Source organism: Canis aureus, chromosome 37 (assembly GCF_053574225.1).
Source record: "Canis aureus isolate CA01 chromosome 37, VMU_Caureus_v.1.0, whole genome shotgun sequence".
In the NCBI taxonomy this organism is placed as follows: domain Eukaryota; kingdom Metazoa; phylum Chordata; class Mammalia; order Carnivora; family Canidae; genus Canis; species Canis aureus.
Window position 1 is genome coordinate 8,943,687 of NC_135647.1, and position 144,179 is coordinate 9,087,865.

Below are 144,179 nucleotides of genomic sequence, written 5' to 3' on the forward strand. Positions count from 1 at the left end.
TTAGTTTATTTTGCCAACAGAGAAGTTTTCATTCTAGTCTCCCTAAAAGTAGGCCCTATGACAATGATTCAGGGCTCTAGTGGGTCGAATGATATCCCCTTAAAAGATAGGTCCATCCAGAACCTATGAATGTGACCTTATTTAGAAAAAGGACTCTTACAAATGTAAGTCTAGGCTCTTGAAATGAGATCATCCTGGATGAGAGTGGGCCTGAAATCCGATGACAAATGCTCTTAAAAGGGAGAGACGGAATGTTTTCTCCAGAAGAGAAGGTAACGTGATGACAGAGGGAAAGATCAGAATTATCCTGCCACCATCCCTGTAATACTCGGAGGCCCCCAAAAACCCAAGAGGTAAGCAAGGGTTCCCTGAATAGAAGGCTCCCCTAAAGTTGTTGGAGGCAGTATGGCCATATCAACACCTTCATTTCAGACTTCTGGACTCCAGAACTATGGGCGAACGAATTTCTGTTCTGATGATTTTTATAGCAGCTGCAGAAAACTTCAGTGATGTCCAGGTAGTTTACTTGGGCCATAAAAGAAAATATGGCTGGGGATCCGGGAGAGGGAGAAGCCAGTCAAAAAAAAAAAAAAAAAAAAAAAAAAAAAAAAAAAAAAAAAAGAAAAGACTGTTTAGGTATCAGTGTGAGCAACTGGAGCTTAATATTGTCGGGAGAGCCTGAGACCCTGCACAAAACCCATGCCTCAGAGCTCGTGGATCAGGGGAAACGGAGGGGGTCCTGGTATATCTACTCCAACTAGCTATTGACTGAGGGTTACTCTCAGAGGGCATTAGTCCCCCCAGTGCTTCCAGCTCCCATCTGAAAGACAAAGTCCGCACCAGATGCCAAAGAATGATCCCAAGCCAAGAAGTTGTAAGTCCTGTTAGCTGGAGGTCTGGCCACTACGTTCCTATCCTAACTAGACTATCTTGGGGAAGGTCTGGTGAAGCCAGGCAGAGATCAAGAAAGAGAAAGAGAAAGAGAAAGAAAGAGAAAGAGAAAGAGAAAGAGAAAGAGAAAGAGAAAGAGAAAGAGAAAGAGAAAGAGAAAGAGAAAGAGAAAGAGAAAGAGAAAGAGTCTTCCTTTTTATTATGCTCACCCCTCCCTGCAGAGAACACAGCAGGGCATTCAGAGCTACTCACAAGGCAGATGGGAGAAGTGGACAACCACCTTCATGGTGGTTTCCGGGGAGTGGGGGGAGGAAATGGGCCAGGCAGGATGAAGAGCTCAGGATCGGCTATCTCTAGCTGTCTGCTACCTGGCCCTCAGGTGGTGATTAGGGCAGGTGGAATGGAGCCCCAGATGCAAGAGCCCAGTCAAGGAGGCACTTAGGAGAGGGGGCTTAATTGGCAGGACCAGAAAAGGAACTGACCGGCTTCCAACCAGGACCTCATAACTGGGTGAAGATAACATTAAAAAAAAACGTATTAGAGGTAAGGACTAGAAGGTGTGGGTAAAATGCCAACAAGACCATCATCACAAGAGAATCTCATCTGAGCATCCTGCAATAAACATGAGATCCAAATTTCAGTTACAAATTACTCGAAGCCCAAAGAAGCACTTGTACTTGGCCATTCAGAGTCCCCTCAAAAAGGAACTTGGGAAATTGGTAAATATTATTCCTTTTTGTCTTTTGTCCCCTTATCAAACTTTGAAAGAAATCTTTCTTTATAGATTCATTTTTTCAGTCCACGAATGTGTAACTAGAGTTAACTCTATGCTGAGGACCCACTGCTGAGGATGCCATGGGCAGAGCAGACAGGGGAGGATTTCCTCCTAGCACTTGGCATATTTCACAATGCAGGAGGGAGATGACCACGGGCAACTAAGTAACGATAGATGGCATGGCACATGATAATTCTTTGGTGATTTAAAGGTCTTTCCATATGGTATAATAAGAGCAGCACATTAAATGATGGGGAAAAGCATATTTCTTTTTTTAAAATATTTTTTATTTATTTATTCATGAAAGACACAGAGAGAGGCAGAGACATAGGCAGGGGGAGAAGCAGACTCCCTGTGGGGAACCTGATGTAGATCCCCGGACCCTGGAATCACAACCTGAGCCAAAGGCAGACGCTCAACTACTGAGTCACCCATGTCTCCAGAAAAAGCATATTTCAACGTCAAATCACAAAGTCAGAACTTCCAAGACCTCTCAATCCACCAGGGTTTAGGCAAGTCCCACCTGACACCTGTCTTTAGAAACCTGCTGCATTCTACATGCCTCTACAAAGCCCATGTCTCAGAGAAGGTTATATAGCTTTAAACCCAGAGAGCAGAGGTAACAGATCCCATTTTAAATGGCTGCTAAGAGACCATTCTATATAAATTAATTAGTCAACATAACTCTCGTTTCAAAGGGTTAGGAAGGTCTCTCATCAGAGAAGGAAGGTTACTCCCTGTGATTGGGAAAAGACCATCCTAGGGTTTTTCCATGCACACCAGTACCATCATACCACAGAACATTTCTTCTTCTTTTTGTCTAGAGGCTTTCTTTTCTCCTCATCCTTTATTGTTTCCCATAGTTTAATTTATTCTTTCTTGGATTTTTTTTCTGTTTCTCTTTTTGGAAAAGAGGAAGGGGAATAGCTGAGTAATGCAGAAGGGTGAGCAGGTCTTCTTATCTTTTGAGAGGCAAGCTAAAGACAGGCATGTCTTTCCCACTAGAGGACCAACAGGCTGAAGGGACACAGTGTGTAAGAGTTTTCAACATTAACTTAAAAATGCCTGAAAAATGTGACTGGAGCCACACACCAGCCCAGGAAAGTTTCATCAGAGACTCCAAGATTAAAGATGATTTCTACAAAATCTCTGTGGAAAACAAGGGTTAGTTTAGAGAGCTAAATATATCTGCTGATATTTTTTAAGTATTGCTCTAATTCATTTTGATTTTATAAAGAGTCTAAAATGATGTTTAGATATCTTCATTTTTTTTCATAAGAAAACACATAACTTATTAGAAAATCAGGTAAAACTTTGACTGAGATGACTCATAGGAAGTCTAGCTATTGAGGGCAAAAAGACCAGGATAACATAATTGTTCATCTGATGACAGGTTAATTGAATTTCATGAATAATTATGAGAAAGAAAAAAAAAGCTTCTAGTATTCAAGCCTTGTAAACATTGCAGACATTAAAAGAAAAGCAAGGGAAAGGTAGGAAAAAAAAGTAAAGCCAATTTGTGCTCCCTCCCAAATGTATATTCTAATGCTAACACATTGCTACACGAGAAGAAATGACTGTATTTCTAAAAGTAAATGCAGGCAAGGCATTTTTACTCTCCGTATATTTTCTTCATAAACTAACTCAAAAATAAAAGAGGATGAGCGAGCATAGTCCTTTTCTAATTAAATATCAGGAAGATATGGTTCTTTTTATCCTTCCTTAAAGCTAATTCTCGGACGAGATGGAAAAGAGAGGGAAGATTTCCTAATATGTCAAGTGAAGTTCAATCTATTCAGTCATAAGGCAAGACTTGCAAACTCCAAATTCAAGTCAGTTTTGCACTTCAGATCTCTATTTTGTTTCTTTAATAAAGAATGGGTGAACATCATCTTCATGTCCTTCTCTCCTGCTGTCTACAAAATTCACCCTCACTCTCCTGACATGGTTTTGGTAATTTAATAGAGAGGTAGTCCGATGGGATCCCGAGAACAAGGCAGGGGAGACAACTGGACTGTTTCCTTCCCTCTATGCCAGTAATTACTGAAGGAAGGGAAGAAGCTAGCACTTAAGAGAGTTATTCTTCAAAAGAGTGAAGGATGCCCACTCACTGCTATTCAAAATGTATCTAATCAGGTACAAAATCAGGTTATGTGTACTTGTCTTAGGTTCAAAGGTTAGACTTTCACTCGTTAAGATGCAGTCTAGAACATTAGCATGTGTAGTGAGACTTCTGAAACCAAAGGATAATATTGGGTATTTTCCTAGAACAAACTGGCACTAGATATTGGGAAAAAACATACATGAGCATTGTTGTCAGATTAATAACACAGTGCTGTGATGTTCCCACTCTACCTGGTTCTTTCTACTGGCTTTTGTGAAACTGGATGTTTACAAGTACAAACACTGGACTCCTGGCTTGTATTTTCAAGTGTATTTACCTTAATTCCAGTTCAATGGGTGATATCTCTGAAACTATTGACTATTGTCCTGGCCTATGCCAGAAGCATCTCTGGTACTTAAGAAGAATAAATTAATGTCTAAAAAATAAAGCCAAAAAGGTAGGAGGAGACCAAAGTAATAAGACTCTTCCCATCACTAAACTTTGCCATGAACTTGGCTTGGTACCAGGTACATTTCTTGGTTTCTTCCTTTCCAAACTTTTTAGTCAATGGAGACCATTGTAAATTGCTGTTAAGTCACTGGATGAGTTCACCTGGAGGAAGGGTAGGTACTTTCCTACTCCAACCCTCAGGCCTTCCCTTCTCACTGAATTTAAGCTGCATCCACACAGGTGTGGGGACAGCTTGCTCCTGAACTGATGTTCATGGGTAAAAAATATATTAGGAGAGCCAGGGAAATGTTGGGCCACTAGCAGGGAGACACATTTTCCTTTACTAAGTTGCCTTCCATGTACACAGAAGGTCATGTTCAGCTTTTGCTTCTCAAAGTAGAAACTCTCAGTTATTGGCTGCCTCCTTCTACTTTGTGCACGTTGCTTCCATGAGAGAACTTTGATGGTAGGGACATATGTCCGTCTGCAAAATGTCATAGGTCTTACAGCTTTACAGTGGAGAAAATGATTACACATTCATTTCAACAAACGAATACCCAGGGTTTAAAAAAATCCAACTGAAAATGAACAGGCATTTTTTCATTGCAAAATCGAATTTTTGCAGATGGATTATGATTATCAGACAGGTAAGAGTTCAATTTGCCCTGATCTGAAGAGAACTGTTTGCAGATACTGGCCTTCTATTTGCTTTAGACTTCAAAACCTAAGGAAAGTCCCCAGTCACCCGTGAGCAGTGAGCTATGCCTTGGCGCGGGAGGCCTGCAACACCAATTTATTAAATGCATACCTGCCTCAAAACAATCTTTTTCTAGCAGATGCTCTAATTGTGCTCTGTGTGGAGAGAGCCAGCCTGCCTTCCCAGGACGAGGGAGCTCAAACACGGGCGGTCCTTGGAGGCTGATAGATGATGGGCTCCCCCTAGGGGCAGATGAGCCTTCCAGAGGGAAGGCTCTGTGGCAGGTTGCCAGGAAACTAACCCCCTGGTGCTGCTAACAGCAAAACACAGGAGCAGAGGGTCCCCGTCACGCACTGTGCATGGGGAGGCGGTGTCATCTCTCTCTCACACACCTGGTGAGCGTAGATCCTTTCTTAACGCTCTGAAACCAAGCAGTTCATCTCCATGAATCTCAGTGGAGGAACTTCACTATAACACTTTTTCCTTCTCAGAGGTGGGCTCCCCCCATTTCCTCCTATTCCCCAAGTTGGTTTGTCACTGTTGCCCTTGCAAACACAAGACGGAGCTGGCGGAGTGTGTTTGCAAGAAGCAATGGCTGAGCTCCAGTGGTCAGCACAGCAATGTGACTTAACAAGGATATTTTATCCTAATGGCTTCATACCTACAGAGCTCTTTTCCTTCTAAAAGCTCACAGAACAATTCTGGTCTTGATTTTGTCTCAGCAAGATGCCATAAGGTTTAAGAAAATAAAACTTCAAAAGAAGGCTCTAAAGACAAATCATAGAGTACTTTTTGTGATTACTATATTTATGCAGTATTATAAGATACTGAGTTGTCAGTGTCTCTGAGCCAAATCTTCTATTATTCTGATTATCCTCTGAATAGTGTCCACGTGCTTCAGAAAATATTTCACAATTATTTTCTTTTTTTTTTTTTTTTTTATTGGTGTTCAATTTACTAACATACAGAATAACACCCAGTGCCCGTCACCCATTCACTCCCACCCCCCGCCCTCCTCCCCTTCTACCACCCCTAGTTCGTTTCCCAGAGTTAGCAGTCTTTACGTTCTGTCTCCCTTTCTGATATTTCCCACACATTTCTTCTCCCTTCCACTATTATTTATATTCCCCAAATGAATGAGAACATATAATGTTTGTCCTTCTCCGACTGACTTACTTCACTCAGCATAATACCCTCCAGTTCCATCCACGTTGAAGCAAATGGTGGGTATTTGTCATTTCTAATAGCTGAGTAATATTCCATTGGATACATAAACCACATCTTCTTTATCCATTCATCTTTCGTTGGACACCGAGGCTCCTTCCACAGTTTGGCTATCGTGGCCATTGCTGCTAGAAACATCGGGGTGCAGGTGTCCCGGCGTTTCATTGCATTTGTATCTTTGGGGTAAATCCCCAACAGTGCAATTGCTGGGTCGTAGGGCAGGTCTATTTTTAACTGTTTGAGGAACCTCCACACAGTTTTCCAGAGTGGCTGCACCAGTTCACAGTCCCACCAACAGTGTAAGAGGGTTCCCTTTTCTCCGCATCCTCTCCAACATTTGTTGTTTCCTGCCTTGTTAATTTTCCCCATTCTCACTGGTGTGAGGTGGTATCTCATTGTAGTTTTGATTTGTATTTCCCTGATGGCAAGTGATGCAGAGCATTTTCTCATGTGCATGTTGGCCATGTCTATGTCTTTCTCTGTGAGATTTCTGTTCATGTCTTTTGCCCATTTCATGATTGGATTGTTTATTTCTTTGGTGTTGAGTTTAATAAGTTCTTTATAGATCTTGGAAACTAGCCCTTTATCTGATATGTCATTTGCAAATATCTTCTCCCATTCTGTAGGTTGTCTTTGAGTTTTGTTGACTGTATCCTTTGCTGTGCAAAAGCTTCTTATCTTGATGAAGTCCCAATAGTTCATTTTTGCTTTTGTTTCTTTTGCCTTCGTGGATGTATCTTGCAAGAAGTTACTATGGCCAAGTTCAAAAAGGGTGTTGCCTGTGTTCTTCTCTAGGATTTTGATGGAATCTTGTCTCACATTTAGATCTTTCATCCATTTTGAGTTTATCTTTGTGTATGGTGAAAGAGAGTGGTCTAGTTTCATTCTTCTGCATGTGTATGTCCAATTTTCCCAGCACCATTTATTGAAGAGACTGTCTTTCTTCCAATGGATAGTCTTTCCTCCTTTATCGAATATTAGTTGCCCATAAAGTTCAGGGTCCACTTCTGGATTCTCTATTCTGTTCCACTGATCTATGTGTCTGTTTTTGTGCCAGTACCACACTGTCTTGATGACCACAGCTTTGTAGTACAACCTGAAATCTGGCATTGTGATGCCCCCAGATATGGTTTTCTTTTTTAAAATTCCCCTGGCTATTCGGGGTCTTTTCTGATTCCACACAAATCTTAAAATAATTTGTTCTAACTCTCTGAAGAAAGTCCATGGTATTTTGATAGGGATTGCATTAAACGTGTATATTGCCCTGGGTAACATTGACATTTTCACAATATTAATTCTGCCAATCCATGAGCATGGAATATTTTTCCATCTCTTTGTGTCTTCCTCAATTTCTTTCAGAAGTGTTCTATAGTTTTGAGGGTATAGATCCTTTACATCTTTGGTGAGGTTTATTCCTAGGTATCTTATGCTTTTGGGTGCAATTGTAAATGGGATTGACTCCTTAATTTCTCTTTCTTCAGTCTCATTGTTAGTGTATTAAAATGCCACTGACTTCTGGGCATTGATTTTGTATCCTGCCACGCTACCGAATTGCTGTATGAGTTCTAGCAATCTTGGGGTGGAGACTTTTGGATTTTCTATGTAGAGTATCATGTCATCGGCGAAGAGGGAGAGTTTGACTTCTTCTTTGCCAATTTGAATGCCTTTAATGTCTTTTTGTTGTCTGATTGCTGAGGCTAGGACTTCCAGTACTATGTTGAATAGCAGTGGTGAGAGTGGACATCCCTGTCTTGTTCCTGATCTTAGGGGAAAGGCTCCCAGTGCTTCCCCATTGAGAATGATATTTGCTGTGGGCTTTTCATAGATGGCTTTTAAGATGTCGAGGAATGTTCCCTCTATCCCTACACTCTGAAGAGTTTTGATCAGGAATGGATGCTGTATTTTGTCAAATGCTTTCTCTGCATCCAATGAGAGGATCATATGGTTCTTGGTTTTTCTCTTGCTGATATGATGAATCACATTGATTGTTTTACGGGTGTTGAACCAGCCTTGTGTCCCAGGGATAAATCCTACTTGGTCATGGTGAATAATTTTCTTAATGTACTGTTGGATCCTATTGGCCAGTATCTTGTTGAGAATTTTTGCATCCATGTTCATCAGGGATATTGGTCTGTAATTCTCCTTTTTGGCGGGGTCTTTGTCTGGCTTTGGAATTAAGGTGATGCTGGCTTCATAGAACGAATTTGGAAGTACTCCATCTCTTTCTATCTTTCCAAACAGCTTTAGGAGAATAGGTATGATTTCTTCTTTAAACGTTTGATAAAATTCTCCTGGGAAGCCATCTGGCCCTGGACTCTTGTGTCTTGGGAGGTTTTTGATGACTGCTTCAATTTCCTCCCTGGTTATTGGCCTGTTCAGGTTTTCTATTTCTTCCTGTTCCAGTTTTGGTAGTTTGTGGCTTTCCAGGAATGCGTCCATTTCTTCTAGATTGCCTAATTTATTGGCGTATAGCTGTTCATAATATGTTTTTAAAATCGTTTGTATTTCCTTGGTGTTGGTAGTGATCTCTCCTTTCTCATTCATGATTTTATTAATTTGAGTCTTCTCTCTCTTCTTTTTAATAAGGCTGGCTAATGGTTTATCTATCTTATTAATTCTTTCAAAGAACCAACTCCTGGTTCTGTTGATCTGTTCCACAGTTCTTCTGGTCTCGATTTCGTTGAGTTCTGCTCGAATCTTTATTAACTCCCTTCTTCTCTTGGGTGTAGGATCTATTTGCTGTTTTTTCTCTAGCTCCTTTATGTGTAAGGTTAGCTTTTGTATTTGAGTTCTTTCCAGTTTTTGAATGGATGCTTGTATTGCGATGTATTTCCCCCTTAGGACTGCTTTTGCTGCATCCCAAAGATTTTGAACGGTTGTATCTTCATTCTCATTAGTTTCCATGAATCTTTTTAATTCTTCCTTAATTTCCTGGTTGACCCTTTTATCTTTTAGCAGGATGGTCCTTAACCTCCATGTGTTTGAGGTCCTTCCAAACTTCTTGTTGTGATTTAGTTCTAATTTCAAGGCATTATGGTCCGAGAATATGCAGGGGACAATCCCAATCTTTTGGTATCGGTTCAGACCCGATTTGTGACCCAATATGTGGTCTATTCTGGAGAAAGTTCCATGTGCGCTTGAGAAGAATGTGTATTCAGTTGAGTTTGGATGTAAAGTTCTGTAGATATCTGTGAAATCCATCTGGTCCAGTGTATCATTTAAAGCTCTCGTTTCTTTGGAGATGTTTTGCTTAGAAGACCTATCGAGTATAGAAAGAGCTAGATTGAAGTCACCAAGTATAAGTGTATTATTATCTAAGTATTTCTTCACTTTGGTTAATAATTGATTTATATATTTGGCAGCTCCCACATTCGGAGCATATATATTGAGGATTGTTAAGTCCTCTTGTTGAATAGATCCTTTAAGTATGATATAGTGTCCCTCTTCATCTCTCACTACAGTCTTTGGGGTAAATTTTAGTTTATCTGATATAAGGATGGCTACCCCTGCTTTCTTTTGAGGACCATTCGAATGGTAAATGGTTCTCCAACCTTTTATTTTCAGGCTGTAGGTGTCCTTCTGTCTAAAATGAGTCTCTTGTAGACAGCAAATAGATGGGTCCTGCTTTTTTATCCAGTCTGAAACCCTGCGCCTTTTGATGGGGTCATTAAGCCCGTTTACATTCAGAGTTACTATTGAGAGATATGAGTTTAGTGTCATCATGATATCTATTCAGTCTTTGTTTTTGTGGACTGTTCCACTGAACTTCTTCTTAAAGGGGAATTTTAAGAGGCCCCCTTAAAATTTCTTGCAGAGCTGGTTTGGAGGTCACATATTCTTTTAGTTGCTGCCTGTCTTGGAAGCTCTTTATCTCTCCTTCCGTTTTGAATGAGAGCCTTGCTGGATAAAGTATTCTTGGTTGCATGTTCTTTTCATTTAGGACCCTGAATATATCCTGCCAGCCCTTTCTGGCCTGCCAGGTCTCTGTGGAGAGGTCTGCTGTTACCCTAATACTCCTCCCCATAAAAGTCAGGGATTTCTTGTCTCTTGCTGCTTTAAGGATCTTCTCTTTATCTTTGGAATTTGCAAGCTTCACAATTAAATGTCGAGGTGTTGAACGGTTTTTATTGATTTTAGGGGGGGATCTCTCTATTTCCTGGATCTGAATGCCTGTTTCCCTTCCCAGATTAGGAAAGTTTTCAGCTAGAATTTGTTCAAATACATATTCTGGCCCTCTGTCCCTTTCGGCGCCCTCGGGAACCCCAATTAAACGTAGGTTTTTCTTCCTCAGGCTGTCGTTTATTTCCCTTAATCTATCCTCATGGTCTTTTAATTGTTTGTCTCTTTTTTCCTCAGTTTCCCTCTTTGCTATCAACTTGTCTTCTAGGTCACTCACTCGTTCTTCCACCTCGTTAACCCTCGTCGTTAGGACTTCTAGTTTGGATTGCATCTCATTCAATTGATTTTTAATTTCTGCCTGATTAGCTCTAAATTCTGCAGTCATGAAGTCTCTTGAGTCCTTTATACTTTTTTCTAGAGCCACCAGGAGCTGTATAATAGTGCTTCTGAATTGGCTTTCTGACATTGAATTGTAATCCAGATTTTGTAACTCTGTGGGAGAGAGGACTGTTTCTGATTCTTTCTTTTGAGGTGAGGTTTTCCTTCTAGTCATTTTGCTCAGTGCAGAGTGGCCAAAAGCAAGTTGTATTGGGAAAAAGAGAAAAAGAGAGGAGAGAAAGAAGGAAAGAAAAGAGAAAGAGAAAAAAAAGGGAAGAAAAAGAAAAAAAAACGAAAAAAAAAAAAAGAAGAAGAAAAAGAGAAAGAAAAAGAAAGGAGAAAAAAAAGGGGGTGGGGGAAGGAAACAAATCAAAAAGCAAAACAAAACAAAAACAAAAACAAAAACAAACAAACAAAAAAAGAACCACGGGGGAGTATCTTCTGATTCTGTGTACTTTAAGTCCCTTGGCTTCTCCTGGAAGTTGTCCGTCTAGCTGATCTTCTGGGGGAGGGGCCTGTTGTGCTGGTTTTCAGGTGTTAGCAGTTGGGGGAGCTGCTCTGCCCCCTGCCTGGTGCAGGGCTCAGTGGGGGTTGTTTACCCCGTGAGGCCGCAGGAGGAACAGCCCCAGTGGCGGGGCAGCTCTGGAAACCTGGATTCAGCTCCGGCAGGGAACTCCGTCTGCAGGGCCTGGAGGCTCCGGGCGGGGCCGCTGATCTGCTCAGCTGGGGCAGGAGCGTCCTCGCTGTCCTGGGCCCTCCCGGCCTCTGCCTGTCCCGGGGGAGGCGGGATCCTGGGCTGTGTCCCGGCGCCCTGTGCTCCGGAGCCTGCGCTGGTGGATTCGCGCTCCCGGGCCGCGCAGCCCCCTCCGCGGAGCTGCCGCCCGAGCCCCTCCGAGCTGCTCCTGGAACCGCGCAGCCCCCTCCGCACGGAGCCTCTTCCTCTGCCCGAGCCCCTCCGAGCTGCTCCCGGGGCCGCGCAGCCCCCTCCGCGGAGCCGCCCCCGAGCCCCCCGAGCTGCTCCGGGTCCCGCCGTGCGCGCTGCAGCCCTTAGGGAGCTCGGCGCACTCTCCTGGGCGCGCAGTTGCTGTTACTGTCCCCGGGAGCCCGAGGGCATCCCCGCCCTCCTGGGTCCTGCTCCAACTCCCCGCGAGCCCCTTTCCGCCCGGGAAGGTCGGTGCAGCTCCTGCGTCTCCGGGACGGGGCTCTCCTGTCCTGGGGACACTCGCCCCGGCCTCAGCCCGGCTCCTCGCGGGGCCCCTCCCCCTTGGAGGCCTTTGTTCCTTTATTCCTTTTTCCCCGTCTTCCTACCTTGATAGAAGCGCGAACTCTTCTCACTGTAGCATTCCAGCTGGTCTCTCTTTAAATCTCAGGCCGAATTCATAGATTTTCAGGATAATTGGAAGGTTTTCTAGGTAGTTTGGTGGAGACAGGTGATTTGGAGACCCTACTCTTCCGCCATCTTGCTCCTCCCCCCCTCCACAATTATTTTCTTTATCACCTTGGGTCTATGCTCCAGTGTCTCCTTCTTGGTGAGAACTTCCCGGATTATATATTTTAAAGTGCCATGCACGCCCCACCAGCATTCCCTCTGCCCTTATCTCACTTCACTTTCCCATAGTGCTCCCATGTTCCCACAATGCTCCTATGCACCAGGGTTCATAGGAAGCAGCACCGCCAACAATAGTATGGAATATGAATGCATTATAGGGCTAAGACCTTACATGAATGTGGGAGAAGCTGGGAAGCAAGGGGGCTGACAACAGAACTGGGAGATCAGAAGAGAGTCCTGTCCCAACCCTTCTGAAGCACGGTTGCAGACGGACAAGTAGGAGCTCCCAAGAGAATATGTCCAGCTGGAGCAGAGCACAGCAGCACAGAAGAGCTGGTGGAAAAGCCAGCAGGAATCTCTTGCCTCTGCTTTGTTGGTCATCTTGAGGCTGCTGAGGCCATCAGAGCAGACCATTAACTACTAGGGTTGGACACACAGCAGGAGAGGAGAGGAGCCAAGCAGAATCCGCTGGCTCCTCTGCATCTCTCACGGCATCGAACCATAGTGATCTTCAGATAGAATGGCTGCTGCTCAGTGTCCACAATAGCCAAACTGTGGAAGGAGCCTCGGTGTCCATCGAAAGATGAATGGATATAGAAGATGTGGTTTACGTATATAATGGAATATTACTCAGCCATTAAAAACGACAAATACCCACCATTTTCTTCGACGTGGATGGAACTGGAGGGTATTATGCTGAGTGAAATAAGTCAATCAGAGAAGGACAAACATTATATGGTCTCATGCATTTGGGGAATATAAAAAATAGTGAAAAGGAGTAAAGGGGAAAGGAGAAAAAACAAGTGGGAAATATCAGAAAGTGAGACAGAACATGAGAAACTCCTAACTCTGGGAAACGAACTAGGGGTGGTAGAAAGTGAGGTGGGTGGGAGGTGGGGGTGACTGGGTGATGGGCACTTGATAGGATGAGCACTGGGTGTTATTCTATATGTTGGCAAAATGAACACCAATAAAAAATAAATATATTAAAAATAAAAAAATAAAAAATAAGAATAGCTGCTGCTGCTTCACTTCTTGTTTCCCAACTTTGTATAAATTTCATTTCTGGCCAACTTTGACTGAGAACCATGCAAGGAAAGGGATTCTGGGAATGATGGTTCCACTTTAACCAACTGTACATAGTACAAAACTACCACAGTCTTTAACTTCTTTGACATACTTTAAACTTTAATTACATATTCCTTTTTTATCTCTATATGCAAGTGCACACACACACACATGCACAATCCTCTCCTCTTATAAGATTTTTTTAATTTATTTTTGAGAGAGACAAAGACAGAGAATGCACAAGTTGGGGGAGGAGCAGGGGGAGAAGGAGAAATAGGCTACCCACTGAGTAGGGAACCCAACACAAGGCTCAGTGCCAGGACCCTAGGATAATGATCTGAGCCAAAGGCAGACACTTAACCAACTGAGATACCCAGGAACCCTGAACAATCCTATTTTTATGGGACTTAAACGTATTTGTGTCTAGAACAATGACTGACATAGTAAATATTCAATGAATAATGGTTGATTGAACTTTTTATATCTAGCCTTTGATCTATACCTGAGGTCAAAACCTGAGTCAGAATCATTCATTTATGATTGACAAAATCTAGGTTCAAGAAGTGAATAAGTGACCAGTACCAAGAAACAAAGTAAGTCACCAAGTCATCACTGGAGACCTCACAGTCTGCCGATGCATAAGATGGCCTGCTAGCATGCCACTGCCCTTTAAGAAATTGACTCAATTTACCACCAACGGTAGCCTTATTTCTGTCTTTAGGTTCAAGAAAGCTTGCAAGTGGTTCAGGGTATGAAAATAAGAGGGACTAATGTGGAGGAACCTAGTTTTGTCAGATGTTTACCCATGGAAACCCAGGAATTAAGCTGCAGGAATATGTGTTTTTAGCACATGGTGTCAATGTCTTGAGAATTCATTTGTTAAATGCCACACTTTCTCTTATGTTTCTACAGTTAGATTTTATTTATAGTTGGCTAACCCTTAATAGACCTGAGTCCCACCCCAAAATATGTCCATCATGAAATGGTCTGGTAGCCTTATATTTTATTTTATTTATTTTATTTTTTTAATAATAAATTTATTTTTTATTGGTGTTCAATTTGCCAACATACAGAATAACACTGGTAGCCTTATATTTTAGCATTAGAAATTCCCTAGGTTGCTGCACGCACATCTGCTTTTGAGAGTCTTCTTACTCATGGAAAGGATCACACTTTGAAGCCTATCACTTAATCACTTATTTATAAGTGATACAAAAATCTAGCTAACGAAAAGCCCTAGAGAACCACGATTTGGGGTACACATTCTGATATAGGAGGCGATAGAGAGGAATAGTGACATGCAAACTGAATTTATTGCTCAGGAACTCCAGAGATTAAACAGATACACAATAATCTGGACACTAAGACCTACCCTAGAACCCCTTGATTGGGACTGAACCTTGATTCACGTATAATATGCTCCATGTTTGAGTTAGAATGGCTTTCATTGAAAATAGAGGCTGACACTACAGTGTTAGTAAACAAGGAGGCTCATTAGTTCATGTAATCGAAAGGCACAGCCTTAAGGCATGGATTGATCAGAGCTCCAAATGCATTTGTTTTGTGTTTTCTTGTTCCTCTCTCATCCTTCAATTGTCCTCGCAAGATCGCTGCCCCTGGCGACTAAAGCTGTGTTTCCTCAGCCACATGCATCAGGAATAAAAGGTCCCTTTTCAAACACTGTTAGACAAAGTTCCAAGTATTAGGCTTAGGTGAGTACTCCTGAACTCATCCCTGTGTCCAGGGAAACATCCTAAGATCGTCTGGCTTAGGTGAAGGTTATCTGAAACTTTGTTGTGGAGAGGTAATGGGGTGGACTGCCCTGATACTCTAGGACAGGGACAGTGGGTGCTATACGAGTTTGCTAGGGCCTCCATAATGAAATACCAGAAGTGGGGTGGCTTAAACTACTGAAACTGATTTTCTCACAGTTTTGGAAGCTGGAATTCCAAGACCAAAGTGCCAGCAGGTTTGGTCTCTCCTGAAGCTTCCTTCCCTGGCTTACAGATGGCCATCTTCTCACTGCGGCCTTCATCTGGCTTCTCCCCTGTGCACATGTGTATTCTTGGCATCTCTTTGTTCAAATTTCCTCTTCTTAAAAGACACCGGTCAATTACATTAGGGGCCCCCCATATGATCTTATTTAACCTTAATTACCTTATTGATGGAACTATGTGCAAATACAGTCCTATTAGGGGTTAGGCTGCCAATGTATGGATTCGGAGACAGACACAATTTAGTCCATAACAGGTGCTAAGCATGGGGATGGTCCCTCTCAAGGAGAACCATGACAATATTGGGAAGGAAAAGAGATGTTGGAGAGTTAGCCAAAATGTCCATTACAATCTGCAAAACACCTTAAAGTCAATTTGTCCCTAATTTAAAAACAAAAAACACTGTTCGCAGAGTGTTGAGCTTCCCTAGGGCAGACTGCAGCTAGATTTGGATCTCTTAGGCCTTATTGTTTTGTCTAAGCAAACATTTCCAAAAGTGTAGTCCAAGGAGTACTTGTCTGGTGACATGTTCTACAAAAAAAGTATATCTTGGTTCAATAAATAGTGGGAAGTCCTGCATAACATATTTATAAAGATTTTTACTTACAAATTAGCATATTTAAATGCCCCCATCCAAATCCCAGAGTTTAACACAATGTTTACCTTTATTTAGCATTGGACTTCTTTGGGGCACCTGGGTGGCTCAGTGGTTGAACGTGGGCCTTTGGCTCAGGGCATGATCCTGGGGTGGATGGGATGGAGTCTCACATCAGACTCCCTGTGAGGAGGGAGCTTCTCCCTCTATTTCTCTGCCTCTCTCTGGTGTCTAGCTTAAATAAATAAATAAAGTCTTAAAAAAAAAAACCCACCGATTTCTTACACTCCTTGTCAGTACAGGATTTTCCCAAATATTACCTAAAAATCCCATGGGATACAGTCTAGGAAATGCAGTTCTGAGAACATGTTTCTTTTTATTGAAAGTAGGAAGAGAGAGACTGCAGGAGGGCAAACATAGCAGGTTGAGCGATGTCACAGGCATTGACATTAGTCTAATTTAGTTTTGTTTTGCTTTTCTCACAGAGGACAAAAGCCTCACGCTCTGAGAAGGGAGGCTGACCAATATCTGTGCCGCTCGCTTCACAGAAGCTGCTGGAGCCGAACACCTGAAGCATGTGGTCATTGCCTGTTGGCATTCATCGCCACCACAGGCTGGGAGGGACTGAAACAAGAACAATGAACGGTAAGGCTCAGGAATTACAGAGTGTCTGTGCCAAAACCATCGTACAACAAGAACTCCGCAAAGCAGGAAAGTGAGGATCCAGTGGCCAGAGAAAATAATCGGTGACAGCAGCGTAGAGACAAAGAAGAGGTCAGAGCCTCAATTTGCAAGGACGGCAGAGGCTCCTGTGCCAAAAGCTGAACTCCACCCCCTTGCTCATGGGACCCTCTTTCCAATTTTAAACACTTGGACACCATAAGGAGTGGATACTTCCACATATAACCCAAGACATCTGTTCAAGCAAAGTAAAAACTGAAAAACCTGAAGGTAATTTGGAGCCTTCCAAACACCTGTGAGTCAGATAACGCACACTCCTCCCCTTCTTTAAAAGCACAGATGAGCTTGAACCTTCTGGGCATTTTAGCAGTTTACCATCTGTACCGATAACCCTTTTCTGCAGTACAGAGAGTCTTCTAGGAGGATGTAAAACCCAGGAACCAAGATAAGGAAACATGTTTACACCTGCTACATCTGTTCAGTTGTTTACAGGCTCCACCTCACACTGGACTTTCTGAACAGGCACTTTTGAAATCATTCCTGTCTGCTTAAATTTCACATATGCTCCATAAAAGCAGGCAAAAAAATAGGAAAACCAGCTTTAAAAGCTCCAGGGCCTGGGTTTGTGTTTCCAGGGAATACTATCTCCATTTTCCTCTTATCTTAAACGGTCATGGAATCGAAGCCATCGTTAATAAGGTTAAGTACTTCTCTAGAGGTAGGCAATGTACTCACAAAAGGCGGGAAGGAGGTGAAATCAGTTCTACCGGAAAGGAAAACCCAGAGACAAGCTAGCTGCAGTAAAGCAGTTCATAAAAGGAGAGGGTAAGAGAAAGAACAATAATAACCAAACCAGCTAGACAAAGAACACAGTCATCTGTCTTTCCTGCAGGAAGAATATAGCTCCAACCGGCTGTTTACTGTGTTGCCAGCAGAGCCAGACACGCTGGAATGCGCGGTGGAAAGACAATCAAGCCTAGGGAAAGAAACAGTGTGACCCGGACAAACCACTCTGTAACAGGGATTCCTTTACTGTGCTAAATGGCTGAGGAAAGAATAGCACAGGTGAAGGACCATAAAGAATCCAAGGGGTTTCCTATAAGACTCGCATCAAAGAAAGTGAGGTGTATGCCACAGTGTGCTTTGAAAACCTTTGAAGGTGGGTTGGATGGCATAGGCCAAATCAGATAATGATTTTATAACAACATTCACTACCTCTGACCTGTTCAGAGCACTTAGACCATGACATTTGAGGACATTGACTGATACTTACACTAAAGGGACCTATTTCATATTATAAGAACCAAAGGGGTATTCATTATGAGAAGTTTTAGAGGTCCAGAGTCAACAGATGGCATGTAAGTTGGTAATGGACCCCACTCTAAGAGCAACCATAATTGTGTTAAAGTCTCTTTATGAGGCTCTATTTCTTCGCCCATCCCAAAATGGAATCGCCTCTAAAGCAGAAAGTGTTAAAGCTAGATCACCTAGCCCGGTGTGCACCCCCTCCTTCAATTTTAAAATAAAAACAACAAAGACAGAGAGGACTGGTCCAGGGTGTTAGAGACCATGGCAGAGTCTGAATGAGAAACCAGTTTTCTGCCTTTAGGCCCCAAGCTTATTCTGAGAATCCTTCTGGTTATGGTCCTAAATGGACCTAGTCTTCTCTACCCACACAAGTGACAGGTCTTTTCTCTGGAAGACTCTCAATTCCTAAAATTAGCAATTCCAAAGGTTAATATTTTCTTTACATCCACTAAGAAATACATAGCTCAGGATCTATGGTATTATTTTGCCTAATAAAACTTAAAACTTGCATTTCCCTCTTTCTCTGAAATGAAAGTTGTCCAACTAAATACAAAAAGGAAGAGGCAGCTTATCCTGTATCAGCCATCAGTATATCTGTACAAAACACTCTGTAACATGCTTTCCCGGACCCTAGAGGAAATATAGAGACATGATGCCTAATGACAACTCTTCGTATCCATATGTCTCCAAACATACTAGGGTTTCAAATTTGTTATCAACCTATAATGAGAATGCAGTATAGCATATACAGACCCAAGAGCAGACTTGAATTAGCTTCCCCAAAATGGTAGCACTAGAAGGTCTCCTACTTTAGGTCAATTCAACTCAGGTGGCTCTGATCCCCACTGCCAGTGCCACAGAGACCCCATGATGCATCCATGACAGAGGCAGGATAAGAACCTACATCACCCCCCTTCAAAGCTAGTACTCATTTTACCACATCTGGCTTTTTATCAACATCCTCTCCTAGTGGGTCAAGAGAGCAGCATTCTTTGGTACTGACTGCTGATCCGGGACCAGGCTTGGTCATATTCATATTATCTTTAAACTGATTTATAAAAGAACCATTTCAGCCTCGGAGGAACTGGAGAGTGGAAAGGTAAAGATCAGGACCCCTGGAGTGACAGCTTTGAACAGACAACTCTTCTTGTAACTCATTAGCTGCTGCCAGTACCCATGGTGGTGATACCAACATGACACTCCACATCTATACACATCTTTGCCTGTTATATGGTGGGCCACCATGTTATGATCCATTTAAGAAAGTTTACATCAGGCCACCATGTTATGATCCATTTAAGAAAGTTTACATCAGGCTGTACGTATTTGCAGTTAGACTTTCCTTTCCAAGATGTGAGTTTAAGGCTCCAAAAAGTCCAAACATCCAAGACTATCCGCTCCTCCCCCTATGATCATCCTGGCTTTGGGATGATGTCTCCGAAGAAGTCATTGTTAAAATGCAGATATCTTAATCTGGGTGGAGTAAAAAAAGATTAAGTAAATCTTGCTTTCATCTTTCCAAAACTTTGTTTTAAACACTAACAAATAAAGCTGACTTCAGCTTCTCCCATGGGCCATCCCTAACCCAACTCCATTCTGCTCACTAGAGTGAAAGGTCAAGCTTAAAGCTCCTATGGCTTATAGATTCTAACTTTCATCCTCTGATGAGGATTTTTTTACTCCAGGTCAACCACATATCCCCATCCTTCCACAAACACTCATTCTTCTGAACACTCCTTTCTACATTCATGATGTTCTTCCTTCTTGCCCAATTGGTTCCCATCATCTCTACCTCTAAGGCTTGGCTTGACTTCTTCTGGCCACCTTACCTGTCAATAATTTTTGTTATTTCTGTATCATGCATTGGAGAATAAAACCACAATTTGTTTCTATTGTTCTTTGAAATTTCATTTTACAAGTAGGCTCCCTCTGTAGCTCCTTTCCACTTCCCCACACCCAACATACAGTAAAAGGCCTGAGTGTCTACAGGGCAATGGCCTTGAGTATTATGAGGGGGAGGAAAGAGAAACAGTGATTTCTTCAGCAGCCTTCACTAAGCACCTGTTATGAACAAACCATTTGTTATGTCCAAAAATGCTGGAGCTGGAGTAGGTTATCCGTGCGCTTTATCCTCCAAGGAACTCATTGACCACCAAAGGAGGCAGGAGAAGCCAAGGTGCCATAGCTAAGAACAATGGGACCCCCCCCCTGCCCCAGCCCTTCTTCTAGGCTTCCCTTCCCTGTGCAGCCACCATAGCTTTCACACTGAATTGGATTTTAGTCACTGAAATTTCTAACATGAGTGGCAATGGAAGTCCAGTGACATTATCATCTTCAGACACTTTTGCTGATGAAAACCTCGGAACTCACTTGGTACAATTTGGTGACGATGTGACTCAAGTGCTTGTTTTGTGCCAGTCATGGTGCTGGTGCTCTTGTTATAGATTTATTTGTTAAACCAAAACTGATATACTACATAGTGGCTTCATATAGTTTAGAAGATCAAACAAATAAAACAGCTCAATTAGAAATTTTTTCTTCACCCTTTATCCACTCCCAAATCTCAAAGTTGGATAATGTTTTGTCTAAAAAAGAGAAGTTATGAAGAATTTTCCATTTTTCCTTCTTTTTTTTAAGATTTTATTTATTTATTCATGAAAGACACAGAGAGAGAGAGGCAGAGACACAGGCAGGGGGGGAAGCAGGCCCCATGCAGGGAGCCCAACGTGGGACTCCAACCCAGGTCTCTAGGATCAGGCTCTGGGCTGAAGGCAGCACTAAACTGCTGAGCCACTCAGGCTGCCCAGAATTTTCCATTTTTCTCTTTATTGTGTTAACTCTTGATATTCAGAACATCCAGCCCTTTTATTGTGAAATGGGCACCAGCTACTCATAACTTATTCTGATTGCATCTTCATAATAGGAGAGGCTTCAAGACATCGTGGAAAAAACCTGATTTTTGCTTCTCATATTTGTGGATTAAAGTTTTAATCCCATAACTCAGTGAGACAGGTAGCCTCTGGGGAAATTAGGGAAAGGCATCCTCTTTCTCTGGGATGATATTACCCTTCATTAAGGTACATCATTGGGCAGCAGAACATAGAATGTGTATCAGTCCCAATTTGTTCCTTTCTTATACCAGATGCTGTTGTGCAGCACACAAACTGTATAACCATACATGGCAGCCCTGAGAACTCTCTTTGGTCATCACTTAAACTAGTTAAGGTTCAGCTTCCTAATCTGTAAAATAGGGGTAACAAATAGTGCCCTTCAAGACGGTGAGTAGTAAAGGGATAATTTACTGAAAATGATACTTGGTAGGCACACAACAAATATTTATCAAACTTTTTTATTCATTTAACTGTCTAGCTCATGCCTAAACCTGATTTTCTGAGGTTGCTTACTTTGTCTCTGATTCTCAGAACAAATATATATATTTTTTAATTCAGTTTTTCACCTATGGAATGGGATTTCTTTTTCTATTAAAATATTTTGAGACTTAATTTTGAATGCCATGGACAGCTGTAGCATACATACACAGAGACACTTCTATATACACACATCTATATAATTATACATACCCTTTAAATCAATCAAGCTGATATTAGCTAGTATTAATTGTCTCATTAAGATTCCTGTTAGCCAGAGCTAAAGTCAGGGATCCTTGAGAAATCTAATTGACTCAAGTTAATTGTAATTTTTCCTGGGGGTTTTATTATGATAACTCCTAAGTTGATTGTAATAGTCTACATTTTGCACAGTATTGAGCTTCTGGAAATGAATTCTATGTTGATGAAAGTCTTGATACTAAAGACAAAGCCTGTTGTAGTTCATTTGGATGGCTCTCCCCGGCTCCACCCCAATCTCTTCCCATTGCCAATGTTTGCTTCACATCTTTTCATTTTGTCTTTCTTTAGTTTTCTGTGGTTTATGTTTTGAATATATTTCTTACACTATCTCTTTGTTAACCAGATCTGTGTTATAAGGTTCTCATCCTCTAAAAATGTCTTGATGAGAGGTAGGGTAGCCAGGTAGAAAGGATGAATGTTCTAGAATCAGAAGGACCTAAGTACAAACTCTAGGTCTTTCATTTACTGTATAATTTTGGGAAAAATATCACTTGTGTTAATTTCTGTTTTCTCAGTTGTAGTGGTACAATAATCCTAGTGTAAAACTCAACACATACATGAAAGTAACTAATATAACAGATATAAATATGACCATTTAACATCCAGTAAGTTCTTTGGGGATATATGTATTCATACAACATTCAGTATGGATTTAATAGACTTTGAAAAAGATCTTTATGTAATAATTGTGATTTTTAATTTAATTTTGGTGAAAGCTGTCTTCTTACCTTTATTTGCTCTTTTAATGGCAAATGTGGACTTGAAAGAGTGCTCATCAAGGGGAGATCATGCAAGCTCTGTCTCTTAGCCAAGTGACATTAAACAAACCATTTACTGTCCTGAATGTGTTTCCTTACTTGTGAAACTTGTGAAATCAGAGTCAGAAAAGATCATCTCTATGGTATGAAAACTCTGAAAACTCTCATTGTAATTTTTCTTTACTGGGATAAAATACTAATTGGTCCTAATGATAAGGTGTTCAAATTGAGCTATGTTACAGCTTGTCCACAAATTCAATTTGATAACACATATTTAGAAAAAAAAAACCACTCCAATTACACCAATAAGCATCTTTAGTTATTCCTGATTTGGGGTTGGTTACTCAGTATTTTCTGCTTAGGCTGCTATGTATGTGTCTGATGCATACAGGTATCATTTCAAGGGCTGTCAACACGATAACTGCCCAATGGATATGTAATATTCCACAGCCAGAGCCCAGAGAAAATCCTTAGTGATAGATATTCCACAAACACAGTGAGGAGTATGCCTATTTTAATTTTTACTCATTTTTTTTTGCCAGACTCTAAATTCTGTTGTCTCACTTGATGTCTCCCTAATTTAGAAACAAACAGAAAGGAGCAGAGATAGAGTAGAGTTTGTAACTATACTCTTGCCTCAATTATCAAAATTGACTTCACAAAATGGGCCAAAGTCCTCCATGCTTCTCTCTCCCCAGCTTCTCCAAAGCCTTAATATCTGAAATAATTTCATATTTCACATTCCATTTGGATAATTGTTGGATGGTAATGACGTGTCATATGTTTAATGTGTTTTCCAGATTGAAAATCATTTAAATATCTATATCTTAGGGCCAGCAATTTCCAAAGGTGATCACCCTAGTTTAATCTGTTACATTTTCCTTGTGTCTATTGCAGACAGAAGGAGACACTTGTTTGGAAATTTGGTATTAGGGATCCCTGGGTGGCGCAGCGGTTTGGCGCCCGCCTTTGGCCCAGGGCGCGATTCTGGAGACCCGGGATCGAATCCCACATCGGGCTCCCAGTGCATGGAGCCTGCTTCTCCCTCTGCCTATGTCTCTGCCTCTCTCTCTCTCTCTGTGACTATCATAAATAAATAAAAATTAAAAAAAAAAAAGAAAATTTGGTATTAAAGAGTATAAGTATTATTTTACATGTGCCATTCCTAATTTCCTAACCAAAAATGCATATGGGAGTATAGATACACATTGCATGCATGCTGTGTATGGTCTATAGTTTTTTTATTTGATACTGAAAAAAGCTACATTTATTAACATCCATGAAGATGCATAAGGCTCATGAAAATTGAGCAATTAATTGGAAAACTAGTATGCTTATCAGCGTGCTAAAAGACTGTCTGACTTCCCCATAGGTGACATGATGCAGCGAAAACATTGTGAGTGGGTGAGCAAACAGATGTCAGCTAGAATCTCAGTTTCTAATGTGGTAAATTTTGGAAAATTATTTAACCAGCTTAATTGTTTGTTCACATTCAAAATGTATAAAAAACAATGTCTCTAAGACAATTGTTAAACATGGTTAAATTCAAATGGATTGAGCAACATAAGTAGTATATGGTAGGTGCTCGATATATTAAGTGAATCCTTTTAAACCCATGCACTTATCTCTACCTTCTACTTGCTGGTATAAACTCAGCCTTAGATACATTAGCATGCCCCAATTAGAAATCATATAAAATCTCCATATGTTAATGTTATTGTGTCTTCTATATTGAAGATCTGAAGGAAAGAGAAAAACATCTTGTTAACAACCCTGCCATTTCAGGGTTTGCTCCATCAAGAAAGATGTCATAATGATTGGGGTGGATTGATTTACAGTCTGATGTTTGTTAATGCTTTTTGCCACCACCATTAAATCATGTTTGGGGAAACTAGTCATACGTTGTTTCTAATCAATGGGAAAGAGGAATAAAATGGTTTAATTATGAGAAATACAAAGTGGCCTCAGATAAGTGACTTCCATTTCATGTCACATGACTTGCCATGTACATCCATATCCCCCTGGCCCAAATAAGCGTCACATGCTCACCTAATTCCAAGTGGTCAGAGAAATGGGAATTCTATCATGTTCCCCAAAGAAGGGAACTGAAGTATCTGCAAACGATCCTAGTAAATACAGTGATTTCTGGATTTTTAGTGTGCTTAAAATTCTCAGAGGAACTTATTTAAAAGACAGCTGTGTGGTTGGACTCCACTACTAAAGACTTTCATTAAGTTTGGAGTGGAACAAATTACCAACAAATAGGTAATTTTAGAAGCCCTTCTGGTAATGCTGAGGCAAGGTGGCCCAAGGATATCCCAATGAGGACCACTTCTGTTAAAATTTGAGTTCCCAAATTATGTCTTAGAAATTTAAGGGTCATCCCAGTTAATTCACCAAATAACTGTGTCCTGATATAAATATCTACTACCACAATGGGTGTGAGGCGTCATAAACTCTGAGGCAACACAGGGAAGCAAACAAGGACTCAGTTGGACTGGGTTTGGAGAATTAGCTGCAGGGGCAGATCCTAAAGAAATAATCCGCAAGTGTTTTCAGACTTACTCATCTTTATAATCACACTATCGTGGAGGGAAAACTGGCATTATTATTATTATATTCCCCACTGCCATGCTCTACAGATGAAAAGATTAAGGTTCAGAAAGGTTATGCAATTGCCTGAAGACAGATAGTCCATGGTGGGACTGAGATTTTGTCATTTCAAAATGGTATTGGTAAATGATAAAGAGAAAACCAGAAGTAAATATATTCACATGTTGAAATGTCTATAATGTACTAGTAGATATCTAGCCTGAGTTCATCCAGGGGCCATGCCTTATTTTTCATACTTATCACAGGATCCAGAACACATATGGTACTCAAGAAACACTTCTTGACTGAAGAACTATATCCTTCCTTATAATGCAAAATAGGGATAATAGACCCAGTTGGCTTTTTTACATAAAGAATGGGCAGCGAATAGTGATTGGTTTCTTTTCTTTTTCGGTAGAACTCAAACAACCAGAGAAATACTATTTTAGTAAAATGTTGATCTCTTTCCATTCTCTTTCCCCCCAGAAGTTCTCTGAAATCTGTCAATGGAGTTTGTTTACTCCAAATTACATCTTTGTTGCCTTTAAGTATTGGCATGTTTGAATGTTTACCACTCAAATTCAGCATAAAAGTGTTTTCTTTTTTAGGTAAGATCAGGCAAAGAGGTACTGAATGAATAACACTTGATTGGGAATGGTAAATAACCATGTAATTAAACTGTAAACACTGTGTGTGGTGATTTTAATGTAATTTGAGGACTTGTAAATTACATGGTCATAAAATGGCACTTGGGCTTATGCTTTACAAAAATATCCATGTTTGTATGAGATTAATTAGTGCAGTTTGCATAAAGACATTGACTAAAACACTTTCAGAACATTCTCATTTTTAAGGTTTTCTTATTTATATAAGGCCTTCTCAAGGTTTTTTGCTTTGTTTTGTTTTTTTCTTCTCTCTGTTCTTCCAGAAATTATTATTGTCCACAGATTCTGTAGCTGCAAATTGATCTGGACACAGTAAATAGTTGATAGGCTTAAGTTATGCTTATGAATAAATTTTATTTTAGTTCTTGAAATGGGTTGGTCATTTCACAAACTGATTACATGGTTACTTCTTTGGTTCAATTTATAGATGATGCCCACATGGGGCTTCTTTGCTGTTGGAGTGGTTCATGTGCATGATTCTGTAAATTGCAGACTCCATGCCCTAGGAAAATAACCATAGTAGAGTAGCCATTAGGTGCCCTTCCCCCACAATGGAAAGTTCTGCTCAGCAAGTGGCTTCTTTTGGTGTTTGTGATGGCAACTGTAGGAAACCCAAGATAACCCTTCCATCCCAGGCAGCCCTTATGCTTTTCCATCTCCAAGAAACGCTTTCACTTTGTAAATTCAGAGTCAGGCTACCAGGGTGCTATTAGGAATTCTCATAGGTTCATGTCCTGGTAAAACAGTGATAGTGATGATGATGTTGTATAATTTTTATTGATGACTATATTCCATATGCTCTGCTAAGTGCTTCATAAGCATTACCTCATTTAATCCTTACAACGATGTTAGTAAATTGATATTATTCTCTCTTTACACACGAGCAAACTGAAATGTAAAGAGCTTAAGTAACTTGTCCAAGATCCAACAGCTATGTAGTGACAGGGTTGAAGATCAACCCTGGTTTGTCTGATTCCAAAGACCTCGATCTTAACCTCTTTGTCACACTGTTTTAGTAGATTAGGGCTAACAATCCCTTGAAACCATATGTCTAGCCCAGTTCTAGGATTCTTTACATTAGATGCCTCACATCTTAAGTAGATTAATTTCTTAGCCAGAATTTGAGTTATCTAAGAGACGGGAAGTCATGGCTACTGAATTGTACAACTCACACACAGAGAGGCTAACATTCCTGATTTGGAGGATAGTTATGCAGCCAGTCTATTTGTATGTGACATAGATTTGGGCTCCTTTAGAGATATTCCAAGCTGTTGCAAGACATGTAGTTACTTACCTTCAGAAGAGATGGGAATGGCATATGAGATGGTCTAGTATATGCCACTTCCAGAAATCCAGGAAATACGGAAAGGCTTTCAATAGGAGAGGAAGGCATATGCAGTGGAGTGGTGGCTGAAACGCCTGCTCATATCATCCGGCAACATGATCCTAAATTATCATGTGGTCAAGAAACAAAAGGTAAGGAGAGGTAGGATTGGCTGCGGTCCCTGCTTTGGCATACTGAATATCTGGTCATTTCACCAAAACATTCCAGTTCTCATCATGACTACCTTGTAAGCTAATCTGAAACAGATATTAATTTCTAAATGCCTGGCTATTGATGCATTGCAAAGAAATATGACATACAGTGCCAGATTTCGATAAACAAAATTAATCATCCAACTCATTAAAGCAAACAAATAATTGAGCCTAGCCAGATATGTTTTAAAGGAAAATCAGAATTTAAGCAGGCCACAGATTTGCCATTTTCTCCATGTGTTCAGCATTTGAACATCATCTAGATGTCAGGCATCATGTTAGTTACTGAGAGCACAAACATGAATAAAATATAAACCCCAGTTTTGTCAGTAGAGAACTGCATATTGGTTCAGTAGTGACTATTACTCACATAACATATTGCATGGTCATAAATTTCAATAAATTGGGAAGAGTATATGAGCATAATTTTTTAGCACAGGTGGAGCTAATTATAGAGGGTTATTTTGACTTGGACAGCAACATTGCCTGCCCTTTCTCTGATCATCAAACTTCTGTACAAGATTCAACATACTTTCACCTCCCACATAGTGTTAGTTATTAAGTCCAGCTGCTTCCTTCTCTGTAACACACTTAAAAATATCCTTCCTTTTTAAGGCTTTACAACCACATCCTTTTCCTAGGCCCCACTGACCTCATTCTATCAAACTATAGCTGATAAAATAATATCATGGTGAGCAAAATTCCAGAGTTTTCTCCAACGTCAGAATTGTGAATATGCCGAACAAAAGTTTTGTTCTTTCCTTTTGCTTTAAAACCATGAACCTGTCACCCCCCGCCCCTGTTTTTATACTTTAAATTCTGAAGAAAACTATCACTTTTCAATATGGTATAAACACTTAGCTTCTGCTCACTGAAGCAAAATTTTCAAGTATTTGATGCTTTCTCAGATTATTGTACTCCTAGGTAAATTAAATGTCAGTGTGAGGGATAGCTTCACCCACTTCTGTAGCTGGCTTTATTCAATCCAAAGAAGTCATCAGAGAACAGCCAGCACAGCAAAGTGAGCACGATGAGGTAGGCTTTTTATCACATGCCAAAGCCTTTCCACCAGCATTAAGGCTGGTTTGCAGGCTTTCTCCCCCTGTGTGTGTCCTGTCCAACTAGAAATTCCAAAAAGAAGCCTAAAAATATACAATGGATTTCAGAAACAGGATTGAGCAAAATCCTACCTCCAGGTATTACATAGAAGAAACCACCCATTTTGGATGACACCAAGTGAAGCAAATAGCTCATTCTTTGAAAACCTTCATTCATTACACAATAAAGTTAAGTGCCACAATTTCATGGACTCTTAAAAATTAAAGAGAAGAGTGAAAGGACCAGAAATCTAGAGACCAGATGGGATATAAGGAAAAAAATAGGAAAAGAAAAGTGGAATGCTCTGTTCCTTAAAATTCTCCCATGGGGCTCCCTTTCCAAATTATCATCCCTTTCCTACCATGCTCCCCATCCCACCCACATAAGACTGGTTGCCAACTTGGGGAGATCCCAGCTGGTTCTCCATGAGAATCCAGGTAGGACACCTGCACATTCCAGCTAGACTGAAGTCTGAGCTCAGTTTGTACTTGTTAGCACCAGAGCCAACGCCAAGATCCCTTTGTGTGGGCAAGAACTCAGATCACATCCAGGTGTGTGTGAGATTAGCCCATCAGTAGAACATAAATAGAGCTGCTCATCAATCCTCCCCATCCTCCTCCTGCAGCCTCACAATCCCAGGCTATGTATTACAGGGACAGATATATCATCTGCAAAGTTTTCCGGGTTCATTTTTAGGAAACTTGGGTTTTCAGTGGAACACGGTCTGCTTGGAGCAAAGTTCCTGGATTTGTCATTGCTACAGGCAGTTGTGTGAGGGAACACATGCTGGGAGGAAAGGGCTTCTTATTCAGAGAGGGACCCAGCCCCGCCCACCTCCCCATGAGGCTGCAAATCCTTCCCCAAGTCACTCTCCAACCCCGTCTCCTTCATGGCTCATTACTTAGGACCAGAGAGTTTGAAACTAAGTGAATTAGAAATAGGTAATGGGCCCTCCGTTGGAAATACCATCAAAGAAAAAAAAATACTGATGAAGTAATAAGCTCTTTCGCATATTGCTTTTTCCTGAAGAAAAAAAGGAACATAAACAAGAAAATATCAGAAGTCCCTTCATTGAAAGCGAAAAACACAAAATACCCAAATTGGGGATATTTTTGGACAGAAAGAGCCTAATATTTTTAAGCCCTGGTTTGTGCATCAATTGCACACATACCTTTGCATAAATTTCAGAATATTGAAGCATCTACGACTCCCCATAAAAATACTCAACTGTTAAATCCTGAAGGGTACTTCGGGTTTACCTATTCAGGCTGAAGAAGCTGACAACTAAAGCTGAAGTGACTTGTACTGGCAGGATATTCTCTTCCTACAAACACGAGCTCTTGGAACTTTGGTATGAAGAGAAATTCCAAGGTTTGGGTAGAAAGCAGCATGTATTGAAATTGACTTTGTTCAAAACACTTAGCGTAATTCAATGATCCATGAAGGAGAGCCATATCTGGGAACCGAACCAAGTTCCCCCATCAAACAAACTGGAGATGCAATCTGGTCTGTTGACACTAAAGGAATATACCACTTTTTCCACTGTGAGCAAAATTAGACCATTTTTAAAGCAAAATTAGACTCTCAGGCAGCATGATCTAGTCAGAATAGACTCAGATTCTTACCAGCTGCTCCTTGTGTTATTGCCATCCCTGGGCCAATAAGAGAGCATACTGCTGAATTTGAAATGCTCCTTGTCCGTCTCTGGACTGCTATTTTGGCCACTCTGAGGATAGATAGCTGATTTTGAAAACGCTTTACATCAAAATGAATCTCACATTAGTATGCACTTCATGTTCATAACTATGTTACCCTAAGTAGATTTTTAATATTTTATTATAATTAGTATATGTAGCTTTGTGCCCCTCTCAAAACTAAACTTTTCTTTTATTAACCCCAGCTGTTCTCTGATTCTGCAACAAAACTAACTCGCCAGGGGAAGTAATAGACTAATCAACCAGCCAATACTTATTGAGTATTTCTGCTGGTCATGCCACAGCTGTCCAAGATCAGGCCCAATGGTGCTTCTAAGCAGCTTTCTTCCGCCACTACCCCAGTGAGTTACAAGTGTGGATACACGAGCTCTATGAGACCAGATACTAGGTATTCCCAAGCGTTGGCACCTTGTAGCCACTCAGTGAATATCTGATCAATGAATGGAAGACCTGATGCCCAGTTAGAATTAATATATTAACCTCAAAGTCCCTCTAGCTCCAAACTTTGATTAGAAACAAGATGGAAAAGGGAAAATAAGGGAAGGGAGAAGAAATGTGTGGGAAATATCAGAAAGGGAGACAGAACATAAAGACTGCTAACTCTGGGAAACGAACTAGGGGTGGTAGAAGGGGAGGAGGGCGGGGGGTGGGAGTGAATGGGTGACGGGCACTGGGTGTTATTCTGTATGTTAGTAAATTGAACACCAATAAAAAAAAAAAAAAAAAAAGAAACAAGATGGAATATCCAGCTGTGTGACACATTCTCCTGGGCCCCATTCTGGTCCTCATTCATTCTCCCATCTTACCATTTAATGGGTGAAGGAAGATAAAATGGATTTCCTTTATTTCTGTGAGGTTATTTATCTCCCCTTATTACAGAAATCCCATACTCGCCCTTGAAGCCTTATTTTGGACTATTAGCAGCCCCCAACCTTCCATTGGCATCATGGGAACATGGATTAAGTATAAAGACTTTGAGTTGTCAGTAATCTTTACCCTAGAGTCCATAAATGGGTTTTAGGGAGTACAGGTGCTTCTGAGATCCTAAGTGCATTTTTTTTTGCATTTTTTGTGTTTTTTTTTTCTGCAATGAGACCCACAGCTTCCACTAGATTTATACACATGACACTAAAGTCTACTGTCCTGCAAGTTATAGTGTGTGATCAACAGCAATTCTGTGCCTGAAAGACCTCTAGAACCTGTAAATGAAAATCTAAGACACTGTGTCCTGACACCCTGTGCTCTCTGTCTAGCTGGAAACAAGATTAATTTTATAAAAACTAGTTCATACACATCACTTTAAAAGGGGAGTCTTCCCCTTACCAAAAGAGTCACCAAGCTTCTCTTTACATTGTGATCTTTTAAATCTGGAATATGACCAAAATTGTAGGAAGATTTTCCAGTACACTTCTGAGAAAGCCATCTGATAAAGGGACAGTGTCTGTCTTGATCTCTGCTTGATACATAAGATGCACTTAATAATTATTTGTTGATAAAAACAAGGCATTGCTGCTTAAAAAATATTATTATTTGTTGACTGAATGAATGTGACAAAAAAGATGCATCTGCATTTCTATAATTGCTTCCAACATGCTGTAAAGATGCCATTACAAATAAAGTTTTGGGACTCGCTTTCATATTTTCTGCAAAGATATAACGTTGAAAGAAGGAGCTTGTCCACTAAATTTCACAATTCTAGAGCTGTTTGCATTATATGTGATTTTCCAAAAGCAATGGTTCTGAGTGTCTTTTAGTAATTTTGGAATAAATACACATAAAAATAGAAGACAAAAAATGAAATATGAGGAATTGTCAATGATTGAAAAAAATAGCACCACAGCAAAGCGGGGGTTTGGAAGCCATTAGAATGATATCTACCCTAACCAGTGTTGTTCTGTTGTTTAAAAATATCTAAAGTACATTGAAACTAGATTTTTAGCATTCCACTAAACTCAAGTCTAATTTTAAATGTCACAATAAAGACACAGAAGCCAGACAGCCAACATAAAGCAAGCCATGAAAACGATTAAAATTTTCAAAACCAACAGTAAAAAGTAAGAGTTATTGGACCAGAAGAAGAAAAGTGAATAGGGAATTAATAACAAATCTTCAAATACATCAAGATTCTCACTTAGAGATTGGTGCAAGCCTACCCTCTACCTCTAATAATCAGAAAAGAATAGATGAGCTAAATAGCAGGGGGAACTGAGATGAGACATACATAAGGATTAATAGACTTTGGGCTATGTCCTGAAATACCACATCACAAAGGAAATTGGACAAATTCCCATTCTAAAGCATGTAAGAAACCTAGACCCAATCTTAGCAAGACTGAATTGGTGATCTTTTGTCTCTTCCTTCATCCCAATGGATTTTTAATCTAAAAGAAACAAACAAGGAATAAAATTCTCTCTGGTAAATATGTTTTTTTTTTTTTTGGCCTCATTGCTGTGTTCCTTCAGAATACATGAATACATGGCAAGAGTTGAAAGTATTTAATAAAAAAACAATCTACTGGTCACTCAAAGAGAGATCCCATATGCATTGGTAGTGAAAACCTGATTTCTTATTTCTAAAATGTGACCCAAATCGCTTATCTGGTTTTCTATGTGTATGATCGTTGCATTTCCGAGATTAGAGGCTCACTGTAGCAAAAGGCAATTAATTGAATGATGAGTCTGTGCTAATGTGCCTGCATGTGTGGACAGCAGAGATAACTTAATATGCATCTAATGTCACTATTAATTTATTTATCATCTCCTCCATTTAATTTTTGAAATACAATGATTTCTTAATCAATGGCCAAATGCTCGAGAAAATATTTTCTAACAGTTTTATGAAAGAACAAGTTAATTATACCTAAAACTAATCAGTTAGAGTAACTTCATTCAATATACTTTTAATGTACTTTGGCCACTTAAGGACCACGTTTGCAATTGTTTCCTATATAAAGTCCATTTAAAGTCTATTTATCCATTTATTTTTAAAGATTTTATTTATTTGTTTGTTTGTTTATTTATTTATCTATTATAGAGAGCACATGCAGAGGGAGAGGGAGAGAGAAAATCTCAAGCCGACTCCCCACTGAGCCTGGAGCCTGACTCAGGGCTCCATTTTATGACCCTGAGATTATGACCTGCACTGAAATCACCAGTCAGATGCTTAAGGACAAGCCACCCAAGCGCCTAATTTGTAGTCTATTTATGTTAGTCCATTTGCTACTATGACCGTACCTTGGCTTTTTCATTTAAAGTGAGGTAAGAGTTTCACAGAATGTAGCACTGAGAGCCCTTGTTATGCAAGATGTTTAAACCAGCCTCACTGTACATGTAAAACAAGCTCACCTTTAATTTCTCAAAAAGGGAAAAAGCACATATAGTGTTCGTCAAAACTGCTATGTATGCTACTCACCAAGGAACTGTGGAATTCGATAATCACATGACTCTGGTAGACCTTCTAAATGTAAGAAAAATTATTATGATCCATGTCTCTATCTTATGGATAGAGCAATTAAGAGTCTCATGCTCTACCGACTGAGCTAGCCGGCGCTTGGATAGAGCAATTAGAACTGCTGCTCCTAACCAGTGTGCATATCTTCATACTTTACGTTCCTAACAGTTGTAATAGATGGGCTCACCATTCTCCTACCTCCTTCTCCTGGTCTCACAAGAGAGGGGTGGTGGGGAAGGTGTCAAAGTGCTTCTCCTCTAGCATAAGCATAGCTTCCTCTTTCAAGATCATTGCCTCCCTTGCTATTCCTGAATAAAATTATATTGTTTTTCCAATTTGGGTACCAATAAATTGTGTGACCTTTGTAACCCCAAAAGTAAATTTTTAAAAAATGCTTCTTTTTTAACTTATGTATTGTCTACTTTATGACTCTTCATTTTTTGATCTAGAGGAAGTGACTTTGGATTTAACATAATTGTGTTTAACTAATACTGATTATCTAAATAGAAGCCTAACACTGTTTTCTTTCTTCAGGAGATGAAGAAAATTGCTTAAAAAAAAAAAAAAAAAAACTAGTCTCATGGAGAATTATGTTAAGTCTTAACATTTAAAAAATTAATAGTTTTTTTATCCTTTCATTTTTTACATTTTTCTATTTTATTTAAATTCAGTTAATTAACATATATCATTGGTTTCAGAGGTAGAGGTAGAGGTCAGTGATTCATCAGTCATAATATCTAGTGTTCATTCCATCACGTGCCCTCCTTAATGCACATCACCCAGTTATCCCGTCCCCCACTCTCCTCCCCTCCAGCAACCCTGTTTATTTCCTATGATTAAGAGTCTCTTATAGTTTGTCTCCCTCTCTGATTTTTGTCTCGTTTTATTTTTTCCTCTACTTAGCCATCAAAAAAAAAAAAATGAAATCTTGCCATTTACAATGACGTGGACGGAACTAGAAGATATTATGCTAAGCAAAATAAGTCAATCAGAGAAAGACAATTATCATATGATCTCATTCATATGTGGATTTTAAGAAACAAAACAGAGGAGCATAGGAGAGGAGAGATTAGTAGCTTTTTTTCTTAAAGCACTATAGATTTAGAGAAGAAAATGGAGTAAAAATTGCAGAGTTCCTATACAGCCACTTACACACAGCCCATCCCACCACCCAAGTTTTGCTGTTATTAATACCTCGCATAATTGTGGTCTGTTGTAATTGATGAACCAATATTAAGGCATTATTATTAACCAAAATCCATAGTTTCATTAGAGTTCACTTTGGGGGATGCACATTCTAGGGTTTTAACAAATATATAGTGTCATGTATCCACCATTGCTATATCAAAGTGAAGAGTTTCAATCCCCTGTATTCATCCCTTCCTCCCTCAACCCAGATCCTTGGCAACCATTGACCTCTTCACTGTCTCATCCTTAGTCTTGCTAGTCACCCCTTTTTATTATCTGATTTTCCCATCCCCTTCACCCACTCCCCTCTTGCTATCTTCACTTACTTCCTTATTCCATTTAAATTCCTTAGCCACATCTCATCATCAGTTCCTTGCACACACCCTGCATGCCCTCATCCACGCTCACTGCATCACACTCACGTTGAGAAATGGTACCCTCTGCCCAGGCATGCTGACGTCCTGTGGTGGACCACATCCACCATCCTGATGTGAATTCATGATCATGAACCTCAGGTGAGCATCCATGCAACCACGCTAGCACAGAATATGGCCTGATCCATTCACTTGGTCACCCTCTAACTGGACTACTTCAGACCACTTCCTCATTCTCAGTCTCCCATATATCATCCTCTCTTCCCTCTCTAGGAGGGTGATGTTGCCCCTCCTTCGTTAGAGATCAGTGAAGCAACTGGAACTGCTGGACCTAACCAGCATGCCTATCTTCATATTGTATGTTCCTGCCAGTTATGATAGATGGACTCTGTTCTCCTACCTATGCTCCCTGCATTGTGCTCTAGATCCCAGCCTTCTCACCTGCTCCTAGGTGTATCTGTGCAAGGCAGCTGCACTGGCTGCCAGACGGGGCTCTTGAGAAGGGCGCAGCCAGCTGGGGGTGTGTTTGCACTGGCCAGAAGAGAGACTCTGGGTCCTCACCTACTCTACTTCCTCCTACTCTATTTTCTTTCTTTCCTTTATTCCTTTTTCTTTTCTTTTCTTTTCTTTTCTTTCTTTTCTTTTCTTTTCTTTTTTCTTTTCTTTTCTTTTCTTTTCTCTTTTCTTTCTTTCTTTCTTTCTTTCTTTCTTTCTTTCTTTCTTTCTTTCCCTTCCTTCCTTCCTTCCTTCCTTTCTTTCTTTCTTTCTTTCTTTCTTTCTTTCTTTCTTTCTTTCTTTCTCTTTCTTTCTTTCTTTCTTTCTTCTTCTTTCTTTCTTTCCAACATAGTCCTGGATGCCTGGGTGGCTCAGTGATTGAGCATCTGCCTTTGGCTCAGAGAATGATCCTGGAGTCCTGGGATCGAGTTCTGCCTCGGGCTCCCTTTAAGGAGCCTGCTTCTCCCTCTGCTTATGTCTTTGCCTCTTTCTCTATATCTTCTCAAAAATAAATAAATAAAATCTTAAAAAATTAAAAAAACAGTCCTTATCTCCTTTATATTATGTTTGCTAATTATGCATCACATTTTATCTCTACTGATTGTCTCTCCCACCAGCCTCTGACCTCCATGGGGTCAAAGATCTTTGTTTTGCTCATTGATATTCCCCAAGCTTCTAGCACAAAGCATGATACATAGTAGGTATTGAATGAATATTTGTCCGATAAAACCTAACTTTGCTCATCATATAGCAGTTCTACATGTTTCTCTATATTCTGTTTCCCTTAATTCTGCTTATCTCAAAAGAACCAGCTGCAATGGTGTCTCCCTTTCCTGCATTTTCAGAGCACTGGGGCTATATTATGTCTATTGTACCTGCATGTACTCATATATGCCAGAAAACCAAAGTGCTAGCTGACCACATAACTCTGTTTGGTGGGATGAAGACATCGCTGTGGAGTTTGACAAAGATCCATGATATAGGCCTCTGCTTTTCAGACCTAGAAATGACATTTTATCCGAGTTGATTGACCTAGAAATGCTAATTCAGGCTGGCAAAATTCATATAAGATATATCACATGTAAACTCCAGTGCTACTCGTTAACTTATAATAGGTGTACTTTCTCCAGAGCTTGTGCAAAGCCAGGTGAATTTGCTTGGCACATTGGTTGGGATTAGGTTCAGCTATAAGAAACCTAATATGGGGCAGCCTGGGTGGCTCAGCGGTTTAGCGCTGCCTTCAGCCCAGGGTGTGATCCTGGAGACCTGGGATTGAGTCCCATGTCGGGCTCCCTGTATAGAGCCTGCTTCTCCCTCTGCCTGTGTCTCTGCCTCTCTCTCTCTCTCTCGTCTCTCATGAATAAATAAAATATTTTTAAAAAAGAAACCTAGTATGAAGGCTACACAAGATAATTTATTTTCTCTCCCACTTAAAATGTATACTGTCACAGGATAGGTAGTTCAAGGTCTGACCAGAAGCTCTGCCCCATGAAGTCCTGGGACTCCAGCTCTTTCAACACATCCCCCCACTATCCTGGGTGGTCTGTGTTTTCCTGGTCTAAGAAGTTGTTGGTCCACCATAGCCCGGGCCACATACAGGAAGATGGGAAGGAGAACAGAGGACATGAACAGCATGCATGGCTCTGCTTTAAGGAATGTGCCTGGAAGCTGCTATATGAACATTCTCATTCACCTCCCGATGACCACCACTTAGTCACATGGTCCCATGGGGTTGCATGCACAGGAGCTGAGAAAATGTCACCTTTATTCTAGATGACCATATGTGGCAGCAAAAAAGTACTGTAACTATATGGGAAAAAGAGAATGGATATTTAAAAACAATTAGCAATTTCTTCTAAAACGTGTGTGTAATCTGAGGGAGGACCACCTCACCCAGGTCTTGGTGAAGGAGAAAGAAAAACACTTGCCCATGACTGATCCCATCCCTTTAGTGTCCTAAATATCAACCTCACTGTCCTCTGATCAGTGCTGGGAAACACTGCCCATGTTTATTTTCTAACTGCCTTTCTTTCTAGGTTCCTTGCAAACACCACCCTCTTCAACTCATCTCTTTGCCAGGCTGGACACAGTACAATGGAGTAGGTTTCAACCAGTCAGTAGGGAGACACCAGGGCAGTCATACAGAGCCCCCCGCACTAGGAAGGGTCACACTTGGTGTGTAATGCTCTGCAGTCATCATCTTGAAACTCTTGATAATGTTAATTTTGAATCTGTGTTTTGTAACTGAAGCCCAGTAGGACACTAAAACATGTCCCACAGCTTGAAGCCTCCCCTCATAGATAGTCCCTCCTTATGCTGCCTCCAGGAAAAAGATTCCCTGCCACCTACCTACTCTCCTGCCTCTTGGTGCCAACTTGTCTTGCTTTCCTGTTTCTGACCAGTGGCCACTGCCACTCCCATTTCCTGACACCCAGGGTCCCACCCAGATTTTTCCTCCTGGCCCTCACCCAACTTCTCATTTAACTCCATCCAGGTACTGAGTATGTTCCAGCACAGCAGCTGCAATCCTTTGAGATTGCAAATGCACAGGGCGGCTGGCCTACGGGACCCAGCTGGAGCAGCATGCATCAGTCAGGTGGCTGGTACAACCAGGTACCCGGCAGGGGCCATGTGTTCACACGCTGAGCCATGGGACAGGACCCTAGGTGTCTGTGAGGAGTATAGTCACCCAGCTGGTATCCCTGGACCCCAGGAACAGGACATTGAAACAAAGACAGGACAAGAAAGAGAACATGGAAGAAAGAAACATGTCCACATTTTTAGTATTTAGTATGAAGTAAGGGCACGCTTTTTCCTGATTTTTGAACAAGAAGTCCTGCCTTTTCATTTTGTACCGGGCCAGGCAAATTATGTAGCAGGCTGTGGTTTCACGGTCCTTTAGTACCTTACATTCCAAGTTCCAATCAGGGCTTGTTCACACTGTTCCCTGTATGATGTCCCCCATGTCACCTGATGGACACACTGGATTATTATATAAACTCTTTCAAAACTTTACAGTCTCGGGTTGCTTCCACAGCTGAGGAATGGAAGACATTCTATTTCCTTCCTTTATATTCAGATAATAACTTCTCTCTCCCCCCCCACGTACCTCTCTTGTGTTCTAATCATTCATGCATGTGCCTTTGAATCTCCCGGGCACCTGATCAGAACCTTCACGCAAAGTAGGTCTGCAATAAATGCTGAACGCACGAATGAATAGTTAATATTTCATGCATGAGTCAATCAAGAAATCCTTGAAAGTTTTCTGGTGTGTGTGTGTGTGTGTGTGTGTGTGTGTGTGTGTGTGTGTGTTGGGGGTTTTTCTTTGTTTGTTCATTTTTTGCCTTTATCCAGGCAGGAATTGGCTTCAGAAGTGTCTTTCTGCAGTTCACACGACCATACCAGAAGTAGGATGACTCCTGAGGAGTTCCATTCTGTGGTCCCAGAGTGGCTGCTTTGTCATCACCCACACACCATGCCCTCCGATCTCTCACCAGCTCCCAATCAATGGGCATCACACGGGAACACACAGCAAGCCCAAAGAGACTGGGCACTGTATCTCCTTGAGAAAGAAAGCTCTTGTTTATTCACCCAGGCACTTTCCTTTTGCATTCAGAAGACAAAGCAGCAAGCAGGGGCTTGCTGGGAGAAGAATAAGAGCTGCCAGAAGTAAGGGGGGGATGGGGCTCATTCTGTTGTCACTTGCAGCCCATCCTGGGTCTGAAGCATCTTTAGCCTCCTAATTGTCCCCCTCCCCTTTCTGTGTCTGCCTTGCACACACTGAACACTCCCAGACAGCTTTACAAATTGGCTCTGGAAACGTTAGGCAGTAAAAATTCCATTGAGTCTGAAAAAGACACACTTCTCCTCCCCATGTTTATGAATCAGTTGCTATTTTATGCCCTGTCCTCATCCACCTTATTACGTTTCACGCTGCCCTGGGCGATATTGAGAAGTAGGCAAGTTCATCTTTGTCCTTTACGCTCTACATCCCAGTTCTATAGTCCTTCCCTTATCTGAAAAGCCTCCTCCTGCTGTCCGTTTCAGGGGTCTCTGTTCTCCTGAGTCCCTATCAGATTTATATCCTCTTTCCAACCAGGTTATGATTGACATAGTGTGTCATTCTTCCTGGGACTGTTTGCATTTTAAAATGCCTTACCCAGAGATGGTAATATCCAACCTAAAGGAATAAAATCTCCATTTGTATAATTTTAGATCCTACAGAAGGTAGATGAGGATGGTGTTTCAGGACAAAGGGATCCTTCAGAAGCCCTCCGATCATACTCAGAAGCTCCAGACTTTCCCACCTCCCCAAGCCCCCTTTTCTTCTAATCATTCTTTCTTCCCCTCCCATGGTCTCCTTTCTGGAAGGCCTGCGGTGACACTCAAATGCTCAAGAGATGCTTTTAAATTCCCTTACCTTGTGATCTCAAATGCCTATGCGTCCATTATAACATCAAATATATCACAGTGTAGTTGTTCGCCCTTCTGCTAGACTATTCACAAGACTGTGAGTTACTTGGGGTTTTTTGTTTGTTTTGATGCTTTGATATTCTGTACCCAGCACAGAGTCTGGCACATAATGGGTATTAAAATTTTAATAGGTGTTGAAAGTTGATGAGTTATTGAATAAACGAAGTTAAAACTGTTTGGGATTACCACATGCCTAGTTTCATCTTATAAGTGCAATGGGAACTTCTTTTTTAGATCTCAGAACCAGGGTCAGCAAACTGCAGCCTGTGGAGCAAATGTGGCACACCGCTTGTTTTTATAAATAAAGTTTTCTTGGAACACAGCCACACCCATTCATTTACGTATAGTATATGGCTGCTTTTGCACTAAAACAGCAGAGTCTTGAGGGAGATCCCATGGACCACAAAGTCTAAAATATTTACTATCTGTACTGTCTGACTCTTTAAAGAAAAAGTTTGGCAACCTTTGCCCAAAGGAAAAGGAGTAATGGAGAGTAGGGGAGATGTACATGATGTGGAGGAAGGGAAGAAGCATCCAGGAGAGGAGATGAGCAATAAAATGTGCTTACATCCTTCAATTCACACTTGGAAAAGAGGTCCAATTTTTAAATGCCCTCACAGAGTAGAAGCTCAGAACTCCTGAGCAAAGACAGGGAAAGTGAGAACAAATTCTCCACAGGAGCCTGGAACACAAGGGCATTGTTGTCAACTGTTTACCAAGGCAGAGAGAAGGGCAAAGCTGATCCCAAGAAGTTAGTAACAGCACTAATGCCTAATAATGATTGCAGCAGAGAGCATTTCAGGTGCCCCATTAAAAAGAGTGCTTTGTCCTAATAAATACCAGAATAAGAGTCTGTTTCTCAGAGCCCCCTTCCTGCACTTTATTCTTAATGAGTCTTCTAATGAGTGTGCCGTATTTATTTCCTTGAGAGACTCATCACTTCCCATCTCAGCCTGTTATTTAAATATATGGCATGGTGTGAAAAGCTGGGGGGAAAGTCTAAGGAGTCTTCTCTGTGCCTTTTCCAATGGCCTACATCACCCACGTGGGACAGAGGAGAGCATATGAACTGGATTCATAAAATAATGGGTCCCTGTACTTTTAACAAGGCAAAAATTGCAAAAGCTGAGAAGTTCTGCTGAACCCAGGATTGTTTGATAGATATGTTTGTAAAAGGAAAGGTAAGGCAAGGCAAGGCATGGCAAGGCAAGGCAAAACCAAGGGAAGGGAAGGGAAGCAAAAAAAGGAGTTTAGAGACTAATGGTTCCTTGCTTTGTTATTTAATTCTGAAAAAGACAATGGCGCTTTGCCCCTGAAAAGTAATCTGGAGTCAGTGGGTTTACCTTTGAGTTCAGGATTTACTTATCTTATTTCACTTCCCTTTTGTAACATTTTCTCTTTTTGTTTTTCAAAAAATAAAAATTGCCACAAGAAGGGAGTTACCCAGAACTCCTAAGTTATGAATCATTCTGAGTTACCAAAGTTTCCAGTTAGATAAGATTTACTCTTGTTTTTTGTGGCAAACAATTAAAAAAAATTCTTCCCATAATCACTATACCATTATCGTAGCTGCTTTAAGACAAAAAGAGAAAGGAAAGAACAAAAAAGAAAGCAGTAATTCTTTAATATCACTTATTATCATCAAATATCAATGTAGTGTTTAAATTTCCCCAATTATCTCCTAATTGTTAGTTAGAATCAAAGTGTGTCTTAGTCTCTCTCAATTTAAGGTTATCCATAATCCTATTTTATCCTTTGCAATTTTTTTCTTTTAAATACAAACAAAAACTGAGTGTTTATCCAGTAGAGTTTCCAACATTCGGAATCTTGCCAATGATACCCATGTGGCATCTGTTAATATGCTCTCCTATATTTTCTATAGTCACAACTAGAAGCTCATGATGTTAAAAAACAAAGTGTCCTTATCCTTTGAAGATGAATTCTGATGAAATATGTCTGAGATTTGCATCAAATGAGTACAGTGAGAGGTAGGACTATAAAGGGAAGGGCTCTAGATGAAACAAGATTAAGTACATGGATCATTGTTGAAGCTGGGTGGTGGGTACATAAGTATCTCATTCTTCTACTTTGGCATATGTTTAAAACTTCATATAGTTAAAAAGTTAAATATATTTTTAATAGTTTTAGATGAAAATCTGTGAAACACATCTCATACTTTCTATCTTTCCTAAACATCTGATCTTAATATTATTGTTCAGTTTATGGAAGAAATTGTGCTAAATTCTTGGGTTTCATTTGAAATCCAGGTTTCTACATATTGAAGATAATTTTAAATGTCTACATTTTTGGTGAGTTAAGAATAAAAATTTTAAACCACCAATCTAGAAAAATATTTCTCAAATAGGGATCACAATTCCTAAGACAGGTGAGATTTGTATGAAAATCTACTAGAAAAGGATCTACTTCCACTAGACCCAATGTAACACTTGATATTGATTGGCTAGACCTACCTTTTTTTTTTTTTGCTTTGTTTTTATTAGTAACATGATAAATGGAGGGCCAGCAAAAGGTAGTAGAAAAGAGTCTGAGACTTACTGGTTGGCAGGAGTTGAGTTATGGTTGAACTTTCTATCTCAGCCCATGACTGAGATGAATTGGGGTCACAACTATCTAGTCATGGAGTCTTCCACCTCTAATTTTGATTCAGAATAGGGAAGATATCAGAGTTTGAGCAAGAAATAGGGCTTATAATAATTTAGGGGACAAAGGTTCACAATTCTAGCTATGTCTCTTGTAGGAATCCACTAAAAATGGTTCCAATAGAGTGGAATCTCTTTATAAATAAGTCTTAGAATTAACCATTGTTTTCATTCAACCATGTCAGCTCTAAGAAAGCCAAGAGAGCCCATTTGCTAAGAGGCACAGTTGCTCATACTTTTAATTTTTTTTAAGATTTATTTATTTATTTTAGAGAGAATGTGCAAGTGAGAGGGAAGGACAGAGGGAGAGAGAGAATCTCAAGCAGACTCCCTGCTGAGCACAGAGCCCAACAAGGGGCTGGATCTCAGGACACTGAGATCATGATCTGAGACAAAACCAAGAGTCAGCCACTTAACCTATGGAGCCACCCAGGTGCTCTGCTCATACTTTTATTTTTAAATTCTGACTATAGCATTATTTCTCTCTGTTGTCAGTAAATCTTCTCAAGCTTATGTCAAATTACTTAAGCTCTTACATGTATTACTGAAGGCATTGTGAAAAAGTATCACTAATTCAATTTGCAACTGGACAATATTTTGCTTTCTTCCATAATTTCCTTTTTAGTTCAGGCCTATCTTTTGGGGACTCTGGAATAACCTATGTAGCTAAATTAACCTTTCACTTCCAATTTTCTTCAGCTCAAATCCTGCCTCCATCTCCTTTGTCACTAGCAATGCCCTTGCTGACCAACATCAGCACTAATTTTCACTTTCTTTTCAAATAATTTGGGGAAACACACTAGTCATGAATTGTCTATAACAGCACTGGCCAATAGATCATTCTCTGATGATGAGAACATACAGTATAGTAGCCACTAGTCACATATGGCTATTGAGTACTTAAATACTTAAATGTAAGTGTGATTGAAGAAGTGAAATCTAAATTTAAATTTTAGTTAAATTTATTCTACTGTAATTTTAATTTAAATTAATTACATGTGGCTAGTGGTTACAGTTTTGAATAAGGCAGCTTTAGAATCTTCTACTCACCTCACAATTTGTATATGTTACTGTCACTGCTAAAACACCACCAAACACTATGCCAGATTGAAACTGATTTTCTAGTGGCTAATAGTTGCTTGAGTTTTGAAATTTTATACACATACACACACACTATTGTCAGATACACTATTTAAATATATATATATTTATAAAATAATATAATATATATATATTTCATGGGATCCTGGAGAAAAAAATGATTTTGACATCATTGAATACCTGTTCTTATTAGTGAAATGACCTTGGATTATTTCTGTAACCTTACAAGCTTCAATTCCCCCTTCTAGAAAACAGAGAAGATGCTATCTTTCCAAATTGTTGAGAAAATTAAATTAAATACATTAATTACATGGAATTAAATAGCATACATGAAGTGCCTAACATGCTGGGACCTATAAGTGGTAGACATTCAACTAGAGGAGGCAATTATAGACTAAGATGAGACATCACAAGGTCATGTTAGTTTAATTCCTTTACTGAATGATCTGGAGGGTAACCAAAGAAGACTTAAATTTCAGGAAGGGAGAGCTCAGGACATTTACTGTGTTAATAGACTATCAAGAGAGGCTAAAAATTTGTTTTTCTTGTGTTGTTTGAAAAATGGACCATATACAATTTTCCACATAAGATGTAAGAAAAAGGTAGTTAGAAATTACACATAGGATATGAGTTTAATCAATCAAGTCCATGGTGATAGAATTACCTTACACAGGAAAATCTCTTCTTAGGAAGAAATTAGGCTATGAAAATGTTATTAGAAGAAAGAATGACATTTTAGGCATGTTAAGCAGGAATTGTCTACTATACATCCATGTGGATTTAAAAAGTAAACAATAGGGACCCCTGAGTGGCTCAGTGGTTGAGCATCTGCTTTTGGCTCCAGGCCTGATCCCCAGGTCCCAGAATTGAGTCCCACATCGGGCTCCCTGCATGGAGCCTGCTTCTCCCTCTGCCTATGTCTCTGCCTCTCTCTGTGTGTCTCTCATGAATAAATAGATAAATAAAATCTTTTTTAAAAAAGTAAACAATTGGATATATAAATCTGGGGCTTTTTTGGAATAAAGATATAAATGTGCTAGCCTTCAGCAGATTTGTTACACCTAGAAGCCTGGGATTAAATTATTTTCTCTGCTAAGGAGAAGCTATAGCAATACGGAAGGAATGGACATAAGACATTGAACACTCTTAAATCTAGAAGTTAAGTAGAAGAAGAAAAGCCACAAAGGAGACTGAAAAAGAAGACACAGAGATGAGAGAAGACTAGAAGAATGTTAAAAAAAAAAAAAAAAAAAAAGAATGTAGTACTCTGGGGGTCAAGAGAATGTTTCAGAAGGAACAAATCGTTAGTTGTACAAAACGATTTGTTTTCAAGAAAGATGGAGCCTCAGCAGCACCCACTGCATTAAAACTAAGGAGACCACTTGTGGTCTACACAATTTCCATGGACTTAGAGATGGGGGTTGGTGGGTGGGTAGATACCTGTTTGGAATGGATTAAATTGTAAATGAGAGAGAGTGGATCCAAAGTTAGAGGTAGCCAAATGGCACCCCACCTGCTGTACTTCATAAACTTTTCTGCACCATTCTCTTTGGAGGCCTAATGAACTGAAGTCAGATCCCATTTTTTTATCTATAAAGAAACACATACTATGGATAAAAGAGATGACATCAACACATTACTTTTGCTGCTTTGAATGTTTAAAATGTTTAAAAGAACAAGAATGTATTCTTTTGGGAGCACAGAAAACTATTCCCAAGGACAATCTTTAAATTTCATGATTTTAAGAATAGATCTTGTTCCAAAACCAAGAAGCATGGCTCTCCCCCAACTTGAAAATAAATGGCTAACAATAAATGGTGGCACCCCAGTAGAAAAAGGTAGGCTCACCCAGAGTTTTCTGACAGAGCCTTCATTGACTGTGTCTTTCTATTAATAACATATTCCAAAAATGGGATAACTTTCAAAGCATTTTTAAGCTTTTCAAGAATTTTCCAAGATTACAAACACCATTGGAATCAATCCTCATAGGAATAGTTTATCTTTAGCCTTATAATATCACTCAATGATTTCTGAAAGAATTCATAGATAAATTGAGTAAGAGAATAGAGAAAATCACCAACTAGTTTCAATACCATTACTTTTTAAGGCAAATCATTCACAGGCATGTCAGTTGGGAATCTCCCTATCAATTCAAGTCACAAGCCATGCACTGACTCCATGATAAACTGCACTTTGTTAACTCAAGTTTATTGGAGCAAATGCATAGATAATAAAATGCTCCCAATTGAAGTGTATACATCTGTTTCAACAAATACATATGCCTAAGTAACCAAAACTGATCAAAATATAGGACATTTCCATCACCCCCAAAATTATATATGTCATGCCCCTTCCCAATTACCCTGACCTTAAACAAATCTATCATGGTAAATTTGGTCTGTCTATTCTAGAAGTTTCTATGAATGGAATCTATGTCTGAATTCTTTCACTCTGTTTTACGGTTGTTATTGTTTTAGTTGTGTTTTTAGAATTATCCATGTTACTGGCTATATTTTATTAATATTTACTAATATAATTGTCTATTTTTATCACATGCACAAATTTTATTATAAAATATTATGTACTTTTGTATTATAAACAAAATTAAATCTGTTTATTGATTTACCTGTTGATGGATATTGACTTATATATGCCTTAAGGCTATTATGAGTCAAACTGCTCTGAACATTCATGCAAAAGTCTTTTGTAGACACACATGTTCATTTCTTTTAGTACTTAGGAGAGAATTACTGGGTGATATGGTACGTGTATCCTTAAGTTTAAAAGAAATTGCAGGGATCCCTGGGTGGCGCAGCGGTTTGGCGCCTGCCTTTGGCCCAGGGCCCGATCCTGGAGACCCGGGATCGAATCCCACGTGGGGCGCCCGGTGCATGGAGCCTGCTTCTCCCTCTGCCTATGTCTCTGCCTCTCTCTCTTTCTCTCTCTGTGACTATCATAAATAAATAAAAATTAAAAAAAAAAAAAGAAATTGCAGGGGATCCCTGGTGGCTCAGTGGTTTAGCACCTGCCTTTGGCACAGGGTGTGATCCTGGAGTCCCAGAATCAAGTCCTGCATAGGGCTCCCCACATGGAGCTTGCTTCTCTCTCTCTCTCTCTCTCTCTCTCTCTCCCTCTCTCTCCATCTATCATGAATAAAAATAAAAGAAATTGAACATTTTTTCACTAGCAGTTGTGAAGCTTTTCATTCCCACAAACAAGATATGAAAGTTCCAGTTGCTCTTTCAAGAGCTTATTGCAAATCTGTATTCATTTCTGTCAAATAATGTCAAATATTTCTGCGTATATTGAGATACGTGTGGGCTTTATAGTTTATTCTGTTAACATAGTTAATGATGAAACTGATTTTAAAATGTTAAATCAAAAAAATAATAAATAAATAAATAAATAAATAAATAAATAAATAAATAAATAAAATAAAATGTTAAATCAACTGGATGTTATGCTATATGTTGGCAAATTGAACTCCAATAAAAAATATACAAAAATAATAAAAATAAAATGTCGAAGGAAGGAATGTTGTAGGAAGTGTAGTGTTTTCCTCCTTTCAAACTCCTAATATGGGTAAAGGGTGTCTTCTTTTTTCTTTCATCAATCTACCTAGAGTTTTATCAATTTGAATTATCATTCCAAAGAGCCAACTTTGGATTCCATTTCTCTTGTGATTTCTTCTTTGACCTATGGATTATTTATTTATTTTTTTTTTTTTGACCTATGGATTATTTAAAGAGTGTTATTTAATGTGAAGTATTTGAAATTTTTTCTGGTATCTTTCTATTTTTGATTTATAATTTAATTTATTGTGTAAGAGAACATACTTTGATTATTTCAATCATTTAAAATTTTTTGAACCACTACATGGTCTCTCTTGGTGACTGTTTCACATACTCTTGAAAGGAATTTGTGTTCTGCTGGTTTTGGTGGGAGCATTCTATATCGGTCAACAGGTCAGGTTAGTTGGCAGTGTTGTTTGATCTTCTATATACTCTTAGATCTATTTACCTGTTATACACAAATACTGAGAAAAGAGTATAGATATTTCTAACTCTATGAACATGTGTATTTCTCCTTTACATTCTATCAGTTTGTTTCACATACTCTTAACTTCTTTTATAACAGGTATAAGCATTTAGGAATATTATATCCTCTTGATGAGGTGACTCCTTTGTCATTATAAAGTTCCTATCTTTATTCTTTTTTTTTTTTTTTTTTTAGTGAATCTTAAGATTTTTTTTTATTGGTGTTCAATTTACCAACATACAGAATAACTCCCAGTGCCCGTCACCCAATCACTCCCACCCCTCGCCCTCCTCCCCTTCTACCCCACCTAGTTCGTTTCCCAGAGTTAGCAGTCTTTACGTTCTGTCTCCCTTTCTGATATTTCCCACACATTTCTTCTCCCTTCCCTTATATTCCCTTTCACTATTATTTATATTCCCCACATGAATGAGAACATATAATGTTTGTCCTTCTCCAACTGACTTACTTGAATATACTCCTTTGCAAAAATCTACCTTACCCAACATTTCATTTTTTTTAAGATTTATGTATTTATTTTAGAGAGAGAGAGAGTGTGTGCAACAGGGGGAAGGAACAGAGGGAGAAGGATGGAGACGGGGAGAGAAGTTGACGTCTCATTGAGCACAGAGCTCAATGTGGGGCTCAGTCCCACAACCCTGAGATAATGACCCTTAGATCATGACCTGAGCTGAAGTCAAGAGTCAGATGCTTAACCTTCTGAGACACCCAGGCCCCACTACCTGGCATTTTAATAGTCATCTCAGCATCCAGCATATTCTAATGTTTAGAAATCACATGCTATATTTTCCCATTATTCTACTTCAGACTCACCTGAATATTTATATTTAATGTGAATTTTTATAAATAGTATATAGTTGGGTCTTATTTGTCATCTAGTGTGACAACTTCTACCTTTAAAGGATGCATTCTCACCTATTCCTTCACACTTACAGCATATTTGCTGATTACAGTGGAACTAAAAAAAAAAAAAAGAGAGAAAGAAAGAAAGCTGAAGTATGATGAATGGTTTGTCTCTTGAAATGTTCTGTAGTATAAAGGCATTAGTAGGCCATAAGCTCTTAGACCTCCCATATGCTAGTCTTTCCAGCTACACAACTCTCTAGATAATTGAACTATGACAGTTCTGCAGAAGTCATGTCCATTTTCTGGATTTTTTTGCATATGTATGATAATGGCAATGAAAACTATTAAATTAGAGTTGTTAGGGAACATTAGAGCCCCTCTGGTTCAAGCCCCCTTAGTTTTATAGACATAGAAGGTAAAACCAGAAAGGTTAAGTGACTTACCCAGGAGCATATAGAAGCAACATTTCTGAGCCAAGATGAGAGTGATGACTATATCTCAGTATATGTTGGGTAAACATTTGTCATTTTTGAGCTACCTAGCAATAAACACCAGTCCTCACTGTGTGAGTCTTGGTGAGAGGCAAGAGAGTCTATCTCCTAGTCTGGAATTGCATGGGTCATATCATCTTCCTCGCTCTCTAATTCAGCAACTTGCATGTGGGCATTTTACCATGACTCTATCAACTGGTTGCTCCATCCTGAGACTAAAACTATTGAGGAAAGAATGGACCACAGAGGGAGGTAAAAATCCTGGCATTCAGAGTTCACAGACAGCAGCAGCACCATCAGGAGGCCAGAGGAGGTGACTCCGTCTGTGTTGTGACTACGGCCATGTTCTATCTTTCTGATCGCCCCTGGGTTTTGCATTTTCCATGCCTTATTCTCTAGCCTGCCCATGGATTCTCCAAATTTCCAGATACGGCTTTCAAAACTAACCTTGTCAGATTTGACTTCTGTTATTTGTAACCAAAAGGAGACAGTGAAAGCTGGGACAACCTTTCTCTGGACATTTGATAATGTGGCAACATAGCTGCCAATAGGCTGAATTTACCTTAAAGATGTGGTGGGGATATTTTTGGTCTGCACAGCCAATTTTAAAAAATGAAATACATTCAAAAAAATAAATAGAACTCATTTCAAATCCTGATCTCTGGCTTATCTTGAAGTAAGATTATATGGCACACCACATGACATGGTAACAACCTAGCTAGAAACTAGCAGCAAGCCCTGCCCTCTACAGATAACACAGCGGACAGGTCACCAACATCTCCACGTAGAGCCCTTACTTCATTTACACGACATGCTGGCCTGGTGAGTATCTGACCTGGTGACTTCTGCCCTAGCCAAACAGGACTCCTCTGAGTTCTTTATACACATCTTGCGATTTCCTAACTTCATGGCTATATACATGATATACTTTTGTCCCAGGCCCCTTCTAGGCCTGCTAAGTAATTAATCCGTATTATCATCCTTCCTAATTGTGACCAAACATCTTGTCCACTTTGAAATTTTTCCTGATTTTTCCAAGTAGGCATGACATTTTCTCCCTCGACTCAGGGCTGCATCCTGTATATATCTTCTATTTTATCATAATGACTTCTTTATACACATGCTTCTTTCCATCTGGTGGCTTCACAGAAGTCAGAGCCCACAGTATGTGTGTGTGTGTTTACACACACACACACACACACACACACACACACACACACTTTCATTCCAGAGTCTCAGGCATCAACAAATGACTGTGAACTTGGTAAATCCCTCATCTATTACTTTCTTTATAAAATATTAGTAACAATTTTCACCTGCCTCACAGGGGTGTCTTAAGATTTGATTCACATTTTACAAAGCACTTGGAAATCCTTGGATTTGAGATGCTGGAGAAGTGAACATATTATTATTATTATCAACTTGAGGCGGATAAATTGTAAAGAGAAGGCAGGGAACTGGGATTGCTTGATATTTACAATAATATAGGTCTCTTTGCTGGGAATGCTACTTCCTCAAAAATGCATATTATGAATTACATTTTCTTTCCCCAGAAAATAGTTCTTAAACTCAAGTCAGACCTCTGTGCTTGGTTATATTTTGCTTCATCTTTGGATTTATATAGCTCAGAGCAACAAATTATACAGCCTGCTCAGAAACACTTTGGATACCCTCAAGGTATATATAAGCATAGACAAATAGGAAAGGTAATTTCCTATTTTTATGAAGTAGCTCAATGAAATGTCATCCTTTTATACTAAATCATATAAAGCAAGCCTTCTGGATATTTAAAGTGAGAAATCAGAATTTGTTACACAGGTTTTCTTTTTTATCTCAGTCAAATTGTAGAGAGAAATGTGTCTGTGTCTCCAACACTTTCTCAGCCCTCTTTGAAGCTACTTGACTTAAAGGGAAAGAGCTCCACACCCCACATCTCTCTTTTTAGCAACATCCTCAAACTTCTCTCCTCTAGCAGTTTTCCAACATTCCACCACTGCTTCTTGCTCTGTTTCACCATTGAGGAGGCTTGCATTCTGGTAAACTCATGCGCAGGAAATCCTCCCCTTGTAGTTGCCAATCTATCCCTTGCACTTCCTGCATGGACAGTCTTCTTGAAATGGGTCTCCATTTCTGACCTCTCCACTCATATTCCATTTCAATGAAATCGGGCCTCCATCCCCCCAACTCCATTAAAACTTCTCTGGCAAATGTAGCTGGTGACCTCTGAATGAGCCAGACCATCAGGCTTCTGAGCCTTTGTTCATTCTTTTTTTTCTGCCCTTCCTTGATAAATCCTGGCTTTTTTCAAAAGTCATTATGAGGGGCACTTTCTTATAATGATGCCAATCAGGGCTTATGCCTCCAGCTTTTGCCCAGACTTGGCCAAACATCCCTTGTGTCTCCATATCTAATTCCATTGGAATACTTTACTGTTCTCATAGTTTATACTTTGGTCTCCTCCTATACCATAAACTCCTTTAGGTAAAGTATTACTAATTTCATCTCTGTATCTATAGGTTCTAACCAATTTCTCACACTGGAGAGAGGAAGAAACTGTTGATCAGAGTGACCCAAGGCAAACACCCAGTGGGTTATTGACATTAAAACTGGGTCTTCCAATTTTTTGCCTAGGATTCATTCCATTCAAAGGTGATGATAGAATTCTCAACTCTTTGGGTGACTATTTGTTCTTGGAATTAGATGTAAAAAAAAAATTAAAAAAGGAGAATTTAAGAGAATTCATGGCCTAACAGACAAGACATAAGTGATAAGGACAATATGTGGTAAGTGTTATAATACAGAGAGATGATGATTGTGGTGAGGTACTGAAGGTGATGGTAGGAACCAAGCCATGGAGCACAGGTGACCAATTGTCTACAGCATTGTGAGGTGCTGTCCTACTGAAGTGGGGCATTCCTGGGTGCCAAACTTGGGAAGAGGAAGACTCCTGCGACCTACACCAAAAGCCCCGATTGACTCTACCTCTGAGTAAGGGTGCCTCGTTACCTATTTAATGAGAAACCAATGTATATTTATCCTGGTGAGATTCAGAAGGAGATTTGGACACTCCCTTGGAGCTGTTTAAAATTAAGACAGAAAACTGAGGAAACAGATATATATACAGAATCTATGTTTATACAATAAAAAAATGTGTGATGGAATTTCAAACTCCCAACTCATCACAGCTTTCTATTGCTGATTTAAGAGTCTTAAGTGTTCAAATATCCATTCTGAATAGTGAGTTCTACATATTTTTAAATATAATGGGTTGTAAGCTTGGTTTTCTCAAAGTTGGCCTATAAAAATGTTTCCTTTTCTTATTCCATTCCTACTCAGCTTGGACTTACCTTAGAACCTTTGGATAAAATCACTGCTTCCTACACCAGCTGTTAGTTTTCCTTCCTTGAGTATAATTCAGAAGGAATCAGAGGGCAGAGTCCAGGTGAAACTAATTTAGGTATTAGCTGGAGGGAACTACTTGTAGATCAATTTTACTCTGACAGATAAATTTGCCTTTAGAGATCCAATTATATACAATATTAAGACTAGCATGAATCACCTATCACACTTGGAAACAGCTGCTAATTAAAGCACAGAAATACTAGAACATCCAGAGTTTTAAAGAATTCAAAATAAAAAAAAAGAGAGATTATTATTTATTTCTAGAATATCAATGCCAGCAACCATGTTTGTAGAAACTATTTGTGGGTTCAGTGAGCCACGGTGAAATTCATTTTTACAATTCTTGTTTTCTCTTTGATTTTTTTTTCATTCTCATCCTTGCCATACAATATCAAAATTGTAATCTTCCAGCCAAGGAACCCATAAAAGTATTATTTTCCTAATATAAAGAGAGTATATGGGTGCCTGGGTGGTAGGCTCTGCACTCAATGGGGAGTCTGGTTAGGATTCTCTCTCCCTCTCGCCTTGGCCCTCCTGCTCATGCTCCTCTGTCTCTCTCTAAAATTAACAAATAAGTCTTAAAAGAGAGAGAAAGTATAGTAGAGTAGCTGAAAGCTTGGCTCCTAGCATCAGACTGGCTTAAAAACTCAGCTCTACCACTGACCCGTTATATGATTCTGTGTAAGTTACTTAAACGATCCCAGTCTCAGGTTTCTGTAAAAAACTGTAAAATGTAAGAACAGTAACTGCCTCATAGTGTCATAGAGAACATTAAATGTGTTATGTTTGTATAACATTCAACATAGTGCTTGAAAGAGAGTGCACATATACAGAAACACACCAAAAATACACACATAATTTGTTTTATTTCTTCTTTTTCTCTTGGCTTTCAGGGAAGAAATGAAGACTTGCCACTGCATTATGTATGTTGCTTTTTTTGACCCATCAAAAATGACACGATTTGCTTAGAGGTATCTGAAAATCATCAATTTCTATGGGATTTAAAATCACATGAATAATATGGATGGCAGTATTTTATTTTTAGGAAGAACAATGAAGAGGTAAGAATCTAAACTAATGAAAATATATCTGTACTGATTCTAACTACCTTGTTGTGTCTGGCATCCTTCACATCCCTCACCATCAATGCCACACATGAATCTTTTGGGCAAACATTCATTTATCTGCTCTACCAATAAATATTGACTTTTTCTAGGAGTCTGGCACTTACCTAGGCACTGGGTTTCAAAAATAAATAAAATATGATTCCTTCCTTGAGAATCTGTATCTTGTGACTCATACATATAACCCACTGTTTTCTCCACGTTCTAATTATACTAATGGTTGGTTCTATGACTTCTCAGTTCAAAGCAATGCTTGTCTCTCTCTCTTTTCTAATAGGAAAGTAATTAATTGAACAGATTTTCTCCCTTCAGCTTACTAGGAGCTCCTAATATCATGCATATTTGCAGACCAGAGTTTTTATGGAAATGTAATTATCAGGAGATGGGATCACGAGGGGTTTACTTCCTAAGAAGTACAAAATACAAAGCAAGTAATCAAAATGAGACATTCTTGATGCAGTCTGTGGTAGTTCTGGGGTCAGAGGAGAATGTGAAGGAGACAAAGATAGTTTCTTTCTGGGGAAACGATAAAAAGAAATGTCAATATTTTTACATATCTCATGATAAATACATTTGAATTAAATTATTTAGGCATATGACTTAGGAAGAAGGATAAAAAATTTGCAACATGTAATAAGGCTCAAAGTCTTCCTCATTGTTAAACCATCAAGATGAGTGAACTTGATAGAAACAGCAAGTCTAGCTTAGCTCCCAAGTTAGAAATCCTTGTCTTGGGGCGGAGGGATTGTCTGTGACTCAGGTGGTTAAATCTTCATTAAAAACGGATCACAACCAGGCATTGGTATTTACATCATTCTTCATGAATGAAATGAACCTTGCTTAAGGATTAGGACATGATCGTGCATGGTTCTTAGGACATTGGTGAGAAGGTTTTTATCACAGATGCTTTTGAAAGTCTGCTGAAAGAAGACCATATATACAAAGTTTTGCACAGGAGCTTCATAGGATCTCTTCAAAACCAGATCCAGGGCAGCCTGGGTGGCTCAGCGGTTTAGTGCCGCCTTCAGCCCAGGGCATGATCCTAGAGACCTGGGATCTAGTCCCACATCGGGCTCCCTGCATGGAGCCTGCTTCTTCCTCTGCTTGTGTCACTGCCTCTCTCTCTCTCTCTCTCTCTCTCTCTCTGCGTCTCTCATGAATAAATAAGTAAAACTTAAACACACACACACACACACACACACACACACACACACATCCAGAGAAACTAAAAAGACCCATGGATACTTACAGAAGGAAAGCTATTCAGACTTTTTGTGAGTGTGTATGACTGTAATTGCTTAGCCTACAGTCCATTTGTGTTAAAAAATTCAATTTTGGTGTGTATGTTAACATCACAAATTAGTCAAAAATCTTTGGTTAAGACACATAAAGACAAATACTGTAATCTCACTTATTATATGTAGAATCTAAAAAAGTCAAACTCGTAGAACCAGAGTAGAACAGTTATTGCTAGGAGTTGGTGGGATGAGGGAAACGGGGAGATGTTGGTCAAAGTGTACAAACTTTCAGTGAAAAGATGCATATGCTCTGGGGAGCTAATGTACAACATGGTCATTATAGTTAATAATACTATATTGTGGACTTGAAATTGTCTAAGAAAGTAGATTTTCAATGTTCTCAGCATACACACAGATAAATGATAACTATGTGAGGTGATGGGTGTGTTAAACTACTTTGTGTTAATTTTGCAATGTATTCATGTATTAAATCATCACATTGTACATCTTAAGAATTCATGTTGTACCATCTAAATATACACAATTTTTATTTGTTACTCATTTCTCAATAAAGCTAAAAAATTAATATCTTAATAAAAAGCTAATCAAACAACAAAACAAAAGTTTGGGTTAGCCTCGTAACTCTGCCACTGCAATTATCTTGCACTAACACAGCTCCTGTTTTGTTAGTTTTTTAAAATTTTATTTGAGAGAGAGCAAGCATGAACAGGGGAAAGGGACAGAGGGCAAAGGAGTAGCAGACTCCCTGCTGAGAAGGGAGCCTGATGACATGGGACTCGATCCCAGGACCCCTGGGATCACGACCGGAGCCCAAGACAGACGCCCAACCAACTGAGCCACCCAGGCATCCCACACAGCTCCTGTCTACACCTAGTCTCCCCTCAGATACAAACACGCAAACTAAGTCCTATACTTCCTAGAAGAGCCAGCAGAGCCAACCACTGCTCAGTTGCTCAGCTAGTAATTCATCAAGGTCTCTCAGGGTTGTAGCTTCAGGGTTACAGTTGGGGTTGGGATCCATGAAAAGGGTATAAGCAGAAGTGGCACTCCTCTACACCACATTCACTATCTACCTGAGCTCTTTGAAATCCAGGAAGATTTACATTGGGAGTGGCACAGGAAAGCTCAGGAGAGAGGGAGAGACACCGCCGAAATCCTAGGTACATTCACCTAGGACCTGTCAGTGCAGTGGGGAATTTCTTTTAGGATCAATGTCTGACATTAGGGTTGGAATGGGGGAGGAAACAGCATGGTTAGCACAGAGAAGATGGCAATAGAAAGTGGCTATTATTTTTATTTTCTAAAGGGGCACTTGATGCGGCTCAGTTAGGTGACTGACTCGATTTCATTTCAGGTCATGATTTTAGGGTTTTGAGATCAAGCGCCACATTGGGCTTCATGCTGGGCATGGAGTCTGCTTAAGATTCTCTCTCACTGTCTCCATTTTCCCCCTCCTACTGTCTCTCTGTACATTTTTTTTTAATTACGCTATCATCATAGGGTGATTCAAAGAATTTATAACAATTATCTTAAATTGCATAATATTCCATATAGTGAGTAATTTATTATTTTGTTCTTTATATATTTGGGTGATATTTTCTTTTTTTTTTTTGAAATAGATAATGCTGAAATAAATCGATGATGCTCTTTACACAAATTGCCTTTTTTTGCCCAAATCATGAAATAGTGATTTCTTACAAACTGCAGTGTAGGCATGAACAAAAAATGTAAGGCTGGCATTCTCTCTACAAATAGGCCATTCAAACCAATCCCCTAAAATAAAACAAAACAAAACAAAAATCAAACAAACAAGCAAACAAGAAACAAGATAATTTCCTCTCTCTATGTAATTGATTATGGACATAACATGAAATCAAAAAGTTCATATGTCATATGATTTCCTCCTTGACACTACTTGGTCACCACATCAAGTGTATTCTTGTACATAATATATTTTGGTTATAAAATGTAGATTGCCTTTTCAAAGAGTTCTATGTCTGTAATACATAATATTTACCCTAATCTGTTAATACCACTGTTAATTTTTTAAAAGAGATAGAACTCTGTTTTTGGAATTTGCAGAAAACTGTATCCAAGTCTTCCAATTATAAATATGTTACAGGTATTCTAATAAATATTGGTTTCAAGTAAAAAAAAATCCAATATATGGATGGGAGACCAGACCTAGAAAAATGTGCCAATATGAAGCATGAATTCTTTTTAAGGCCACTTGGTTACTTAAGTATTTTGCCAACACTTAAGCTATAAAAATTAGACTTCCATGCTATAAGTATTTATTTGAAAACTGGAGAGACGCAATCTGTAGGATAAAAAACTTCTGTAGGAATCTGCCAGAGGAGCTCACAAAGTCAATGGTGATCTTGCAGAAGAATGGAAGAACCAGGAATTTATAACAAATACCTTGTTTATTTAGGTAAATAGATGCTGTCTAGAATTTCTACCTACTTAATTTTGAGAATAATTATATAATGAATGCTGTATGATCTTTATTCCTACCCCATTAATTTTAATCAAATTGTGACCTTATCTAAGTAGTTTTTTGGGGTGGCAGCCAATCATACTGCCTTTCATGAATGTTACCTGAGATGACTGATCGAGGATAACTACATTTCTTTGAGTTAGGTTCCCAGAGGTGGGATTAATGAGGTTATAAGCATTTTATGACTCTTGACATATTGGTAGCAATGCTGTACCAGCAAAGCTTTTGATACTTTTTGCTGGATTGTTTTCCCAAAGGACTATACTAATTTATAATGCTGCCAGAAGTGCATGAGATGAGTGATTTCCTTTCACCTTCAAATGTTTGGACTTTGCCTTTAATTTTTTTATATATAAAAGTAGATGGAAATCTGCATAAAAAATTATTAAGAAGTGCCCTTGTCCCCCTGAAACCACAAAGGAAGACTCAAAAATTCTATCTCAAATTCTATCACATTACATTTTTAAATGTCTAGAGTGCCAATACCAAATACAGGTCTAATTCATGCACCCTTGGCCTGTCCTACCTACCCAGGCAATTTTAGGGTCTTTTCTGGCTGAATGTTAACATATCCTTAGATAACATAAGATTGTTTTACTAAAGAAAATGACCTTTAAAAAGTGACTGTCATATAGATATTTTAGTTATATATATAAAATATTTACTATTTTAATTAAAGGCAAAGATAGTTTTATTATCTAACTGTTCTTATTATATGTATTTTTGTTCTTTGAGGAAAAGCTACACACCACATGCCCATGACAAAATCCCCAATAATGTTGAACTACCTATTACTGCAAACATCTAAGAAGACTGAGAGAAAGCTCTTCATTCATTCATCAAATTCTATTTCCTATTCCTCCTTCCTGATTTATGGAAAACCATACTTCCCAATCCCTTTGCAGGCAGGCAAGGCCATGTCACCAGTTCTGGTCAATGAAATTTGGGAAGGAACACATGTGTCATTTCTGAGCTATGACAAAGAAAATTCTCTTTGTGCATCCCCAAGCTTCTTTCTCTTGTCTTAGCAAAACTCAAGTGGCAATGTTGGTGCCTGTGTCGGCCTGGATCCTGAGGGACCATGTCGAGGAGAGTATCTCTGCCTCCCCATTCCTGTACCTCCACAACCTGCATTAGCATGTGTAAGCAAGAAATAAACAACACTGGACTTATCATGAGATCTAGCAGTTAACTTGTTTTTATAGCTTCCTGAACAATGCCTCAGATGTAGTCACAGACTCTACTATTAAATCCATTCCCCCAACCCCATGGCTTGAATAGGTGGCATGAGGATTTCTATGGAGCCTAACAAGGGAAGTTTATACTGCCTTGACATGCCCAGTTCTAAGGGGACCCTCTGGCTGGTCTCTTGCACTTCATAAGCACCAAATACAAATAGAGATATTAAAATGTATGTAGAAGAAAAGAATCCTCAGAACAACAGTTTAGATTTATAATAACAAACTTCAGAAAACTCATAAAAGCCCATCTGTTCTGTGAAGCATTCCAACAAAATGACCACTTGGCGCTCACTCATCTGTGCCACTGCTTATATCGTATTTGTGTGTGTGTGTGTGTGTGTGTCACATTCCCCAGTGTGCCTCAAATTCAGGGCACTGTAAGGCAAGGTAATTCATTGTGTTTTTTTTGCCCAGTGCTTCACCTAAGATAAGTGAATGGGGGGGGGGAGGGAGCAAATAGAAAAAAAAATAGATGTGTGTGTACTGGAATTTGAAGTTTACAAATAAATCAAAAGCAAAATAGTACATTTTCTTTGTCCTACGAAATTGCTTTTTTATAGGGCTTTTTACCCTTTCTATGCCAAGAAATGCTTTCTGATGGCAGACATAGAGAAATAAAGAAATAGTCATATAGCCAACCTCCTGACCCTTCTAGTCCAGAAATGTACAGCTTTGCCAACTGCTCTGTCCTAGGGGCTGTGGTTTAAAGGGGAAAGAGCCTGTTTTGAGGAGTGAAAAGGATTGTTGATGGAGACTAGATGTGTTACCTGAAGCAAGACAAAGGAAATGTGGGGCCACCTACCACGCTCCAACCTCTTGCTAAAACACTTCACATAAATTACTTCATTTAGCCTTCCCTAAATCCCTAAATTTTCCTCATCTATAATGGGGAGATGATAACAGAATCTGGGAGGATTAAATGAGATTAGGCACGTGGGAATTCTTTGTAAACTGTACAGGAGCACCACAGAAATGAAAATTATTATTTTCAAAAAGTTGGCTGTTTCCAAAAGATTACCCATTTTTTCTCTTGGGCACAGGAAAGGTGTTGCTTGCCTTGCAATGCTTAGTAAGTAGCAGCTACAGGTAAAAGAATATTCCTTTTCAAATGTTGCCAGATTTTAAATGATGTCATGTGCTAAGAGAGAGGGAGGAAGAGAACCATGTAGGAGAGAGAGAGAGAAAGACAGAAACAGAACAGATGGACAACCACAGGGGAATAGAGGAAGGAAGGAAGGAAGGAAGGAAGGAAGGAAGGAAGGAAGGAAGGAAGGAAGGAAGGAAGGAAATAAAACATCTTAGAGGAAAAGCCAGTATATATATATATATATATCTTGCCTGTGTTAGCTTGAAAGATCCTGGCTATCATCTTCCATTAAACCTCCAACAGTTTAAGATGTCCTACTTAAGAAGTGACAAATAATATTCCTTTATACCTGCTGGGAGGAAGAAGTCTGGACCCTCTGGCTGGTCTAGGATTGGTCTGATCTGTGTGTACCTTTATATCTAGCAGCTTTTTTCAGCTTGTGCAGTGAATGGACAATACACAAAGGTCTCACATTGGGCAGGGGAAAGAATGGCCAGACATCCCCTGATGGTGACTGAGTGCTCAATGCCCCATCACTACCTCCCAGCACAGTCTGAGCCCCACAAGTCCTCCTCACAGGTGCCCTGACCAATCCCTGCCACAGTTCTGTGTCCTGAGAGCCATGCTGTAGTCCAGCCATGTGACACATCTACAGAAGCCCTTGCCCATGACGAGATCTAGGAGCATGCAGCTCAAAATCAGCGGCCTTCCCAGGATCCAGCTGCTCTGCGCTTACTTTGAAACCTATGAAATTGCTTCACTAAAAAGCCAAGGCTTCTTCTGGACCCCATTGTGGGCAAGGTTGACAATGCAGGCAAAACAGATGCAAGGCAAAACACCAGCTGTGTGTCAGGCCCGAGGCTCTATGCTTCCCAGGCTCATCCACTCTTCCCAAATATCCCAAGAGGGAGGTGCGATTACTCTTACTTTTCAGGTGAAGAAGCTAAGCTCAGAGAGTTGAACTTCCCTAGGCTACAAGCCTAGGTAGGTGCAAAACCCTGAGGTCAAAGCAGACACTCACTGCCTTTGGAGGCCCATTTTTATGAGGGAAGGGAGGACAGAGGAGACCATTCTTGTTCTTACCTTGCTACACAGTCACTGGTCACTGGTAACATAATGTGCACAAGCTCATATTTGTCGCTCTATATTTCATGATCTGGCATCAAAAGAGAAAGGGAACACTTTCAGGTGTTCAACCCATTGAGCATTGGGTGTCTGACTTTTGGTTTCCACTCAGGTCATGATCTCAGGGTCCTGGGATCTATCCCTGCATCAGCTCCTGGCTCAGCAAGGAGTCTGCTTGGATTCTCTCTCTCCCTCTCCCTCTGTCCCTCCCCCTTTTCACTCTCTCTTTCTCTCAAATAAAAAAAAAAATCTTTTTAAAAGGAGAGAGAGAGAAAAGGGAGCACCTTTAGAAATATGTTTATTGGGGAAAAAAGACACCAGTAACAACCATTTTTCTGAATTCAGATAAATGTTTTAAATGCCTGGGGTTTTTTATTTTGTTTTTTTTTTTTTTTTAAGTAATAAAAAATGGCTCTGGCAACAAGTTCCCAAGGCCTAGGATGAAAATGAAAGATGAAATAAAGACAAGCTGTAACAGGGTAGTGACCAGAGAGGTTAAACACATGATACCTCCATTTACACAGAGTGTTGACATGACCCTCAAGACAGAAGGCTCATATTTAGAGATAAGTTGAGTCATGGAAAAGTTTCTACTTTCTGTGCCAACAGAGACTGGAGAAAGGCAGCAGAGGATGTTGAAGCAGCCGCAGACACAGGAGACCAGCTTTGGGAAGTCTCCACCTAAGAAAGGTGTGTCCACTAAAAAGCCACTAGGACTCTCTACGCCCCTCTCCCCACACATGCCTCCAAGTGAAGGCAAGAAAGTTGGTGGTGGCTAAGACAGCTTTGTCCAAACACTTGTCCTCAAAATTTGACTCTTTACAACATTTAACAGATAGACGTTTAACAGAAAGAGGGATTCTGGTCCACTACATTTAGAAGACCCTTCCCACAATATCCCCCCACAAGGATATTCATAAAGAGAATTAGCACATTAATGACTTTGAGAAGTCCTAACATAAGCGTATACCTATCAACTTTATTTAATCCTTTACTTTTAATATTTAAAAGTATTCTGCAAATACTTTTATCTACAGATTCTTGTTTTTCATTTAATCTTCCACAGAACAGAGGTTTGTTCAATGGAAATGCTCTGTAACGGAAACGTAGTGGAATATTCCTTATTTCCAAGGTTGCAAGGCTCCTGGGACCAGTCAGAACAGCTGCCCCTTTGCCAGCCAGATCTCTACATAGAGCTTTTCCATAGCTACAAATTGTAGTCTGAGGGAAGCAACATCCCCCCTCCCTCCCCACCCCCATGAGCCAGCAGAAGTCCCAGTGCACCTTTATAAACAAGACAAAATTGATGCTCAAGTTTTCTGAATCACTGAAAAGGGTACTTGTTTCACCTGAATATTATTCTATACCTGTTCTACTTTTATGTAATCAAAGAGAAAAAAAATATTCCAACGCGGTATTTGGGGGATAAAAAAGAAAAGAAGAAAGAAAAGAAAAGCAAAAAAGAAGAGAAAAGGAAAGAAAGAAGAAAAAAAATACCAGTGAGAAAAGTGTGTTTAAATCTCAGGTTTCTTTAATCTCATAGAAAAATGAACCTGCCAGAAAAATAGTTGCAAGGTCACAGGAGTTTGCATGGCTCCTGAACCACATTATGTATAAACAAGTACTTCTTGAAGGCTGGTGAAGGTGACCAGATTTTTACACACTGTAACTATAAAGCATAAATCATTCTAAGTAGAGATAGCTCAAACATGTTAGGTGAGTATGTCCATCTTATTTACATAGTTTCAGATGTATTTAAAGTAAGAGTAGAACACTATGAATTTCTTCCCTGGTGTTTAAATTTAGAACATAAATTTAAGGATTGGAAAGCCTTGTAACCATAGTCATTATGTCACCCAAGCTACCTGGGAAACATAACATCTTTCATGCTTATAGGGCATGGAGTTTTACTCTTTCATAATATTCTTTGAACTGTGGAGTCAGGTTCAAATATTAATCTACATTTACCAGCAAAAAAAAAAATTATACCTCTAGTTTCTCATCATTGTCCACATCCTAAGCCCTAATTGAAATATCAATATCAAAAGTACTAGTACTCTCATGTTCTGACTTTAAATTGAACTAGAGCAACTAAAAAGCTGTAGGGTGAAAACATTTTACATGGTAGAGTATCATGTAAGCCAAACAATTAAAATTTCTTAAGAAGTAAAATGGTCTATTATAATTTGCCCTACATATTTCAACCTAGCAAAATTAAATTAGCCATTTCCCTATCGAATGAAAAAGTAGTTCTAACACACAAATATTTTTCAGGGGTCACTTTGGATTCTATCCATTAGGCATGAACTAGATTAAGTTTCTGAGCATAAATGGTCATTTCCCATCACAGAATTTAATATCACTTATGAATAAAACCCAAATATTGTCATGGTTTTTAGGCATTTTTTAACCATATAACTAATATAAGCATTTATTTTACAAAATCAAGATGACAGTTATGTCATTCAATAATAATAAATTGTTTATTGTAAGCTTACAAGCTTACAATAAACTGAGCCATCCTCTTTTGATTTCCTTTTTTTTTTTTTTTTTTTTTTTTTTGAGGAAAAGGATCATCTCTGTGTTTCCCATATAGCCTAAAACAATACCTTGCATATAATAGCGTGAAAACAATTCTTGATATATCTGGTCAAACACATATGAAATTAAGCAGAGTAAAAAAAAAAAAAAAATTAAGCAGAGTATGGGTGGAATGAATCTTATAAACTGGCTCCCCCCAAAACTCCAGATAAAAGGTCCTAATTCAACCTGACAGCCAATAGCTCCCTACCATGACACAACAAGGCTGCCCCAAATTATCAAGGAGTCATAATTCCCTATTAATTTCTCTGCCATCATAAGACAGATTCAGATAGTAGAAACTCTGGTGGAGCCCACAACCTTCCTAGGTAGCTAGAAGCTGCAGGGAAAAGATGGCTTTCTCCTGGAACAGGTTTTGTTGCTCATGTGACAAATACCTTACATAAATCCTCTCCTCCCATCTGTGTTCTAGCTGACTCAACTTCAAAATCCAGGCAATGCTGCCACACTGCGTTATCAGTCTCCCAATGACATGACAGAGGGCTGTGTTCTGGTAGCCAGCTTGAATTAGGCACTGTAGGAATCAAATGACGCAAATGTTCCTAACAATAGATTTCTGAAACTAAGATCACTCTGGTTTATTCATAGAATCTAGAATCATAGAATATTGAATGTGAAGGACTTGTATACATCACTAATTTAACTCACTCCATTCAAAAAGGAAGAAAACAGGGGTGCCTGGGTTCATTTAGCATCCAACTCTTGATTTCAGCTCAGGTCATGGTCCCAGCATTGTGAATAGAGCCCCAAGATTCTCTCTCTCCTTCTGCACCTCCCCTCTTTTCTCTCTCTCTCTCAAAAAAAAAAAAAAAAAAGGAAGAAAACAAAGTCCTTCAAAATTAAGGGATTCATCTGAGGTCTCAGAGGTAATTCAAGGCACAGCTATGGAACCAGGGCTCCATCCTTTAAAACTCTGGGGTCTTTTCCACCACCGTAACAAAATTTCCTACAAAGCTTGTACTGTTGCATATGAAAGAATTATTCTAAGATTGACAAAGAGGCATTGATAAAAATGTAACTAATGATGTACTGATTTAGGCTTCTTTTTAATCCATCAACCCATTTATAGATCTTTGGCTTTTGTTTTTTTGTGTGTATCCACAGAAAGGTACAGACACCCAGAAGAGACACACACCCACATTCAGACATTCCTATTTGGGGCTTGCACATGTGGGTGGCTAGTTGCCTGAGCATGAAGAATTCCTTCAATTGGAAATAGATACCTTTGAAGAAATCTGACAAACCGATCCCTTCTGTCATGTCAAACTAAAAACCAGTGCATCAGTGATCATTATGATCACACGGTCTGCCCAGCCAAGAATCCATTCTTTACACAGTGGTAAGAATAATACCACCAGTCACTCAGAAGGGAAGTCCTTCATTCAGGAATCCAAGGATACTTACTCAGACATTTCTTTGGAACCATCTAAGAGCTATAGAATCTATTTCAAAATGCAAATTGATATTTCCTCCCTGAATTTATGTTTAGAGGAAATAAAACTTCACATTTCTTCTTCTCTAGTACCATCGTGCTGCTGGTTATGTAGTTTACCTCTTGCCATTTTATAGGGAGCTATGTTGTTGTGAAGTTAGTCCTATATGTATTTCTATTCAGGTATGTTGCTGCTGTAAAAAAAAAAAAAAAAAAAAAAAAGAACCAACAGTAATGAAATACTGTGCAGACTGGAAATGACATGGCAATTACAAGCCCAGTTTGGGTTGATTTAGCTCTATCTTCCCATCTCCAGAGTCATCGAGAAGGTTATGACTGGCTATTGCTCCAAGTGTCCTAGAGCTCCAGGTCTGACCCCACCAAGACTGCAAGCGCAAGAACGGACTAAGGCAGTGTTGGCATAGTTCGGGTCCTCCATCTTCAAACTCCACAACCAATATTACTCAACTCCCTTTCTTAGGTGATATTTCCTTTCCACTTTAAACAGAAGTTCATTTTCCTTTCCCTAAGTTCCTAATTACATAGATGTTTGGTCCCATCATTCTTATTTGCACTATACTGCCTTGTACTACTTTTTAGCAACTTATACCCCCAACATTTTTCCTCTGCCCTTTTTTGTTTGTTTGTTTAAGATTTTATTTATTTATTCATGAGAGATACACACACGGGTGGGGGGGCAGAGGGAGAAGCAGGCTCCATGCAGGGAGCCCAAGGTGGGACTCGATCCTGGGTCTCCAGGATCAGGCCCTGGGCTGAAGGCAGCGCTAAACCGCTGAGCCACCCGGGCTGCCCTTTTTTTTTTTTTTTTTTTTTTTTTTTTAAGCTTTTCCTGACCTCCCCAGTAAAGGAGCTGGCTCAGTTCTCAGAATCCCCATCTGGCAGCAGGACAAACTCATATGATGTGTGCATAATCCCTAATTCCTCCGCATATCCATCCGCCTCTCTGCCAATCCCTTGAAGGCAAAGACAACACTGTAATGTATCGTTGAGTCTTTAAATCTTACAATACTTCTCAGCACAAAATAAATATTTGTTTGATTAATTCATTGATACCATAAGTTCCTGCAGAGGCAGCCCTCACTCACTGGCTAATTTTCTGTGACTGCTGTCCTCAGGGTAGCTATCCCTTTTTCCTGTCATCATCCTGTATCAGTCACAGTCAATGAGAACGAGTAGTCTAGATGGGCACATGGATGTGAACATTGTTGTGAGTGTAGATGAAGTCAGGAATGCCGGCCTTATACACGAGAAGCCGAAATGCTAAGCTTATATATGAAATGGTCACTTGGATTAGCTAAAAGAGGATATGGGGAGCTTACACTCTTTCTCCCCTCACACAAAGAACAATGCTTCTCTGCCTGCGCTGGCCACATATCCAGAACAAAATGGTACAATGACTGTTCAGCTGCCTCCTTGATCAAACATTTCAGCAGCCTGGTGGTCAGACATTTGAGGAGTAAGCAGGAGATGTAAAGCATCCTTTTTTTTACTGAGGACCCTGGCTCATTTGAGAAGGATTTGTTGGAGAATCCATTCCCCAAACAGCTTGTTTTGTTTGGTTTGGCTTCCTTTGTATGTAGGCTGATTGTCTTAAACTGCCAAAGTAGGAAATAAATGGCATTAAAAATGTGTTCCTATGAAGAAGCAAATTATCTCTTTTACCCTAATATTCATCAGAGATTTCCTGAAATTTTGAAAACAACACAAAACCAAGTGACTTTCCTGTGATTCTTCCCTTGAACTGAGTCTAATTTCAGGTTCTTTCTCCCTGCACTTTAAAGTTGCTAATGTCTGTAGCAGTATGCGCTATCACACCAGCTTTAATTCAGGTGCAGCTAAAATTAGAGGTAAACTTACTGGTTAAGTGGTCTCATATCACATATCACACCGAAGCTCAAAGTAGACACTTAGGGCTACATTTTTAAAAGGGCTCTCCAAATTTGCATTGACAAAACCCTCATTGGTATGCATGAGCAGCTGTCTGGTTACCCACCCCACCCAATGCAAGCTGGTGACTTCCTTATCAAAGGCTATACAAATCTGGGGCTAGGACTATAATTGCAAATTGATAAAACATTGAAATATCGACTACAAAATGCAACCAGGATGCCCTTACCCATTGTTGCTAGAATGAGCTATATCAACTATCAACCCTTCACACAATATGTGAACTTCTCTGCGATGCCTGCCTTTATTCTAACTCAGTGGTGAGATGTATGTTCTCATTCGATCAAGTATCATCACCAGACCATAACAGAAGCAACTCCTCTGACACCAAACCCAGCAGCTGGGGAATAAAGCACAAACAACCTAAATCTTCAGAGGCTGATTTGTAAACCAAATGATCTAACAAAATAGATATAATTTTTCCCCTCATTCACTCACTTTCCAGATGAAGATTGTTATGGGCTGAATATTTGCTCCCCTCCCTGCAAACTCATGTGTTGAAGCCCTAACCTCCAATATAAGGGCATTTGGAAGTGGGGTCACCCTTTGGGACCTAATTAGGGTTAGATGAGGTCATGAGAGTAGGGCCCTCATGATGAAATCCTTATTTAGGAAGACACACCAGAGAGCTTGCTTGCTCTCTCTCTCCTTGCCATGGGAGGACACGGTGAGGGGCACCTGGATGGTTCAGTTGGTTGAGCATCTGCCTTTTGCTCAGGTCATGATCCTGGGGTCCTGGGATCAAGTCCCACATCGGGCTCCCTATCGGAAGTCTGCTTCTGTGTCTCTGCCTCTCTCTGTGTGTCTCTCATGAATAAATAAATAAAATCTTAAAAAAATAAAATAAAAAGGACATGGTGAGAAGGGCAGCCATCTGCAAGGAAGGAGAGAGCTCTTACAGGAAATCAAACTACCTAGCCCTTGATCTCCAACTTCCCAACCTCCACAACTGTGAGAAAATAAATTCCTATTGTTGAAGTCACCTGGCCTATGGTATTTCATTACGGAAGCGCGAGTTGACTGAGACAAAGAAATAATGGTAGAAGTGACCATATATACAAATACATAAGTAAATACTGACATTATAGCTGCGGTGGGATAGATATCACTGAATGGCTCCATGTGGATTTAGATCCAGCTGCACACCATTAAGTACACTTGCGGTATATGTCTTCAGCTGGCGAAAGTTTCTCTATTTAGCCCATTTGGAAAAGGTATTCCCTTTGGGGAACTATTTAATAAGTCAAAGGCATAACAGAAACAGTGTTGACCTCATTAACATAAGCTCCCTTCTCCTGTTTATAACTTGCCCATAAACCTTCATAACTGCTCAGTAAGAAAACCGTCTGGATGATAATAGTACTCAGAGGGGGTGTTGTTTGCAGATCAGTGAAGCCAGGCCACATGTCCCTCCACCAAAGAGCTTTAAAAGTGCTACTCTTGGTGAAAACAGAGCTTACTTTAAAAATTATTGACATATCAAGACCACTATATAGAGGAGAATGTGAGTGATACAGAATATAGAAGAGACTTTTCTTTATAACATCTTAACATGGGCTTACACAGGCCTGCAATTCTAAAATGCAATCGGTTGCAAGGCTTACCTTATATTCAAATTTGCTTTTGAACACACCCACATGTACAAAGTTATACCCATGGAGAGTGATACCTTTCCTAAAAATAATGATCCTAATAATCAGTGTTATGTGAAAAATGTGTCATAAAATTGTATAAATGAGTGACATTTATATCTTAATTATCTTTTCTGTGTGTGTATATGTGTGTGTGTTGGAAAGTAAGGAAGAAGGGGAAAAACTTTATTCTTTAAATTTGCTCTTATGATCTCTGAAGTATTGATAAGATGTGCAGCACACACACAGGTGAGGAGGAAATACAGTGAGATGACAAAATAGAAGGTTACAGAGGGTAAAAAAAATGAATCAAAAGGGAATAGTTTGGATACATGGGTGGCTCAGTTGGTTGAGCGTCTGCCTTCGGCTCATCTCATGATCTCAGGGTCCTGGGATCAAGCCCCACATTGAGCTCTCTGCTCAGCAGGGAGTCTGCATCTCTGTCTCTGTCTCTGTCTCTCTCTCTTTCTCTCAAATAAATAAGTAAATAAATCTTTAAAAAGGGGAGCCATTTCTTCTTTAATCCACACTGTCTCACTAGCAAATAATACTAACTTCAGTTTATTCTCAAAGATACATTAAATGCACTCTCCCAAGCATCTCATATCTTTTTTGTATTGATTAAATACCTACATTGAGTGTTCTATGGAACCTAAGCAATTCAGTGTATATACCATCCAAGTTAGAGTACAGAATTAATTGAAGTTAATTATGAAGTATGAAAACTACTGCCATATATATATATAGTCTTTTAGAAGTAAGTGAGGATCACCTTCACATAGTAGTGAACATCAGTGTCACTAAGGGTGGGTCAACAGGATGTGCTTCCTGTGTCTCACCCCTGAAACTGTCTTTCTAAAAATGACTGATGTGAGCCTAGTCGAAATTTTAGATCTGATTTTCAGTGAATAGAACAGCAGCCATGAGATGGACAATAAGCAAGGAAGCAATCTGAGAAATCCAGCTGATAGAACTTTCTGCAGGATAACCAGCCAGCTCTACTCAACAGGCATATGGCACAAGGGAAAGAGCAAAAGGAAGGTGCACCGAGTCCTCAGGAAAGGCTGTTAAGATACAACAACCAAATATGATGTGCGGACCTGAACTGGATCCTACTTGAAACACACCAACATTAACCGGTATTAAAGGTTAATGTAAGGATGCCTGGGTGGCTCAGTGGTTGAGCGTCTGCCTTTGGCCCAGGGTGTGATCCTGGAGTCCTGGGATCGAGTCCCACATCAAGCCCCCTGCATGGAGCCTGCTTCTCCCTCTGCCTGTGTCTCTGCCTCTCTCTGTGTGTCTCTTGTGAATAAATAAAATCTTTAAAAAAAGGCTATTGTAGCAAATTTCAATATGAAACGGATGTTAGTAAGAATGTCCCTGTAATAATGCAATGGTTATTTAGGGAAAATGTCTTTATTTTTGGAGAATGCCTTCAAAAGGATTTAGGGATGAAATATCATAAGGCCTATAACTTATTTTAGATATTTCAGCAAAAAATATATAAAGCAAATACAATGAAAGGCATACAATTATTAAATTTAGCTCATGAATACATAGTTATTCCTTATACTATTGTCTTTACTTTCCTATAGGTTTGAAAGTTATGAAAGCAAATGAATCACATTAACAACTAACAGAGTCTTACAGAGATGACATTCTTTCAGTCTTTTTAAAATATTAAATAAAAGAATGTGACAAATGCACCTAAAGATCTATTAGTAGAGAACTGACCTAGTAAAAATAATTATTGTAAAATGTGAATCCCCGCTTTATTGTTTGGTTGTAACTTAACAGCTGGGCTCACTAGTAAATTAGGAGGAACATAACTCTTTCCTCAAAACATTATTGGGAGAATCAAAAGAAGCAATCACGTTTTATAGATTATATGTTGCTCTTTATAATCATAACTTATACAAATTCCACTTAAAACCCGAACTTCTAGGACTTGGTTCTTACCTGGCAGTCAATTTCCTAATTGCAATGAACTTATTAGTCCTTGACTCAGAAGAAGCGTACTCCTAGATTCACCATTCTAAACATTCACACCTTCAAATACATACCCTATATTTTCTATCATCTGGCAAGGAACCAAGCATAGTACCTTATTCTCAATAAAAGCTACCATATACAGGTCACATATAAAGTAATTTATGGTCACGGAAGACTGTTCTCTTGGCATATATTTTAATTTCTCCCCAACTTACTGTACATCCTTTCTGGACATTGCTGTGATCAGAGACGAACATTATCAAATCAAAAGAGACCACTGTCTCTGCAGCTTACAGGGGTATCTGGCAAGAGATCAAGAGTCCACATATGAAACTCTGTGTTTTGCAGGTCTGGGGAACACCGGGCAGATGTTCACTTCTAAAAATTCTACATCTCCTCATCTTTCTGCCTTAATTATTTGAACCCCATCCTTTTTTGTTATATTACTACTGAGGTGAATTTTTTATATAACTGATTGTGTGGCAAATGACTTAATACAAGTGGCCAAGTTTCTCAGAAATTCTTTTTTTCTTTTTTTTCTTTCTAGTTTTTCAGAAATTAATTTTTCTTCTAGAACACAGAGGTACAGGGACTTTAAATGTTCCTCCTGCTATTAAAATAAATAGGCAAATTACCAAATCATAGATAACTGAAATGCATTACAAGAGAAAATTAAGTATTTAAAATTGAAGTGAACCACCAAGGAATATTAGGAACTTAGAATCTTGAATTTAAGATGGACGTTGGTCTAGAGGATTCAGGAAATGTTGCTTACGATGTACAGATGGATATCGAATTCTGTGTTTGACAAAGTTTCCAGTACTCATACTCCTCTTATTCTCATTCAAAGTAGGCTCCTCCCAATTCCCATGGAGCCAAAGTAGGTCAAAGAGATCTTGCTGGTAAATAGAACAAAACAAGCCCTCACCTCTAGCAGGGGCCTAGCCCAGCCTTGAGCAAGCACCTTAGAAGACAGGTATGAGCAAAGAGAGCCTGAAACAGCCACCTATATACCTCTCCTAGGTCTCCCATAATACCAACAAGGCAAGGAGAAGATTTGGAGACAATACTATTGCCCACTCCACCCACCTGCCCAAGATGGGTAGAGAATTAGCTATGAATTTGGAGTATGATTCTTGCCAGACATTTGCCATGGCAAGAGGCAGAAGGAGCTCATAACAGAGTATGCAGGATGCTCAATTTGACTCCAGGAGCCAGGTGGATAATATCATTGAACTTCAAAGAGTACATGAGAACTGACACAGGGCACCTGCCCAGGAAGGAGCCCAGAGCAGTCATGGTGCATCGGGTAGGAGCAATAATGTGTTCCTTCAGCTGGGGTTGCATAAGAGCCAGAGCCTGGGAACCACAGCCCCAGGTGTGAGGTGTTTCCACAGAAGCCAACAAGGACAGGAGCAAGATAGCCTGCAAAGCTGATACTTCCTCCTTGTTGCCATGGGACTTCTGACTCCCTGTAGCGTGGACACTATCCCAGAAGGAGAGGAAAGGACAATACCTGGGAGAGGAAAATTCACTGACTAGGATTTTAAAATAACTTAGGAAAAGTTTGGGAAAAAAAATGGTCTCAATTCTGGAGAAACATGGCCACCTTTCTGCACATCTGAGTTTTGCCTATAAATTTCAATCCCACTACCAACCACTCAGAACATCATGCCTGATTCTCTGCTTCAGACTTAGGGAGGCATGCTTTCTCAGTTCCTCAAGGCAAGAGAACTCAAAACTGCTAATAAAGAGCTACATTCTTTCCCCTGTTCTTTAGCAAGATTTTCACAGGGTAAACCTTCTGATCCAGCTTCCCTGGCTTTCAGGACCATGTAAAATTGTCAGCGCCTGCCATTGTAATGTGTTTTAACACAGCAGGCTCATGCAAGGTGGCAGCTGGAAGCAGGTGTAAGATGGGGGCTGGGTTGGCCAACTTCTAAGGAAAACCAAGGTTTTCCTGGCAAAGAATCTAAAAGCAAATGTACACTGCCATCTCCAGACTACACCAAAACCAGGAAACCACTTTTGACCTTAGTACTCAGAGCAGAAGAGTAGGATCAAGGAGTGTAGTAGGATTCAATCATCCACAGCAACCCACCAGAGAAGATAGAATTCAGAGCAGTTACCTAGACTGAGAGAAAAGGAAAGCAAGGTATTTTGTAAACCTTTTTTAGTCTTGAAAAAAAAGAAAGAAAGAAAAGAAACAGAATTAGAGTGTTATTCTAAACAAACAGAATCAGATAATAGGATTTTGCTAACATCTGATGTTGACCACCTACTCTCAACAACAACAACAAAAATCAAACTATCTCTCATGGATTTAATAAAATATGTATCTGTGAAAATAAAATGCATACTAAATTATAATTTACTTGTGAAGCATCCAAAGACTGAGAGAGTTTACTATGTATAGTCAAACCTGTCTGAAAAAATTAGGAATAGATATAAATCATCAAAAAGAAATTTGAACCCGCAGAGATAATGAATGATGGTGAACACAGATTTTTATCAAATATGTCAGTAACTTTAATTAATGTGCTGCATTAAAAATAAAACAAAAATCTAGGAGAAACAAATATTTTCAGAGAAATATTCAAGACAGAGGCAAAATGTTGGAGGATCCCTGGCTGGCTCAGCAGTATAGTGCCTGCCTTCAGCCCAGGGGTGATCCTGGAGTCCAGGATCGAGTCCCGCATCAAACTGCCTTCATGGAGCCTGCTTCTCCCTCTGCCCGTGTCTCTGCCCCTCCCCTCCGTCTCTCTCATGAATAAATAAATAAAATCTTTAAAAAAAAAAAAGAGAGAGAGCTACAGCGGCAAAATGTGATGGGTCTTGTGTTCAGGAGTAGAAAAAGTACAGAAATACCCATACTTATTAACAGTGATTCTCAATGGAGTCTAAATGGGAATATACTTTGGAAGAAATCATTTTGTAAGTAAAAACTGAAATTGCTTCCCAAAAAGTTTGCTTTATATAGGGTAAAAACAATAAGCAAAGAAAAATCTTCAAAATCTCTTTTGTGCTATTCCAGTTTTTGTTGTTGTTGTTGTGTTTTTTTTTGTTTTTGTTTTTGTTTTTGTTTTTTTTAGTAGGCACACACAACATGGCACTTGAACTCACAACCTTGAAATCAAGAGTCGCATATTGCTCTACCAACTAAGCCAGCCAGGCACTCCATAGCCTCATCATTCTGGTCTGCTGCCTTTTTTCAGAACACATTGAATCTCCACCTCTGAAATCACAATCAGCCTGTGAAAAACCCAATCATTCCCCCCTAACATGAGGGTGGAAACTCGCTACTAAATGCACAGTTTCTTAAAACTGCACTGTCAAAGTTTTAGTCTCAAGACACCTCTACATGCCAAAAACTTATATGGGCCTCAAAGAGTTTTGTATATGTGGATTATATCTGTCACAATTATATTATATATATTATATTATATCTGTTACAATATTAGAAGCTAAAATTTAAAAGTTTAAATGTATTTGTTTACTTATTTAAAACAAATGGTGCAAAACTCATTTTTAAATGATGTATTTTTATGAAAAATAATTATATGTCCTAAAGAAATGATAATTTGTGAGAAAATGGCCATGTTCTTTACATTTTTATAAATTTCTTTAATGTCTGCTTAATAGAAACATATACAGGTCCATATTCAATCTGTTGAGTTATGCTGCTCTTGATGAAGTATATGAAAGATATTTGACTTGACAGATATATACTTGAGGAAAGGAGGAGTATTTTTAATATCCCTTTCAGATAACTGTAGATATATTTTTAAAACTACACCAAAACTCAATTTTTTTAAGTTTACTTACAATGTGGAATTTTAAATCAAGTAAATAGTTTTACTCTATACATTAAAATATGTTGGTTTATCTCATACACTGAAGAGTTCTTTTACCATACATGGTTTTGTGACACCATTCATTAATATTTTAGAAAATACTGGTTGACTGAGTTATGCTGATCTTCCAAATATTCCACATTTCATGATACAATACCAAAAAGTCACATTTTTAATATCACCGTTGGGCTCATCAGAAAAAAATCTTTAAGAATTGGGAAGTTCTCAAGCTCATGACGGATACAATTTTTCAAAACTTCAAATTTTCACTTGAGATTTTAAATTTTCTCCTTGGAAATGAATACTATAGTTTGTTTTTGAATTGACATTTGCAAGAATATATCTGGGAAATACACAAATTTGAGCAACCATAGTTGGTGTGGCAGTGAGTCTTTCAAGGAAAAATGGCATGTCATGCAAAAAGCCAGTATAGTTCAGTTCACAACTTAATTCAACCTCAAGACAACATCAGTACAGGGATGCCTGGGTGGCTCAGTGGTTGAGCGTCTGCCTGGCTCAGGTGGTAATCCCGGGGTCCTGGGATCAGGTTCTCTATCAGGCTCCCACATGGAGCCTACTTCTCCCTCTGCCTATGTCTCTGCCTTTCTCTGTCTCTCATGAGTAAATAAATAAAATCTTTAAAGAAAAAAGACAACCTCAGTATAAAGCAGAAATGCTTTATGAATACTTCCCATTTTGTCATACAAAATATTAAAAGGATGTTTACCGAAGGGTCAAAATTTAATAAAATTAATAAATTATATTCCTTCATTAAAGACATTTTTTCTAAAAAAAAAATAATTAAGAGAAACTAGCTTTTTTTTTTTTTTTTTTCTTTTTAAATGCAAAGACTACAAGGACCTCTTGAGTTTGAGGCCACTGCCTTGGTTAATGTTAAGATGCTAAACCTTTTACCCACCATTTCTTTTTCACCATCACTGCAAACTCAGTACCATGTAAAAGGCAAATAATATTTTGGACCTATTATAAAAATAATTTTGAAATTACAGACCCTCTGAATATATCTCAGGGGCCACTAGAGATGGATAGATCACTCTTTGAGAACCATTGCCCTTAAAAAATTAGAAAAACAGAATGACAAGGAGTAGGCCCTTATAAACATCTGCTGAGTGAATAAAGAAGCTGTAAATGTGGGATATTCTAAGTGCATTAAGGACCACTCATCAGTCAAATCTGCCAAATAAGTAATGCTTTCCCACCAGTGAATACCTCTCAGAAACTGAACAGGAAAGGCCCAAATTGGACCAGTGATGCAACGGTGAGAGAAAGATGTGAGGAGCCAAGGGGTCTTTAGAAATAAGTGGCAGATTTAAAAAGAAGAAGAAAAAGAAAAAGAAAAAAAAGAAAGAAAAGAAAGAAAGAAAGAAAGAAAGAAAGAAAGAAAGAAAGAAAGAAAAAAGAAAGAAAGAAAGAAAGAAAGAAAGAAAGAAAGAAAGAAAGAAAGAAAGAGAAAGAAAGAAAGAAAGAGAAAATCAAAGAATCCAGGTGAACCTGGACTGAACAAATCAGTGTTGAATCAACAGTCTTTTCTAGAAGGGCCTTTTATATTGTTTAAAGTGTACCTTAAAATATTTCAGCATGGATAGTGTATTACAGTTACAGGTTAGTTTTCATGTATATCCTCTGGGCAATTAGTTAACAATTGACATATTTTAATTAGGATACCCACTACAGAGTGTTTAGTTAACATCTGAAAGACTAATCCAGAGTCCACACTGCAGAGAGTTACCAGTCTCAACTCTCTTGAAGGGTTTACCATGAAAGATTGTATGATTAGTATAAGAAATGGCTTTCCATTGGTGAAATGAGTTTAAAATTGACAGAATATCATAGAGGTACCTCTGCCTTTGCAGGACACAGTGTAAGGCTCTGAGGACAATGGCATACTACAACCTTTAGAAGGGGTGATTTGGGCCTAGGACACAGGTTTCTTTTTTTAATTATGTTTATAGATTTCAATTATTTACTCATGACAGTCACAGAGAGAGAGAGGCAGAAACATAGAGGGAGAAGCAGGCTCCCTGTGGAGGAGCCCGATGCAGGACTCCATCTGGGACTCCAGGATCATGACCTGAGCCAAAGGCAGATGCTCAACCACTGAGCCACCCAGGTGCCCGGACACAGGGTTCTGTGCTCAGACTCACAATGATCCTGTCACCTAAGTACTTAATCTGAATCATGAAGCTAGAATACGTTCACATCTGTCTTGAGTGGTCTTTCTGCTCACAGTTGGCAGAGTGCCTTAAAAGGACAGAGCCAAGACTTTATGGATTTTTTTTTTAAAGACTTAATTGAATTTTGAGGCACCTGGTTGGCTCAGTCAGTTAAGCATCCAACTCTTGATTTCAGCTCAGGTCATGATCCTAGGGGTCATGGAATTGAGCCCTGAGGGGGATTCCATGCTCAGTGGGGAATCTGCCTGGGATTCTTTCTCTCCCTCTCCCTCTGCCCTCCCCAGTTCATGTACCTACTCACTTTCTCTCTCTCTCTCTCTCTCTCTCTCTCTCTTCTCAAATAAATAAATCTTTTTAAAAAATAAAATAATTTTTAAAGACTTTATTGAATTTAAAAAATATATTTTGCTAGGTCATTTCAAAGAGGGCTTGTGGAACCAAAAGCAAGAGCTCTTAACACTGAAGTTCTCCATAGGATGTAATGTTCACTCAATAGTTTCATCTTTTTCCTAAGGAAATGTAGGGCTTAATCACTCATATTCATAGTTGGTGATATGAGAAAGCAATTCAATGTTTTCAAAGTTTAAAAATATTTCTATGTTTAAAACTTGGTTTCTTGCCTGCCTGCCTGCTAATAAGGGTTTGTAAGTGTACCAGAATTCAGTCTGAGACTTGCCTTTGGACACATACCACCCAGTAGCAAGAGACCTCAAATCTTCATTTATCTCAAACAAAAAAGCTTCTGTTGGTTACAAGAAGAAGAAAAAAAAAGACTCTTAACATTTGGGAAAGACCAAAATCATTTCAGAATGAAGTGGCAGGTAACAATTGAACTAGTGAAACAGCTAAATAACCTGTCAACATTTTCAGCTGGAAGCATCAAACACCTAGGCTACAAAAGATTAACCTTGCCCAATGAATGATAGGCCTGACTTTCACCCTCGGCTTTTAGAAGGTAATCTCCAAGCTTTTGGAATGTCCAGCCTGATGAGAGTGTGTTGTGTGTTCACAACCTTGGGCCATGCCAGATAGTCTATGCTAAAGATATGATTTATGGCGAAGGAGCCTCAGGCCATGTAGTATCAGCTCCACCTCTGAAGAGGCTGGAATCTGAGGTCAGACACACAGGGAGTCAGCCATGTCTTCATGACTGAGCTCCAATAAAACCTGAGCTCTAAGGCTGAAGTCAACTTCACAGGTTGTCAATACTCTGTGTATATCAATATACATCATTTTCTATGACAAGCAAATGCTGCCTGTGTAATTCCACTGAGCAAGGGCAACTGGAAGATCCTCACTTGCAACTTGCCTAGGTTCTGCCCTATGCCCCTTCCTGCATGGCTAACTTTAATCTGAATTCACTTGCCGTAATAAACCGTAACTGTGAGTATAACTGCTTTTTCAGTGAGTTCCGCAAGTCCTTCATGCTAACTATTGAATGTGAAGGCAGTCTTGGTTATCCCCGAACTCACAACTGATGTCAGAAGAGAGGTTGGGCATTTGTGTGGCTCAGCAGTTGAACGTTTGCCTTCAGCTCAAGAGGTGATCCCAGGGTCCTGAGATGGAGTCCAGCATCTGGCTCCCCACAGGGAACCTGCTTCTCCCTTTTCCTTTCCTTTCTCTGCCTCTCTTGTGTCTCTCATGAACAAATAAATAAAATATTAAAAAAGAGAGAAAGAGAGAGAGGAGAGGGTGGTTTTGGGGAATCCAAGAGTTTGTAGTACCCAAATGATTTTATTCCCCCAGAAGCAAAAATCAGATTAAAGGCAGCCTCAGAGTAGATAGAAAGAGAAAGTATACTGAGATGACCAGACCTTCCCCTGCAGGAACTGGAAACTGAGAGAAGGCTCTAAATATTAAAAAGAAGGACACCTGGATGGCTCAGTGGCTGAAGGTCTGCCTTTAGCTCAGGTCATTACCCCAGAGTCCCAGGATCAAGTCCCACATCTGGCTCCCTTCAAAGAGCCTTCTTCTCCCTCTACCTATGTCTCTGCCTCTCTCTGTGTCTCTCATGGCAAATAAATAAAATCTTTAAAAAAAAGAAAAGATTAAAAGGACTAGAGTAGAAAGAACAAATGTAACACCTTAAACCCAAACTAAAAATATTAGGTCACATGAGCTACTATATTAAATTCAATTCACCTCAACTGCATATACATGGAATCCTGGATTTCCCTCATATTTTTTGAACTAGAAGTGCTTGTAGAAATGAAAAGTGTAAAGAGTGGCCTGAGAGTGGAAAGCTGCCAGATAGTAAAGCAAAGGGGTCTTGGAGTCATGGTCCCAGATGGGGACAGCTCTGTCTTTTAGCTCTAGGAGATGGCTGCATGCAGTTAAGTTCAGAGCCACAGTCGAGGAGGGGAAGGAAACTGGCTTTCAGGCAATCTGATGACTTGAAGGCCCCCATGTCTCAGACAGCCAAGCTCCCAAGTTCATACCTCAAACAATGGCAGAAAAGAATGAAGTAAGTCAAAAAGGAAAGCCAGTGCCCGCAGGGCCTCAGCATGGCCATGGTATATATTTCAAAGTGAGAAGAAGTGTTTGGGAAACATGAGGTTTCTAACATCCTGGATATGAGAGTTATATAATATCTCAAAGAACAAAACATCAATTTATTTTCCCTTCAGGATATTCTGTTTTCCTCTCAACAGCTTATGTGTACTGTACACACCAGCTGAGGAAGGATAGGTAGGTGGGTTTCAGAAACCTGTTTTCTTGAAAGCTGAGAAGACAGCCATATTCAAAGCCGCATCTGTTGTAGGCAGTACGGTTGCCAACAATGTTGCTCTGCTTGGGACACAGGGCAGCCTCTGAAATGGAAGCCTGCCCAGTCATCCAAGGCTGTCAAGCTCCAATCCTTTCCTTTTAGAACTCATTCCCTTTTCCACTAAGACAAGGCTCTGACACACTGCAAATACCTAAGATATCACAAACAGACTGTTTTCAAGAACTATGTGTTCAGAACCAAATAAGAATTTGGGGAGAATTACTGGTTTGACCCATCTGAGCTTCTGCTCTGTGATATTTTCAGAAGACACTCAAAAGGCTAGTGTGTCTCTGCTTGTTCCTCACATCTGTTTATCTTCAACCTTCCCACCTCCATCAACTCATTCAACAATCGTCTTTTTAAGTCGTGAATAAGCCCCTCATGAAAATCCATTTTGCAAAGTTCCAAATTTGCAAATCAAAGAAGTAGGTTTTTGTTTCATTAAAGAAGCAGGGCTCTGCAATTTATGGATCTGAACATTTTCCCAAACCAGGTGACTCCTTGTCATTTGACAAGCTGTGAGTGTTCTAAAAACTTTTCACACATTGAGAAAACAGGCAAATAAGATGACACTTGGGCTTAGGTGGGAAGCACCAAACTCCATGAATCTGTCAAATGATCCTCAATTTTAAGGAGCTTCATTTAGTTTAGTAATAATTCATTTTACCAAGAACATTTATAGAAAATATATTTTCCATTAAGTAAGGCAAATCTTTCCTTGAGTTCTTGACATCCATTCCTAGCAATTTCTCTCTCTCTCTCTCTCTCTCTCTCTCTCTCTCCTCCCTCCCTCCCTTTGTGTGTGTGAGAGAGAGACAGACAGAGACAGAGATCATTCTTTCCAAATGCCTACAAAGAAAATCAGATATGTTCCTTTATTTTGGACCACAGCTAGATTCTGTACTATCTCAGGAATCCAAAATCTAATCAGAGGAGAGCTAAGTAAGGGAAACTGATATTCATCTATCCCTTTATATTTATATATTCATTCTCATTTAAAAGAATATTGATCCTTGGGGATAAAATGGTGTAGAAGACTTGTAGTCTCAGCTCTTGTGAAACTTGGCATCAAATGAAGAAAACAGAAATCTTATAAGGCATCCAGAGCCAGTGTGATATTATGTTTGATAGGGCAGGTGTATGGTGCCCTGGGACCATACCAGAGGGTATAATACCATGAGTTTAGCAGAGGAAGTGACATCTTAGGTGAAAGCCAAAGACTGAATAGGAGTCAAGCAAGAGAAGAGGGAAATCTGTTTCAAGGAGAAATAACCACAGGTAAGGGAACGTGGTAAAATCTATGAGTGACGGAGACCCTTCTATAAGGAACATCAAGGAAAGAAATAGGACAGATTGGCACTGGCCAGACCCTAGGTGCCCTTGTGTGTGACTCCAGGGAGCTGGGATCTTACCCAATAGCAGTGGGCTTTCCCTAAAGGATTATTAACACAATTAAATTAAAAACTCTACAGTGGTATTAAGATCAAACCTAATTAATATCCTTAACTGGGCTAATATGGCATGAGGAAGAATAGCATCAGGAATCAGACACACCATCAACAGATGCCTAAAGTAACTGGAAAAGAAATCCAGTTTGAGGCACAGCAGTGAACAAATACCTCATCACAGAAATGTGAGTTACTGGAAAATAAGGCCGCAGTTCAGATCATGACCAACAAAGACTAGCTTGAGGCTGAGCTAAATCTCCAGACATGATCCCTTCTATCCCCTGTCCTAGATAACAATATCTACCTAGCATGAGGCTCCACCTAGAATGTAGGAGACTCAGTTTCAAAGATTAGAAGGATTGGAGGGATAAAGGGCCATGGGTTCAGTGATTGATTCCTTCCTTCCTGAATTTATTCATTCAATAGGCATTCACAGTGGAGGCCATTCTGGGAAAGTATCCATTTCTGCTCAATAATTCAATATGTATGTAAATGAAGTATCAGATTACGGAAAACAGCTGACAAACTAAATGCACTTACAATTTGTTTCAGGTGCCTCTTAAAGGTCAGATATTTGACACAATATCAGCAAGAGACAAATGGAGAACCAAGCAATGTTAATGGTCAAAATACTGTGATTTCACTAGCCGGGAATATCCTAGAAAACAAAGGCAATGTCAGAATCAGCCTAATAACCAATGTATTATTCAGCATTATTGTATCAGCCTGCCAATCAGGGTATTTTATTGAACACCTACTATCATAAAGCAGATTCAGACATTAATGTTGGAAAATTAAAAAAGACAGAGAAATGCTGGGCCTCATTTCAAGAGATTATAATCTAATTGTAAATTATCTAAACATACAACATTGGAACATAAGTGCTGAAGGAGAGTCTCCACAAGGGATGCAGTGAGTGGACAGTGCAGGAGGTTTGTCAGGAGAGACTCTGTAAAGGTGGACGGACTGGACTCAGGACTGCAGATATGAGAAACTGTAGGGTTTAGCAGTGCCAGTCTTATAGAACTGGACATGGTTGCTAGTAAGATGTTGTCTTCTTACTTTGTTTTAATAAAAGCACATTCCAAAGTCAACCATATGCTTGAGTCCTGATCCAAGCACGCCATTGGCAATGTCGCTAGCAACCTGTTCCCAGGGCTGTCATACTCTCCAACTCTCTAACCAACTGTCATGATCAGACCCAGCCAACTAATACTCATTCTTATAAATTCTTTCTACTTCTCACCTATCATAATGCACTTTCTTAGACTGAGAAGCAGATAAGTGGATGTTTTCTTTCCTCCCTGCAAACAATGCTTAGAAGACTCTGGGGTAAATGGATTTCCTACAGTTTGAAACTCTAATAACTTTCAAGGAGTCATTTTAGGGACATTCCTAATATATTGGAGACTCTTAGATGATGGGGTAGTTTACCAGTAGCCTGAAATTTACTTGACCTATTCTTGAAAGGATACTTCTCTCACAGGCCAGTGACCCTGGGGACACTTCCTGAATCACACAACCTCTTAGAGGGTAGTTGTGACTCATAAGAGTCTTCAGTGACATCTCTATCAGATTTTTTATCTTCATGTCTGTTAGAAATTCACTCTTCAGTGTCTAACAATTACTAGTTTTGAACTCAAAACCACCAGTATACTTTATTGATAGCTCCTTATCAATTACTCTCCCCATTCATTCCCTTCAGAAGGCTATACTGGAGAGCATCCAATTTTCATCCTTTGTTCCAACTACAATGAAGTCTCGTTGCTATTACGGCTTCTGGCTTGACATTTAAGGAGCATATGAACCCTGTTTCAACAGCCTTTTACTTTCTCATGGATATTCCCTGAGCAAGGTGCCTCGTTTGTGTGCAGATAGACAGACAGAAATGCACCACGTCTCAGCATTTGGCATTTACAATTTGACACGCACAGAGTTCAAGTCAAATCTATGAAAAACAGCAGCCAGACCTTCTGTGGGGAAAAAAAAATCTGTAGAAGGGGCAGCATTTATATATTTCAGAAAACTGTTAGCAGATCTCCTTGAAGAATAAATTTTGGATCATTAAGAACTCCAGGAGAAGAAAATTTATAATACCATTCTGGGGATAGAGTACAAAGAGGATAAAATTTAATGAACCTTCATTTTATGTAAATACAACAAAACTTTGGATTTATAGAACTGATAACATCAGGGAACTCATTTAATTTTATATAACCCAAGGTCCAAAATTTAAGGAATTCATCTGTTAAAGTTATTACTATGTTAGTCTAAGGGCCAGTAACTTCATAAATATGTATGCCAAGACACCAACCTTGAGTGGCAGAGAGCAGATCAAAGTTTCAGCGGATACAATATAGGGGGAAATGGTTTTCTCATAAATGGAAGAGGGAGGACTCACTTGCAACAATGTCCCTGTTGTAAATTTAAAAAAGGGACACATGAGTTGCTCACTCTTACTATAGCTATAACTTGTTGGAACACTATCTTCTATCTTCAGGGACTAGTCTCATGGTGGAAGCAGACTCAGAGAACTCTGGGCAATGTCCTCCAGGAGGACCAATGTCCCCTACAATGTCCTCCCCTCCAATAGTAGGGGAGTGAAATTATTCCAAACATGACTGAACCAAGGGGAAGAAGCTAACTTTGCCCCAGACCTTGGAGCTGAGGGTAATATAAAAAAAAGCTGGTAAACCAAGATGTAAAAGCTGAATATGGGATTAAAAATGAGAGGAGTCAGAAGAGCAAATAAGAGGGTTGTAAAAGAGAGCAGCAAAGGGGGACAAAGATGTTTGGGAGGGAAGGGGGAATATCACAATGTCCTGCCAGAGGTGACAGCAGAGCCACTATGACTCCTGGGCAGTCATTGGTACTTAGAAGCAGAGAACAGGGTTAGAAGACCACCTTGAAACCTTATGAGGGACACAGACAATCTTGAAGCAACTCGTCAAGGGGATGAATAACCAGGCTTCAATCTCCTCCTCCGAATTTCCCACCACAGCTCCCCATTGACTGACCCTGACCAGAAGCCAAAGGGCATGGGAGCTCCTTTTTGCAGTTCATATGAATCAGCCTCTCATTGCACAGGGTGGAGAATGGAGGGGAGTAAAGACAGAGACTCCTGCAGAAATTATTTCCCTGTAAGTCTCAGACCTCCATTTGAAAACATCCAGCAACCCAAGGAAAATCATTCCACAACACATCAACCTGGGGAAGAAGGCTGGAGTCTCCCATAGCATCCAGGAGCAATGTTGGATTCAGGCAGTCCAACAGTTGTCCTCAAGTAGTTAATAAAATTTAGGGGCACCTGAGTGGCTCAGTGGGTTAAGCCTCAGACTTGGTTTCAGCTCAGGTCATGATCTCATGAGTTGTAGGGTCTAGTCCCTCGTCAGGCTCCATGCTCAGCAGGGTGTCTGCTTGAAGGATCCTCTCCCTCTGTCCCTCCCGCTACTCACTCTTTTGTGTACACATGTTCTCTCTATATATATCTTTAAGGAATAATTAATAAAATTTATTCCACACTGTGCTAGAAACTAAAGAGACTGTCATACTTCCTGTTGCCAAGAATTTTACAATCTAATCTGTTCAAATGATGAAACAAATATTTATCAAATTTCTTATATATGTTCAGGGCAGAGATACAAGCCTTCTGTGTATTACATACCTTTCAAAGGTGTTACATAATAGTAAGAGATTCACTTGAAAAAAAACAATAAAAATGTTATTATTAAATGATGAACATTATGAGTTCATAGAAGTGGAGTAAGACATGCACAAGAAGGAAGCATCACAATTCCCAGACACCTGACTTGATGCCCTGGCCTAGGTAATACCACTCCCACTGCAGCACTTTGAAAGGCTTCTAAGCAGGGTATGGACCTCTCGGTCCCTTCCCCTGTCATCTAGGCTTCATACATTCCTCTCCATAGAGATTTCTGAAAAATCCAGTGGAATAGCAGACAGCAGGCTTGGAATGACACTGTGTCCCCACCTTACTAACTTTTTTTTTCCACCTTACTAACTTAAACTACACTGAAGCAAGACTTCTTGTGCCTCAGTTTCATTGCCTGTATAATGCACCTTAAATCAGAAAGATTTCCTTTAGCTCTCACTTTCTGTGGCTCTTATATGATTAGAAAAAGAAATTGTGATTTTTACAGTGAAGGTGCCAGACTTTCTGTTTTAAGTATCTTCTTAGGCTATCTGTACAGTGTTAGTATTACTGCTTTAAGCTCTGTCCCCAGTCTCCAAAACCAGGCACCCCAATGTCATTTCCTCTGTTTTTCGTATAGCTGAACTTCTACTTCTGTGACTTCTATAATCCCCTTGGTGAAGGAGTTTTCCCTCTTGCCCTGTAAGCCACCTGCTAATTGGCGTGTGATGGAGCATCCCACCTGTACGATACCTCTCTCCTGCTAATAAATGACACAAATTAAAATGATCACACTTATCGTATATTCCACTTGAGATTAAATAAGGGAATGTTTTATTCTGTATAAGTATCTTCCAGCTGTAGGAAGAAAATGTTAATCAGACATTAAAGATGCCAAGAAAAATAAATTCAATATGTAAATAGCTACTTTGAGTAATTAGCTATTTACTATTTAATAAATGCTAAATAAGATCTCCCAGTTCACCACAACACTGGAGAAAAAGTATTTTGAAGGGCACCATAACAGGTTAGTGTTGACAAGAGCCTACAGCCCCAGCGAAAGGTCTAAAAGTTTAATCAGGTTCTTGTGGCAGTAAAGCAGCCCAGTAACTGAGCTTTATGCACATGGAATCAGTCTGGGTGGTTAGGGAGAAGGATAATGGGACAGCTCTGGCTCTGACAGAGGTCGCCAAATATGTGATGATCAATGACACCTCACTGTGGAAGAAGCAAAGAATGGGTTCAAATTCTGACAAGCGATCATTACTTGGGTGTGAAAGGCAAGCTTTGCTCTGATGGGCTAGTTTATCTTGTGCCAACTTACTGTTAGAACCTTGACACTTACTGGGTGTGATGGTTAATTTTACGTGTCAGCTTCAACCTGACTGGGCTAGGGAATGCCCAGATTGCTGGTAAGACGTTATTTCTGGGTGTGCATGTGAGGGTGTCTCTGAAAGAGATTAGATTTGAATCAGAAGAGTCAATAAAGAAGATCGCCCTCACCAGTGCCTTGAGCATCATCCAATCCATCAAGCGCCCACACAGACAAAATAGCCAAAGGGCAGATTTGATCTGTCTGAGCTGTGACATTCATCTCTTGCCCTCAGGCATCCAGCTCTGACTCAGATCAGAACTTTTACCAGCAGTCTCCCAATTCTCCAACCTTCGGACCCAGACAGAATTATACACCCAGCTTCTCCAGCTTGCAGATGACAGATAACAGGACTTCTTGATTTCCATAACTGTGTGAGCCAATCCCTATAGTAAATTTCTTCTTACATATTGGGTTTGTTTCCCTGGAGAATCCTAACTAACAATCTAGGGTTTCACATCACAAAATTGCAAATAAAGGGAGCAAAACCATGAGAGCAATGGCTTAACTGGAGATGTTTACAAATGGAAGTGAGCTTAGAAGGATGGGAGGCATAGTTTCACTCACTGGTCCATCATGATGCCAGTATGTCATTGGAGATGAAGACTAGCAGCCTGCTGGTCATCCCAATGGTGAAGAGCTTCCCATCCAGCAATTTCTCCAAAGTAAGACCTCCACTGAGTATGCCCTTCAAGAGCCACTATCAATGCCTGATAAAGCATTACAACCCCACAGATGTTTGTGTGGCTAACCGTGGAGCTAATAGAAGTCCCTTTTGCTCCACATATTCTCTTCTCAGAGGAAGAGCACAAAATTGCAAAATAAGTAAGCTAATTATTTTCTCCTTCAAGCAACCGTGTATATTACTTAGCTATAGAATAGAGGAGACTATTCTGAAAAGGTTTTTCTCTCAGGCTCTTGCTTCCCATTTCCTTCACTAGTTCCCTCACCTGGTACTGGATCCTCACTGGTCCCCAAGCTGTTATTAAGAAACCATGTTACATCGTGAAGTGACATTAAGCCTTATTTCCAGGTGTGGAATAAGGGAACTGGGGAAATAGTATGTATACTGGTTATTCTCCAACTCTAGAGCCAAAGTGCTGCTGAGTAACCTGCTCAATTTCTGTCTTCGGGACCTTCAAGCACAAGATAAATAGATGCAATTAGGGTACCTATTCACAGATCTGTTGTGAGGATACAAAGAGTTCGTATCCATGAAGCACTGCCAACAGTGCCTAACACAGAGTAAGTAATTAGTAAGTATTTGCTATTGTTTCTTTATTTTTATCATTTATAAATAATTGCTGTTCATTATAAAAAATCCAGAGAAATAGAGAATACAATGGAAACCATATCTAGTCCTAGCATCCAAAGATACCCATTTCAATATTTTGGAATAGTTAACAATTTAACTGATTCCAAATCAGTTACTGAATCAGTAACTGATATTTGGTAAAAATCTTACATTTTTAAAATAGAAATGGCATCATGCTATATAATTTTGTTTGCTGCTCTTTTCACTCAATATTATGTATATTTTCTTATGCCCTTAGTAGTCTTCCAAAGCATAATTATAATGGGTATATTATATACTACTCTATGGCTGTAAAGGATTTGCTTTGCGGTTGCCTGACTGAGCCTTAGGACAACTTTCGATTTTCTACTATTAAAAACAATGCTGCAGCAAAGAAAACTGGTTTGGTGGGGTTTTGTTGTTGTTGTTGTTTGTTTTTGTTTTGTTGTTTATTGAGGCTTTTTTCTTTTTTTCCTTCCTTTTTTTGCTGCTTCATGATTGCATCTGGTATAGAAAGTGGGATTTGAGGTTACTTCTGGTTATCTCTAGCATCAGGCCCTTTGTGATCTAGGGAGAGTGACCCAATATTCTGCTCAATATACACACTGCTCAATATACACACTGGTCATTGGGTTAGAAGCCAGGGATGGGGGCAGGGTTGGAGACACAGGTCAAAACACCTTCCTAACTGCTGTCAAGTGAATGGGGGTGCTCTTCCCATGAAGCCAAACATGACCAGGCCATAATCCAGGTATGTTCCACCTTCTTTGGCCTAAGAATTAGTAGAAATTCTACTGCCAGTAGAGTCTGGCAACAGGATTTGTGTATTGTTTTGTCTTGTTCTTTGCTCATGTTAGTATTTCATCGGAAAATTGGGAGATGCTATGATCAAAAAATGATAGTTGATCTGTTTGATTTATATTTTATATGTAATATATAATGTGTGAACATGTTTGTGAGCCACAGACACATAGAATCACAGTAACCACATCTCTTGCTCCTAGCTAGCTACCACCAGTTCATGCAACTCCTCCTCCTTCTCTCCATTTCCTCCTTCTTCCTCCTCCTCCTCTTCTCCCTCTTCTTCCTCCTCTCCTCCCTCTTCCTTCTTCTTCTTCCTCCTCCTTCGCTGCATGCTCTTTTATCCAATCCCATTCCCTTTCCCAAAGACACCCATTCTCAAGTATTTAAGTATGTTTAGTCAGTATAAATTTCAGGCCCTTGTTTCTTATGTGAGTAGCTTTGAAAATATAAAACATTATAGTCTGTATAGTTTTTAATGTAAATTTTATTTTGCTACTCATTTCATATTTATCTTTGATGGTGGCAGCATGTTCCTCAAATCGGTTCATGCTTCCATTCCTGGATTTAGTTCAATCCACCCGACCATTATTCCTTTTTGCACACATGCCATATTTTACGACTCTATTAATCCCATGGTGGTTGACTACATTGTCTTCAACTCTTCAACTCTCAAGAGCTACTATCAATAGCTCTTCAACAAACTACACCTTTGTACAGTTTTCCTGGCAGAAAACTGTACAAAGCCAGGAAAACTGTACAAATCTTCCCTGTAAAAAAAAATCCAGAAAAGAACTGTTGAAGCACAGAGCATTTTTACGTTAATTTCACTAAATTGCTCTCCAAAAGGACTACACCAGCCCTCATGACAATTAGCAGCTATTGAGATTATGAGTCTCCCTTCAACCTCGCCAGCACTTGATATTGTCCAAATTCCTTTTTTGCCAATCACATAGATGCCAACTGGTATTTTATCTTTATTTTCGTTTGTCTGTCAGTGAAACTGAACATCTCTTCATATATTTCTAAGCCATTCAGGTTCCTCTTTTGTAAACTAATGATTCACTCACTTATTGGGTTTTCTTATTTTGTATATTTTGTAACTATTTCTTACATATTGTAAATCCTTTAACAGAGATGCTGCAAATAGCTCCTTGCAACCAAGCACCCAAACTCTATTTTAAATAATTCATACTTGTCTACTGTTGAAGAAATTCTAGTCAGTAAAAGACATTGTGTTGGATGTAACAGACATGTGGCTCCCTCACTTCCTTGCCTTTTCAGGACCTCTAAAACATTCTATCCTTGTATTTCTAGGTTTTATTTTTCAAGAGGAAAGTACCCTTTTTTACTATTTTTATGTTGCAACTCACAGCATTAGCAGGAATGGTAATAGTAGTCCTAACATGGCCTTTACTGCAACCACTCTGCACAAGAAAAATTACACAAACGGAAAACTGTCACAGGCACTTGGCATATTATGGCTTCTAGGTGATAGAAAACCAAAGATTACCTAGGTTTTTCCATGTCATTTGTGTTGTGAAATACTAATTCTTTCTTCTCATACCTATTATTTTATGTACATGTTGATTTTTTTTTTCTATTCCTATTACTCTTATTCTCTAAGGTGCTTGTGTTTGGAAAGATGGTCAGTTGACAAGGGCCTGCCAAGCCCTCATTCCCCATGGCCTCTCACGATTCTCAAAGAAGGTTAGAGCAGGTGCTCTGGTGATAGGGAAGGTCATTACACACAATCCTAGCTTAGGCCCACAGCAGCTGCATTGTCCTAGCTCTACCTTCACTTGCACATGCAACCATTCCCAGCATACAGTGTGATTCAGCCTATGTTAGGGATAGGAAATACACTTTAGGGAGAGTTCCTGAACAGAAACTTAGATTCCAGCCCAGCAAGTTTTAAAAAGTATACTCATAGGAATTTCTCAGGATGCGAGGTAGTTGTAGTAGATATTTTCTCTCACGTTGAGGTTCCCTTTCATGTGCAGGGCTATAGATCAGAGTGGTATTCCTGGTCGGCATCCCTACCCTTTGCTTATCAGTGGGAAAGAAATTGCTTAGTAGTGATTGAGAAAGGAGGAGGAGAAACATGGTGGTATACCCAATGATGATGCCACTTCCTCGTGGGATCAAGATGGCCCTAGAGAACTTATATTCTCCTCCATTCCAGAAGTCTGTAGATCTATGGTAATGCCTATCTGGCCCAGCATTGCCCATGACTGAGAGAATGCTTTTCTAATTCTGGGGTCAGCATTTGAAAGCAGGCTTACACAACCTCCTCCAGCTTCAATCTTAAAAGTAACCAATGCTATATGCTGAGTCCATTTTTCTTATTTCTCAGAGTCGATTTAGAACTCAGAAGGTGAAGAGGGTCATTGAGGTTCCCAACAAGAACAAAATTTGTTAAATAATGCAAGTAATTAAATTTCATTTCCAAATATTTTGATTTAATATATTGAGGGTGGGACAACTCCTGGAAATCTTCATTTTTAACCAGATTTCCAAATAGTAATGCAGTAGGCTCCCATGATGACCCTGGAAATGTTGTTTTAAATATATTTAGGAACGGCTATTATAACACAGCATCAGGTGGACTCAAAAAAATATAGCTCTACAAATTCATGTAATAGGAATTTTATTTTTCGTTCAATTTTATGTAAAATTATTATAGCAAAAGTGATATTTATTGAGTACCTATGTTTAACAGTCCCATTGCCATGAGCTTAAGAGATGCTGTTCCAACTTTTAAAAAGGCATGAATTTATTACTGCAAACTTTTCCAGATGAGGAATCCAAAGTCCAGAGAAATTTCATGACTTTCTAAAGCTTTGAAAGGTAACTAAATGACAGATGAGGTTGGGACTTACATCTTTTGGGTCAATGTTTTTTCCACTATTCTGCTTTCTTATTTATATCTACATGTACTCATAAAGTGAACCATTAATCAGTGCACCCAAAAAGCGAGAATTCCCACTTACTTTCCAAAATGTGACCAAAAAAATGTCAGTTTTATTCCAATATCGTTATCTCCAGAGTGTTTGGCACTATAAAGCTTTTCAAATAATATAATATGCCTTCATTGAGAGGGTATGTATGAGTGAAAAGGAAATAAGTATGTGTGAGCTGACCCCATTTTCTCTTCCCATTAGTATATAATGGTGACTTGGTCATAATCTTATTTTCTACATTGTCATCGAGAGTAGGGGTGCCTGGGTGGCTCAGTCAGTTAAGCATCCCGCTCTTGAGTTCGGCTCAGGGCATGATCTCAGGGTGGTGAGATGGAGCCCTGAGTCAGGCTCTAGGCTGGGCATGGAGTCTGCTTAAGATTCTCTCTCTCCCTCTGCCCCTCCCCTCATCCTGTTCATGCATGCTCTCTCTCTCTAAGAAAAAGAAAAAAGTAAAATATATCAGTTGGAGAGTGCAATGAAAAGAACACAAAACTTAAAGTAAGGTTCCTTAAATCTAATTTTATCTCTTTTATTTCCTGACAGTCTGAGGTTTCCTCAACCATACAATAATAGCTTTGGTCAGGATCAAGGACGTATACCACCATTTCTCTTATTTCCTTCTGTAAAAATCTGTGCTAGTTGATCATGACATTTTTATTCTCAATTGACCTGCAAGCAGAGAGGTAAAGGCTTCTCAATCCAGGGCTCTCAAAGCTGGTAACCGATGGATCAGAGTCGGAATGCCATCTAAGCCTTCTTTACCATTGCTGAAATAGATGAAACCTAAAATCTTTCCACCTGTAAGTCGAAGATCGCTGTCAGTAGGGACCAAAGAGACAGTAGCAATTAGGCGAAAAACCATAAGCCAGAAATTAACATTCTAATGAGTTGAGGAAGACTGGCTTCTGTTGGATATAATCATTTGCATATAGCAATTTCCCCCAACCAGTGGTTTTTCTCCTTTCTGAAAATATATAGCTTGACATCTGGATGAGAAAAAGAGTCGACATCTTCTTCCCTGATGTCTCTCCATCAGGTGGCATAAAGCAATATAAGCAATGCCCACGCAGTATTTGTTAAGAAATCCAGAAGAAAAGCCAAGCAAGAAATACAATCTCATGTCTGTTTCAAAACCTCTGGGGAAGGAAGGACCCAGCAACTATGTCTCTGCTTTAGGCAGAGTAGGGACTATCCTGCTACAGGGAGTAACCACCAGGGCCTCGTTAGTGATAGAACATCAAGCTGTTACCTAGTAATACATCATTTTTCTCCTTCTTTCCCATTAAGTAACCCCTTCGAGAAATCACACCTGCTTGGTCAGGACTTTTGAGCAGAGAAACCTCAAAAGTCAAGAACAACCTCTAGGTAAGTGAGGTCTCAGGGAATGTTTGTCCACCAGACAGATACTCCAAAAAACTATTGCCGCCCCCCTCCAGGAATCAAGAATCCCCAGGGCCAGGTTCCGCCACCCCACTAAACCTAGCTGATGACATTAAATGATTGAGATTTCTATACTGTATTCCTTGTGTTCAAATCCAAAGGTACTTCTGTAGGTCTGATCAAGATTTGGAGTTAACCCGTTCCTCACGGACACATGAACAATGTATATCTTCTCAATTGTCTCTGACCTTCTCTAGCCATCCTTATCAACCTGAGAAGCAGTATCACATGTCCCACTTCTGAGGGTTCCCCATGTGATAGTTTCCCTTTGGCGATAATAGATGCTTCCTGCCACCTGTGACCCAATAGGTTTAAGTGTTTGTTTGCTAATCGACTCCAAGCCCTCTCCTATTTAGCCCTGGACTTGACCCTCCATTGCCTCAGATGCTAGAGTCTAATAATTTCCCTTGAGTTCTAGTTACAGCATGCACCTGGTGTTTCCTTTATTACCAGAAGCTTTCCTAGCAGCAAAATCCTGCGCTATATCCAAAAGCAGAGACACACGTGCTTTAAGGATGAAAGTCAGGCATTCACAAAATGTAGAATTCAAGAACTCCCTGTCCTTTCCTGCCATACATATCCACATAGAACACCTTGTGTGTGCTTTTCCTGACAGTTTGAAAGGGCCTTTGAGGTTTAATCAGTAGATAGTGGCAAAAGGATAACACAGTGTTCATAGTGGGAATTCTTATCTTAATGCTCCTGCCGGCAGAACACCAAAGACTGCATGCTCTGCAGTTTATTTAGCTGTAAGGAATAGGGGTCAGGGTGATTCTTGGGTTGCTATATATAAAAATATTACTTTCTCAACTCAAAAGTGATCCCTAGGCAATGCGTAACAGCAACTTGTAAGAAGTTCAAGGTAAAATATTTCTTTTAAGGGAATACATTCCTTTCCCCTGTAGTTCATACTATAATAATTCCTGAATTACTAAGTGTAGTCCTTTTTTTTTTTTGCATTCCTTTTTACTTTTATTTTAGCAAATTATCATCCCTAATCAAGTCATTGATGGAAAATGAAAAAGTTAATCTTGATTGATGCACCAGAAAAGGGGGAAAAAATCCATGACTTGCGATGACTGATCAAACATCGAAATTTTAGAGCAGTTAAGACTTAGAATCATAAAGACAATTTGAAAATTCTGTGAAAACACCTGACTTTTTAAATATAACAATTGTATACATTGAACATATTTACTTTGTAAATTTTATATAATTTTTGTTTAGGGTTCTAATGCTATTTAGCATCCCAATTATTTTATTAATTCAATTTTCCTACAAAGCATTTCAATTGCTTTCTGCTAATGTAGTCCTTGGATCTGCAGCTTTGATGTCACCTCAGACATTTTAGAAAATGCAGTATTTTGTACTCTGCCCTGATTGAAAATCTAAATTTTTCACAAGACCCATAGGTGGTTCAGATGTATGTGAACATGTAAAAAGGTTTTGGATGAAGAAAGGAGCCTGGTTTCTAGACAAGATCTCAGATTCAAGTTTCATGACTTTTGAAGTTAGACAAGTTTTCACATTTTTTAAAATATCATACTTTTCTCTTGTAGGAGCATAATAATTTATACATTACAGGATTGTCAAGAAGTTGAAGCTAGCTAATGCATATAAAGAATTTAATTAGCACAGGATTTAGAATCCAGAATTTTTCAATGAATGATCATTGTCACCTTTCCAGAGGTTATGGGCTTTCAAAATAGAATAATACAAAGTAAGTCCCTTGCCCTGCACATGCGATCTACATAACTTCTCCCCTTAAACTTCAACTCAGAATTATTATTGTGACATTTTAATGGATACTCTAGTTTTCTGTAGTAGACCGTCTTAATCTTGATAAAGGAGGACCAGATTAATATAGAAAGTCCAACCTTTTAGGGAAGAGGGAAAAAACCTTTATAAGAAGTAGAGAAAAAAATTTTGGAGAAAAGTGCTATAGAAGAAGTCACTAAGTATTGGTTGCTTACCATGTATTCATTCATTCATTCATTTACAATAAACTTATTTATTTGCTACACTATACTGGATACTTAAACCACTGTAAATTTTTTAAATATACACTTTTTCTTTTCTAAATAGGTTGTACTAGGGATGCCTGAGTTGCTCAGTGGTTGAGTTACTGCCTTCGGCTCAGGTTGTGATCGTGGGGTCCTAGGAGGGAGTCCCTCCCTGCAGGGAGCCTGCTTCTCCCTCTGCCTGTGTCTCTGCCTCTCTCTCTCTGTGTCTCAAATAAATAAATAAATAAATAAATAAATAAATAAATAAATAAAATCTTTAAAAATGAAATAATATAAATAAAATAAAATAAAATAAAATAAAATAAAATAAAATAAAAAAACAGGGTGTACTACATGGCTTCAGGGTCAAGGGAAGAATAAGTGCTGGTCCTAGTGGAGGGGCTGGGAAAGGATGGACTGGTATGCCCTAAAGTAAAAGGTAGCTCAGAAAGGGGTGCCTGGGTGGCTCAGTGGGTTGAACATCTGACTCCTGATGTTGGCTCCAGTCTTGATCTCAGGGTCATGAGTTCAAGCCCCACATTGGGCTCCCATGGGGCTTACTCAAGAAAGGGGAGTGGGGAAGGGTAGCTTCCCTTCTATTCTATCCCTGAGAATAGAATCAGGCCCAAGGCACAGATATCTGGGGTTCTCTGAGGGCCAAGCAGAGGAGTCCTGGGATGAAGAACACCTGGATGCCCCAAGTACTGGCAGTCCCTTGTGCCAGCCTCATCCTAAGAGGCTAGCAAACCCCAGTCTACACCCATACCTCTCTCCCTGTCACCTGCCCACTCAGACAGAGTCACAGTGCAGTGCCACCTCAACCCAGAGGGCCAGCCAGGTGAAATACAAGTCTTCAGAGTGTCACATAGAAAGTAATTAGAGAAGCTTTCAATAATAAATATTCTTAGTTGATAAATTTATAGAATGCAGTATTTATTCAGAAAATGGAGATCCCTAACTAAGGAGGAAAAAAGATTCATTGAAGCCATGAGACAGGAGCTACTTTGGAAGATGAGCAGAGTGTGAATATTCATGGATATGGGGATGAAGGAAACATTCATACAGAGACATAATATGGTACCTAAGGTCTAAAATTGCATATGCAAGTGTTTTACTATTACACCTAATTTAATTTAATTTGCATTTGAGTAACTCAGCAAATTGGTAAAGACAAAGGCTGGCTTATAAAGTGTACATATGCTCCCTAAAAATGCCAAATTTCATCCCCAAAGCCTATATAATTAATTTTATTCTCCCTATTCTTATTTTAAGCTTTAAGGAGCTAAACTTATATCCAAGGCAATGCATCCATATTTCTAAGTTTCATTATTTTCAACATTTTTAATAAAAGAGTATATAAAGTATTTATATTAACTAGTCATGTAAATGAGAGCATGTCCTCCTTCACCCATACCATTTATGAGAGGTTGTATTATGCTACAGTGATAGTGATAAAATTCTAGATTTTCAATAGTTTAACCCAACAGAATTTATCTTCCTGGGTCTGAGCAACAATCCAAAGTTGTTCTCCTTTTCTTAGTATTCTGTCTGCTTTGATCTGTAGATGACTGTATATCAACACATGATTCCGCAAATACCATAGCAGGGAAAAAGAGATCACAGAAAATATTATAGCAGTTAATTGCTTCTAACCACCACATATGTCACTTCCATTTATATTTCCCTGAACAAAGCCAGTCACATGGTTGATTTCAAAGGAAGAGGAAATAAGATGTTCTTTGTATGCCAGGGAGGGGAGAAAAATCGTTATTTTGAATGAAGAAAGTTTAATGAACAACACAATCGTGTAGTAATGAAAGTCTGTCTGCAGGGAAAACTATCATTTGCCAACATTTCCTATGCCTCTCTAAAAATGTTTGAATACATGTAATTAATTACAGAGTTTACTTTTATGATTATGTTTTATTTTAAATGAACTTTATCATTCCATAGGTATTGTTCTGCAACTTGCTTCTTTGATCCGTTTAATGGATTTTTAAGGTAGATATTGATCTACCCTATTCTTTTCAACTTTTTTCTTCCTACCAACTCTGAAATATGGAAATGCCAAACTGTATGTAACTTGATAAATATCTACTTTGCTTCCAGTTATTTTTTTTTATTTTTTAAGATTTTATTTATTTATTCATGATAGAGAGAGAGAGAGAGAGAGAGAGGTAGAGACACAGGCAGAGGGAGAAGCAGGCTCCATGCCGGGAGCCGGACAGGGGACTCCATCCGGGACGCCAGGACCACACCCCGGGCCAAAGGCAGGCGCTGAACTGCTGAGCCACCCAGGGACCCCCATCCAGTTATTTTTTTAAAGATTTATTTATTTGAGAGTGAGAGAGAGAGCATGAGCAAGCAAGGAGAGGGTCAGAGAGAGAGAGTGAGAGAAAATCTCAAGCAGACACCCTGCTGAGCATGGAGCCCAATGATGCAGGGCTGGATCTAACGACCCTGAGATCATGACCTGAGCCAAAATCAAGAGTCGGATGTTCAACCAACTGAGCCAACCAAGTGCCCCCCAGGTTTTTTATTTATATACATTTTGATGCTACCCTAAGTAGTAGTATTTGGTAGTTGGTAGAATGTAGAACTTCACTGAATATTTATATTAAACTTGTAAGTCAGAAACTTGCTAAACTGTTAGTTCAAATATTTTAACTATGAATTATTTGGGGTTATCTAAATTCACAACTGTGTTGTCTTCCAATACAACAATTTTACTTATAACCCCTGTACCATTGTCTCCTTGTGTTCTTGCACTGACAAGGACTTCCAGACCATAAAGAATGAAAATTGTGATAGTGATATACTTTCTCATACCAAATCTCAGAAAAGAATATTCACGATTTCACCATTAAGTAGAATATTTTCTGTAGATTTCTTAAGATCCTTTTTACCAAATTAAGGAAAACTTTTTCCAACCCTAGTTTGCTAAATGTTTTATGCTGAACACATGTTGAATTTAATCAACTGTTTTTTTTCTGTATCTTTTAGGTGATCATATGGTTTTCCTATATTTGATGAATATATTGATAATATTCAAACAACCTTGCATTTCTGAACTAAAATTAACTTTGTGGGGCATCTGTGTGGCTCAGCAATTGAGTGTCTGCCTTCAGATCAGGTTGTGATCCCAGGGTCCTAGGACTGAGTCCTACATCAGGCATCCCGCATCAGGCTCCCTGCAGGGAATGTACATATGTCTCTGTCTCTCTGTGTGTATCTCTCATGAATGAATAAATAAATAAAATATTTAAAAAAATAAAAATTAAAAAATTAAATTAACTTTATAATGATATATTATCCTTTTATTTATAAATTTGAGTTGCTATTTTGTTGTTGTTGTTTTAGACTTTCTGCATCTACGTTCAGGAATAAGAATGACAGTTTAGCTGTAAGAGGCCTAGACAGGGTTTCCTTTTAATTTATTATACATGAGGAATATAGAACTTGTGTGTGTATGTGTGTGTGTTTTAGAGAAGGAGAGAGAGATGATGGGGGGGAGCAGGGTAGGCAGTGGGAGAGACAATCTTAAGCAGGCTCCACATCCAGCATGGAACCTGATGATGGGCTCTATGCAGGACTCAATCTCACAAATCTGAGATCATGACCTGAGCTGAAATCAAGAGTCTGATGCTTAATGTCTGGACTGAACCACCCAGGTGCCCCTACTCTAGAACTTCTAAATCTGTACCTTAATGTGTTTAGTCAAACTATTTGTTTTTTGAGTAGTTTTTTTCTCTTTCCTGGATTCCAATTATTCTCATTTCAAACATGTGCCCCACATGTCTCTCCTGTTTTTATTAGGATTTTCTATCCTTTTTTTTCAGAGTTTCAGTTTGAACTTTCTTCCCCCCAGGCAGAGCTTCTATACGGATAGTAAGTTTTTATTCTTAGCTATTGTAGTTTTAAATTTTTATTGTTTCCTTTTGATTTAATATTTCTTAGAACTTACAGTTTTCTGCTAACATTCTCTGTCTTATGTATGAATCTTAATAATTATAAATCTGTGGTGAACATTCCAATAACTTAAACTCCCATGTACCAACTTCTACTGTCAACATTTTCTCTTGCTTTTGTGAATTTTTGATTTCCTGGTATTGTAAAGTCATCAATTCTAACCACAATGATCATAGGTTAAATGTAATTTATTCAAAATTTCAACAGGATTTTTTGTTACATTGACAATTATATTCGGAAATTAATGAAAGAAAATAAAGTATTTAGGAATTAAAAAAGGAAAGAACAAAGCAGGAGGACTTAATAAGATAAGGAGATTTATTCTAAAGTTATAATTAGGACAGTTTGATGTTGCAAGTACATAGAGCAAGTACAATGGACTAGTGAAATAGATTAAAGAATCTAGCTTTGGGGCACCTGGGTGGCTCAGTCAGATAAGTGTCTGACTTAATTTTGGCTCAGGTCATGATCTCAGGGTCATGATCAAGCCCCACGTAGGTTCTGCACTGAGCCTACTTTGGATTTTCTCTGTCCATCTATCCTTCTCTCCCACCCCCAGGGTCTCAGCCTCTTTCTCAAAACAAGAGAAAAAAATCTAGCCACAAACCTATACATACATGGTCACTTGATTTCAAGAAAAAGGTGACCATGCAGAGCAGAGCATAGGCAATGTATTGTCTTTTTTTTTTTTTTTGAAGATTTATTTATTTTAGAGAGAGATAGCAAGGGAGAGGGGCAGAGGGAGAGGAAGAAGAGAATCTCAAGCTGACTTCTGCCAATTGCAGGCCTGATCTCATGACCCTGAGATCAGATCTGAGCCTAAACCAAGAGTCAGATGTTTAACCAACTGTACCACCCAGGCACCTCTGAATTGCCTTTTTAAAAAAAATTTTAAATTTTTTATTTAAATTCATTTTGCCAACATATAGTATAACACCCAGTGCTCATCCCATCAAGTTCCCTCCTTAGCGCCTGTCACCTAGTTTCCCCATCTCCCACACACCTCCCCTTGTGTAATCCTTTGTTTGTTTCCCAGTTAGTAGTCTTTCATAGTTTGTCTTCCTCTCTAATTTTTCCCACTCAGTTTCCCTCCTTTCCCTTTTAGTCCCTTTAACTATTTCTTATATTCCACATGAGTGAAACTGTATGATGATTGTCCTTCTCCAATAGACTTATTTCACTCAGCATAATAATACCCTCCAGTTCTATCCATGTCGATGTAAATGGCAGGTATTCACTGGATTGCCTTTTTAATACATGGTTCTAGATTAACTGGATATCAATATGAGAAAAATGTCTTGACCATTATCTCACTATACAAACAAAAATCAATTTCAAATAGATTACAGGTCTAAATGTGAAAAGTTAAAGAAGGGGATGGGGGCTTAAAAGGGAATTTAGGAGGAAATTTCATGATGCTGGTGTATACTAAAACAAACAGAACCCAAAATCAATAAGCCTAAACATTTTTTAAATTAATCAAATTACTATAAAATAATATGGCTGTTTATCAAAAGAAACTGTTAACAAAAGTATAAAGGCAAGCCACAGGGTAGAGGAAGAAATTTTCAATACCTGTATCTAAAAAGGACCAACATGAGAATACATAAAGAAAACCTACAGATCAATAAGAGAGTGTCAGGAAACTAAATAGAAAAATGGGCAAAAAACTATCACTTTACCAAGGAGGATATGCAAATTGTTGATAAGTATAGAAAATTTGTGTTTAACTTCATTGTTTAATAAAAAATTACAAATTAAACTAAATAACTTCTCCACAACCACTATAATACCAAAACAAAGGTAACAGTCTTAGTGATAATATAGATTTATAAGTGCACTTAAGTTGTATCCTTATAATTGTTTCATTTTTATGTATGTACATTACATTTCAATTAAAAAGTTAATTAAAAACAATTGCCCACTCATATAAAACTCTTAGCAAACTAGCGATGTGGGGGTGGGAGGAAACTCCTTTAACCCAATTAGGGATACCTAATGATAAAAATAATAAGCACCATGTTTAATGATAAAATATAGAAAAATTGTCCTCTTAGATCTAAGTCACTACATCTATTTGACATTTTATTAGAAGTCATAGCTAGTTGAAAAAGTCTTTAAAAAGCAAAAAGGAAGAACAGAAGGAAAAAATAGAACAATAGAAAACACAAAAAGGTCTATAGACAAAATATTGGCATTAATTCAAACACTTAGAAAGTTTACTAGGCAGAATGTAAATTTTTGTTTTCTAATATATAAAAAAAGTCTTCAGGTAAAGGATCTAAACCCTAAAAACTATAGAACACTTCTGAAAGAAATTGAGGAAGACACAGAGATGGAAAAATATTCCATGCTCATGGATTGGCAGAATTAATATTGTGAAAATGTCAATGTTACCCAGGGCAATTTACACATTCAATGCAATCCCTATCAAAATACCATGGACTTTCTTCAGAGAGTTAGAACAAATTATTTTAAGATTTGTGTGGAATCAGAAAACACCCCGAATAGCCAGGGGAATTTTAAAAAAGAAAACCATAGCTGGGGGCGTCACAATGCCAGATTTCAGGTTGTACTACAAAGCTGTGGTCATCAAGACAGTGTGGTACTGGCACAAAAATAGACACGTAGATCAATGGAACAGAACAGAGAATCCAGAAGTGGACCCTCAACTTTATGGTCAACTTATATTCGATAAAGGAGGAAAGACTATCCACTGGAAGAAAGACAGTCTCTTCAATAAATGGTGCTGGGAAAATTGGACATCCACATGCAGAAGAATGAAACTAGACCACTCTCTTGCACCATACACATACACAGTTTATCTTGCAGATAAACTCAAAATGGATGAAAGATGTAAATGTGAGACAAGATTCCATCAAAATCCTAGAGAACACAGGCAACACCCTTTTTGAACTTGGCCACAATAACTTCTTGCAAGATACATCCACGAAGGCAAAAGAAACAAAAGCACAAATGAACTATTGGGACTTCATCAAGACAAGAAGCTTTTGCATAGCAAAGGATACAGTCAACAAAACTAAAAGACAACCTACAGAATGGGAGAAGATATTTGCAAATGACGTATCAGATAAAGGGCTAGTTTCCAAGATCTATAAAGAACTTATTAAACTCAACACCAAAGAAACAAACAATCCAATCCTGAAATGGGCAAAAGACATGAACAGAAATCTCACAGAGGAAGACATAGACATGGCCAACACGCACATGAGAAAATGCTCTGCATCACTTGCCATCAGGGAAATACAAATCAAAACCACAATGAGATACCACCTCACACCAGTGAGAATGGGGCAAATTAACAAGGCAGGAAACCACAAATGTTGGAGAGGATGCGGAGAAAAGGGAACCCTCTTACGCTGTTGGTAACTGGTGAACTGGTGCAGCCACTCTGGAAAACTGTGTGGAGGTTCCTCAGAGAGTTAAAAATAGACCTGCCCTACGACCCAGCAATTGCACTGTGGGAATTTACCCCAAAGATGCAGATGCAATGAGATGCCGGGACACCTGCATCCCGATGTTTCTAGCAGCAATGTCCACAATAGCCAAACTGTGAAAGGAGCCTCGGTGTCCATCGAAAGATGAATGGATAAAGATGTGGTCTATGTATACAATGGAATATTACTCAGCCATTAGAAGTGACAAATACCCACCATTTGCTTCAACGTGGATGGAAATAGAGGGTATTACACTGAGTGAAATAAGTCAATCGGAGAAGGACAAACATTATATGGTCTCATTCATTTGGGGAATATAAATAATAGTGAAAGGGAATAGAAGGGAAGGGAGAAGAAATGGGCAGGAAATATCAGAAAGGGAGACAGAACATAAAGACTCCTAACTCTGGGAAACGAACTAGGGGTGGTGGAAGGGGAGGAGGGCGGGGGTGGGGGTGAATGGGTGACGGGCACTGAGGGGGGCACTTGACGGGATGAGCACTGGGTGTTATTCTGTATGTTGGCAAATTGAACACCAATACAAAATAAATTTATTATTATAAAAAAAATTAAGAAGTCTTCAAATAAATTTTTAAAATTAAGTATGCAATATTTTTTAATTATACAATTATACAAGCAAAATATTCAAATGGTCAAAGAGCCAAGAATATGTTCTCAATCTCACTATATGCAAGGGAATTAAATTAAAACCTCAAGAAAGTACACAGAATCAATTAGAATGAGTGCGGTTAAAAAGGATTGACAAAGTACATGGGAATGACAGTTTCTAGCAGCTCTATAAGTAATAGTCAAAAAGTGGACACAATCCAAATATCAAACAGATGGTAGAAAGAATGGATACATGAATTGTGGCATACCTACTAAGCAATTGGTATACAAAGAAGATTCTAGTAGTAAAGAGGCTTTAACTCTTATCAGTTACTTTTTTATTGCTTGTTTATTAGTGGTTAACAGGTATGAGAGCATCTGTTATGTTTTCCATTAAACAATTTTGTATTTAAGCCTTCAAATACCTTTTTAGTAAACCTTACCAAAATATGCAAATAAAATATATATTTAGAGCTTCCAAAACAGCAAGCAAAATACAAACTAAACAAAAATTGGGGTTTTAAATTAAAACTTCATAATTCCAACAGGAAACGGGGGGGGGGAAGGAGGAAGGAAATTTTACCTTTTGAAGGTAGATCCTGAAAAACATCATGGTCATATTTTTCTTTTTAACTCAGTACATAATGCTTTATTTATTAACATGGAAATATATCCATGGAATACTATTCTGTGAGAAAAGCACATAACCAAACTCCTAATATTTTTAAAAAACAAGGTACTAGTTTTATAGTCAAAAAATCAACTATAAAGATATCATCATTAAAAATACAGATCAACACCTATGGTTTCCAGAACCTTTCTGTCCAACCCTTACTTCAGTCCATACAAAGCAAAGAACGGGATCAGATACTACAGTCCAATTTGCTAGCACTGGTTACAGACTACACGCTCCTCCTCAGAGTCCTGCAATTTTTTGGATTTTCCATTTTTTCTTCCTTTTTGGCCTTATGACAATTTTTGCTTCTCTTGCTTTTTGCTGGATTTCTGTGTCTAAACCCTAGCACTTGTAGATGTTTGATACTCCCTGGACCTCACTACATTAGGCAGATTCCAGATCCCCTCTGTCTGAGTTTATGCTGCACTTAGCCTAGTATGACAGGCTTTCACAGCTCTCATTCCCACCCCCTTGCCACTACCAGCCCCCTTAAAGTCACTTAGCAGACACTGAATATTTCCTATTGTCCTCTTTCAGAAACACAATACAATAATAAACCGTGCAGTGTATTTATGATTTCCAATCTTTTTTCACTGATAGACACCACATACAGGTGTAGTTACATAAGAAAAAGAAATCTAGGGAAAATGTTGATAAGAAAGAATTGAATTTGAACTCTGTTTCTTTTGTGATCTGAGCTAATATTACCTTGGTAGAAATACAGCATTATCTGGTGGAGGTCTTCGGGGGTTCTGATTACAGTTCCACACAAATCACAATGCAATCCATCACATCCACTCACAGTCTGCTTCAGGTTTATTCTCTCAATTTCCCTTGAAGGTGCTGTTGCATACTTTTATTTTTATTCCAGCCATTATGGAAAAGGAGCGTTGTATGGTGCAGGCAATCACATTTACTAGAAAATGCCCTTGGCTTGCTTGTTTATTATATACACGGAGGTGAGGGAAGGAAAAAAAAAAACTCACTTGTTATTTCCCTCAACCTTGAAAAGAAAAAGAAAATTAATCTATAGAAACTTCTTTCAGTAGATTTCCCAGTACAAAATTCAGTGTCACATGTTTGGCTACTAAGAGGAAGGAGTCTGACCAGGAATGAGCATGTGGATCGCATCCTTAGTAGAGTCAGATTGAGTTAAGATCTCAGGATCTGTGTCTAGCCCAAATTTCAAATATGCTTATTATGGCTTGCTCAAATCCCATGTGCTGCGGGGTATGATAATTCCTGAAAAAGCAGTTCTTCTGGCAGATTAAGAGAACAGTTTGCTTTTGCCTCAGGCCATTAACATTTTAATAAAACGGTCGTCAACTGTGATAACAATTCATCTTTCGGGGACTTTATCTATTATTAACCTTATTAAATAACAAGTTTATTATTGCTGACATGTAGATTTTCCAGCCTTCATCAAGCATGCTTCTCACTCCAGCTCTCTTTCACTCTCTCTCTTTAAAAATTTAGTTCAATTAAGCTGAATTTCTGTGCCAAGTGCATATTTACAAGTTTGTTGGTTTGTTTTCCTTTGGAGCGATTTGAAAATTATTCTCATTTCCAATAATAGTTGATTAAGCTAAACACATTTTATGCGCTTTGTTGAGGACCACAATCTGCTAAGCAGGAATAATTTACTACTTTGATTTTGGTGAGAGATACAGTTGTCAGTCTTAAGAAAATATTATTTTAGGAAAGAGTGGGCGATCAAAAGATACAAGTTAAATTTTATTGTCAGGTAGCAATAAGGTGTTATAATATGCAATTATGTTCCCTACCAACAGCATCATGTCCAATATATTTTATTGAAATAATCATAAATACCCTATTTAATCTATAATTGACAAAGGAAAATAAACCCAGTACTAATGTTCTAAAATGCACAAAGAACAGAAGCACAGGAATATGGTGGTCCAGGATGTGTTTGGAGAAAATGATCCACTATAATAATAGTCAAGGAATAGGCAGAGAGGGAACAGAGTGTAGAATTTAAAAAAAGATGTTTGGAATCAATTTTATAGTATAAAACATCATAAGTGTTTTAAAGAAAAAAGTCAGGAACGATGCTCTGATAAATTTATGTCAAACAGGGAAAAACCTCATTAGATCAGGATCTTAAACAACTCTGCAGCAATGTACAGAGCAGTTTTGGTTTAAGTCTGGGAGGCAGGTAAATTCTATTGACAGCAGTTGCAAGAGGCTACCCAAAAGATGGTGAGGACGTTGGTAGAGAAGGTGGCAAGGAGACACATGTGATGTACAATAGTCATTTCCGAAGAATGTTCAATACAACTTGATGAAGGAAGGATGAGTGATGTTTATGAGAAAAACAAATAAATCTGAGATTTCTAGTTTGAACAGCCAATGGATTATGTCCTCAGCCAGCAATTGTGACAGAAAAGTACAAAGATAAATGTCATAGTGAAAAGATACTGAGTTCTACTGGCATATGTATAGTTTTGAAGTCTATAGATGACATCAAGGTGTAGCAACAAGAGTTTCCAGTGAGCTAGAAATACAAAACTAAGCTGCCCTGTACATTCACATTTCTAGACTAAGCAAACCTCACCTTTTGGATTAAAAAATAGAGGTACTGGAGTTTATAGAGGACAAAACATTTTTCCAACTCCTACTTGCTTTGCATTTGTTCTTTCTAAAAGTATCTCTGATATACCTCTTTCTCTCCATTCCCATATTCTCTGACTTGTTCAGAACTTTGTCTTGCATGGTCTATTATAACGATCACTCATATGGTTATCCTGCCTTTAGTTTTGTCCCTCACAGATATGTTTGCTACACAGCTATCAGAATCATTTTTATGTATATTACAACAATGATTTCAATCACTGGCATTATGGAACATAATACCCCCTTTACATGAGATTGATTTTTGTAGTGTATTTGTACTGTCCTGAAGTAAAATTGACAGATATTTTAATTCATCAATGCATTTAATTTCAAAACAAATCAGTAAAAATAATAAAGATGAAACAGCAGTAAGTTATAGTAAAATAATGTTTATTTCTTTTTCTAAGATTTTATTTATTTCCTTGAGAGAGAGAGAGAGAGAGAGAGAGCACAAGCAGGGGGAGGGGGAGAGGGAAAGGGAGCAGCAGACTCTGGGCTGAGCAGGGAGACCAATGTGGGGCTCAATCCCAGGACGCTGGGATCATGCATGACCTGAGCTGAAGGCAGATGCTTAACCAACGAGCCACCCAGGCACTGCAAAATAATGGATATTTCAATACGAAAATGTCCAGGCACCAATCAATATCAGGCACCAACTGGAAGACATAATGAAGTAAACTACTGCTTCTATTTAGAGTCTCCGTGGATAGACAGATGGGGGTCCAGTGTAGTTATGTGGGCTGCTGAAACTCTGCCATTGATGATATAATTTCCTTAATACATATAAGACTTATGGTAAAGTTGCCAATGCATGAAGTCTTTTATTTGCATTGTAGTTGTATTCCTGGGAAATGTGATGTACTGTTATAGCAAACAGTATGGCACAGAAGTATAAAATAGATTTAAGGTTCAGGTTCCAAGCATTATAATTCAGCTATAATTTAAATGAACGTCCAACGTGACATTTCAAAGTTGTGTGAAAGAAAGAGAAAATTCTTCATCCTGTAGGAAAGTCCCACATATTGCAGGGAATACAATCTCCTACTAGATACCAGCAGTGCGGCCTAGGTGATATAAAAGTCTAAAAATTGCTCTCCAAATTGTTGGATGGCTACCATGGAAAAGACACTTTATACCTTTCAAAGGTTCTACATACTATAGGACTAGATTAATAAGAAATGAAATTTGGAGAAATAATGGTGGGAAAATTTCCAAATTTGGTGAAAGTTACAACTTTCCAATTCAAGAATCTCAGCAAATCTAAACAGGTTAATTTCAAAGACACCCATGCCTAGAAACATCACAATAAAACTGTTAAATATCAAAGATTAAGTGTGGAAAAGAGCTTGAGAAAATATGATACATTACATACAGGGAAAAATGATTAATATAATTGTAGGTTTATTTTTTTTTAAGATTTTATTTATTTATTCATGAGAGACACACAGAGAGAGGCAGAGACACAAGCAGAGGGAAAAGCAGACCCCCTGCGGGGAGCCCCATGCAGGACACCAGGATCATGCGCTGAGCCAAAGACAGATGCTCAACCATTGAGCCACCCAGGCATCCCAATATAATTGTAGATTTATCATCAGAAGACAGTGAACCATGTCTTTAAAGGACTATACATAAAAAGAGTCAGAGCATTACTCTATACCCATATAAGGTATCCTTTAGAAACAAAATCAAAAGAAAGACATTTTCAAAGTAAAACTAAGGGAACTTGTCACCAGCTGTCCTGCTTTATAAAGACCGATGAAAAGAATTTTCATAGACGAAGGAAAAGGACAATCTAGGACAATCTAGGATTTTCAGAATTTAAGAAAGAAGATCAAAACCAGTAAATATCTGGGCAAATATAAAAGAGTAACTTCAACTCTTTAATTTTAAAAATTCTCTATATGCATTTAAAACAAGATTATACCATTATCTAGTTGACTTGCCAATATATATGGAGTTAATTAGTATAAAAATTTTAACACAAACAGAGTGGGTATGGGGCCTTTCTGTTAGGTTTCTATACATATGTGATGTGGTACAATTTTAATTTTAAGTAGACTATGAAAGATTAGACATATATATCATATGGCCTAGATCAATCAATAGAAACTAATACAAAGAAATAGAACCCCAAAAGTCAACAGGTAAATTAAAATATTTAAAAATATTCAACTAGTCCAAAAGAGAGAAGGAAAATGTGAAGTGAAAGGAAGAAAAAAAAACCCAACATATTAAAATAGTACATTGACTAGAAGCAAGTAATTGCTACCTATCAGGAAAATTTCAAAAAATCAAAAGTAGAATTACTATATGATCCAGTGAATCCACCTCTGGACATATACCAAAAAAATTGAAAGTGGGGATTCCAATAGATATGTGTACACTCATGTTCACAGCAGTGTTATTTACAATAGCCAAAAAAGTGGAAGCAACCCAAGTGTCCATAGATGGACGCATGGATAAGCAAAATGTGGTATACACACACACATTTGTCATCTTATTGTCGTATTATTGACTTTAAAAGTAAGGAAATTCTGATATATGTCACAACATGGATGAATTCAGAGGACACAATACTAAGTGAAATAAGCCAATTGTAAAAAGATAAATATGGTATAATTCGACCTATATGAAGTACTTGGTATAATCAAATTCATAGAGACAGTAAGTAGAAGGGTAGTGGCCAGGGTCAGAGGGTAGGGGGAACCAGCAGTTGCTGCTCAATGGGTTTTGCAAGATAGATTTCTGGAGACTGGTTGCACAACAATGTGAATGTACTCACTACTGAACTGCACGCTTAAAAATGGTTAAGATTATAAGTTTTATATTATGTGTATTTTGCCACAATTTCAAAAAAATCTCTTCCAATTTATAATGAGGATACAAACAACTCAGTAAAAAATGGTGAAATTATTTGAACGGAGACTTCACAAATGAAGACACACAAGTGGCCAAAGAATATCTGCAACATCAATGGTCATCAGAAAAATGCAAATTCAAGCCATACAAAATATCACCACATCCCATTATAATGGCTAAAATTAAAATTACTTACCACACCAAGTATTGGAGAGGATATAGAAATCCTGTGAAAATGTAATATAACTTAGAAAACTATTTTTCTTAAAAAGTTAAAAATACATCTGCTACTCCTCTACAAAATATATGTTTGAGCACACAAACACAATTGGAACTTATATACTGTGTTGTTAAAAGCAATAAATATTTAGATTGAAAATAAATATGCATCTTTATGTATTCATACATATTTTATTTCTTTCTTAGCACTTAAAATGCTGTTTTAGGTGAAATAATTACACCATTTTGCACTCATATTAAGCTTTTACATGGTAATTTATTGTATAAAATTAGAGTCGCAAAAAATTAATACCATTTATTGAAGCCCTACTATATGCCAGATCTCTTACATATGTTGTAACCTTTAATTTCTGCATTATACTATATTTGGCTAAAATTAATTGAGCACTTGCTATTTACTAAACACTTTAAACAGGAAATTTGATGTGGACGTTTCCATTATCCTCATTTTATTTCCCTTATATATAAGACCCCATTATACTCTTAAAAGCTCACAGTCCAAAATAAAGCTATGCTCAGAAGCCTTTAGACCAGGGGTTCTCACCTAGGGACAATTTTGTTACCCAGGGGACATTCAGAAACCTCTGGAGACATTGTCTGGTCATCACAATTGGTGGAATACTACTGGCATCTAGTGGGTAGAGGCCAGGAATGCTGCTGAGCATCCTACCTATATCACACAAGACTGTCTCCTACAGCAGAGAATTAACCATATCAAAATGTCAATCATGCCACCAAGTTTGAGAAATCCTACACTGGACCCATTATCCAAAACCTTTCTCTCCATTGGGACTATAACCTACTCACGTTTTTTTCTGTCCAGGTCCCATCCTCCTTCGCATGATTATATGGATATGGCACAAAGGAGAAAGAGAAAGGACACCTTCCCTATTTCAAGAGGTTGCTCTCATGCAACTCCCCCTCGAATTTTCCTGCTTTAGTCCTATCTCGCATAAATGGTGTGGTGTATTTGGCACTTCTCCTTTGATGGCTAAATACCCACTTCTACGAATCTCCATTCTCTGTGTGACTATTGGGATTTGGCTATGCAGCAAGGAGAGACTGACTCTTTTAGCATCTTACTATGCCCCTACTTATTTGTCATGCCCCAGTCTTTGTGATTGAACAATCAGCCTTTTGCAAGTGGCCTCCACCACATCTTCCCTTTGTGCACTATTAAGAAAAGTGATAAGGGGCACTTGGGTGGCTCAGTGGTTGAGTGTCTACCTTCAGCTCAGGTCATGATCCTGAGGTCCTGGAATCTACTCCCACATCAGGCTCCCCTGGTAAATAAAAATCGTTAAATAAGTAAATAAAATACGTTTTTAAAAAAGAAAGCTGATAAAATGTAAAGCCCTCAAAAGTATAAGAATAGGAAACGGGAGGTTGGTTACAAATTTATATCTAGAGAGTGCATTATTTTTTTAATAATACTTTTTTAAAGATTTTTATGTATTTATTCATGAGAAACACACACAGAGAGAGGCAGAGAATTAGGCAGAGAGAAGCAGGCTCCATGCAGGGAGCCTGATGCAGGATTCGATCCCGTGACTCCAGGATCACATCCTGTGCCAAAGGCAGATACTCAACCTCTGAGCTACCCAGGCATCCCTAGGCAGTGCATTCTGAACCATTAACTCATACTCCATTTTCTCTCTTGTCCAGTAAAAAAAGCCTTGATGTCCTTTTTGGCTAATCTAGTTTTGACTCTACTTTTTATCAGGGTGACAGCAGCGATAATGGACTTAAAGTGGAACAGAATATTCTATGTCAGTATGCTGCTTACTTCAAGTTTTTATATCTATAAGTCTTCAGAATTGGAAGATAATTTTCTTGAATGCACTAGTATAAAGTCAGTATTCCAAGAAGTTCTTGGCTTTCTCCAGATGTTCAAAACTGCAGATTAAAATAGCAATCCTCTGTAATAGAACACTGCCTCCACCTGCAGTTAGAAAGACATTCACAACAAGAACCCCATTCCTTAAAAAAAATAAAATAAAATTCTCTAGCAAAGAACTTGGAAGAGGATGGTTTGTTTAGAAGATAACCATGAATTCTGAGTCAAATTTACACATCTCAGTGCTTTGGTATGACTTCTAGAAACAGTTAATAAGAACTAGATTTCTATCTTGTAATTGATGGATCATAAGTAAGTATGTTATTGCTCAGGTTTGGCTTAAATAGAATTTGAAGTAGAGTGAAGTTCCTAGGTCTTACCTGAAGTATCCTTGTTGGGTTCATTCAGTATTATCCTCATGAAATCATCTTTACTACATTTCTCCTTACATTTCTCAGGGGTTGACCTACAAGTCTTATTGGAGTTGTTTGCATGGCTTGGTCTTTGGTCTCCCGTGGCATTATCGATATGAGACCTGTGAGAAGGTAGCATGAACTTTTGAATGGCATCTTTTTATTCGATTCATATTGCTCTCAAATGCTTATGCTTGTTACTCCTGGGTTGTCAAAAACGGGACATCAGTGCATTCATGAAGAGTAAGTCTTGAAAATAAAGGGAAGAAAGCTGAAAGCCCAGAAAAGACTTGGGACAAACTAACAGTAGTTTTTGCTCATTTTGAAATGTTTTCTTTTCTTCTGACTTGAAATTTGTCATTTTAGGATGGTACAATTTCAGTGTGAGAGTGGGAATAGCCTAAAGTGACACAGAAAAAAAAAATAAATTCCCTATCTGGCTGTACCCAAGTCTTACTGGCAACGGAATAGCCAGAAAGCAAAGATGAAGGATATCTAAGATGGGAACAGAGTGATCACAATGGGGTGTGTAATCCAAGAAGGGCAACCACTGAAAGCTTAGATAATCTTTAGATTATCTCCTTGATGCAATCTCCTTGATACAGCATCTATTACTCTAACATCTATCTATCTAGCAACTATCCCAGTAGCAACCTGCCCACCTGGTGCCCAAATCTGGTTTTTAGTATTATTCTCCAATAAAGGACTACCTGGAGAAATGACTGATTCCAAGACTAGAGAAGGAAATACACATGATATTCCTGGACTGTCTTACAGTGCCAGGAATTTAGAATGTGCCAAAAACAAATTAAAAACAGAACAAAACAAAAACTCCACAATAACCCAAAGTAACCCAAAGTAAAATTGTGTTCAAAGTAACACAGGGACAAATTGTGTGAAAGAGCTCCCAGTCGGGGGGTGCCTGTGTGGCATAGTTGGTTGAGTGTTCCAACTCTTAGTTTTGGCTCAGGTTGTGATGTCAAGGTTGTGAGATCAAGGCCCACCATAGGCTCTGCGCTCATAGGGAAGTCTGCTTCAGGTTCTCTTCATCTCCCTCAAACCCTCACCCTTATGCTTGCCCCCCCCTTCTCTCTAAAATAAATAAATAAATCCTTAAAAAAAAAGAAAAGAAAAAAGCAAATAAGAGCTCCCAATAGTCAATGCTGGAACGATGTGAGTAACAAAATAAATAACAGTAATATTGGATTTTAACACATAGACTAAAATAAATATCCATTAGTCCATATTGATATGTTGTTGAATAAATAAATATATAGGGAGAATAGATCAAGAAGAATTCCAAATAATTTATGTAGCTCTTTCACACTTAAGGAGATAGAAGACAACTCCTCATTCTTTATGTGTGAGCTTTGCACAGTGACTTTCTTCCCAATAGTGAAGTATTGAAAGGAAGGAGAAAAAAGAGTAACTTAATGTGGAAAATTTGAAGAACACTACCTCAAACTGGGTGATCATGGTCAACATCAATCCAGGCTATATTGATAGCATTTACCCTTGATCTGATGTGATAAGAATAGCATCTCACCTGTGAATTTCCTCTCCCGTAATCCAGTCTAATCACGAGAAAGACATCAGAGAACTCCCAGCTGAGGGACATCCTACCAAATACCTGACCAGCTCTCCTCAAAACTGTCAATTAAAAACCAGAAAAATCTGAAAAACTGTCACAACTAAGAGGAGCATAGGGAGACATGACAACTAAACACAGTGTGGTACCTGGATGAGATCCTGGAACAGAAAAAGAACATCAGGGAAAAACTGAGGAAATCTTAATAAATTACAGACTTTAGTTAACACTGATGTATCAATATTGGTTCATGAATTGTGACAAATGTAATACACTTAGGTAAGATGTTAATAGGAGAAACTGACTATGAGGTAAACAGGAACTCTCCATAGAATCTTCAGGATGATTCTGTACATCTAAAACTGTCCCAAGATTAAAAGTCTATTTAAAAATAATAGAATATTCTCATTTGAATCTGCTAAATGCTTACAAAAGTGAGCTTGCCCCTAGACAGAGACAAACATAGAAAGTTGTATGAAATGCCAAATTGACCACTTAAGTTCTCACTCCAGAACACAATCAGTCTAAGCTTGGTATCCATATCTCAGCACTTTTCCCTAACAGGGCTTGTTCTTACCAGTTATCAGACTCCTCTCTCCATTTCATGTTACTACTTCCTACACACTAGCCCTCAGCAAGTTAATCTGATAAGCAAATCTACAGTAACAACAAAAGGTAAAAGATTGTCAGTTAACAAAGCAACGTGTCAACTGTGGTCATTGGGAGCCAAGACACTTTCATCCCTCATTGACTCTCATAGTGGGGTTGTCAGACAAGAAAGGTGGGGATGGTTTCAACAGCAGACGCTATTGAGATAGGTGATACTTGGTCCCTCTTCCCTTATGCATAATTGTGCACCTAATGTAGGTCCACCTTTCTGGAAAGGCAATGGGAAGTCAGTCACCAGATTCCCCGTAATACAGAGGACCCGCCGGTAAGAACTCCTAGAAATAGCCATGAAAAAGACAAAATCACATTAGTCTTCAGGAGACAGCATCATAGACCTTGACTCTTTTATGGGTTTAGGTCTACCTGGGAGATCACTGCTGGGTGAATGCTTCCTATTAAGTTCGTCTATGAAATCGTGGCATTCCTATTTCCTGTATAAGACCTATGACAAAAACAGCCTCGTATTAATCATATTAATATACTAGGGAGAAATGGTACTCATAAGACTCTATGAAATTGTATCAATCGTATTAATATAGCAGGAAGAAAAGGTATTTAACGGACTCTGAAATACCAGGGCTGAATTACACTGGCTTTTGTGAAGCAGGCATACCTCATCCATTTCATCTCAAGCTAGTTATCCCAGTAGCTGCCTCTTAAAAAAAAAATCATTTAAATCAAACCACACTTTCCCTTACAGACAGACGAAATCACTTGCAGCTAATCCATCTCCTACTTTATTGCCCATAGAAATGAAGAACAGGTTGCACAAGCACGGTGGCTGGGAGACAGCAGTCATCCGTTTCCTTATAGTATACAAGTTTGATCGTGTTTGCCTAATTATCCCATTAACCTGTACCTAAAGATCCAATTACTCCAGCTGTGGGTGATTGAATAAAGGGCAATTGCAACAGATACCAGGCAGGGGACATGTGCATTCCTCATCTGTAAAGTTTGTAATTGCTGGTTCAGTCTTTCACCAAGAAATTCCTAGGGCAGCACAGATAACTGAAATGTTTTCAAAGCGCAGTTTCTAAATTGGCAAGTATTCATTTAAATTCTAAATGTTTATTATGAATCAAAGTACTCTTCCTTCTTATGAGTTCACATTTGTGCTATTCCCATCACTTTCTTCCTTCAAAGGATTTTGAAAAATTGAGCCTACCAAACCAGGTTCTTTCTTTCTAAGCACTATTCCTCCAATTCAGGTAGCTGTCATCAGATATATAGAGGTCTCGAACTCAAGATAGGGATGCATGAACCAATGATCTAAGCTTTCTTTGGGTGTGATTAAATGTGTGTAAATTATTCATTAAAGCATAATTTTCCCATAAAAACAATTCTACATTAAATAGCTAGCATAAACATTTAGCTATGGTTTCTGATCTCAAGTGGAGACCGTGCTGGCCACAAATCCTTATATTTTTTTCCAGTTAGGTTCCCCCACAGAAAATCATAAGATTTTATCTCCTCATCTTAAATATCAAATCCCATCATCCCAGCAGGTGAGCTCATCTGACCTCGTAGTGAAGCAGACATCACCATCCAAAGGCCACCACATGTCTGCTACACCCCTTCTGCAACACCCAAGGTCTCCTCCTTGCACCTTTCATCAAAGACTAACTCATTACCTAAATCTCTATCTCTCTTATCTTCCCAGAAACTATTTTACCCCATTGATGATCTTCTCATTCCTATATCTTCTGCTACTACCTCTCTCTCTCTATTGGCTTCTTCCCATTAACATTTATATCTGCTCAAGACATTCCTATCTTTAGAAGGAATTGTTCAGCTGACATTCTCATCCAGCAATATCACTAACACTCTCTTCCTTTTTACAACCAAACTTCCTACATGAGCATACCTCCTCATGGCTCAATCCACTCTAATGGAGTTTGTGCTTACATAGCTCCACCGGAATGGGTCTTGTTGAGGTCACCAACTGATCTCCATGTAGCTCTTTCACACTTAAGGAGATAGATGTTGTTAATACTGATTTTTGCCTCTGTTGATTATTATCTTTCTCTCCACTTTTCTTGGCTTATGTGGCTCATTTTTGTTCTTCCTTTTCTGTCTTCTCTTGTCATTTACCTATTCTCCCCAGATATCCACATGGCACATTCCCTCACTTTCTTAAGGTTATTATTCATAAAACTATCTTTCATCACCTTATTTAAAACTGCAAATTCCCAACAGAAAACAAGTGTTATTGATAATATAGAGAAGTTAAAACACTTATACACTATTTGTGTAGGAAAGTAAAATGGTACGGCCACGGCCACTATAGAAAACAGTATGGAGATATATATAAAAAAAAAAAAAAAGATGGAATTACCATATGATCCAGCAATTCCACTCCTCAGGATGTGGAAAGTAGGGACTAGAACAGCTATTTGTACATCCACATTCCCAACAGCATGGTTCAAAAGAGACAAAAGGTGGGAAGCAACCCAAATGTGCATTGATGAACAGACTAACAAAACATAATATATACATACAATGAACTATTATTCAGCCTTAAAAGTAAGGACATTTTGACATATGTTACAACATGGATCAACCCATGGGATATCATGCTAAAATAAGCTAGTTACAAAAAGATAAATACTGTATGATTCCACTTACATGAAGTATCTAGAGCAGTCAAATTTAGAGACAGAAAGTAGAATGGTGATTACTAGGGGCTGGGGGAGAGAGGAACAGGAAGATATTGCTTAATGGATATAGAGTTTCCATTTTTCCAGGTGAAATGAGTTCTGGAAATTGGTTGCACAACAGTGTGAATGTACCTGACACTATTGAATGCACACTTAAAAATGGTCAAGATGGTTAAGTTTTAGGTTATATATATTTTGCAAACTAAAAATTTTAAAAATTACAAATTTCCCTTTCCTGCTATTTTTACTCCATAGCATTATTACCAACTAATATTTATTTTCCTTATATCTTTTGTTTATTATCTGTCTCTTCCCACTAGAATGTAAACTACATGAAGGCAGGGATTTTCACATGTTTGGTATACTGATGTATGCCCATTGCCTAACTGTCTTGCATATATTAGGTGTTCAAGTATCTTTTGAATTTTGAATGATTTAATATATTTTGTTGGACTTTTTCATGTGCTTTCCCTAAATGTCAGTTCAGTTCTGTCATATGTCCTCTCAACATCTCAATCTGTTTGATCTCTATGGGAGGTTTCATTCATTTTAATTACTAACTACAAGTTTATACCTCTAAAAAATGTACCTACAGTTTAGATTTCTCTTCTGGGATTCATACCCTTATGTCTAGCTAAATATCTACATTTGGCTGAAGTCCCACTCACCTCAAGGTCAGTAGCTTTAAAACAGAGCACATCTTCTCCCTCAAATCAGCTCCCCTTTCTGTGTTCTTTTGCAACTAATTTCACTCAATTTCCAAGACAGCAACCTGACATTCATCCTTGACTCCTCATTCTTTCCTATTTTCCACAAAAAAATCACTTGAAAGCCTAAAATTTATACCCTCTAATTATTTATTGAATCTGTTCGTTTTAGTTGTTTCAACTTTGGAGCTATTGCTGGTAGGGCTGCTATAAAATTCTTATGCATTGTTCTTTGATGAAGAAATAAATTAGTTTTTGAGGCTATATAAGAATAGAATTTCTTAGTCATTAGATATCTATATATTTGGCTTTGGTAGATATTGATGGATTTCCAACCTGTTTGTACCAAATTACATTCCCTCCAGCACTGTATAGGAACTCTTAAGTGGTCTATATCATTTCAACATTTGGTATCATCAGCCTTTTTAATTTTTGCTATTCTGATAGGTATACAATAGTATTAGTTTGTGGTTTTATTTGTACTTCCATGAATAATTAATAATATCAAGCAATTTTTGATATGTTTTGGGACTATTTTATATCTTTTTTTATAAAGTGCCTATTCAAATTTTGCCCATTTTTTATAGAGTGTGATCTATAGTTTTCTTAATGAGTTACAAAAGTTTTTGTATATTCTAGATGCAAATTCTTTATAGAATATATGAATACTAATATAGTCTCCCTTTCTACTGTTGTTTTTTTTACTCTTAATGATGGATTTAATGAACCAGGCTCTTAAATCTAGTGTAATCCATTTTTAAATTTTTATTTTATTGTCAGATTTTTTGTGTACTGTTGAATAAAATTTTGATTAGCCTAAAATCTTGAAGATGTTCTCCTATTTTATCATCTAGAACCTTTATGTCTCCCTTTCCCAGGCCAGGGTGTGATCCTGCAGTCCCAGGATCGAGTCCCACATCTAGCTCCTTGAGTGGAGCCTGCTTCTCCCTCTGCCTATGTCTCTGCCTCTCTGCCTCTCTCTCTCTCTGTGTCTCTCATGAATAAATAAATTTTAAAATCTTTAAATATGTATATTTAAAGATTTAAAGATTTAAATATATGTATATTTAAATATACATATATATATCAGGGTGCCTGGATGGCTCAGTTGGTTAAGTGTCTGCCTTAGGCTCAGGTCATAATCTCTGGGTGTTGAGATTGAATCCTGCACCAGGCTCCCTGCTCAGCTGGAAGTCTGCTCTCTTTCTCTCTCTCTCTCTCTCTCTCTCTCCCTCTGCCCCTCCCCACTGCTCATTCTATCTCTCTCAAACAAATAAATGAAATCTTTAAAATCTTTAAAATATATATATGTACTCATATGTACTCATATCAATAATGTTTTATAGTTTTCTGTGTAGAAGTTTGTGTAGAATGTGTAGAATTTTGAACAACTTTCAATAGATTAATTCTTTGTATTTGACATCTTTGTTATTATAAAAATATTATTTAATTTTATTCTTTAATTTTTTTAGAATACAGAAAGAAATACTTTGGTTTTACCTTGATAAACTTACTGTTTCATTCTAATAGGTTATCTGTAAATTTTTTTTCAGGTGATTTTCTACAACTGTGTTTTCTATGAATAACATAGAAATAGGCTTTAAATGTTTTTTTTCTTGACTTACTGTACTTAGACTTATAGTAAAATGTTGAGTATAAGTTGTGGTGTCAGACATCCTTGTTTCTAATTCCAGAATAGTCTTATTTTTAAAAAATATTTTATTTATTTATTCATGAGACACAGAGAGAGAGAGAGAGAGAGAGAGAGACAGGCAGAGACACAGGCAGGCTCCATACAGGGAGCCTGATGTGGGACTCGATCCCAAGACTGCAGGATCATGCCCCGGGAAAAAGGCATTTGCTAAACTGCTGAGCCACCCAGGGATCCCCCAGAATAATGTTCTTGAATGGAAAACGCTCACAGAAAATAAGAGTGAGTGCATTTCAAAGCATGTTTCTTTTCTCTGGGATACTGAAACCTCAAATTCTGAATATCTTGATAACTCTCTAGTGCCTTCATACCGAACATTTTTTTATTTTATCCAGCTTGCCTACTTGTTCTTAAAATTTTCCCAAGCATAAGGTGTTCCACGATTACTGGAAGTAAGAATGTTAATAAAGGCTTTCAACATTACTTTATTCCTAAAGATTCCATGCTTCATTTTGCCTTTCTGGACGTTTTAAACACAGGCTGGAGAGAATTTTTCATTGAAAATATATGGCAATTGTTTCATACCATTTTAATTTTTAATTCAACTTATATCAATAAATAAATCCCACTGAATTTCTGTGACAAAATTTTGCTGAGAATTAGCTCATAAGATATCTAGAAATCTGTTCCTCTTGTTCCATCCATGAACACAGAGCAGGTTTTATTTTTTTTTCCTTCCCCTCCTCCCTTTTTTTTTTTTTTTTTTTTTTTTTTTTTGAGAGAGAGAGAGGATGGGGGTGAGGAGGAGCAGAGGGAGAGGGAGATGGAGAGAGAATCTTAAGCAGGCTCAACAGCCAGTGTGGAGCCCAATGAGGGGTTCAACCTCACAACAAGAAAGAAAAAAGAAAGAAAGAAAGAAAGAAAGAAAGAAAGAAAGAAAGAAAGAAAGAAAATAAAGAAAAGGAAGGACGGAAGGAAGGAAGGAAGGAAGGAAGGAAGGAAGGAAGGAAGGAAGGAAGGAAGGAAGAAAGGGCTCCTACATTAAGCCTGAATCCTTTGCTATAATCAAAGCAACATCCTTTTGGTGCTCATTGATCTTCCATCTCTTAAAAGATATATAATACTATGAGCAGACTTTTAAAATGATTTTCTAGGAAATCATTGCCTGACTCTCTGAATGAAGGGAATAATGGGAAGTGATGTGCCTAGCCATAACATTACTAGATTTTGCTAATCTATTTCTCCAGACAGCCTTAGTATCCACATATGTCATCTAAAATTATATGACCCTTATCCAGATCAATAGTCCATTTATGCACAGAAGATGGCAAGAATAAAATATGGTATCATACAGTTTAAACTCAAAAGTAATGTATATTCATATAGCACTTGATTTTACAAAGCAGCTTCACACATTATAATTGTTTCTTCACAATTACCCTATAAGATATATTTGACAATAATAGTAACTACTATTCATTGAATACTGCGTCCTTCTACTATAGTATATGTTTTTATAATACCAGTTGCTCCTAGGCAATTTGTAAATACAGGAATAATATCATTATAACATGGTAGTTTTTGTCTTGGTTCTAGTTCCTAGGTCATAAATAAAATCTGGAGTAGCAGAATTATAACTACAATCCAACAGAATGACACAGAAACTAGAAAAGACAAAACAATTGCAAAAAAACTTACACATTTTAAAACTTAACTATAAAGCAATGGTAACCAAGATGTCATGATATTGTTAAAATCTAGGCAAATAGATCAGTGGAACAGAACATAGAGGCCAGAAATAGACAAACACAAACACAGTGAAGTGGTTTTGACAAAGAAGCAAAGGCAATTCAATGGAAAAAGTAATGTCTCTTCAACAAATAGTACTGCAACAACTAGATGTCTATAGACAAAAACATTAACCTCAACACATACCTTATACCTTATACAAAAATTAGCTCAATATAAATCATAGACCTGAATGTAAAATGTAAAACTATAAAAATTCTTCAAAAACCTATAGGAGAAAATCTGCATGATTCAGGATTTAGAGATGAATTTTTAATACAACATCATAAACCCAATCCTTAAACTTTTTAAAAAAAAGATAAATTAGATTTTATTAATATTTAAAACTTCTGATCTTTAAAAGACACTATTAAGAGGATGAAAAGGCAAGCCACAGAATGGGGGAAATATTTGCCAATCACATATCTTATAAATAACTTGTATTCTGAATATATAATTTCTAAACTCAACAATAAGAAAACAAAAAGCACAATTAAAAACAGGCAAAAGATTTAAACAGACATTTCACCAAAATTTGGCAAATACATGGGCACATAAGCATTTGAGAGAATCTCACCATCATTTGTCATTAGGAAATGGAAAGTTAAAATCACAATAAGATACCAATCTACATATATTAGAATAGCTAAAATACTTTTTAAAAACCTAACAATATCACATGCTGAGGATACTGAGCAACAAGGACTCTCATCACTGGTGGTGAGAAGACAAAATAGTACAGCTATTTTGGAAGAGAGTTTAGTGGTTTATTATAAAGTGAAACAGATTTACCATTCGATCTAGTAATTGTGCTCCTAGGTATTTATTCAAGTGAAATAGAAGCTTGTTTTCACACAAAAACCTGTATGTGATGTTCTCAGCAGCTTTATTCATAATTACCCAGAACCGGAAGCAATCAAGATGTCCTTCAACTGATGAATACATAAACAAGCTGTTACATCAATACAATAGGATACTATTCAATAATGAAAAGCTATTGATTCACACAACATAGATGGCTCTGAAATGCATCTTGCTATGTAAGAAAGTCAGATCCTGAAAGCTACCTGTTATCTGTCTACATCAGAAAAAAGCAATTGGATGGAAACTCATAGAGATGAAAAACATATTAGTGATCTTCAGAGCTTAGAATAATAGGAAAGGAGAGCTTAAAAGAGAGGCAGAAGGCAATTTTTACGGTCATGGAACTGTTCTCTATGGTACTGGACTTGTGGACCAAATCCATTCACCAAAACCCCTGGAAACATACATTACAAAGAGTGAACATTAAACATGAACATTAAAAATAAAATCAAACAGAATATCAGAGGGATCCCAAGATGGAATGCAGAGTATGACAAATGGATCCATGATACAAATGTATAAATAACTTCATTGGAGGGGTGGTGGGGAAAAAGGGGCTGACCTCAATAAGGAACTTTGAAAACAGTTTTTACAGACTAGAAACTGTAAGGTTAAGTACACAAAAATGGAAGAGTACATAAACACTGCACTCTAGTTGATAATTTTTTTCACATTATGGAATCAGTTAACAATTCTAAAACTGTCTAAAATGTGTACTAAAGTTAAACATATTAGTAAATGGATAGTGCATGATGAGAACCAGGTTTCTCATTGTCAGAGACAGAAGTTACAGATAATCAAGTGATAGGAGGGAACAAGAATGAACCATGTGGTAATGAATTACAGTCAAAGACAAACTCATGTTTAGTTTACTATATATTCAGATGATAGCTAGAGATAATTAGGAATATAAGACATGTGTTAATATATATCCAGATATTTCATAACTCTGCTGAAAGGGCCTAGAGGGAGTGACACCCCAGTAGCAGTGAGCACACCTAATACCCAAATCTTGGTTTCTATTGTACTATTCTCCAATGACAGGAACCAAAGCTTCTTAGATGAATGATTTATTCCTGGATTATAATAGGTATATTAAAGTTGAGCCCAGATATCTTTGAGGGCCAGAAAGTAAGGAAGTGCTGAAAAAAAAATGAAGGCATGTCAAGGGAAACAGAAGTCAACCGAAAAGTGTCCCCAATGGCCAAAACTGAAAGAATTTGAGCAAAGAAATAAACTATATAATATGGTATTATAATTCAAAAAGTAAAATAAATATAGGTGAATCCATACAAACATAAATAAATGAATTCAATCAATAACTAATGGGAGTAAAGACCTAAATTTTCCTTATAAAAGGATTCCAAATGATACATGGAATGAAGCTTCATTTCTCCCTCCTCCTGGCAGTAGGCTGGAAGTTCTCACTGCTGGAGAGAGCAAGTAAAATTATAGTGGAGAAACCAATGAACACCAGCTGGTCATGTGGGTAATATGTGTCCCCCTGGCATGATGTGATGAGAATAAGAAGGGCACCTCACCTTGCTGTAGTCTTCCCCCAAACCTTTAACCACTGACTAAGTGTGACAAAGACAGCAGCAAACTCAGCTGAGGACATTCTGCAAAATACCTGACCAGTTCCCCTTGAAAACTCCAGGGTTGTGAAAAACAGAAAGACACTGAAATTGTCACAGGCCGGAGGATGCTAAGGACACAGGAAGACTAAATGCACTGTGGTAAGTTGGATTGGCTCTTGAAACAGAAAAGGACAGCAGTGGAAAGATGGCAGAAATCCAAATAAATTAGGAAGCTTGGTCAATTCTAATGTACCAATCTCGGTGTGTTGATTACAACAAGCATATCATGGTAATGTAAGATGCTAACATGAGCAGAAACTGGGGACGGCATTTGGGAATTCTGGTTATCTCTGCAACCTTTCTGTAAATCCCAAATTATTCCAAAAGAGAAAGGTTATTTTAAAATACCCTAGGTGTAGGGATGCTTGAGTGGCTCAGCGGTTGAGTGCCTGCCTTGGGCCCAGGGCATGATCCTGGAGTCCCGGGATCGAGTCCCACATTGGGCTCCCTGCAGGGAGCCTGCTTCTCCCTCTGCGTGTGTCTCTGCCTCTCACTTTCTGCGTCTCTCATGAATAAATAAATAAAATCTTAAAAAAAAAAATCCTAGGTGTAGCTTAAAAAATAGGAAATGAAAAAACTCAACTGGACATAAATGTTTTTAACAGTTTGGCATTAATTGAGTCTAATTTCTGATCTGCCTCGTCATGTAAATTTTTTTTTAATTTGAAAACATGAGTTTTCCCCTGTAAATGCAGAAAATCACGTTGGTGTATTATGTCGGGGTTTACACTGATGAATAAATATCTGACACTTGAAATATATAAGCAAATAAAAACATAGAAAATAATACTTTTAATTTTATATTTGTTCTACGTGTTATCTTTGATGAAAATACAATTTGAGAGACTTAAAATGCATTTAGTGTATTATTCTGGGTAGAAGCCATTACATAAAATTCTTGATTATAAGACAAACAAAATATTTGGGGAGGGGAGAAAAACAGTCAGTGCAAGGGCTTACAACTTCCTGCTTCTCTGCCTAAGATCTTTCTCCAGCGTCATGGGATCTAGATCAGAAAGTGCACAGAAAAGCCCAAAGCACGAGGAATTTGATACTCTCAGAGACAATCAGCAACTGAAGAGAGTCAACATCGGTGAATAAAGTTCCCCAGCTCTCCTGTCTCACCATGCACAATTCCTCGATGCGGACTGCACTAATGAGGGGCACTAATGAAAATGCATTCAGGTTAATCAGCTATTCTTAGAAAGGAGAAATAATTTCAGAAATGCTTCAGAGGAAAATAAACTAATCAACCTCCAAACGTGCTTTCGGCATAGAAACTAATTTCCTGTAATTGTACTACAGGTTAAAGAAAAATAACTTTATCATGAACATGTACAAAGGCAAAAGTGGAGGGAGGGTGTCTTTTGTTTTGCTTTGTTTTGTTTTGTTTTGTTTTGTTTTGTGAAAGATATGCTTCCAAAGGGAACTGAGTCCCAGCTGTCCATGGTGCTGAGCTGTTCTCTGTCACTTACTTTTTGGCTTTTCCCCCCTTTCCTGTCTTGATTTCCTTGTTCTCTCCCCTGTGCTTCTTGGGATAACCTCCAGACAAGTTACCTACACCAAAATCCATTCCCAAAGCCTTTTGTGGAGAAACATCACTGCACAAGCAAGAGAACACTCAGATATGTGCAATAATAAAATTCAGCCAATTCTGTTGCTAATTGTTAACCATACTAAAGCCCACTGGCACTTTTATTTGTAATTCTGATGATGCGTTTTTCAAGGTAGGAGAACAGACATATTTTATTTAGTGAATTTGTTAGCTACATATATATCTTTAAAAATACTTAGACATATAATGGGTAGGTTTTCTACTCCAAGCTGCAAAATGTTTGAGACAGAACTGTCAGTAGGAAACACTGAGTCATGTCTACGGTTCTGACAGGTGATGAGCCTCTTGACCTGTCCATAGGTGAGGAAGCATCCATGGGCCCTTTCCAAATTATAGATTGGAGTTTTATAAAACATATTTAGCAGTAGTTCTTTTTTTAAAAAAATATTTTATTTATTTATGAGAGACATGGAGAGAGAGAGGCAGAGACATAGGCAGAGGGAGAAGCTGGTTCCATGCTGGGAGCCTGACGTGGGACTGATCCCAGGACCCCGGGATCACGCCCTGGGCTGAAGACAGCGCTAAACCGCTGAGCCACCCGGGCTGCCTATTTAGCAGTAGTTCTCACTGGAAGAATAAAAATAGATGTCTTAGTCTGGTCATCAAAAGAGGGAAGGGATTTGCCGTGCCACTCTCCTAGGATCCAATGGCACCTGGGTCAGCATTCTCTGTCTCATAGCAAAGAAACTTCTGGAAAATCCCATGTCCCTCTCTACCAGCAGTGCCCTATATCTATAAGGAAAAATGTGCTGGATATCTCTTTTGAGGAGCTAAGGGAGTTCTGACTTACTGACTAGCATTTTACCGATAACACACCCTCTTCAAGCAATGTCTCCTTAAAAGAAAAAAAAATGGCATTCTACTCCAAGAAGGATCTTTCTATCTACATTTTGTTCATTGATTCATTCATACAGTAGAGACCCATCAATTTTTATATTATTTATCTCTTATTCAATGTGTTATAATCCATTACATTACTAGTTTTGGTGCTCTAACCACATAAGGATTAGCCAGTGGAACTCTTTTGGGCCAGCTCTAGTGTCATTTTGACATGTTCCCAACATTCTCAAGAAACTCCATGATTTCTTGTTCCATGAGCCAGTCCAAGCTTATCTCAGTCTCCCACCTCTAGCCCTGAAATCAGCCATTCTTCAAGAATCCAAGCTCCTTGAAATGGAAACTAGTATTCAGAGCTAATTAATAAAGATGAAATTATGGTGTTAGAAAATCATGATTTGGCAACTACTGTAGTAACAACTGCTTCAGACAAGAAATCATCAGTGGATGCAAAAACCACTGGTGGAGGTCTGATAAAGGACAGAATATTTACACAGCTTCAGAGTATCTCCCCACAAAATACTTATTAATGACAGAGAAAAATAGTAACTTTAATGTAGCACTACAGGGGCATGTGGGTGGCTCAGTCAGTTAAGCATCCAATTCTTGGATTTGGTTCAGGTCATGATTTCATGGGTGGTGGGACTGAGCTCCGTGTCAGGCTGTGAGCTCAGCAGTGAATATGATTAAGCCTTTTTCTTTGCCTGTGCTCCTCCCCCTGCTCCCCCTCAGTCTTTCTCTCTAAGATAAATATCTTTTTTTTAAGTTTTATTTATTTATTCATGAGAGACACAGAGAGAGAGAGAGGCAGAGACGCAGGCAGAGGGAGAAGCAGGCTCCACACAGGGAGCCCGATGTGGGACTCGATCCCAGGACTCCAGGATCATGCCCTGAGCTGAAGGCAGGTGCTAAACTGTTCAGCCACCCAAAGGTCCCCTACAATAAATATCTTTTAAAAAATAAAGTAACACTAATAATAACAGAATAAGCCTGTTAGACACCATCTTAATGAAGCAATAAAAAGTATCATCCAGTCATGGTTCAAAATGACCTCATGAGACTCCTGATACACCATGCTGAGAACACAGTCTCACTTTTGCAACAAGCTTGCAAAAATATGTAATCTAAGACTAATATTAAGAAAACATCACACAAACACAAATTGAAAGATATTCTATGAAATTACTGGTAAGTTCTCTGAAAATACATCAAGGTTATGAAAAGCAAAGAAAAAACAAGGGATTGTTCCAGAGTAGAGCACATAAGACAGAGTATGTATGTAATGCAACTCGTGATTGACTCCTGGCCACACATTTTCTCCCCATAATATGCATAAATGAGACAATGCCTAAAATTTGAATAACGTCTAGATAGTATATTGTCAGTGTGAGTGTTATGATTTTCACAGTTGTTCTGTGGCTATGTACAAAAACATGATTCTCTCTATTTTATTTTTAAAATGATTTTATTTATTTATTTGAGAGAGCAAAAGAACACAAGCAGGGAGAACAACAGAGGGAGTGTTTTGTACCTTGTTTGCAACTGGTCTGTAAATTTGAAACTATTTCAAAATAAAAAGTTACAAAGATAAACACAAAAATAAACTCAAAATGGATTAAAGACCTAAATGTGAGACCTGAAACCATAAAAATCCTAGCAGAGAGCACAGACAGTAATGTCTCTGACATCTGCCATAGCAACATTTTTCTAAATATATCTCCTGAGATAAGGGCAATGAAAGCAAAGATAAACTATTGAGACTACATCAAAATAAAAAGTTTCTGCATGGTGAAAAAGAAACTATCAAAACTAAACAACAACCTATTGAAGAGAAGATATTTGCAAATGACATATCCAGTAAGGGGTTAATATCTAAAATACAAAAGAACTTTACAATTCAACATCCACAAAGCAAATAATCCGATTTAAAGTGGGCAGAAGACATGAACAGACAGTTCTCCAAAGAGGACATACAGATGGCCAACAGACACATGAAAAGATGCTCAAACATCACTCATCATCATTATCAGGGAAATGCGAATCCAAACCATAGCAGGATACCACTACACACCTGTAAGAATGGCTAAAATCAAAACATAAGAAACCACAAGTGTTGGCAAGGATATGGAGAAAAAGGAGCCCTCTTGCACTGCTGGTGGAAATGCAAACAGGAGCAGCCACTGTAGAAAACAGTATGGAGGTTGTTCAAAGGTAAAAGTAGAACTACTCTACAATCTGAAAGTCACACTCCTGAGTACTTTAAAAATGCAAAAACACTAATTCAAAGGGATATATGTTTACAGCAGCATAATTTACAATAGCCCATTTATGGAACCAGCTCAAGTGCCCATCAACAGATGAATGGATAAAGACTGTATACACACACACACACACACAACACACACATACATATATATTTATATATACATATACACATCTATACAGTAAAAAAATGAAATTTTGTCATTTACAACAAAATGGATGGAACTAGAGAGTATAATGTTAAGTAAAATAAGTCAGTCAGAGAAAGACAGACAAATACCATGGGATTTCACTTATATGTGGAAGAAAACATTTTTGTGTTCCTAATCCTATGGCATTTAAATGTATCTGAATGAAATTTTCATGTGAAAATAAAATACCAACTTTTTGATTAATTTTTAAAGGATGAATTGGGGAACAATGAGTTATAATCTCAGCCCATAAAGTATTTTTGTTCAATATTAGTAATTTTCTCAGCCCTAATAACTTTGTGGGCATCTGATAAATTCTGAGGATACCTAGCAGATAGCTCGCTAAGAGTTCATGCAGCGACCAAGACAGAGCCCTGATAAGTACTCATTTGAGTTAATCAACTATTATTAGAAAGGAAAGTATTTTCAGAAAAGCATCAGAAGGAAATAAGTGGGGCAACCTGTAAACATGCTTTTGGCATAGAAATTTAATTTCCTGTATTCAAGTGGAGCAGCTTCTTTTGGCAAAGAAAGCAAAATTGGTTTTTTTGAGTTGAACATGTCCCTTGTTTCTAAAAATATTCATGGTTAGGATCATCAGACTGAGTCCCATGTTATCCTCATGTTCAGCGAGGAGTCTGCTTACACACACACACACACACACACACACATCACTGATGTATGTATATCGCATATATATATACATATATTATATATGTATATTATACATATATCAGTGTTATTTCCCACAGTCATGATTAAAAACTTCATAATAGTGGGGAGCCTGGGTGACTCAGTGGTTGAGTGTCTGCCTTTGGCTCAGGATGTGATCCTGGGGTCCTGGAATCAAGTCCTGCATCTGGCTCCCCACAGGGAGCCTGCTTCTCCCTCTGCCTATGTCTCTGCCTCTCTCTGTATGTCTCTCATGAATAAATAAATAAATAATTTTTAAAAAAACTTTCATAGTGGTGAGATGGTCACTCAAAGCCTAGGTAGATCTGCACTCCTTCACAGGTTGGACAGGGAAGAAATCAAAAATCACTTCTGCCATTTTGCTGTATTTCCACTTTTATTCATTTTGATGTTAGCCACAGGATTTGGGGTCATAGGCATGGTGGTTTCTTCACCGACCATTTTCTGAGAAAAGAAAGCAGCTCTGAATTTTCCAAGCTTGCAGGAAGCATTAATAAATCAGATGGCAAAGGCAATGCATTTAAAATGCTCATTAACTCTCCCTTTCTCTGCCATCATGGTGTGTGTGGGTTGACCGTTCCCCACCATGTCTTCTCACAAGACATTCGGGATCAAGCCATTCCAGACCAAGACACAAAAGCGGGATCATCCCATTTCCCAGTGGATTCAGATGAAAACTGGTAATAAAATCCCATACAGGTCCAAGAGAGGAATTGTAGAAACAAGCTGGATCTCTAAGGGATGACATATATTTATGCTGTGTGATGGCCATGTGCTTGTATCCCTCTGTAAGATCACTACTATCTAAACAGTAGACACATTTTATTGGAAAAATGACTTTTCTCTGTTACTATGCTTCTGCACCAGTAAGTTGGTTTGGTAATAAGTATGTGAGACCTTTTGTTTGAAAATTAATAAAAAATAAAACAAAATGAAGTCTGTCATTAAGTGATCTTTGTTCAAAGAGAGGGAGGTTTGAAACTACATTCTCAATTGTGAATTCCCCAAGACTAAATTGTACAGTGGTTCTCACCTGAAGCTCTGAGAAAAAGGCAATTTTAGACAAGCTTCTCTTGAAACTATTTTGGACCACTCTGCTCTTATATTACCCTTGTCTACCTAGTATTTCATTCTAGTCCTGTAATGTTTAAATTTTTCCTATCTCTGCCTATTGCCTACCTCTGCTTCTATTACCATTAAATTTGTTTTTCACCCTTGAACAAAATCCCAAGTAGTATCACTTTATTCTGTGTTTCTTTCATATTTGTTATAATAAAAAGACTGATTTACATTACTCTATCTTACTTAGTGATTTTACTAGTAGTAGGCTCTGAATCATTAAAATATTAGTATTAATAGTATTATCAGCAATTGTTATCAATGGAAAATGGGAGCCTGTTCTTAAAAAGCACCTGCTCTTTAAAAAATAGCATTACCATGGGGCGCCTGGGTGGCTCAATCAGTTAAACATCTGTCTTTGGCTCAGGCCATGATCCCAAGGTCCTGGGATCAAGCCCTGCATTGGGGTCCCTGCTCAGCGTGAAGTCTGCTTCTTCCTCTCTTTCTGCTCCTCCCCACCTGAACTCATGCTTTCTCCCTCTCTCAATCAGATAAATAAAATCCTTTAAAAAAATAAAAATAAAAAATAAATAAAAGACAGTATTGTCTGTTTAAAGATTGAAACCATATTTCCCATCTCAATGGATCTGTTAAAGCACATTCCTCCTAAAAATCGGCATAATTCACATCTCATAGTTTAAAATCTGACTCTAAGGAGAGTACACCAGGGCATTTCCAGGTTTGCTTTCATATTAAGTCATTGATGCTCTATTAATGTTCTTTTCAGGAGCCTTGAGGGGGAGACAGGATCCTTTGTCTAAGGCATTGGTCCTAATGTGGGAGGGAGTTAAAAAGGGATTTAATCCCTCAGGGGATATTTGGTCAGGTCTGGAAACATTTTTGCTTGTCACAGCTAGGGGAGAGTTGCTACTGGCACCTAATGGATAGAGGCCAAGGATGCTGCAAAACGCCCTCAATACACTGCCCATCACCATCAATAATTTTCCTGCCCAAGATGTCAGTAGTGTTGACGTTGTCAATGCAAAATGAACAAAACTTTTAGAATCTCTAAAGTGGAAAGGGAGCTTTATTCAAAGTTTAAACGAAGTTTATGTAGAGTCATGCTGACTTAGAAAGAAATCTAAAGTGACTTCCTTTATATCTACAACCTGTAAAGCATTTTTTCTCTCATCAAGGTTGAGAAACTCTGCTCTAAAGAAACTTACGTTGGAGAGATCCATAAAACTCTCTGGCAATGCAGAGTCAAAATACTACAGGTTGAGGGAATATATACTGAAAAGGAACAAAGCATAATCAGCTGCTGTCATTCTACCTATTGAGTCCCACCCAATTGTTGAAAGAAAGTTGCAAGTCAGCACATGTAAAATGGCAACCACAGGCCATTTGTATATGTGAAGATACCAGCACACCATGTCTTTATCAATTCCAGGTATCCACAGAGGATTACAAAAGTCACATTCTCTGAGTTTCACGGAAGTTGCCTGTTTGGAGACCTGCTCTCTCGTGAGATTAGTCTGGAAGAAATTCACTGGTCCGAGAAAAATCTCAGGACATCACCTCCTAACACTATTAGGAGAAAACACCCGATAATGGACGCTTCATAGTTATATGGGAAATATAGGAGAAGCTTTTCTTTGACAAATATAGACATCTAGCCTGTACTTCATTTCCTGTACCTAAACCCATAAAAGAATAGTTCACATTTATTCAAAACTGACTGGTGAACTATTGGGTATTATTCTGTGAAGTATTCCAGGTATCCTGTTGGCTGACACCCAGCTATTTAACAGACTGTAGCATTCAGTGCAACACTGTGACAAGCAAGCCCGGGCATGTTTTTATTTGTATTCATGTTATTTGAATAAGATTCAACTACTGTCACTTTCATTAATTAATGTGAAGTTCATTAGTCCTGGCGCTATTATTAGAAATGTTCCCCTTCCAAGTCATTCAAACAATGCGCTGTCTCATTGCTGCTACTCATTTCTGAGCCATCACAGCAGATGACAGGGGGATAAAGGAGTAGAGTACCAGGTCCCTGATGGGTCTGTTCTCTTTTCAAAATATTTCCCACAAATTCCTATCTCCTGGGATTTCTTACATTCTTCCTCACTGACCACTGGGCACACAGAGAAGTAGTCAGAGCCCAGTGGAAAGCACAAAAGTTGTTTTCTCTAGAGGAATAGAAAGCGGTGTGCCTAGGTGGCTCAGTGGATTAAGCATCTGCCTTCAGCTCAGGTCATGAGTACAAACAGGGTCCTGAGATCCAGCCCTACATAGAGGTCTCTGTTCACCCAGGAGTCTGCTTCTCCCTCTCCCTCTGCCTGCCACTCCTCCTGCTTCTGCTCTTGCTCTCGCTTTCTCTCTCAAATAAATAAATAAAATCTTAACAACAACAAAGAAGAAATAGTGAAAGCATCATTGATGGTGATGTTTGATGATGGATATAGGAAGGAAGTTGTTCATACTTTAAGATGTATTTTAAGAAATGTATCTTGTCTCACATTTAGATCTTTCATCCATTTTGAGTTTATCTTTGTGTATGGTGAAAGAGAGTGGTCTAGTTTCATTCTTCTGCATGTGGATGTCCAATTTTCCCAGCACCATTTATTGAAGAGACTGTCTTTCTTCCAATGGATAGTCTTTCCTCCTTTATCGAATATTAGTTGCCCATAAAGTTCAGGGTCCACTTCTGGATTCTCTATTCTGTTCCACTGATCTATGTGTCTGTTTTTGTGCCAGTACCACACTGTCTTGATGACCACAGCTTTGTAGTACAACCTGAAATCTGGCATTGTGATGCCCCCAGATATGGTTTTCTTTTTTAAAATTCCCCTGGCTATTCGGGGTCTTTTCTGATTCCACACAAATCTAAATGTGAGACAAGATTCCATCAAAATCCTAGAGAAGAACACAGGCAACACCCTTTTTGAACTCGGCCATAGTAACTTCTTGCAAGATACATCCACGAAGGCAAAAGAAACAAAAGCAAAAATGAACTATTGGGACTTCATCAAGATAAGAAGCTTTTGCACAGCAAAGGATACAGTCAACAAAACTCAAAGACAACCTACAGAATGGGAGAAGATATTTGCAAATGACATATCAGACAAAGGGCTAGTTTCCAAGATCTATAAAGAACTTATTAAACTCAACACCAAAGAAACAAACAATCCAATCATGAAATGGGCAAAAGACATGAACAGAAATCTCACAGAGGAAGACATAGACATGGCCAACATGCATATGAGAAAATGCTCTGCATCACTTGCCATCAGGGAAATACAAATCAAAACCACAATGAGATACCACCTCACACCAGTGAGAATGGGGAAAATTAACAAGGCAGGAAACAACAAATGTTGGAGAGGATGCGGAGAAAAGGGAACCCTCTTACACTGTTGGTGGGAATGTGAACTGGTGCAGCCACTCTGGAAAACTGTGTGGAGGTTCCTCAAAGAGTTAAAAATATACCTGCCCTACGACCCAGCAATTGCACTGCTGGGGATTTACCCCAAAGATACAAATGCAATGAAACGCCGGGACACCTGCACCCCGATGTTTCTAGCAGCAATGGCCACGATAGCCAAACTGTGGAAGGAGCCTCGGTGTCCAACGAAAGATGAATGGATAAAGAAGATGTGGTTTATGTATACAATGGAATATTACTCAGCTATTAGAAATGACAAATACCCACCATTTGCTTCGATGTGGATGGAACTGGAGGGTATTATGCTGAGTGAAGTAAGTCAGTCGGAGAAGGACAAACATTATATGTTCTCATTCATTTGGGGAATATAAATAATAGTGAAAGGGAAAATAAGGGAAGGGAGAAGAAATGTGTGGGAAATATCAGAAAGGGAGACAGAACGTAAAGACTGCTAACTCTGGGAAACGAACTAGGGGTGGTAGAAGGGGAGGAGGGCGGGGGGTGGGAGTGAATGGGTGACGGGCACTGGGTGTTATTCTGTATGTTAGTAAATTGAACACTAATAAAAAAAAAAAAAAGAAAAAAAAAAAAAGAAATGTAACCAACTATGTAGGCCAAGAGTCCTACATTGCAAATAAAATGTAAAATGGAACACTTCTATTGGACACAAAGAAAAATATGAAATAGCATATAAGTTTTAGCAAATACTTCTAAAGAACAAACAACTTGCTTCTTAGTCTGGGCATTGAAAAAAAAATTGTCCAGTCTAAGTATCTTTGTCTAGTCCAGATAGATAATCAGAACTTTAAATTCCTATCCAATATTGGGGTACGGGTGGCTCAGCGGGTTAAGTATCTAACTCTTGGTTTTGGCTCAGATCCTGATCTGAGGGTCATGAGATCCAGGGTGGTGGGATTGAGCTCTGAGCTCAGCGTGGAGCCTGCTTCAGATTCTCTTTCCCTCTCCCTCTTGCTCTCCCTCCTCAAATAAATAAATAAAATCTTTAAGATAAATAAATACATAAATAAATAATAAAATCATATCAATATAAAAGTTTCAGGTACGCAAAATGAACAAGTCCTAGAATCTGCTGTACAACATCATACCTGGGTTTAACAATACTGTATTGTGTACTTAAGAATTTGTTAGGAGGGTTAGTCTCATGTTAAATGTTCTGATCATAATTTTTACAAAATATATTCTCCCTCCCATAGCTCAGGCACCCTTCAGCCTGAGAAATTGATGATGAAGTCAGAGCACCTTCAGTTTCTTTCTTACTCAACCCCAACCCTAGTTCTAGACCTTACTCCCTCTTCAATCACAAAGTCTGGTTTCCATCCCTCCAGGGGACAGACAGCAATCCAGCAGCTAAAATGCTAGAAGTGCAGGCACTGAGGGGATAGCTGCACCCAGACAAAAGAGATGCAATGGGTCCTCCAGAAATGTACAAAACTGCCCAAAAGACAGACTCACTTTTGGACATCTGCCATGTCGAGGTGACACCAATGGCAGATCACAGGGGTACCAGGCAGATAAGATTCTGCTCTTCCCTATAATTCCCTCATTATCCTCTCCAAAGCCAGAGGTGTCAAAAATCACAGCTAGGAAGTACTGAGGAGGTGGCTCTGCCCTTTCTCTGTACTCTAGAATGCCAGCCTGGGTCAGGCCCAAGGTGGGGAAGGTTTACCTGGATACACATTTGAAGTCTTGATTAATATTCTGGACTGGACTGGAGTTGTGTGATTATTAGATGAGGTTGAAGTTTTAATCCCCAAACAAGGGACCATTTGTTTATCATCTGGGAGGCGAGACCTGCCTAAGGGTTCATCCAAGGGCAGGAAAAGAACTAATCCACAGAGCGTGCTTGCAGAAACTGGAGATGCAGTGTGAGGGGAGAATTATGCTCTTTTCTGTTTGTAGAGCCCCAATTATTCACCAAACCAGTTACACTTTTATTTCATTTTTGGTGCAGTGCCTGCCACCCCAAAATAAAAGCATACCCTCTCTTCATTTGCACTCCCCCAACAATATCTCCCCAAACAATTTTTCGCAGAACAACTCCTTTAGAAACCCACAACAGTATGTCTTTACTTTGTCTTTACAACACTAAGGGCAGGTTTCAGGCTAAGAACTCCAATGCATTAAGTGGATGGTCGCCATAGAAGTACAGAATGGGGAAGTTAAAGGCTGCCTATAAGTTTGTTCTGGATTAACCATATTTACCATAGATATTAGGCTAAATATGCATTAAGACATCACCTACTCAGCTTGACCATGTTACAATAAGGAAACTAAGGCTCAGCTAAGGAAAGATGCTTGCCAAAGCATGCCCAGTGGGGCTTTGGGTTTCCTATCCTAATAACCTTGCTCCTGGCCACCTCTCATCCTTTATTGGCACACTTTGGTTTTTATCTTCTCTTGCTTCTTGCTAGGAGTGGTCAGCCTGGACCATGCCACATACAATAGAATATAGAGTGACCTGATGCAGAAGTAAACATATCCATGCCTGCCTCCTTTCCCGTGGTTTCAACAACTAATATTTTCAACACATCATAGTGGAGATGGGTTTGCCAAGGAGCCCCTGTGCTCCAGCCACTGTCATTAGAGGAGCACAGAGTGCATTAGGGCTGCCATTGAAGATACAGTACATTATGTGCGCATATGATCATTTCTGCGCTGGGTACGCTGTAAATCTTGCCAAATTAGACTTACTTAGTGCCAAGTTGATAGGTATTGCCAATTTCTCTCTTACCCTGGAAAATTATGGGATTTTTTCCCCCCACTGAAAGAAAGCACTCGTAAGCAAAACTGTAAGCACCTGCATCCTGGTCTTGGACTGCCTCTTGCCTTGAGAACGGCTTTAGTCGGCCTGCAATACCTGTGGGCACTCCAAAGACCATGGGCTCTATGGACATTATATCTTAGCTGCTGCTTTTGGAAAAATTAAAAATACAAACTGCTTTGAGGAGAAATCGTTTCTTTCAAATAATTGAACATCAGGGGATTTTAGTGGGGCATTTGGTACCTTTAACATCTTCAAACAGAATGTCTCCTCCCAGTTCATTACTGAAATAATATGCACAGCAATTTATAAAGTGATAACAGAGCAGCTCTTATGCTTGGAGACAGAATCCTTGACTGGATAAATAAGTATACCTGAGGTAAGTGCAACATCAGTCTTCCTACTCTTTAATACTGTAAGCCACTGATCTCTTGGACATCTTTAAATTTTCATGTATTTGGACTGGGGCCATTTGGTTCAGGTAGCCTTGTTAAAAAGGGATTTTTCAGGTCTTTGCAGTGTTACAGCCCTGCCAAGTTAGAATAACTCAAGACAAGGTCAATGTCTAGGACTCTCTTGTATTAAATCAGCAAGTAAGCTTATATGCATTGCAGATTCCTTGCCCATGAGATCTCTTGTCTAAAGCAATCTGCTGAAAGGTGATAGGGTTGAAGCATGGGCTAGACAACATGCATATGGCAGAGAGTTTGTAATATTCTAAGTGGCATCAACAGAGTCCCCCTGGGTCGAAGGAGGAACAGTATTGGTAAATCAATAGTTTAATCCATCTGAGACAAGATTATGTATCAAAACTCTTTCTTATTAAACAGAATTCTGCTAAACAAAATCCTTTGCTGACTGGGTTGGCAGGAGCCATCTTGCATCATACGGCAGATCCTACTCACACGAAAACAGTAATCAACAGCTATAATCTCCCGTATTTCTGTTTCAACAGAAGGTTTGCTAAACAGACCAAGTGTTTCCCTTATGCTTAGGCACATGGCTATTAAGTAAATTCTGACAAATTGAATTGTAATTATGGGAGATTTGGAGAGCTATGACATTATTCAAATATTAAGTCATAACTGAAATCATTAAACCACATGCAACATTTGAAAAATTTGGCTGAAATCGGTAACTTATCTGTACCTTTAAAAGAAAAATGTCTTTATATAATGCTTGGTCAAATATACAGAAAGAGAAATGATTTAAACAGTCTTTATATTGGAGCCTCCCTGGTTTTTTGTTTTGTTTTGTTTTGTTTTGTTTTGTTTTTTAGCAAATGAAAAACAAAGAGATGAAACTATCGGTTCTCTTTGGGTTCTAAAATATTCTGTAAAGTGAATGAAAAACAAAACCATTAGTTGTAGCACATCGGAAACCTTCCCTAAACTCTCACCTTCTCTCAAAAATAAAAGAGAGCCTTACTGAGATAATAAGGTGACCTGGTGACCTTCTCCACGAAGAGCAAGTGTCAGCAGCAGATTTCAGAGTAGCTTCATCTCCTCACATGTCACAGCACCTCCCATGCCTGATGCCCACAGCTGGGAGCTACAATCCCTGCCGAGGGATGGCATTGTTGTACCTTCCCCAAGGTGTCACTCCTTTGAGACACAGACAGAAACACACCATAGTCATCCCATCATTCTGCTTATGGGAAAACTATTCTCTGTGCTTCCAACCTCATCCTTACAGCTTCCACTCAATAAATATTTCTCAACAGGTAGGTGTTTTTGTTCAGGGGCACCTGAATACTAACTCTGCACTTGCTGCCTACATGAGGCTGTGGGTGTCACAAGAAGGCACCTGGTTCAAGGATTAGAAGAGTGTGATGTCTTGAAATATTCCCTTAAATGGAAGGCAGATGACTCACAGAAATTCATCAAAATGGAGATATTGAAGATATAAGCCTGAACCTATTAAGACAATAGCTAGCAATTCATCTTCTCTCTCAAACCTGAAGAAATTATTTTACCTGCTTACAATATGTTAGTAATCACACGATGTGGAGACAGAGGAAAGGCTTTAGTCATAGGATAAGTTGCAGCTGTCCAGCCTCCTCACTCATGGGAAGCTCTGTAGCCTTGGCTAAACAAGCCAAGTGTCCTTAGCATTTTATGCTAAATGTATATGTTTGTGATCATGGCTCTCTCTTCAATCCATAAACCATCTGCCTTGCAGCAGTAGGTTAAGCTTAAGAACACTAGAAGGAAAAACAGGTCCAAAGGCTTCATGCATTCTTGAAATAGGGGCATGAAAGAGGAAAGATTCTGTTATTGGGCAAGGCTGTAAAGTTGACTGAATGAGATCCTTCTCAGAGTATGTTCCATCTGTAAGCAAAAGTATCTGTTGCTTCCAAAAAGTACTGGGGCCTTGGTTGGATTTATGGCGCCCTGTGGAGAGGTCTGTTCACAATACAAGAGTCAACTTGAATTTCTCAAGCATGTGTGATCAATCTTATCACCATCAATGGTATATCCTAGGACAGACCCAGACTCACAGTTCAGGAACTATCCAGATGGGAGACTAATTGAAAAGAAATAATTTGAGTATTTCAAACTTGTATCCTCTGAGAAGCCTGCTAGAACAGAGTTTGAGGATTAGAGGGAGGACCTTGCTATCTTTTCATATCTCCACCATCAGCAAGAGAGGTTCTAGCCACTAATGCTTTTCCATGCCTGGGTCTTCCTAGTCACTTAGGCCTTTCTGCAACCTGAGCTCAAACTGGAACATTCCAGCAGTCACTGAGCACCAACTGTCAACAAATTACCAGGTCTTAATAACATTCAATGACCAGTTTCCTCCATTTTCTGGTCCTAGATCCTAAAACAAGCTGAGGAATCAATTGTCACTGGCAGTGTAGCAATAAATGTCAGAACTATACCCGCCTGCACTCATGTAATATGTCCCATCTACAAAGTGTGCTCACAGACATTTTCTTGTTGGTTCATCACAAAAATTCCATGAAGTGGATACTATTATCTCCACATTTTAAGGACACCAAAGCACAGACCCAAGAAATTTGACAAGAACCTTGGAGCTCTTTCGACTCCACTACAACTGCCTCACACTTCAGAAGTCTTTATTTACAAGTAACTGAGTCCACCGTGGCTTGTGCTTAGTAGAGACATGATTCTAAACTGAATTTTCCCTGGTGAAACTTGGTCAAAGCTTCCCAGCTCTCTCCACTCTTAGCATGTGTTTAGGTAATGCAAGCAAATGTATTATATCAATATCCTAAGCAAAACATAATCAAAGATGAAAACTTGTTGAGAAAAAAAAATGATCCTTACAACGCACGAGAGAGCTCATCTGACATTTACATTGGCAGCAGGTGTAGAAAAGATGAAATTCCCTCCATGAGAATCTATACCTCCAAAACATCTCCTAGAATTTGTGCACAAACCAATTCATCCATTGATCATACACTGAGAAACTTATTTTTTTAGAGTGCTGTGCAGAGCGCTAAGGTATAAAAGTGAATGTGACACAGTTCCTGCAATCAAAGATCTGTAGACTAATAATTAGATACTTGGAGTGGGGTAAAGGAAGAGGTTGCATACGAGGGATGACCATAGGGACTACAGGTGGAAACAGAAGGCTCCTATCCAAGTCTTTGAGGGTCAAGGAAGACATGCCCCCCAACAAGCCACATCTGAGACAGAAGAGAGGTAGTAATTAATGTGGCATGGGGAACAGGGAGTGGTAAGCTGAAATTCTTTCAGCTTGGATAATACTCTGTGGCCCTGGTATTTCTCTCTCGGCTACACTCCAGCTTTTACCAGCCTGCTTTTTTGATTCCCATTCTACAAACTAAAAAAGGCACGTTCAGAGAATTTGAGAGACTTTTCCAAGGTCACATAGCTTGTGAAGGTGATATCCAAGAGCTAATACCAAGTCTGTATGACCACTATGGTTTTAGAGAAGAAAGAACATCGGAGTAGAAGTTAGGCAACTGGAATTGTATCCTGTACCAAATCCCTGTGCGACTTCCACAGGTCACCAAACAGCTATGCTCTGCTTCCCTTATCAGTAAAGTAAGAGGATTTAAACAAGATGACCTCCAGAGTTTCTGAGTTTCAGTCTGATAAAGTTAACTCTCTTGTCTCCTGCTCAGATCAATTCAAGTTCAAGAGAGTTCTGAGATGGTTTTCAGGACACCAAAAGGAACTATTTAAAATTAATAATAATCATTGTATATGTAGAAAGCCAATCCTCTCCTGGACATATATAGAAGGGGCAATATACCACACCATTCTCTAGAGCATAATGAAATTTTTGACATGATAAATGTGCCATTTTGGACTAGCCAGTCTTTCAGATTAACAGAAGATTGCAATATGACATCGACTTGACAGTATTACACCTCAGTGGCTTCTTGGGGGTGGTGAATGGAGGATCATATCTATTAAGGGATTTTAGTGGCTACTTTTTGTAAAATTATTTTTTTACATCTTGCCATGTTTTTATTTTCTAGTTATTGTGCAGGCTATGGGAAAGCCCACATTCCAAGTATAATGAATGAGGCATTCAAGTTTCCTTGGGAAAAAACTCACAGACTCAGGGAAAGAAATTATTTAAACACATAAAAATGAAAGAAGGCAGAAAGTGGACTGTTTAAGAATGTTTATGAAGTGCTGAGTTTTCAGACTTCTACTAGAGATAATTTGTTAAAGCAAAAACCTTGGTGTGAAATATTTTTTAGCAATAAAAAGCATCTCTAACAGAGTTTTCAGTTTAGCTTTTTTTTGTTTGTTTTGTTTTTGGGTTTTTTTTTGTTTTTGTTTTTTTGTTATTTTGTTAACACCACCTGCTTTAGAGTAGTTCGTTTTGGATATATCTTGAAATTTAAAAAGGTAATGTCATCTTATTTCTATACCCATTTCTACTGGTGTAATAGATGTCAGAATATTTTTCATTTATATGATCATTGTTGAACCTCGTAATATCATGTACATTAGGTAGTATATTAGTTTCTTCCTGTAACAAATGACCACAAACTAGATAGCTTAAAACAATAGAAGTTTATACTTTCCCAGTTCTGGAGGCTAGAAAGCCAAAATCAAGGTGTCAGCACGGCTATCCTCCCTCTGGAACTCTGGGCAGAACCCTTCCTTGACTGTTTGTAGCTTTCAAGGGGTAGCCTCCAATCCTTGCTGTCTCTTGGCTCACAGACAGATTACTCAGATCTCTGCATTTGTAGTCACATGGCCTTCTCTCTGTGTGTCTCTGTGTCCATGTCTCTCTTCTTATCCAAAAAGCAGTCATACTCAATTAGCGCTCACCCTAATGGCCTCATTTTAACTCAATTACACCATCAAAGATCCTTTTTCCAAACAACGTCACATTCACAGTTTCACATATTAAGTCTTCAATATATCTTTTTGGAACTTACAGTGTAACCCACAATAGGTTGCCTTGGTATGGTTTTTATTTCCATGTTGTAGCTAAGGAAACCAAAACATGGAGCACTCAAGTGGCTTCTCCCATATTCTGTATGACCTTAGAGAAGCCACTTGAGTGCTCCATGTTTTGGTTTCCTTAGCTACAACATGGAAATAAAAACCATACCAAGGCAACCTATTGTGGGTTACACTGTAAGTTCCAAAAAGATATATTCTAAGGTCATATAGAATATGACAAAATTCATGGGATCCAGGGATCCCATCCTTAAACAGTTAAACCAGCCTTATTCTAGCAAAGGAGTATTATGGTTTTTGAAAATGATTTGCCTAGAATCAGAACTTATATGACTCATTCATCTAGACAGCTGTCTTGCCACACGTCCAAGTTGCTTTAGTCTCTTAAGGGATGCTTGGTACATGCTCAGTTATTACTTACCAAAATCAAATCCAATTGCCTTAAGGTGTAATTGTACCTCATTATATAACTTTGATAGGGAGAATAGTTTCCTTTCTGAAAGAGATTTCATAGTGTCTGCTTTCAGCTAACTTAGGTGCAAAAATAATAGGCCATTCTTTGACTGCTTCCATTCAGAACCCCAAACATTCTTTGGCTGCTGTGAATGGTGCTGAAATAAACCTGGACTATTCTGTGGTAAATGGGACATGCTGGAACCTTTCTCTTATGTGCGTATGCCAAGAAATACTTCATTTGGGGTCATGGGATAAAAGAAACAAAATTAAAACAGATTCTTCAAGTGCCAACGTAGGTGTCCCAAGGAAACCCAGCCATTGCCTGCTTCTCAACCCTCTGTCCTATTTGTCAACTGTGTCCCATAGCTAAACAACAGGCTTCTTTTCACAGACGGCCTGCCCCATACTGGGGTGGTATTAATTTACTGCTGCGTTGGTCCAGCTATGGAAAAAGGATGTAGGCCAGGGTAAAAAGCATAAATTAAACCATCCCTTGGCCTTTCCTCTCTAACTCACATGATTTTTTTTTAAATAAGAATCTGTTTGTGGGGAATTCCCTTGGATCCTCTTTGCAAGACCAACCCCCATTGGTTGAACTAATGATTTCTGATTGTATGGAGCTTCCCTGGGGTCCTTGATATCAGACACTATTCTGGGACTGTGGATGCAGTGCTGAATGAAAGACACAAAGGCCTTCCCTTTATCATGGTAGACATTTCCCATTCCAAAGAAATATTATAATGGCCCATACGCAGTGTGCCTTCTGTTCCCTGGAGCACAGGTAACTTGTTTACAAAGTGAGAAAAAGGGATAAATAACCTTTAAGTCTTCCTCCAGCCCCCTCTCCATTAGTTGCTCTTCCACCCCATCCCCACATACCAGACCCATCAAACTAGTGTGAATACCTGGAGCCGACACTAAAGATTCCTCCAGAATGCAGAAATTAGAGGAAGAATGAAGCCCTCAGAGATCTAAGTTTCAGAGTCAAAGCACACTGAAGTACAACACAGGTATGTAGAACCCGTCCTTCAGGAGAAACAGCAAGCACCAGACTGGTATTTCTTGACCACTATAACAATATTAGCTGAGATACTAGCTTTGCTTAGAAGTAACAGAAATTCATAAATATTTTCTACATAAATGAATGACCCTTCAATTCTAACATTCAATGATATTACAGCATTGCATGAGATAGCTTTTCAAAGGAAGAATTTCAGGGCACCCGGGTGGCTCAGTCAGTTAAGCATCTGGCTTCGGCTCAGGTCATGATCCCAGGGTCCTCGGATCGAGCTCTGCATCAGGCTCCATGCTCAGCAGGGAATCTACTTCTTCCTCTCCATCTGCCAATCCCCTAATTGTGCTCTCTGGCTCTCTCTATCAAATTAATAAATAAAATCTTTTTTTAAAAAAAAGGTTTAAAAAATAAAGATTTCTTTCAACAAAAAAATATATTTTTCATCTGAAATTTGTTACCTTGTGAAATAAAAGATCACACTATTTCATTATTCACTCAAATTCTTTTTTTTTTTTTATTCACTCAAATTCCACAAGGAACTGTGTCAATCTTTTTCATCGTTAGAACCTCAGACTTAGGACAGCCTCTGGTGCTCAGAAAATATTGGCAGAATGAATGAATTAATGACAACTAATGAAAAAACTGTCATTCACCAACAACATCCTGAAGGCAGCTTGATCCAGCCCCAGGAGTCAATGTTCGCTTCCAAAAGGCCAAGACAATTTTTTTTTTTGCCAAAACACTTTTAAATAAATAATTTTAAATATATTTAAACAGATTTTAAGTGACTTTGCTACTTCCATTGCTCTTCCTTTCCTTTTCCTCTTTCCCTCTTACTTGCCCAGTGAGGGATCCCATGTACCCACCCTTCCCAGGCCAGTCTGCTGGACCCTTCCCCAGCACCCGCACAGCCAACCTGGGGGCTCTGGCAAACTCAGAGGCAGCCTGCATCCATTGTCTGGGCCACATACTGAGTTTCCAGTCCTCAATTCCATGCTCACCAGTAGAAGACCTTTGTATTAAACCCACTGATTTTTAAACCCGTCCTGCACCCATAAAATAACAAGGTATAAAAAGAAACACAATAATGCTAGACCCATAAGGTTTGGGAAAACACTATTTAAACATGAGGATTTAATTTGTAGTCAAAAGTCTAAGAACATGCCCAAAAGGGTTTCAAAGGCATATATTTCTTTTCAGTGCATTTTCTTTTTTCCGTAAGAATCCTAGCACAGATTCATCCGCAGCATTGTGTTGTATTATTTAAGCCTTTCAGGGGCACCTGGGTGGCTCAGGGTTGAGCATCTGCCTTTGGCTCAGGTCACTATCCCGGGGTCCTAGGATCGAGTCCCAAATCGGGCTCCCCACAGAGAGCCTGCTTCTCCCTCTTCTTATCTCTGCCTCTCTCTGTGTGTTTCTCATGAATAAATAAATAAAATCTTTTAAAAATAAAATAAATCCTTCAGGTAAAAGGAGAATTAATCATTCTTAATGTTACACGGTGGAAATCACTTAGATTTGGGGGTGATATCAACCAAAATTAAAATCCCAGTCTCTCAGTTATTTTCCCTTAACCATAAATTCAACTCTCAGTTCTTAGCTGTTAAATGGGAAAGATGCATCTATCTTTCTAAGTTGCCATGGTGAACTTTAAGTGAATAATAATATAAAGCACCTACCACAGAAGTGCTTGGCTTATAGATGATGCTAACTGAAGAGAATCTATAGTTTTCATATTTTTATTTCAAATGGCATAACTAGTGACAATAAGGGATAGTGGCTCATTCAGTGAAGAAAGAATTTTTTAAGCAGTACAACTGCCCAACGATCAGATCAGCTGGGTTGCTTATTATGAGGTGGTGACTTCTCCATCATCAAAAGCCTTCAAGCAAAACCTACATGACCTTTTTTCAGGCACAATGAATTGAGAATTAGTACAAGGTTTACATCCTAGACCCCTCCAAATGCTTTTTCTATAATGCCTTGAAGTTCCTGATAGATTCTGAAATAATGAACATAATTTTTTCTGAT

At 38.7% G+C, this 144,179-nt stretch overlaps 1 long non-coding RNA gene across 1 annotated transcript; it reads right to left on the reverse strand.

Moving 5' to 3' along the window:
• Positions 1-25,825: 25,825 nt before the first annotated feature.
• LOC144306807 (uncharacterized) lies at positions 25,826-109,581 on the reverse strand. The gene is made up of 3 exons (XR_013373903.1): positions 109,364-109,581; positions 26,772-26,923; positions 25,826-25,979 (listed from the first exon to the last, which is right to left on the reverse strand). It is a non-coding gene; the product is annotated as an uncharacterized LOC144306807 (long non-coding RNA).
• Between the last annotated feature and the right edge of the window lie 34,598 nt (positions 109,582-144,179).